We start from the raw sequence: 138,279 nt of genomic DNA, 5'->3' as shown, positions 1-138,279 counted from the left end.
GACCTGCAGAAGAAATCCTCTGAAATGGAGGAAAGACGCAAAAAGGTATGAGCTGTTGTAAATTATATAAGTGTTGTCAAATTATTTTTAACAAAGGTAAGTGTGTATAGTGTGAATATTTTCCTCAAATATTTTATTTTCTTTGTCTTACTGTATGTGATTTATTAATATGGTAAACTATGGTGTAAACTGAATATGGTTGGGTTTTAGACTGTTGCTTGACAAAACAAGACGTTGGAAGATTTCAACTTGGGACTTTCATCTGTGACAAACATGTTTCACTATCTTTTGACATATTGTAGACCAAACTATTAATTGATTAGTCAAGAGCATGGTAGGTAAGATACCTGATGACAGTAACCGTTACAGCCCTAATTATTTTAATGATTACAAATCTGTTTTTTGTTGTTGTTTTTAATTGTAGGCCATACATGAGAGGCAGTTGCGAATGGCTGGTGTTCCTGAGGCAGCTCATGGTGTACCCCTCCGATTTAAATACCCCAGTGGTATTACCAGAACAAGACGATTTGTTCTATCTGAATCCGTTCAGGTTGGTCATTTGTCCACTATTTATCATTGTTACATGATAAAATACAGGCTGTGAATACTATGCAGTGTTTCCAGTTTTGAAAATGAGTGTTAAATGCAAAGATTTTCTTCATGTATCATTTTGTAGATATTATTTGACTTTGTGGGAGAAGAAGAAGATGCCACATAATATTTTCATATTCAAGATGCGATGTCGGGGACAACTCTCAACAGCAACATGTCTGGATCACTTCTGGAGAACAACATCAGTGGGTCAAAAACACTTTATGTCCACTGGATTCAAACTGATGATCCTGAGGTGAGAGCCATGATTTTTAGCCGTGTTACCTTTGTGTGCATTATTTTGCAAGGCTTTAACTGCAAAAAAACAAAGAAACTAATAACAACTAATAACAACTAATAACAGTGATGGTGGTAATATTGATTGACCTTCTGTCTAAGTCATATTAGTAATTTTGTGGTTGTAAGTTGATCCTACCAGGTTAAATGGATAAGTTAATACCAACACATGCTTAATCATTGCAGTTTGTCCCAGCACTTGATTCCACCAATCAAGTTGAATCTCCCAATTTCAACAACCAGTTCACTTGGTCCCCTTTGCCATCACCCATGTCTTCACCTGGGCATGACGGGTCTTTCTCTCCTGAAGGGTATGTTGTTTTGCAAATGCATGGTTTTAGTCTTTAGTAACATGTCTTTTTTTATCAACAAATGAGGAGGATAAAGCCAACAATGCATTGATCCTCCTAAAAAGTATTGTATGTATCAAAGCCTGATAAATCTTATTCCTCTGTGCCATAGAGCTCCATTGTTGTCCATACTATTAAAATAAACATCAATAAGCCACACTGTTACACTGGCTTATATTACTAGTATGAACACACACTCGTTTATTTTGACTCAGTCCCACACACACCGTCCTGCTGCCACAATAACTCACTAGAGCACCAAGTGTGGAATAAACTGCTGCTGAAAATAGTCCCCAACAAACGAAACATTTTCTCCCGTTTGAGTAGAGTTTGCAAAAAACTACTGTGGCCAGCCTTTTATGTTTTGGTATTTGCTGACAATTAAAAATATTATTGCCAGCCTTATAATTTAATCCCTTTTATAATGTTTGTTTTTATTTCTATACAGGACTGACCTTAGAACCATTTTGAACCGACTTGGGGAGAAGATTGATCACACTTCATGCCCCACCAGCAATCAGATCAACATATGCAGAGACTACACTGGCAATGTCCACAACATACTGAGGAGTTCCCTTCAGGCCTTCAGACGGCGGCATTTCAATCCAGAGGCCAGATTGGACATGGTTTTTGTTGACAGTGAACAAACATCTGAAGGTGCAGTAGATGGTGGTGGACCCACTCGAGAGTATTTAAGGTTGCTAATGAAGGCCATTCATCAGTCCAGCATATTTGAAGGACCTGAGACAGACAAAAGATTGACCCTCGACACTTTTCTACATATATTCCCTTTATGTGTTGAAATGGGATGATTCTGAAGTTTTTGAACACTTTTAAGTTCCGTTGCAGGTGGGGAAAACCCAGCATTTAATTCTGTGTGAACATCCCACTCATCCTTTTAAATTAGGGTGTTTCAGGACATATACTCAGAAGGTGGTTTTGTTCTGGCAAATTGTGACGAAATGTCCTCAACACATCCTCATACATAGGAGTGGCATCTCTACGGGGATTAATACTGGAGTTTCTTACCTGACAACAGAATTTAAAACGCCTATCGTATGAATGGTGAAACATTCAGCATTGGACATTCTATCATAGTAATTCAATATATTGTGTTTACAGCCTTGGAAGGAAAACTGTATACACAGATAGCATGGATGATATCCGTGTGTGTAATTCATGGAAGTGTGGCACCAAATTTCTTCTCAGAGAGGTTGTTTAGTCAGCTTTGTGATAAACGTACTCACCCTGCAACATTGGAGGAAGTGAGTGATGTCACGTTCAAGGAGAAGCTTTTGAAGGTGAGTCCTACTATTCAGTGTACACTAATAAGGAATATATCAGCAAATTAAACCTGCCTCTCAGTACCTCAGTGTGATCTACAGCTATTGTATCTTGTGCTAGCATTATAATTCACGCTACATTCAAAGCAACGATTGCTCATAACTATTTTAGATTAAAGAAGCAACAACTGTTGGAGATGCAAAAGCTGCAATAGAGGAGGCAGAGGAAAGTCTTGCTATTGTTGGGGCTTGCAGACGCATCACAACACTGAAGCAGAGGGATGCCCTGGTGCAATCTGCTGTTGACTTCTTTGTTGAGGGCAGATTAAATGTTGCATTACAAGAGTAAGTATAAGTTTAAGCACACATTAATGGACAAGGGCCCAAAGCACGATGGTATCTGCTATTGGCAAGCGTTGCCATGTCAGTCAATAACAGATTTGGTTAGGGATTTTTCTACACTCTAAAATGAGAAACGCTTACTTTCGCACCGATAACACAGGCCAAGTCCACTGCCGCTGCCACCATGCTGCCACTGTGGTAGAAATTACTGATTATATTCTATGGTCAACTGTGATTATTATGAGGTCTTTTCAGGGGCGGATCTACTGGGGTGGCATGGGGTGGCAACTGCCACCCTAAAAAAAGCCTTGCCACCCCAGCTGCCACCCCAGTTGGCAGCGCAAAATTCATTTTTTTTTTTTTTTTTTTGCTTTTACAAGACATTTACAAAATGTCGAATTTCAAAAGTCCGACTGCAAGTGAATGCAACCAGGAAATATTGCCCCATCCCGCCTGCCCCCCCCCCCCCCCCCTCCCCAAGACTCCCGCCGGCACTGATTTTGAATACAAGGAAGGCGCGAGAGTCCTCCAAACGAACGAAGCAAGCGGCGCGGCAGAGAGACTACATTCTTGAGGTACTACTGATCTACCGTCTATCTATAAAGAAATTATAATAATTAGAAAAGAGCAGGGCTGTGTATTACAGAAACATCATAGTTAAAGATTGGAATTGGAAAATAGTTCCTTAGTAAATCATTGCTCCAAGTTTATTTTTAATAATGTGATTGTCACATTAACTATCTATAGTTTCTGTAGGCTTTCCGACTATTTTTGTTCTGTTGACATCAAATTGATGGTTGCGATTCTAGTTGAGTTTAACGTGTCATGCAATGTGGGGCGGCGGAGCTCAACGACCGCGTCCCTCCGTATGTTTCTCGCATAACCCTGCATGCTGCAATAAGAATTGCAATCCGCGCTAAAGACGCGCTAACAAACACAAACCCTTCTACACTCAGCTGGTTTTCCTGACCGTTAACTTCATGTGCCTCCTTTTGTATCAACAGTCATTCGATTTGATTATATTAAACTTTATTGTCATTGAACCAAGTAACAGGTACTTGGACAACAAAATGCAAGTAATCTTCTGTAAATTATTTACAAATGGCCATCTCTAATCTACTTGGTTGCACACCTGTCTGAACTTTTATAAACCAATATAAGTCATCAATAATTAATAATAAAACAAGCTTCACATCAAGAGCAAAAAAAATAATAAGGTAAACCCAAAAGGTCTTAAATACTTAGAAATTAAAGATATAAAAAAAGAAAGAGAGGGAAATCTTTGATAGCACTTCCCCTGAATCCCCATTTGGCTCTTCCAAGCATGCAGGTTATACACTCTACTTTGGGAGTTATTCTATGCCCATGAATATTTTTCTAGATCCGCCCCTGGGTCTTTTATACCTAATAGTGGAAAACACACGGTGCCTAGGTGTCTGGGTTTAGAACAGATGGAGCCCCCCTAAAAGGAGCAGGGCTATCTTTGCAGACCATTTGTTGTCTATTTTCTGACCATTCAGGTTAAAGTGGATTTATGACTGAATGGAGGCAGACACCTCAAGGAGAAGCTGTTCTGTTTGTGTGTATAAAAAGACGCCGCAGTTTGTGAACGGCAGTGACTTTGCAAACCCACTCAGGCTGTTGTCGTTGTTGTTTTGCTGCACGATAAAGTCTTTTGTCAATTCTTGCTCCGGACCCCTCGTTTTCATTTTACTCTCTCTCTTGAATTAGTCTAAGTGTTTTATATCTCGGTTAATCTCCTACATATTTGGCGTCGCGACCAGGAGGAAATAGGGACTCGCCAGCTGCCGGGCCAGAGGACGGGACGCGAACGGATCATACGACCAGAGCTCAAGGGCAGGGGCGGATCTAGAAAAATATTCATGGGGTGGCAAGAGGGGGACAGGAGATTTTGAGGGGTGGCACCCTATGGCAGAAGTATATACAGTATGCCGATTTAATTAAAGCCATATCAATCAATACTTACTTGGAAAGCCCCCACATTTAGATATTTTGACTCAATAACATTATATTTAATTTATTGTGGGATGAGTAAAGCCTTACATTTAAACATAAAAGGTGTCAGAGAAAATTTAATAAATTATTACTGAATAATTACAAAATCAACCTGCCTTACAACAAACACCTGCACTATTATACCAGCAGGGGCATGGGGCTAAAAAATATATGCAAAGAGAGCTGCAATATGTACTTTAGTTAACAATAAGTTGGCATTGGTCCATGAGATATTCCTATCAGATGTCAATCATCAGTCCAACTTGAGTGCAAATATCACTTTATTCACAGATTCCAATAATTTACATACAATGCCACCCTCAAAGTGCGGTGACATAGAATAACTCCCAAAGTAGAGTGTATAACCTGCATGCTTGGAAGAGCCAAATGGGGATTCAGGGGAAGTGCTATCAAAGATTTCCCTCTCTTTCTTTTTTTATATCTTTAATTTCTAAGTATTTAAGACCTTTTGGGTTTACCTTATTATTTTTTTTGCTCTTGATGTGAAGCTTGTTTTATTATTAATTATTGATGACTTATATTGGTTTATAAAAGTTCAGACAGGTGTGCAACCAAGTAGATTAGAGATGGCCATTTGTAAATAATTTACAGAAGATTACTTGCATTTTGTTGTCCAAGTACCTGTTACTTGGTTCAATGACAATAAAGTTTAATATAATCAAATCGAATGACTGTTGATACAAAAGGAGGCACATGAAGTTAACGGTCAGGAAAACCAGCTGAGTGTAGAAGGGTTTGTGTTTGTTAGCGCTGGGGTGGCAGTTGCCACCCCATGCCACCCCAGTAGATCCGCCCCTGGACCATTGAAAGATATCATTCTCCCAAAGAAAATTCTAACCGGAAAGCCTTCTCCAATCTCATCGCCACTTCTCGTTGCCAATCCACACACTCTTCCTCTTCTCTGTCTCACTCTTCACAAATCACTTCATCTGACCCCTCTAACTCAACTCAATGTAACTCTTTCTCACTCACTCACTCCCTCCCTCCCTCCCTCCCTCCCTCCCTCACTCACTCACTCACTCACTCACTCACTCACTCACTCACTCACTCACTCACTCACTCACTCACTCACTCACTCACTCACATATACAACTTAAAATAAGAATGGAGCTATACCTATGACTTGGAGCTGTCATAGGTATTAACTGCGTGTGTTCCGAGAATCCTAAAGTTTTGGTGAACTTTCCTGCCATGGGGAGGTGAGAGACATAATTTGGACCTACGCAAGTGTTAGTGGCTCCAGTGTGGGCCATCATTGGCATGCCTCTATAATTTATCAGAACCTGCAGTATCGGTTCCTCATCAGCTTGTTTTGTGATTGCTACAAGCTGACCCTCCCCCTGTGGATTCTCTGGGCACCCCTAGTATCCCTGTCCCATAAAGGGACCTGCCTGGTAGCTACCTCCTTGTTCCTGCCTTCCCTGATAACCGTTACCCTGTCCTTGCTGGGATGGTAAAGGGTTAGTCAAACAATTTCTCTTCATATGTCCTTCCTGGTTGCACCCATAACATATTAAAGGACCTCTGCGTTGTCCTTGGAATCCTTGCTGTTGATTATTTCTATTCTGTCCTTGGGACCCCTGTTGCTGATTCTGTCTATTTTTATTTGTGGGGTTCCCATAATTATGGATGTGTACATGTGTAACAGGTGGAGTAGGTGACAGTTGGCTCTGAGGCTGTTGTACTGGGAGAGAAAATGCCAATCGTGGATATTGGTTTTGAAGTGCGCCCTGCTGGGCGGCTTGCGATATTACAGCAGCTGTTTCTAAAACACCTGCCTGTCTCTTCTTATCTCTTTCCTTCCTTGTGAGATCTTCCAGCTGAAGCTGATATAGCTTCCTCTGAACCTCCTTGCTTTGTTCCTGTATTCTTTGTTTATTCTGACGATATTCATCCACTGCATGAACTAAATGGTCATTAAAATCTCTATGAGATCCTGATGTATACAGTCCAACCACATCCTCTAGCTTGGCTTTGATTTGGCTGGGAAGCGTCTCTATCACAGAGTTTCTAAACAAAACAGAGAACACCGGATGGATCTCAGGATCCTCATCCGTCTCCATGCGCCATCTGTCTACTTGGGCCTGTAGGTAGGATGCAGGGTTCTCTGTGTCACCAATAGGGAGACCTCTCATGTTTTTAGGATCCATGCGGACCGGGAACTCCCTCCTGAGTGTGGCCCACATCGCCCCTCTGTAATGATCAAGTGTAGTCTCATCATACTTTCCATCCAGTATATCCAACCCTCCATTCCTCAGTACAGACTCCATCTTAGATAACCCCAATACTCTTGCCAACAGAGCTTTCAGGTCCCCCACTGTCATTAACCTTCCCACTGTGAGTTCCTCAAATGTTCTAACCCATTTAGACGCCCCGTTATGTATGTTAGGGAGTTTAGAAATGACTCCCTCCAAGTGCTGTGAGCCCCATGGTTGATAGTGGACCTGTTGTCCTTTGACTAAAATAGGATAATTTCCCGGGGAAGTTTCGGGTGCCCTTTTCCCCCTTTGTGATTTCCTTAGTTTCTCATCTAACTCGAGTGGTGTGGGGCTTAGTACTGCTGTACTGCAGCCAGGCTCCTCTGCCCCTTGTGTCCCAGACCACTCCTCCTTTCTTTTGTTCCGCTTCTTTAATTTCCTTTTAGCATTCTTAGTAATGTGTTTTACACATGGCTGTGATGACCCTTCACCAACATGCTCAATGTCATCCTCCTCCTCTCCTTCATTCTCGTTTTCACCCTCACTACATTTATTATCTCCTTCATCTAGTGTGACTTCCCCTTTAGATTCCACGTTGCCTGTTACCAGTGGATACATGTTGGTTGGTTTGTACGGCGGTGGCTCAAGCTTCAGAGGCAAAGGTTGAGCCTCTTCTTCCTTTGTGATTCTTTTTCTGGCCACTCGTTGTAATGCGCGCCACCTCTCTCCCTCCTCTTCGAACAAAGCTAGCACTAACCTTTCCCTGTCCTTCTTCGCTAAGGCCGTTTTTCCACTTCTGTTATCTATGTAATTCCTTATTACTACCTCCATGTCCCTATACATTATTGGATCAAAAGTCCCTTCCATGGGCCATATAGTGCCTGATCCTTCTGTCCTTTCTTCCCATTTCTCAGAGATCTTTATCATCTCTCCTTTGAGCAATAGACGGTCTCTACTCAAAACTTCTACCGCTGTTGTTGCCATTTTTAATTATTACTTTATTATTTTATTTATTTATTCTGCAATACACTATTTATTAATACAATTTATTTGAGTTTATTCTACTAGTTAGTTTCAATACTTTATTATCTCTAAGCGACAAACGTGAACTCCCCCCCAGCGCTCGTCTCCCTCCCGAAGATAGGAATGAGGCCCCTTTCACTGTTATCTTTAACCCCGGCCTGCAGGCTCCTGCTCGTACCCTGTGAGATTGCTCGTGCACGTGCAGTTAGAGTCAGCGCGGTGATGTTTAAGTCAAAGAAGATTTACACATTTATTCAGTACTTCAACAAATTAACTATTCTCTATCCGTCTAATTTATTTATGATTATCAATTACTTCAAACAAATTAACTATTCTCTGTCCGCCTAATTTATTTATGACAGTATCAACAAAAAATAAACCGGGTCGTAAAAATCTCCGAGGTAACTTAATCCTAACACGACTTAAATACAGACAATAAACCGATTCATACAATTTTAATATTATATTGAAAAATGTCCGAATTGTTTGTAATTAATTACAAAGAAAAAGTTGACCGAGTGTAGAAACTGGCCTTTTGATTAAAACATGAACAGTCGAGTACCCCAACTCTGAGCTACTCAACCCGAACTTAAAACACAGTAGTCGGCACTTCAAGGAAACTCAAATAAAATGAAATGAATTCATCGACGGCAATGAATTTCAACCCAACTCCAAACGAGATCTCAGAAATCCAACAGGTAGGCACTCTTTCGACCTGCGGACCCAACTCGAATCAAGATCTCAGAAATCCAACAGGTACGCACACTTTCGACCTGCGGACCCAACTCCAATCGAGATCTCATAAATCCAACAGTTACGCACTCTTTCGAACTGCGGACGCACTTTTCTATTGGAACTTTCTCACTAATTCGTTCCTCTAGAATAAAGCCACAGGACTTTATAGTAGGCCTACTTAAACAAAATACCAAAACACCAAATAACAACTCGTATCAAAATAGGGAGCCACAAAGCGTCTTGGTCATTTAGAACCACAGAACGCGTTATGGCATATGTGCGCGCGCACGTCAATCTCTCCCGCAGCCCCCGTATCTCTCACTCGCTCATTTATCTATAATTTTGGTTTGTTTGATCAAAGAGACACTTTACCTGCTGCTGAGTGTTTCAGACGGGGCAAGAACAGATCAAACGACTATCCTATATATGGCAAGACAACTTACCCTTGAGCTCTGGTCGTATGATCCGTTCGCGTCCCGTCCTCTGGCCCGGCAGCTGGCGAGTCCCTATTTCCTCCTGGTCGTGACGCCAAATTATGTAGTAGATTAATCGAGATATAAACACTTAGACTAATTCAAGAGAGAGAGAGAGTAAAATAAAACGAGGGGTCCGGAGCTAGAATTGACAAAAGACTTTATCGTGCAGAAAAACAACAACGATAACAGCCGAGTAGGTCTTAAGAGTCACTGCCCGAACATCGGTTCTAGCTTCTCCTTTATACACGCATACATACAAGAATTTCTTTGTCCCAATGGGGGTTTCCGCCCACGTCAATCATCAGTCTCAGAATATTATCAACAAAAGTGATTTTGGACACCAGTCTGAGGCCAGCATGCATTAACTCTGTAGTCAAAATAATCATAGGGCTGAAGGCTGAGGTCAACCTGCTCATGTGTCCCACCATCTGTTCTGAATCCAGGCTCTGTAGGTATCATGTGTCTTTCCACTATTAGATATACAGACCTCATAATAATCATGGTTTACCATAGAATATACTCCTTAATTTCTACCACATCAGGTAAAGGATGAGCCGTGAAAACCCATCAATACCACCATGCACAACCATTCGCCATCTACAAATATGAAAAAGAAGGTCCTTTTAAACCACTTGCTGGCAGAGGTAGCATTGAAACACACACAATGTGAAAACAAGATTTAGATTAAGACCATAACTGAACAATGAAATTGCAGAAAATGTCATCTCCCAGGAATGATGCAGAACCCCTTTAGATAATAAGGATGCAGAACAACCTTCAGATAAAGACAATGTGAATGAAATAGCATCTGGTGCAAACAAGAAAGCTAACTGCTCGCCTTGACTCACTGGCTCTTAAAACTAAATACCAAGCCGTAGCATAACAATTGATTCAGGATTTTTTTGCAAGCAACAGATCAGGTCAATTAAGAAGCACATTACGATTTCTGAAAAATTTGATCAGATCAAGGTCTCGTAAAACTCACTGTGCACCCACTGTGTATGAATTCTGTGAGACAAATAAACATGCCATGCCTTATTGTTGATTATGGGACCAATGTTTTGTCATTGTTGGGCCAGTGGTGTTTGAGACAATGCAGATTACACAGGTAATCAAATAGGATTAAGGATTGCACAAATTGGCAGGGAACCTAAATAGTAAATAGTGCCTACTGGTGAACTTGTTGCTCTTCAGTATTTAGAAACAAATGAGATTCCCAAGTTGTTGGAGAGTCCACACTACACATGCACTCACACCCTCCTACCAAAAAGCACCATGATCTATATAGTTATCTCACTGCCATAAACAGAAGTTGTGAAAGAATTGCAACTGTTCTACCGTATAAGCTTATGGTGGCCATCAATATGCCAAAGGCTGTTGGGAGCTGGAACAGAGTAACATCTTCGCCGTAAGGTTCGTAGTGACAGCCTGCGCATCAGTACCCCTTGAGGATCCACACGTCTTAATGATGCCAGCACACGTCCCCCTATAAAAGAAGAGTTACATTAACACATGATGTAGCATACATTGTCCACAATGAGATCATATTTGGACAGTTTATCATAAATACAGTTGTATACATTACTTTACAGTTCATATAAACTATGAAGATGGGCTATTTAAAGGCATTCTGAACAAATCAGTCAAGTGCTCATACTTTTGACAAAAAGTTGCCTTGATCTCAAGTGACCCAATATCATCTTGTAGCCAGCGCTGGGGTAATGGCGATGAATGTCAGACACAATCACGTCCAACTCCTCGTCACTGATACTGTTGTTCAAGTCATCTCGTCTGAGTGCACAGAAAGTTGCACACTATTAGAACCACAGTTAATAAATAATAAAGTAAATAAACAATAGTTAAATTTCTGCTGAAACCATTTTTTCAAAGTATTAAGTATGAAAATACAGTCAGCTGTTGAGAAATGTAGCCCCTGAAGATTCCATAGCATTACACCTAACATTTATCAGGACTTGAATAATAATAATAATAATAATAATAAATGAAATTTATATAGCGCTTAATATGGTACTCTAAGACGCTGAATGTAACGTTATATTTTAATATGCTTTCTCAGGATTTGCCATGTTGTATACAAACAAAACATACTCTAGTGACCAAGCCTACAAAACAGGAAAGGTAGCTATCACCGCTTGTCCCATCTTTCCTCGGTCAGGGAAAATTATATTATCGAAGGACTACCCGCATGGGGTGACAGTTAGCGCTAGATGTCGTTAGCCTTAGCTAGCTAGTCAACTGGAGGTTTCTTACCTTAATCCCCACAGGGCAATCCTGCGATGCAGAGTTTTCAAAGACACACCAAAATCTGAATCTCTGAAATGTTACCAATTTGGCGAATTAAATGCTCCACCTCATCAAACTTGGCCCGAACAGCGTCCTCTAAATGGCAGCTGGATGCTTCCAAGTTTTCCCTTAGCTGAAGCAACCTCGTTAGAGCATAGTGATAGTCAACTGGAACATTACTGTCGACATAGTCAGCCAAATTAATTATGGCATTTATTGTGTTAGTCCGTGTTTCTTCCATTTAGTTCCACCTAGTGCTTAAAAAAACCCCACCTTCTCCTTCCCACATCGATGTCATACGTCTGCATATGAGATGCCAGCTGCCAATCAGAGAGCTTGTTACATGGCTAATTTGCATTGCTTTACCTCGTCTTACCAGCGCAAGGACCAAAGTGTCACGGAAAAGCTAAATGGAGAGGCTAATAGGAGAAGCTAAATGACTAAGCTAATCGAATAGCTAATAGGAAAAGGAAAAGCAGCGGGGAAATGGAAATGCAAATGCCAAGGAAATCGCCCATTTAAATGCCGGATTAAAATCTGTATTCTTAATTCAATTTGTGAATCCAGTTATTTATTTTTCTTTTTAAACTGCATTTTCAAATCGATTTTTAAATTGCATCATTTATTTATGAATTCATTAATGTATTTTTAAATGATGTACTTATTGACTGTTTTATGTTTTTTTTGTAAATCCCTTTTTATTTGAGCTACTTATTGATGGATTAATATTTAATTTGTAAATAAAAAAATTTAATTCCTCTTTTATTGCCCATTAAAAGATCAAATAATGAATTACTTTATAATTTAGTCTATTTCCTTATTACTATTTCCGTGACACTTGTGGTCCTCCATAGCAGGGGGCCAGAAGTGTGTTTTTTATGGGAATGTAGATAGAAGATATCCATTCCCATCTAGGTCTAATGTTTGTACCGTCTGGAGACAGATTACAGCGGTTTATTTGTTAAATAGTGAGGGGACGGATTACTCACTAGCATGGGCTACATGGTCATCATCCCCAGTTAATCTAAACATTAGGTGGACGTCAGTACGCCTTAGCACCAGACTCTCTGGCGCCGTGAGTCTCCTATGAATTCAGAGTTGATTTTGCTGCTTTCCAATATTAATGTATCTATATGATATATAGGCCTGATAATACTCATAGTTAATATAAAAAGTAATGGTTAATTTCTCCCATACAGTCCGGCAGCTCTGGCGGTGTACTCCGGGAGTTGAACTGCCGCCGAAGCTTTCTTGCTGCTCCGGTAGGTGTCCTCCGGGAGATGAAAAGTCTGGTGGGGGTAGCTCGGCAGCAGTCAGACAGCTCAGCTCTGGGAGTACAATCCCTTTCTTCTCCATGTCTCCTCCTCCGGACTAACGCCGAAGCTCCAGCAGTGCTGCCGGTAGAAAAAGGGATTGTACTCCCGGAGCTGAGCTGCCGCCGAGTTCCCCCCACCGGAGCTGCTCATCTGCTGGTCCAAAAATCGTAGCTATGCTCTGATTGGAGGGGAGTGGGGAAGTGGGAGGTAATATTAAACTGTGCCCCCTTCCTACGTAGGAGGGGGCGCCGAAACGATAGTTATGTTATTATAACTCTAGTTCTATGATTGTAGGCGTAGCCGTCTAGGCTTCGCCTTATGGGCTTGTCCCGTGCGCGCTGAAAATTCAAACTATGCACCTATCAGCGTGGGCACCGCCCACATTTCCCACGGTATCGTGTACATAGCGCGGTGAATACCGTCGCTCATCCTCCACGCTTTTCTTTCAGCATTTGGAGGGTACAGCAGGTGGGAAACTAGATGGCTACGCCTACAATCATAGAACTAGAGTTATAATAACATAACTATCGTTCTATTTCATGTAGGCTACGCCGTCTAGGCTTCGCCTTATGGGCTAAGGTGAAGCTGCGAGCGGAGCCCGATCAATGTACTCCTGCTGGACCCCAGTCAAAACGACCTAAGTCACCAGAATACATTAAGACTCAAAAAAGCCAAGGAAGTGTAAAACACAACAGCTTAATAAAAAACTAATTCCTCCTAGATCAAGCAAGGCAATGATCAAGGGAGAAAAAAGTGAGTCTGTAAAGACTCCGGCTGTAATCCGTGCTTCATGGAACCCATGAAAAGGAAAAGAAAAACCAGAGCAACACGGTTTCCATTAGGTCCGCTACTACCGGGGGCGGAGCAACAGAATCCGGCTCTCCAATAGGGGACTCTCTCGGCCGTTTTTAGAAGAAAAAACGGCGGGAGTGCCACTGGCAAACAAAGCCACCTGACAATTGGCGAGCCAATAGAAAAACCTCCCTAGCCTGTTTTTCATTTGAAAAAAGGTGGGAGAGTGAGACTGGTAATCAAGTCCAACTCGCCAGCCGGCGAGAGGAAATTCAACCACGCCGCTTTAAAGAACATGTCTATATTCTTAAGCCGTAAAAGGGGTCCCGGACTCTAGCACAGAGTTGCAGAGTGAGCCCCTGGACATGTCTAACATGTACAAACGGACAAAGGGGCCGGGGGAAGACCAAGACGCAGCCGCGCAGATGTCTTCCACCGAAACGCCCTTGAGTAGAGCCGTTGAAGCGGCCACGCTCCGTGTGGAGTGAGCTTTAACGCCCAACGGTGGCGCCAAGCCCTGCCGAGAGTAGGCTAAGCAAACACCCTCACATACCCAGCGAGAAAACCGCTGCTTAGAGAGAGCGCGGCCCCTGCTAGCGTCGCTATAACACACAAACAACTGTTGTGTGGAGCGGAACACGGCCGAGCGATTCACGTACATAGCAAACGCCCGAACCGGGCATAGGAGATGCAACTCCGCCTCCGCCTCATCAGAATGAGGCGGGGGGTGAAAAGCCTTAAGCACAATATCCCTCGACCGAAAATAACTATTAATGTTCTTCGGGAGGAACGCAGGATTAGGTCTGAGCAACGCAAAGGAGCTGTCCTCGTTTAGCAACAAGCAACTCGGGCTGACAGACAGAGCGGTTAGCTCACCGGCCCGCTTGGCAGAAACCAAGGCCAACAAGAGTGCCGTCTTAAATGACAAGGCATCCAAGGGGGCCTGAGAAAGAGGCTCGAAAGGATCCCTGGACAATCCGCGCAACACGGTGGGGAGATCCCAGCGTGGTGTAAGCACGCGTGAAAACAGGCCTAACCCGTCTAGCCCCACGCAAGAATCTCTTGACCAGTGGATGGCTGAAGATCGGTCCACCATCACAGCCTGCATGGCCAGCCGAAACGGCTGCCTCATAGACCTTGATAGTGGAGAAGGCCAAATCTTTTTCCAATAACTTTTGCAGAAACGAAAGCACGCTTCCCACCTCGCATTGAGATGGGACAGCGTGGTTCCTCTCACACCAATTAGAGAAAGGCGCACCACTTCGCCGCATAGAGGGAAGAAGTAGAAGGCGCACGAGCGCTCTGAATAGTGTTGATAACCGTCTCAGGCAAACCTTTGCCCTGCAGAATCAACCTCTCAGGAGCCAAACCAACAGCCGTCCCGAGACATCGGGCGGGTTGTGTACCGTCCCGTGGGCATGTGAGAGCGCATCCGGCCTGAACGGTACTGGCCACGGCGCTGACCGCAAGAGCGCGGCCAGCTATGGAAATCACAGAGCTGAACGGTTCTCCGGGGCCACTAATATCAGGGACAGACTCTCCTGTCTGACCCGTTCCAGAAGAGGAAGGATCAGTTGGAGCGGGGGAAACGCATACAAGAGAGCCCGCGGCCAAGGTGTGTGTGCCAACGCATCTACCCCCAACGGGGGAAGATCCCGAGGGCTGAGGGAGAACCACCACCTGCAGTGCGTGTTCTCCCATGGACGCGAAGAGGTCCACCTGTGCTGTCCCGAACTTCTGCCAGATCAGTCTGACAATGTCGGGATGTAACCGCCACTCGTCTCGGCGGGGACCGCCCCAAAGTTCTGAGCGCCCGCGATATGCAGGGCTCTCAGACTGAGGAGATACTGATGAGCCCAAAGCCAGAGCTCGACCGCCTTTCGGTGGAGAGCAGGGGAGCGGCCGCGCACCAGGTGAAAGAAATGCAACAGCATCTTCCTCACAGCGTCGAGCTCCAACACATTTAAGTGTGCTGTAGTGGGCGTGCGCCACTCGTCCCCGACCGAGTGAGAGAGGCACGTTCCTCCCCAACCCGTCAATGAGGCGTCCGTGAAGACCACTACGTAGGACGCCACCCTGCCCAGGGGAACACCCCTGAGAAGGGCGGAGGGTCTTTTCCAATATTCCAGGTCTGGCGACACCGAACGGGAAACAAGGAGCACCCTGAGCTTGTGTCGCCTGGAGTCTAACCGTTGGCGAGCAAACCACCGCTGGAGTCTGCGCATAAAAAGCAGACCCAGGGGGACCACGGGGTGGGCAGCTGCCATCAGCCCTAACAGGCGCATGGTGGACAGTGCGGTCACGTTTCTGCGAACGCGAAAACGAGAGAGCGTCGACAGGATGGCGTCTCGCCGAGGAGGCGAAAGCATCGCAGTCATGGTGGCTGAGTCTAGGCAAAGCCCCAAGTAGACTGTCTGCCGGCTGGGGAGCGGGGAGCTCTTCTCCCAGTTGATGGCAAAACCCAGGAAGGCGAGATGGTTTATCACCAACATGGTGTCCCTTCTCGCGGTCTCTTCTGAGTTGCTCAGAAGAAGCAGGTCATCTAGGTAGAAGAGAATCCTCTTTTCCTGACGCCTGAGCGGTTCCAACGCCGTCGCCACACACTTCGAGAAGGTGCGCGGAGCCAGGGAATAGCCGAACGGCAGACACTGGTACTCGTATGCCATCCCCATAAAGGCAAAGCGGAGAAACTTCCTGTGCGCCTGCCGAACACGGACGTGGAAGTAATCATCCTTGAGATCCAGGGATGTGAACCAATCGCCCTCTCTCACACACCGGAACAACGCTCCGACAGTGAGCATTCTGAACTTCCTCATGGCAACGGATCTGTTGAACACGCGAAGATCCAGAATAGGTCTCTTTTCCCCTGGCTTCTTGGAAACCAGGAAGTAGCGGGAATAAAACCCTAGGTGAGACTCGTGGGGAGGAACGACAGTGATGGCCCCCTTTACCAAGAGACGTGTCACCTCTGCTGCCAGAGCCCTGCTCGCAGCCGGGTCCCGTAGCGTGGTCTCCACCAACCCCATAAAGGGTGGGGGACGACGCTTGAACTGTATGGGATGGCCCCATCTCAACGTGGTGTCCAACCACGATGGCAGAACGCACCGCTCTTGCCAACATGCATAGCGGTCGGAGAGAGGGCGAGCCGACAGCTGAGGAAGACTGTCCAGGAATAACCCGTATTCCTCTGCCCCTACCGCCTCCACACTGCGTGTGAGCCAAGGGGGGCTTCCCATGAAAGGGAGGAGGCTCAGCGAGCGTAGGAGACGTACCAGATCCAGCCGCTGTAAAAACAACGAGCTGTCTAGACGTCGCGCTCGTGCCCGCTGAACAGGGAGCGAGCCGTCCGGCCGCCACACCTGTGCGCATGCGCTGTCCGCAGGCTGTAGCCACAGCGCGCGGACCCGTCTCCTCACCTATAATGTGGGGAACTGGGAGACCGGTACAAGCGGCCGTATCCACGGGCTCGTGCAACGAGTCTCTGATCCGTCCACAAGGCTCCAAGGGACGCCGCTTCTTAGAAGCAGGTGAATCAGAGGCCATGTGAACACGCCGTCCGACCGCCACCCTACAGCCACAGGGCTGAGAGGGGGGAAGAGGCAACATGGAGGAACGCACCACAAGCGTAGGACGCAGGTGGCCTGAGGAATATCGCTCTTTAGGTACCATGTAGCCTACCGCTGTTCGGCCGAACGGTCTTTACTTTTTCTTTTTTTTAATAGGGAAAGAAAAAGTAGGAGCAAGCTTCCGGAACTTACCGGTCCGTGGCGCTGCTCTACCCGGCTGCTGCGGCACCGGGGCTGGAGTCGGAGGCGGCCCCCTGGAACGCTGGGACCGGTCTGGACCCCGCCTCCTCCCAGCCTGCTGGTGGGAGGAGCACGTGAGAATCGCCCCGAACCGGGAACGATTCTCACGGACTGACTGCTGGTGCGCGAGCACCTCGGAGAACCGGGGACCAAATAGGCCATCAGGCGCTAGTGGACCCTGGACGAGGCTGGCCTGCTCTCGTTCCTGCACCGCAGTGTGGGAGAGCCATATGACCCTTTGAATCATGGTAGCCCACGCCATATGCTGGCCGGCCGAAACGGCTATCGGCTGGCATAGCTGGAGGATGGCGCTGGAAAAAGCGGGAAACCGCCAGCCATCTCGCGGCTTCCTCCGGGCCGTAGGCCTCCCTGTCAGCAAACAAGGAGACCATGGCAGAGGAGAGCAGGGCGATGTTGTTGACCGCCGCCGCGGATTGTCGGCCTAACGTCCGTTAGGCCGACAATCTGCTTCTGGAGGCGGTCGGGGGGCAGCGGCTTTTCGTTAGGTTGCGCTGCCAGTGGAGGCTCCAGGCGAGGGATCCCCCTCGCTTACCGGAGCCTTCAGGGTAGAAGGGTCCCCACCTGCAGCAGTAAACAAGTGCTGCACAGGCGGGAACAAGGGGTAACCCGCCGGGAAGCAGATGGGGTGCGAAAGCACTCGCCCTGCATATCGTCAGATACGGGGGCGAGAGGCGGGGCCGGCATGGGAAACCCTTTGATGGCCGCCGCCTCACCCATGATCTCCCCGCGACGGTGGCGGTTGTAACCCGAGAGCGGGAAAAACCGGACGCCGAGTCGCCGTCCATGGAGGCGTCGTCGTCGGCGTCGATGATGCCATTGCGTCAGGTCCACCGCAGGGGAAAAGAAGAGATGCCTGGAGAGGATCCCCTCTTCAGGCAGCTCCCGGCAGGCGACACAGGAGACGGGGGCCGCCATAGCAGCCTCGGCGTGGTCGGTGCCGAGGCACACAGAGCACGCCAAGTGCCCGTCACCCGGTGCCAGGGAGGCGGGACAGGAGGCGCATAGGAGTCCTGAAAAGGACCTAGCTCCAGGAGCGCTCTCAGGTGGCCCTGAAAAGGGGCCGTTTGTCCGCGGCCTCGCCCGAGCCGCTGCCACCGGCTCGGGAGATCCGTTTTTAAGTCTTCATCTTCTTCTTAATAGTAGTTCTCAATTTCTCGCTGATAAGCACAAGTGCTGAAAGAAAAGGGAGGATGAGTGACGGTATTCACCGCGCTATATACACGATACCGTGGGAAATGTGGGCGGTGCCCACGCTGATAGGTGCATAGTTTGAATTTTCAGCGCGCACGGGACAAGCCCATAAGGCGAAGCCTAGACGGCGTAGCCTACATGAAATAGAACTGACTCGCTCGTTTGGTAACTGTAAGCGGGGTACTTTCAGAAATGCATATCTCACTCAAAAAATCATGTACAGACTTTTTTCAAAGTTTGTATGTTGCAGGGAGCACCAAAGACCTAAAACAACACCCCAAATCCCAGGAAAAGTGTTGTTTTCATAATATTTCCCCTTTAAACACGTGGTAAGTCATGGTGATTTAAGATCAGGTTAATAAACAAGGCGATGAATGGATTTTAATCAAAGATCTCACTTCATATAACTGTAATGCATAATATGTAACTTCATGTAACTGTAATGTTTATTATGTAAACCTTTTGTACCTAATGCATGAATGCATGAGAATGTAATATGGGCATGGGAGCGGGAATATAAATGTTAATGGGGACCGTGGAGTGCCCGTAGATTGAATTTTAGAGCGCTGTAATTGGTCTAGGGGGTCACAGATGCTGGGGTTACCTTAGAAATCGCGGCCCGTTGGGGGCAGTTCTTTGCAAACAAACTCGGGTGATGTTGTTACTCTGCAGTTGCAATAAAGCCTTGATCAATCTTTATTTTTTAGTCTTTCTCGACCTCTCGTATTTTGTATTAGACCGTGGTTTTATCCACAACAATTGCCGTGTAATAAAAGGGATAATGTGTAGAACGCCAGTTATTATTGGGGGAATAAGCGCCGACTGGGCGAACCGGACCCTGACGCAAAGCGGAGGGATCTTGCTTGGCCCTGAAGGGGCTTAAATTATGACCGGCGTTCTATACATTATCCCTTACGTAGTTCGGCAGGTTGCTGCCTTAAGCTGTTGTTACATTTACATTTTTTATTTATTGAAATTGTATAGACCCTTTTCACAGGGGCGCCAAAGGCACCTCTGGTTTTGCTCATTATGGAAACAAAAGAGACCTTACTACTAACTTTGTAGGAAGGCTGATTTCAGGAGGATTTGTATGGAGTGATTACTTGCTCTTATCTGAGATAATAAACACCCCTACAAAATGAAATGTTCTCTGGCCATGGTATAAATGAATGTACATGATTGTAATCACCTGTGTTGAGTATGATTATATGAGTATTTCTAAGTGTAGCTTGCTAGACTTTATTCGGCGTAGGTCATTGCATCCATGTGGCCACGCTTAAGCGGCTCTGTACTGCCAAATTTGTACCGTCTGCCAAATTTGTACCGGGCGCGTCATCCATACGTATCCATTCCAAACCTCCCTGATAACAGATGATCGCGTCGTCCAAATATAAAGTAAAAACACTTGTTTTTACTTTATATTTAATTGTTTAATCAAATTTAGCTAGTAAACTGAGTGTTTAAAGCGGGTTTCAAAAAACATTCGCGCTCATGTTGCCAAAGACGAAATAACATAATACAGAAAACGGATCGCTAGATAACACTTGTTTTTACTTTATATTTGTATTGTATTTAATTGTTTAATCAAATTTAGCAAGTAAACTGAGTGTTTAAAGCAGGTCAAGGACGAAATAGCACAATACAGATAACGGATCGCTAGATAGAAGGTTCGCGAATGTCCGTGAACCTTTCACGTCGTTCGACGCGATCGTACGTTGCCAGGCAACGGACGACGCGATCATCTGTTGCCAGGCAGGTTTGGAATGGATTACGTATGGATGACGCGCCCGGTACAAATTTGGCAGCCGGTACAAATTTGGCATGACAGCTCCATCCTCTAACACTGTCGCTTGCAATATACATGTTTATTACATAGGAACAACGTGTGCATGCATATAACACACTCACTCTATAGATTATGGTGATGCTACCATTATGTCTGTCTCAACCATCCCTGGAAAGAGGAGTCCTGCATTCTGCTTTCCTTGGTTTCTTTGAGTTTTGCTTCCCCACAGGATGAGGGCTTTCACAGACTAATGTTGGGAGAAATAACCTGCTGAGTACATCACATGTACATTACAAATATAGCTAACTCCTACCCTAGCCTGATGAGCACATCACATGGCAGACACATTACAATATAGTCAACTCTTGCTCTAACCCAACGAACACATAACACAAACATGATAATATAGTCAGGTCAAGGCCGGAGCCGAAGGCCCCATTTCCCCATCCAGGCCAATGGTAGACACTCAGACAATGCACCAGTCATCCTCAAGAACGGGAGAGCCACATTAATTTATCACACAGGAGACATTTCGAAGCTCTCCCCCATTAGGAGGAACACAAGGGATACACATGCATATACCAGGGCCTGGGAGCCAAGGCCAAGCAAAAACACACAGAACCACACACACCTCAAACGCACACACCTCATCGAGAGGAGAATACAGCATAAAACTGTATCACACAGGGACTCTTGACCTTCTTCTGAAGCAGACCTTCCACGGAGGCGAAGCTCTGGACGAACCATCAGCGCTGATTAGGGACTTAGACATACTCGATCTCTCACGCTTTATGACTCTGTATAACCGTTGCCACTTTACTTAATAAATCCAAGGTCCTCGTGCCGACAGACTTTATTACCTCTCCGTCTCATTTCATCTGGTCCAGTAACTAGACAGACTGTTTTTCCCCTCAATTTGGTGACCCCGACGTGATCTTTCGTCGAATTGAATCGCAACTGGGAAACGAGAGACGGAGAGCGGCACGCCCTCGGGACCCCGGAGCACCGGACCGATTCCTGCAGTCTCACCTCGCGATCGCCCAACAAAAGGTAGGCAGAACCTGTTGATAAAATCCAAACTCTGCATAGTTATATAGGAACCACATTAGGAAGTGAGACTGTGAGAGCGGTTCGCTACGGGATATCTCGTGGGGACGAATAGGACTGCATCCCAGCATTTCCCCATAAACCCGATTGACCCTGAACGCGTGACACATCGAATATCGGCTCGTTGCATGGTGAAGGAATACCCACGAGACCAGAGGGCCTATAAGAATCGGGCATAGTGATACAAGACTACCGATGGCCAAGTAATGGATGTGTAATAAATACACCTGTGTCTTAAGGGGGTTAGAGTCCCTCGGGTGGGGTTAGAGTCCCCACCTATGTCTTAAAGGGGGTTAGAGTCCCTCGGGTGGGGTTAGAGTCCCCACCTGTGTCTTAAGGGGGTTAAAGTCCCTCGGGTGGGGTTAGAGTCCCCACCTATGTCTTAAAGGGGGTTAGAGTCCCTCGGGTGGGGTTAGAGTCCCCACCTATGTCTTAAAGGGGGTTAGAATCCCTCGGGTGGGGTTAGAGTCCCCACCTGTGTCTTAAGGGGGTTAGAGTGAATGTGCGTGACAGCATGTACATGTCAATGTGCGTTTGTGTGAGAGGGAGCGAGAGAGATAGCAAGGAGAGATAGCAAGGAGAGCTAAAGTCGGAGGACGATCGAGAGGGACCATTTTCCCTCTAGACAGTTGGAGGTAGCGATAGAGTGCGTGTTTTTCTAACAATGAACGGTTGTTTCAGGACCACGAGAAGGGACTCTGTATAGTTTTCAGGCCCAGAGTGTAATCCCCTTTCCCATATGTGTAGTCCTCCCATTTGAGGTCCCCGTCCACCATATTTGAAGTCCTCTACTCCACCTCATGTTGTAGTTCCCCTCCCTAGAATTGTATGGAAGTTAGAACCTGTGAGGGTGTTTTGGTTCGGCCTGACGAGGCCTGTACCAATTTTGGTGGTCAGCTTCGTAGTTTTGTGTATATAGAAATTTGGAAAGGGGGAGCAGTATTAAGTTATTTATAATAAAGGGAAAAGTTATTTGTGAATGAAGGGACAGAAGGATCTTTTTGTGTGTGAGAGATAGTTATTAGGCCTTGTTCCATGATGGGGAGTTCAGGATGTTGCATTCCAGGCTTATCTTTTAACAGTCCTAGGTGCTGCTTGACCCTAAGGGGAGTGAGGAAGAATAAGAGAGAGAACACATATCCCCCTCGGTATTGCCATTCGTTGTGTACCTCATATCTTTCTGATATTATTATTATTATTTAGGGACACGTTTCATGGTTGCATTTCTTTCCTGTGATTGTTATTGTGTAGTGTTTGTGTGATTGTTGCATTTTTGTTTATATCGTTATTGTTTACTGTTGCATTTTGTTGTTGTTGTTATGGTTTGGTGTTGGTTTTGTTGTGTATCATCTGCTGCCAGTATTGTTGGTATTGTCTGCTCGCGATGTAAGGCCGGGGTGGATGCCACCCCCTAGGTGGGGTGTGTATGGCATACCCATGTCTGAAGCATGGGTAGCGTTTCTCCCACGTGGTTCCCCATACACCCGGTCCAGCGAGTTGTTTTAGTCCCATGCTCATGGTTGTTTGTTTTTATGATCATTTTGCCTTCTTTCTGTTATTTCTAATGGTGTTATGATGGTAGTCCCGCGCTGGAGTCCTATCCCTCGTACCCCTAATGAGTAAAAGTCGTCTTGCGACGACTTGAGAGGGATATGTTGGGAGAAATAACCTGCTGAGTACATCACATGTACATTACAAATATAGCTAACTCCTACCCTAGCCTGATGAGCACATCACATGGCAGACACATTACAATATAGTCAACTCTTGCTCTAACCCAACGAACACATAACACAAACATGATAATATAGTCAGGTCAAGGCCGGAGCCGAAGGCCCCATTTCCCCATCCAGGCAAATGGTAGACACTCAGACAATGCAACATTGTCTGATTAGGGACTTAGACATACTCGATCTCTCACGCTTTATGACTCTGTATAACCGTTGCCACTTTACTTAATAAATCCAAGGTCCTCGTGCCGACAGACTTTATTACCTCTCCGTCTCATTTCATCTGGTCCAGTAACTAGACAGACCGTTTTTCCCCTCACTAATGACTTGGAAGCCCTTTGAGACTCTACTGTGACGAAGTGCTATAAAAATAACTTTGATTTGACTTATGAGGAAACTGTGATTGAGGGCTATACAAATGAAATTTATTTCAAGTACTCGAAATTACAAGTGTGTGGTGAGGATGGATAAGATTTAAACTCAGCACTACAGCAAATAAAAAATGTGTGTATTGAAGGGAAAAACGGTCTGTCTAGTTACTGGATCAGATAAAATGAGACGGAGAGGTAATAAAGTCTGTCGGCACGAGGACCTTGGATTTATTAAGTAAAGTGGCAACGGTTATACAGAGTCATAAAGCGTGAGAAATCGAATATGTCTAAGTCCCTAATCAGCGCTGATGGTTCGTCCAGAGCTTCGCCTCCGTGGAAGGTCTGCTTCAGAAGAAGAGGGTCAAGAGTCCCCGTGTGGTACAGTTTTTATGCTGTATCCTCCTCTCGATGAGGTGTGTGCGTTTGAGGTGTGTGTGGTTCTGTGTGTTTTGGCTCCCAGGCCCTGAGAGAGCTTCGTAACAGGGGAGAGTTCCTTGTGTCTCCGGTGTCATAAATTAAAACGGGGAGTACCCCCCTGAAATGTCTCGTGTGTGATAATTTAATGTGGCTCTCAGGCCCTTGGTGTGGGCAGAGGTGTCTCTTGGTTCCTCCTAACGGGGAAGAGCTCTCAAAATGTCTCCTGTGTGATAAATTAATGTGGCTCTCAGGCCCCTGGTGTGGGCAGAGGTATCTCTTGGTTCCTCCTAACGGGGAAGAGCTCTCAAAATGTCTCCTGTGTGATAATTAATGTGGCTCTCCCGTTCTGGAGATGATACTGGTGCATTGTCTGAGTGTCCACCATCTGCCTGCCTGGGAGATGGGGCCTTCAGCTCCGGCCTTGACCTGACTATATATTATCATGTTTGTGTTATGTGTTAAAAGTTGACTATATTGTAACGTGACTGCCATGTGTTGTGCTCCTCAAGCTAGGGTGGGAGTTAGCTATATTTATATGTGCTCAGCAGGTTATTTTGCCCAACATATCCCCCTCAAGTCGTCGCAAGACGACTTTTACTCATTAGGGGTACGAGGGATAGGACTTCAGCGCGGGACTACCATCATAACACTTTTAGAAATAACAGAAAGAAGGCAAAATTTATCATAAAAACAAACAACCATGAGCGTGGGACCAAAATAAGTCGCTGGACCGGGTGTATGGGGAACCACGTGGGAGAAACGCCACCCATGCTTCAGACATGGGTATGCCATACACACCCCACCTAGGGGGTGGCATCCACCCCGGCCATACATCGCGAACAGACAATACAAAGTAAAGTGGCAGCAGGTAACACACAAAAAAGAGAAAAAAAATAACAAAAAATAGAGAAAAAAAAAAAAAAAATACAAGCATACAGCAATACTAAAACAAATATCAAACTATACCAAAAACAACAACCAACAACAAAGCTGGCCACACAACAAAACCAACACCAAACCATAATAATAATAACGAAATGCAACCACAAAACTAACAGTAAACAATAACAATATAACAAAAATGCACCAATCACACAGACACTACATAATAACAATCACAGGAAAGAAATGCAACCATGAAACGTGTCCCTATATAATAGTAATAATAACAGAAAGATATGAGGTAGATAACGAATGGCAATCCCCCTCAACCCATCCCCAGATTACCACACACTAAGGATGTGAGGAGGAGTTAGCTGGTCGTGTAACAATAAGCAATCACACGCATGGGGTATTCGGGGTAGGCCCGGGGCACGGGAACAACTAAGAAACCACGGAATAGTCCTGAGCGTCATCACGGGCAGGTGGACGCAAGGCGCCACCTGAGCATTAGACCCTTTTATTCAACTGCGCTCAGGACCTCATCTGATAAACGGGCAATCAAGGCCCCTGGAATCTCGCCCGTGTGTATCCCCGAGCTCCATCTAGTGGGACAGCGATATAAACAACAACATTTGCGTTCCCGGCGTCGGTTGCGTAGACGCGGGCATAGATATGGGAGCGGCTAAAAACAGTGAAGCGTACAGAAGCGAATACAGCCAGGGGCGCCCTCAAGCCTTAAGGGAACGGGCCGCAACCCCTGGTGCCGGAACGCAGATCCCTGGTCCGGGCGACGTGGGTGCATCAGGTGGGAGGGGGGTGGTGCCGTTGGCGGGGACGGGAATGGGGCAGCCCACCTGGAGAGGTTACTAGTACGTCACAGGCGGGGGGGTGGTGGGGTTTCAGCATACGGTGGTGGAAACAGGACGCCGGGGCCGTGCACCTGGAGAGGCCACTAGCACTCACGGGTAGATGTCCGGCTCGGCGAGGACACAGTCGATTGCGGGGGTTGGGAGTGTGTAGGGGAGCTCGTACTCAAAGTCAGGGGTTGCAGGGCGAGGGAGGCCATACTCACATTCAAAGTCTGCAGGCCCCATTTGGTCGTCCAGGGGAAGCAGGTCCAGGCAATTCAGAAGGGGCATGGGGGGGGCAGCTTCGGAGTAGGGAGGGGGCTGTTGTTTCTCCTTTTCGAGGGCCGTGGTGATGAGGCGTGAGCAGAGGGTGCGGGCGCAGGGGATGCAGCAACACCCGCAGCAGACCACAATCCCGACAAAGCAAGCCAGGGATGTCAGGACGGCCATGAGAAGGCCCTTCCACTTGCCGAACATGTCAGTCATCCATTTCTCCATGGGGTTGTCGACCCCAGAGTCCTCTGCCATCTGGTCGGAAAGTGCTCGAAGGCCGGCCAGGGCCCTTGTCACTGACCCGTCAGGGGCCGTGTTGTTGGGAATGAAGGTGCAGCACTGAGCCCCAAACATCGAACAGACCCCCCCTTTCTCGGCTAACAACATGTCTAGGGCTAGACGGTTTTGATACGCCATTAGAGAGGTGGCGGCCAGTTGTGAGGCCAGCCCTTCTACCGCGTCGCGAGTCAAGTTGGATAGGCGCTGGACGTTGTAGTGAATGTAATTAATGCGATCTACGTTTTTGTTGGGGGTGATTGGAAATAGGGCAGAGAGAAGGGGTATGTTCTCGAAACCCGCGGCTATCTGGTCTGCTAACTTAAACTGGTTCGGAACGCCCCGGGGAATGCCTATGCTATCCATGTACGTGGGGGTGTTCTTGGTTAGGTCAAAGTGGTCGGTGAGAGCGGAGTCGCGGCGGTATCGAGAGGTAGTTTGGTTATCGGGCCTGGGCGAACCCCGGGTAAAGAGCGTGACGGGCATAAGTAGGCGCACTATAATGCAGGTTCCGGACCATTGTGCCGGGAGTGTAAGTCTAAGGGTGAATTTGTCACAGGACCAGAATAGGTCTTGGCGTCCTAGGCCCGGTTCGGTCATGTTGGGCCAAAGCGTAACGTTCGTGATGGAGTGGCACCACGATGGTGGTACCACCCCAACTTTTACCGCTCCGACCCTGGTGATGCAAGAGTGGGTGTACTCCCCAGGGGAGTACACCGGGGGAATCGAGTCGTTAAGGCCGGGTGGAAACAGAGAGCTAAGGAGGCCGCAGCCGGCCGGTTTGGGGGTAACAAACAGAGCTAACATGCAGTGAGAACCGATGGGGTCGCTGGTAAAATCGAACAGTACTGGGGTCGAGATTAGATGGGGGCGAGCTGACGCACAGGCTACGCAGTCGGACAGCCCCTGGAATCGGATCGTAGCAGTAATCCAGCTAAGCCATGCATTATCGTCAACGTAGCCGGTCGCGAGCGCGATGGAATCGTGGGTGGGGAGTCGCCCCACGGAATCTAAATCAAAAATCGTGACCGGGCCGTCGCGAGTCATTATGGGTCGGACGGGGGGTTTAGGAGTTGTCCCGACGGCCCTGGAGGCTGGTGCGGTGGGTGTGGTGGGGGCCATTCTGAAATTTATTTTCAACAGGGCCCGCGTGTCCGGGCCGGAATGGGATACCCCGAACACGAGATAGGCAGAGTCAGTGTCCACACCGCACACCCGAGTCGACCCGAATTTGGGTTTACCCCATCCTTGGTACGGGTTGCTGGTAATGTTTTTGAGGGTAAGGGTGATTCTGCCGTTGCCTCCCGAGAGGAAGCCATTCGCCTGTAGTGCGGCCGTCGCGCCAGGCCTGTGGAGAGTCTTAGAGCGGTTAGTCACATAGTACCCCTGGTGCTTCCCTGTCATCCATAGTACAGTCCACCACCTACTACACCAGTCCTGGCGTATGCTGCTGTCCGTGGACAGCATTACCCCGTTGCCCTGGACTCCCGATAAGGCACCCTTGGGTGCATCGCAGATGTATGCATCGTACTTTTTCCAGGCTGCGGGTCCGCCTCTGCAGGAAATGACGTCGCATAGGAGGAAGGTATAGGCGGCGCTGGAACCGTAAGTATAGTTTAAGGATAGCCCACCGTGTCGGCTGAGGCAGGGGTCGTTGGGGGACTTGGCGGCTTGCAGGGGTGTCTGTCTCTTGTGGCGTTGTGGACCCTGGGTTGGGGGTCCTGATGAGGGTTGTATCGTCGTAGACGGGGGCTTGGTGGTGGGGGACCTCCCCGGGATGGCCGTATGGAAGTCCACTCCCCACAGGATGAAGAAACCCATCATGGCCCCGGTTATTCCTACCATGCCGATGATGCAACGTCTATTGGTCTGGGCCTCCTGCGGCGTCAGTGGTGGCCTCATGGTGCAGCCGGGCGAGGTCGCGTTGAACGGTAGCCAGGGTGCGGTCATGTGGGTTGTCGGCCTTGCGGGTGGTAGACAGATGGTGCCAGCGGGCGCCGCTCCTTCCTGAAAGGGAGACAGAGAAGGGGGTGGCCAGAAGTACCTTATAGGGGCCTTCCCACCGTGGCTGAAGGCAGTGTCTCTTGTGGACCTTGACCCAGACCCAATCCCCGGGATTAACGAGGACGGTGTTAGGATCTGCGGGGGTCGAGAGGGAGGTGACCTGTGTGTACAAGGCTCGGGAGGCAAGAGTCAGGGCCTGTACATATTCTAAGAGGGCTTCATCATAATGGTCTAGTACCGGGCCCCTGGGGGGAGAATGTGGCCCGGGCATGGGCCTACCTGTCACTAACTCGAAGGGGCTAAGCCCGCACCGGGAGCTAGGATGGGAGCGCACGCTAAACAACGCCAATGGGAGAGCCTCGATCCAGCTCATCTTTTTCTTAGAGGCGTAGCCCGCTAGCTCTTCCTGCAGCAATTGTTGCTGCTGGGGACCTGTGTCCCCAGGGTGAACTGCCTTTGCGATCACGCTTTTGAGAGTCCGGTTCGCCCTTTCCACCAGTCCCTGGCTCTGGGGATGGTAGACGGAGCCAAACCGGTGTGCTATTCCTAACGCGGCCTCTACCTCCTGCAATTTGGCGTTAGAGAAATGGGACCCGTTGTCAGAGCAGAGTAGCTTGGGGTAGCCCCAACGGGGGATGATCTCATTTAGCAAAATTTTGACCACGGACGCGCTGTCTTCACGTTTGGTGGGGAAGGCCTCTACCCATTTGGTAAATCTATCGACGATCACCAGGAGGTAGCGTTTCCCCTGAGCGCGGTTGTCCGGCCCCATGTCGGTGTAGTCTATGTAGAGTTCTTGGAAGGGTAGTTGGGGAACTGGGAAAATTCCTCTGGGGGGTTTGTGGGTTGGGCGTGGGTTGTGTATTTGGCAGGCGTGACAGTCCTTGATCACTTCCTGGATGCTGGCTTTCATTTCGGGGTGCCACCAGTCTCGCCGGATTGTCTCCATTGTCGCGGTGGTGCCCTGGTGGGTGCGGGAGTGGTGTGACCGAGCCATGAGAGAGAGGGCTCGGGAGCTGAGTGCCGGTTTGCCATCTGAGTAGCGGTAGATTTCGGATTCGTCCTGAGTGCATCCTCGTGCGATCCAGCAGCTCTTCTCATAAGGACCGGCGTGTTCTTGCATCTCGCCAAGGTATATCAGGAGGTCGCTCATGCTCCTCGGGTATGGCTCCCCGTCTAGGGGGTCCATCAGGGAAAGGACTAGCGGCGGTGAGTAGCCCCCCGCCTTCTTGGCGGCGGCATCGGCGGCGTTGTTACCGCGGGTGATCAGGGAGTCTCCTTTTGTGTGGCCCTGGCACTTGATGATGGCCACAGACTCTGGTAGCTGGATGGCGAGGAGTAGGCGGACAACGAGGTCCCTGTGCTTCAGGGGCGCCCCTGTAGAGGTCAGCATACCCCGCCTTCTTGCTTGGGTAGCGTTGAGATGGCAGAGCTCGTATACGTAGTTGCTGTCGGTGTAAAGGTCGAGGCGTAAGCCCTTCGCGGCTTCGAGGGCTACGACCATGGCCGTGAGTTCAGCCCTTTGGGCCGAAGGGTACTCCGTGAGTATCCCCGAGTGTCTGGTGTGGCAGACCCCTGTCGGCCCTTGTTCCACCACCGCCCAAGAGGCGATGTTGGTCCCCAGGGCATCTTTGTAGCAGCAGCCGTCGGTGTACCACACTGTTTTGGGTGTTTCTAGGGGCGACCCTTGGAGGTCTGGCCGTGCTCGGAGTTCCGACAGGATGCGAGGCGTGCAGTTGTGGGGGGTGCCGTCTGTGTCTGCGGGATACTCTCCGGTCATATTCACTCCTTTCGTCGAGTAGCTCACCGAGGGATCTGTCAGGGCCTCGGTCAACCGGATCTGGGTGATGGCGGCCGACAGGGTGAAGAGTGAGCTATCCACCGCAGCCTTAACTCCGTGGGTGGTGTGCACCACCGTGGGGTTGTTCATGGTGAGGAACTGTGTCTTTCGTAGGGCGATGGCGATGGCCATGAGATGTCTGGCGCAGTGAGGGAGTCCTAGGCCCGGAGTGGGTAGGGCCGAGCTGTGGTAGTGGAGGATCCTTCGGGTGCCTGCCTTTGCCTGCCAGAGGGTGGCCGCTACATTTCCGTTCCTTTGTGTGACGTCCAGATGGAAGGGGGTTGTATAGTCGGGGGCTTGGAGGGCGGCGGCTGAGTGGAGGGCCTGCTTCAGCTGATGGAAGGCGGTGTCTTTTCCTGGGTCCCATTCCAGCGGAGCTTGTAGGTGTCGGGCCCCGGCTGTGGTGACCATCTGGCGGAGTTCGGACGTTCGTTCTGTGAATTCCGGGAGGTACTGGCGGCTGTAATTGCACAGGCCCAGGAAGGCCAACATTTGCTGAACCGTGGCGGGTTTTGGGTAATTCAGGATGGTTTCTCGGGTGTCCTGGGTTATGTCTCTGGTGTCTCCTCCGATTAACCTTCCCAGGAATTTCACCGTGGGCCGCACAGCCTGTAGTTTGGGCCGCTTGACCTTGTACCCTGCTTTCCCTAGGGTCTCTAGCAGGATCTTGGTGGCGTCCACACAGGCTTGTCTGGTAGGCGCAGCGAGCAGGATGTCGTCTACATATTGGACCATAACCACCCCGTCGGGAAGTACAGTGTCCTTGAGGTCCTTCCGCACACAGTCGTTGAATATGGTGGGGGTCGATCGGTACCCCTGTGGCATTCGGGTGTAGGTGAGTTTTTCTCCCCTCCAGGTAAAAGAGAAGATGTCTTGTGAGTCTTTGTCCAGGGGGATGCAGAAAAAGGCGTTGGCCAGGTCTATTGCAGAGAACCAGAGGTGGTCGGGGTTAACCACGTGGAGCGCCACCTGCGGGTTTGGCACCCTCTCGGGGGGTCCTTCCGTGGCGTCGTTTACTAGACGGAGATCATGGGCCATCCTCCACGTGAGTCCGTCCGCCTTCTTTACTGGGAGAATCGGGGTGTTCCAAAGGGACTGAGAGGGTCGGAGGACTCCTGCCTTTTTGAGTCCCTGTATGGTGGCTGCGATCCCTACTTCTGCCTCGGGTCTGACCTTGTACTGGGGCTGGTGTATCGGGGTTTGATCGGGTTTGAGAGGTATTCGGATGTTGTGCTGGGGGGTAAACCCCACGTCGTAGGCGCCGGTGGCCCAGAGCTTCTGAGGGAGGTCGTCTAGCATGTTCTTTACGTCGGGGTCTTCGGCGTCCAGGGGGCTTGGGGTGTTGACATCCTCGGGAGCGAGCGGTCGGTCGCGCTCCACTCGTTCTGCCACCCCCCAGGAGGCCGTCCGGGGAAAGGAGATTCGGATCAAGCCTGTGCCAGGGGCTATGTGTATGTGTGGGTTATCGGTGGGGGCCCACTCTCGTACTTGAGCCGCTCGGCAGACCATGGGCCCCAGCTTCATGGCCGTGTGGTGCCTGGCCACTGCCAGGGTCACGTGTGGTCGGGACTCGGGTTTGAGACGGTACCAGTATTGTTGATCTGGGGTGAGAAGGGTGGGGGCCGCCACCCCCTCAGGTCCGATGTACATTTCTTCATAGAAGCACTTCTGGCCGGTTCCCTCCATTGTGCGTCTCCATTGTTCGTCGTAGCTTTCGTCTGGGTCACGAAGGACATTAAGGGTCGTGTGGAGGGGGTCGTGTGGTGGGGAGGAGTCCCCCTGCTGATGGATCCAGGGGGCCCACTCTCGATACGTTTCTTCTAGGGGTTTGAGTCCGTCCGGGGTAGTCATGTTCCGGATCCAATACACGTCTGACGGGGGGCTCAGGGGCGGGGGTTCATGCACCAGCATCATCTGGAGGGGTTGGTCGGCTTCTGTCGTCATTGAAGTTCCTTCGGGGGAACAGCTGATGTGGCAGTTGATTTTGCTCAGGATGTCTCTACCCATGAGGTTGGTGGGGCACTCGGGGGCATATAGGAGGGAGTGGTAGAAGGTTTGCCCCAGGATGGTGAGTGGCAAGGGGGTGGTGAGGGGGTTGGTTTTTTCTATTCCCGAGAACCCCATGGTAGTCAGGGTTCGAGTGGAGAGGGGTGGGATTTCATGGTTCAGGTCCCCGATGGTGGATACGGTGGCTCCGGTGTCGACCATGAATCGAATCGGGGTCTGGTTTACAAGTCCATCCACCATTGGGGCTCCCGTTCCCAGGTTCACCACCTGGGTCCCTCTCGAGGTCCTCGGGTCCCGTCAGTATTGGCTGTCGTATCCCGGGTCCCTCCAGAGAGGGTACATCGGGGTTCCGGGGTTTGAGGCATGCGTTGATCCATTTCCAGGGTTACCGTAGGGCGGACCGGGTTGCTGTTGACGATCATGTTGGCCGTGTTGCATCCCTGGCTGTCCTGACTGGGGGCAGTCCTTCGCCCAGTGTCCTAGGAGCCCACAAATGTAGCAGGGGTAGGACCGGGTAAGGTTTGCGTGTGGGGTCCGGCCCCTTCCTCTCCATTTGGATCCGCCTCTATATTGGGACTGTTGGTTCTGGTACATCCCAGGTCCCATCTGTGTTGCTGGGTTCGAGGGAAGGGGGGGGTGTGGATATGGGTACGGGTGCGGCGGGGGTTGGGGTCCCCACACTTGAGCGGGAGGGGCTTGCACCTGGGTCGGAGGAGGTCCGCTTGGCTGTACCAAGGGGTTGGGGGTAGGCGGCGGGGCCGGGGGCTGGGCCACTTCGAGGGGCATGATCTCGGAGGCGTGGTCTTTGTTGGACTCTTTCTTCTCCCGGTTGTGTTCCTGGGCTGCTTTTTTTACGTCCATGCGCAAAAGTCGTTTCTTCAGGTCGCGTTCTTCTTTGACGTCTTCGTCTTCTCGGTCTTGCTCCTGGGTGACATGGTGTGTAACGGCCTCCTCCCAGTCCATGGCGTTCATTCTTCCGAGTCCGATCACTGTTTTGAGGCCTTCGCGGACCTTGGTGCAGAGACCCGTCTCAACCGCGGTCCGGAACATGGCTTCGGTGGCGGCGGAGGCTCCTGGTAGGGTTCCGAATCCGTCTTTCCATCGTTCAGTGGCTCTTGTAAGGTATTCGCCCGCTGATTCACTGGGTTTTCTTTTCAGGCCGGTCATGCATGCTGCTGAGTTCTGGGGTGGGTAGAGGCCCCTCAGGGCGTCCCACCACATGGGGCGGAAGGGGTCGAAGGAGGAGCCGTCTGGCTCTCTGGTGGTTCTGGCCGCATTTTCCACGTCGTTGACTGCTCGGGGTCCTTCTCCTCTCATGAGGACCGCTCGGAGGTCCCCCATGGTGAGCCGGTCAGCTGCGGTCAGCCGCTCAAGGTTCCTGATCCACTTGCCCGCCCCCAGTTTGAGTGAGGGAAGGTCTTCCACTAGTCCCTTGAGGTCGCGGTGGGTCCAGGGAGCGTACAATGCTCGCCCTGCAGGGGTGTCCATTAGTGGGAACATTGATTCTGGGCCTCCCTCCTGGTCGTGATTCATCCGGCGGCTGGGGGGTTGGTTCCTTTGGGACCCGGACACTTGTGGAGTGCTGGTGGTGGCCGTGGTCGTGATCGAGGTTTCGGTACTTCGGGCTCGTGATCTGCCCGGGCCAATTGTCCCGCGGATTGCGCCTCTTCCCCACCTCTGGTCTCTGCCTTCGCTCCTTTCCCGCAGCTGCCGAGACAGGAGACAGACTTCTGTCTCGATGCTGTGGGTCATTCTTTCCAGCGCTTCTTCTTTCCATTTTGCTCCCTCTGGGTCCCATTCCAAGGTGTCTGCGTCATCATCATCTGTTTCCTCGTGTCTTGCGTGTCTCCCTTGGGGAATTCCGGAGTGTCTTCTCATTTCTTCTGTTGGTCCCGCCGCTTCTGCTTCTTCTTCTTTAGACGATAGGTTGATCAGGAAGGAGGCCAGGTCCAATGCGCTGGCGCCAGGGGCGCCGAACCGCGTCCGTATCCTTTCTGCTTTCGGCTGGGCTCGCTCTGGTGGTGGTAGCCTGGTTTCGGGGGCCTGGGCTTGGCTGTAGCTTGAGGAGGGGGGTGTCCAGTTCTCGGCGCTGGGTGGTTCTTGCCCCAATGGCCCGGTTCGTCCTGGTATCATCGGGCATGGGACGGAAGCTGTTGTCGGCCTCAGGCTTTCCTTGCTTTGTGGATGGTTTCTCTTTGTGAAGTGGATCCCTTCTTTGGCTCGTTCCGGTTCCAGGGGGGGGGGGTCTTGCCAGGTCACCGTGACCGGGGACTGAGGTGTGGCGTGGGTTATTTCGATAACTGGGTACATGAGATGGGGGGGGGCAGGGACCTGGGTAGGACTCATCTCGGTGCCACTTACTCCATCTGCGGGTACCTGGGTGGGCAGGGGCGGGAAGTCGGTCGGGGCATGGGGGGGGGAGTATGGAGGTGGGCGGGCCTGCACATCGGCCTCCGGTAGGGAGGGATATAGCGGAGCTGTCCGGCTCGGTTGGCCAGGAGTTGGATAGACTAGGGCTATCAGGTTCGGTCGGGCAGGGGTTACTTGGTCCGCTAGGAAGGGGTTCCCGGCGGAGAGGGTTGGTTTTGGGGTGTGGGGCAGGAGGCAAGAGGTCAATGCATTTAATACTAAGATTCTCTTTTGTTTTATCCGGTCTTGGGCTTCGAGTGCATCCGTTCGTCCCGCCTTGGTTCCAGCATTGTTGCGGCGGACCTTTGCCTGCTCATACTGGCTGCCAATGTGCGCGCGTATGGCGGCTCGGCCGGCCTGGTCGAGGGGTCCCCTTCGGATCACGCCCTCTTTCTGCCAGGTTTTGATGTAGACCTCACATCGGTCCTCCCATTTCTTCCGGTCTTGGCCTTTCAATATTTTCCCCGGTTCAGCGTTGAGGCACAACCAGCTCAGGGCTCTGGTTCGCTGCTCGTCCGACATGGTGGGTGTGTTCGCCGCTTCTTTTTACAGCAGCCTAGTATGGGGGTGGTCGGGGTTGTGGACGCCTTTGCACTGAAGGCCGAGTGCGGGGGGAGGTTTGCCTTTTTAGCTTTATTAGTAACTGGGATAATTCTTCTAACAGTGGGTGATCGAGAGTCGGGGTTGGATTGGTATTGATGCTGTCCAGTAGGGAGCGGTGTAGTTGGGGAAGGGCAGAGTTGGAGTGGTCCAGCAGGGGGCGCTGTAGTTGGGGAAGTGCAGAGTTGGAGTTGTCCAGCAGGGGGCGCTGTAGTTGGGGAAGGGCAGAGTTGGAGTGGTCCAGCAGGGGGCGCTGTGGTTGGGGAAGGGCAGAGTTGGAGTGGTCCAGCAGGGGGCGCTGTAGTTGGGGAAGTGCAGAGTTGGAGTGGTCCAGCAGGGGGCGCTGTAGTTGGGGAAGGGCAGAGTTGGAGTGGTCCAGCAGGGGGCGCTGTAGTTGGGGAAGGGCGGAGTTGGAGTGGTCCAGCAGGGGGCGCTGTAGTTGGGGAAGGGCGGAGTTGGAGTGGTCCAGCAGGGGGCGCTGTAGTTGGGGAAGTGCAGAGTTGGAGTGGTCCAGCAGGGGGCGCTGTAGTTGGGGAAGTGCAGAGTTGGAGTGGTCCAGCAGGGGGCGCTGTAGTTGGGGAAGGGCAGAGTTGGAGTGGTCCAGCAGGGGGAGGGGGAGGTGTGGCTTGGGACTGAGTGAGAGAACTCAAAAAATGGCGGCCGTGATGCTATAACTCTGTGTGGCCTGTCTAACACACGAGAGCGGATGAGAGACTAGGGGGTAACCCTTGTCACTCTTGGAGGAGGAGAACGAGAAAAAAGGAGGAAAAAACAGAGGGGGGGAAGCAAAAAACAACCACAAGGCCTAGAGACGTTATTCAATACATCCAGATATTCCTTATAGCCAATAATCGTTATCTGTCCTTATTGATTAATCTGCTTCAACAGACTAAACCATCAACCAACGCGGCAAAGAGATGTTGTTTAGTATCGCAGTTTATCTATGCGACAGGTCCAGCAGTAATTCAAAGAAACACAGTAAAAGAGATATCACTTATCCTTGTCAACTTATCTAGGTCTAGTTTTAACGGGTCCAACAGTAAATGGAAGCAACACCGTAAAAAAGGTTATTTATCATTTGTCAATTTATCTATTTCCGCAGGTTAAGCCATAGACCGACGCAATACGTCAGAGAGACATTATTCATTATTATCAATCTATCTATTCTTTCCTTTACCCGTTTTAACGGGCGAAGATAGAGCGGACCACGCATACACACCCACTGATTCACTCACAGATTCCCTCTTTCTCACAGACGCACACAGAAACATATCAACAGACTTCTCATTCTGTGTCCCGCACCTACAATCAGCAGACACGGCAAAATAGCGTTGAGCATAACAAAGCAAGCAAGCGTTGCACACATAGCCGGGTTATCATTAATTGATTTATTTCTATCTTTAACCGGCTCACAAATACGCTCGTCCTCTTTCTTTCTCTCTCTCTGGGCCTCTTACACACACACACACACACACACACAGCCACTCCGTCACTCTCTCTCTGGGCCTCTTACACACACACACACACACAGCCACTCCGTCACTCTCTCTCTGGGCTTCTTACACACACACACACACACACACAGCCACTCCGTCACTCTCTCTCTGGGCTTCTTACACACACACACACACACACAGCCGCTCCGTCACTCTCTCTCTCTCTCTGGTGCCCCAGGCATACTGTTTCCTCTGCAAAGGGAATCTAACCCTGATAAAGGACTCTAACCTTCTTACCACATAGAATTATTTAATACACATTCATTACTTGGCCATCGGTAGTCTTGTATCACTATGACCGATTCTTATAGGCCCTTCTCTTTCTTCTCATTCCCTCTGGGTTCCACCCGCGGCCCAGGCATCCCTCCGGGTTCCATTCTTGGCCCAGGCATTTATTCGGCCATCGGTAGTCTTGTATCACTATGACCGATTATTATAGGCCCTATGGTCTCGAGGGTATTCTTTCACCATGCAACGAGCCGATATTCGATGTGTCACGCGTTCAGGGTCAATCGGGTTTATGGGGAAATGCTGGGATACAGTCCTATTCGTCCCCACGAGATATCCCGTAGCGAACCGCTCTCACAGTCTCACCTCCTAATGTGATTCCTATATAACTATGCAGAGTTTGGATTTTATCAACAGGTTCTGCCTACCTTTTGTTGTGCGATCGCGAGGTGAGACTGCAGGAATCGGTCCGGTGCTCCGGGGTCCCGAGGCCGTGCCGCTCTCCGTCTCTCGTTTCCCAGTTGCGTGTTCAATTCAGAAAAAATCACGTCCGGGGTCACCAAATTGAAGGGAAAAACGGTCTGTCTAGTTACTGGATCAGATAAAATGAGACGGAGAGGTAATAAAGTCTGTCGGCACGAGGACCTTGGATTTATTAAGTAAAGTGGCAACGGTTATACAGAGTCATAAAGCGTGAGAAATCGAATATGTCTAAGTCCCTAATCAGCGCTGATGGTTCGTCCAGAGCTTCGCCTCCGTGGAAGGTCTGCTTCAGAAGAAGAGGGTCAAGAGTCCCCGTGTGGTACAGTTTTTATGCTGTATCCTCCTCTCGATGAGGTGTGTGCGTTTGAGGTGTGTGTGGTTCTGTGTGTTTTGGCTCCCAGGCCCTGAGAGAGCTTCGTAACAGGGGAGAGTTCCTTGTGTCTCCGGTGTCATAAATTAAAACGGGGAGTACCCCCCTGAAATGTCTCGTGTGTGATAATTTAATGTGGCTCTCAGGCCCTTGGTGTGGGCAGAGGTGTCTCTTGGTTCCTCCTAACGGGGAAGAGCTCTCAAAATGTCTCCTGTGTGATAAATTAATGTGGCTCTCAGGCCCCTGGTGTGGGCAGAGGTATCTCTTGGTTCCTCCTAACGGGGAAGAGCTCTCAAAATGTCTCCTGTGTGATAATTAATGTGGCTCTCCCGTTCTGGAGATGATACTGGTGCATTGTCTGAGTGTCCACCATCTGCCTGCCTGGGAGATGGGGCCTTCAGCTCCGGCCTTGACCTGACTATATATTATCATGTTTGTGTTATGTGTTAAAAGTTGACTATATTGTAACGTGACTGCCATGTGTTGTGCTCCTCAAGCTAGGGTGGGAGTTAGCTATATTTATATGTGCTCAGCAGGTTATTTTGCCCAACAGTATGAAAAAAAAAGGAAATATATAATATATATGTATGCTATATTAGTATCATAATAGAGGGAAATCGATACCTGAAATGCAGAAAGCAAACAATCTTTAATAGAATGGTGTCGCGTTTTGGAAGAAAGTCGTCCAATCCGGGTCGCTTTTAACTCACTTTATTTGTTAAAGTATTTCGGTATGGTAACTATGAAGCAAAAGGGAGGGAATTGTATCCAACACGCGTGGAGAGAAATACTGAAGAGCTACTTCGAGCCCCGGGGTTTAGGCCCGAGGCTCTCTGCGGGTCTGCATACGTCTCTCCCCTCCAATCTCACTCCCACGCTGGTTAGTATAAAGTGGGCGTGGCCTATGTGAAGTAGGCGTGGCCTGTGTGGCCCCGCTCTCCTCACCTGTCTAAAGGTGCTGCCATCTGTGGCTGGAGTAGATATTGCAGCTTATGTGTTCGATCCTGCTTCCTAGTGGCTATGTGAGGGTAATGCAGCTTGTGTGTTCGATCCTGCTTCCTAGTGGCTATGTGGGGGTAATGCAGCTTGTGTGTTCGATCCTGCTTCCTAGTGGCTATGTGGGGGTAATGCTGCTGGTTTGTTCGTCCTGCTTCCTAGTGGCTATGTGGGGGCAGCTTATGTGCTTAAAATACGTAACAATGGTCACAACAATTTGGATGCCTAAAGACGCTGGCTCTGATGCTTCAACATTGTGTGATCTCCGACGGCAGGCCATTACCAGTTATGTATTGAAATCCGGTTGGGACTGGAGAGGAAAGAGAGATACAAAAATGGTAAAATTCAGAAATGGAACAGATACATACAAATTAAGGTATATTGTTTCATAGAATTGAACAATAAACTAATTTGTTTTTCAACTAAACAAAATCAGTCAGGTATAAGCTGCATTTAGCGCGGCCATGTTTTGACATTGTCCCATCGGTCCAATTTGAATCATGCAGCCTGATTCCCGGGTTTCAAGCCATGGGTGAATGTGTTTTTCTATAGACATTTAGTTACTAACATATATTGGAATTAAAGGTAAAAGGGGCATTGAAAAGGTATTGGAGCTTTAAATAATTTAATATTCCCCAAAATTCACAGCAATGTACACAAAATATATAAGATATTCAAGTCGAATTATAGAGGCAAGGGGTAACTTAAAGGATGTGTGTGTATATTATATATGCCCCTACTAAGGATAAATTGTGGCAGAACCATGTTTATGTTGACTCAAGTTTTTCTCAGCATTAATCATCTGACAGTAATAACCCTAACCCTACAAATAAAGATTGCAAGCAAGCGATTGCACATTGTTTCACTCACTGTATTTTTTCCTATCCATTAGCACTCATGAAGCAAACCTTACCTTCAAAGCAGTCTGGGATGCTGAGGGTTCCATTGATGCACTGGCTTGACACAGCATAACCACATCTCCCAGCAGTATTCATGCAGTAGAAAGAAACGTTTTCATTGTGAAACACTTTGTTAGGATTCAGCTCCTTAATCCAGAGTCTTCTTCCGTTATACAATATCCTCCCTCTATCTATGTCCACAGAGCAGGGGGCTGAAAACCAAAAGACCAGGACAGTGAGTCTTAGAATGGAATAAACAAAAGGGATTGTATGTTATTACAAAACAATAAATTTGAGAACTAAGGTAACTAGGAAAAATCCATGTTCATGGACGAGTAAAAATAACCTCACGAGGTTGCACATAGTTGTAACATTATAACGTTACTGTGCACATTACAGTGTTTCCCACATCATGGTGTTGTACTTGTGGTGGTAGCTGACAAGAGGATTTTGAATGGTTGTTGTTTTTTTGGGGGGGTATAAATAATAATACAAACTTTTAAATAAATAATAAGCAATAAACACTTTGTTTATTGCTTCACTCAGGGACCTACAATTGAAAATAACATTTAGGCCCTGTCCACACGGAAACATTTTTTTGTGGAAAGTTCTCGGTGACCGAAAACCAGGTCCCAGGGTGAAAAAGAGAAAAACGTCCCTATGCGTTTTGGTGTTGGGATTTGTGTGGACGCCTGATATGCAAACAATTATGTTATCGCCCCCCCCACCCGCTGGGCAACGTTAGAGTTCCTTAAAAAAATATTAGTTTGATTTAATTTGTATTATTTAAATTATAATAATAATAATTATTTTGCTTTAAATTGAATTACATTACATTAAAAAACATTTTCTGCTCAATCTACAACGTTTAACAGCTGCTTTTTCCTCCTCGACTGTATGTTGGTATACAGCGCGCAGGCTTGATAAGTTTGCTCCGCCTCGTTTTCTTCTTTTTTTGGTGGAGAACCAGCGGCACATAGTGGCCTTGAATATGTACTACAGTGTTTCTAAAGCTAGATGAGTTTTTTGTCAATGTCATTACAGAGTTATTTCTGAAACGCTGCCAAAGAAAACTGAGAGGAAAAGATTGTTCTATGTCGTATAGGCTTTGCCTTTTAAGGCTATCGCTATTGGGTTATCCCTAGGCATGAGCCGTAGCACTGAAAAATTTGTAATCCCGCCCACCAACAGCGTGGGCCTCAATTACGTCCGCGGGGCCTCAATCACTTCCACATATATACGCGGGCACCGGCGGACGTTCCGCTTCCATTTTCTTCAGGACGATCCTGTAGCATACTGAAATAAATAGATAGATATTATGGACTCGAAGACGATCCGCATCTGCAAGGCATGTAACACGGGTTACATCTTGCCGTATGGCGGCCATGAGGTGTGCGAGGGCTGCCTTGGGCATGAACATGCCCTCTTGGCGCTCTCGCCGCTCTGTCTGTGTCGGCATTGTGTGGCGCTGCCGTCGGACGACAGATGGCGCAGAGCCGACACTGCCGCCGCCATTGCTGAATGGGCCGACGACTTTACTGTTCCGCTCGACGATGCCCTCTCCCTACTTGTGAGCTCGGACGACTCCGACCGCGACGAGGAGGGGGCATCTCCCCCTCTCCGAATGGAGAGGCCCGGGGCAGCAGCATTGCCCGTCTCTGCCGCAACCTCACTTCCAGTGATTGGAGCTTTGGTGGCAGAGCTAACGGGCATTATCGCCAGGGCAGCCGCAAACCTTGGCCTTTCGGTGCCCCTGCCTCAGGCCCCCCAACGCCTGTACCAGCTGCATGGCATCCTGGGGCTCGAGGCCGCGATACGCCCCGCAAGTCTCGACCCGATCTGGCCAATGTTTCCCGCCATCAGACCCTACTACAAGCCCGGAGCCCGGGAAGCTCAGGGCCCTGATGAAAACATTTATCCAAGTCACGACGACGGAGGGTCTGACAGGCCGGAGTTACAGGGCGGTGCCGCCGCTGGATCCCGCTCTGTTTGCTGTTTTTGAAGTGAAGCCGGGGCTCAGCGACCGCTCCCCCACTCCCAAAGATCAGCTGACGGTCAAGCTTACAGACAGAGCACATCAGTGTATGATGCAGCAAGAGGCTGTTAACATCGCCCTGCTGGCACATAACATGGCGGCTAACCCTCATCGTCTGGCCGAACAGGCAGTCGACGTGGCGAAAACCACCCGGGCAGCAGCGCTCCGCTTCAGGCTCCCCTCGCCTCCATAGGCCCCCGACAGCCACTGTCACGGCGCCGCCGGCAGCTCCTCCTCCTGGCCCCCAGGCTTACCAGCCCCGCCCGCCTCCATCGCAGGCTACGGTGAGCGGCCAGCGAAGGCCCCGGGCAGCGGGCTCATGGGGCTATGTCCCGCCCCAAAAGCGCCGGCGAAGGCAATTACGTGGCGAGGGAGAAGCATGTGACAGCGAGAAACACCTCTTTACTAAAGACGGCTGTTCTCACCCCACACCCCAGTTAACGCCGGAGGCTATCGGCTCGGCCATAACTGTTTCACACGCATCTCTCAATACATATAGGCAGGCCGTCAATAAACCTTGTATTATTGATCGAGCCAGCCCTTCATTGCTTTTTAAAAGGCAACCTCGCCCGGCTAACCAGCCCCGCCCGCCTCCATCGCAGGCCGCGGCGAGCGGCCAGCAAAGGCCTCGGGCAGCGGGCTCATGGGGTGATGCCCTGCCCCACAAGCGCCGGCTATTACGAGGCGAGGGAGAAGCGTGTGACAGCGAGAAACACCTCTTTACTTAAGATAGCTGTTTTCTCCCCACACAGTTAACGCCGGAGCCTATCGGCCAGGCCATAAGTGTTTCACACGCATCTCCCGCTACATATAGGCAGGCCGTCAATAAACCTTGTATTATTGATCGAGCAAGCCCTGCATTACTTTCCCCTAACCAAATCATGCCTGGCATGACATGTGGCGGGACGGCCGCTATAACGAGCTCTCTGTCTACGAATGACATGCAGCTTGTTCACAGTGTCAGCAGTCTGCTGCCCAGTCACAGTGTTATACCTCCTCGCGTCCCAACGCTCAGGAGAGAGGAATCTACACTCTTGTCACAAGCTGAGCAGGCAGGGCATGCCTCTGTTAATGACACACACACCATGGGCTGCGAGGAGGACTCCTCCCCTCGTAGCGGCGGCAGGGGCTCAGGCGTGGCTCGTTTCCATGACAGCCGCATGAAAAGAAGAGGCTGCACAGCCATTTTCAGAGCATTACACAGAATGGCTGAACGCATGCACCCTGGCCAAATGGATGGACGGACTAATCAGCACACACCCTGCAGTTCACCTCCGTTCCGCCACGATTCAACGGGATTGTGGAAACAACGCTGTCATCCAAGGATCAACAGCTGTCACTTTTTAGCTCTAGCAGCTTCTAGCGAAAAAAGTGATTTCCACAGTCCCGAAGGGAAAGGAAATGCAGGGATTCTATTCCCGTTATTTCCTCGTACCCAAGAAAACAGGAGGGCTGAGACCGATTCTCGATCTAGCCCTATTCAACAAATGCATCGCGGAGAGGCCGTTTCACATGTTAACAATCAGACGATTGTTACAGTGTGTAAAACCGGGCGACTGGTTCACCTTAATAGATTTGAAGGACGCCTACTTCCACGTCACAGTGATCCCCAAACACAGGAAATTCCTGCGTTTCTCATTCCAAGGGTCAGACTACCAGTACAACCGTCTCCCGTTCGGCTATTCTCTAGCCCCACAAACGTTTTCCAAATGCGTGGAGCGGCTCTCCGGCCGCTGCACGCAACAGGAATGAGGGTACTGTTCTACTTGGACGATCTGCTTTTGATGGCTCACTCCAAGGAGGAAGCAGCTATTCAAACAAAATAGCTGGTAATTCACCTGTAGAATTTAGGCTTCGCCATACATCAGTGTGATGTATTTGGGGGTAGAGCTGTATTCAGCTGTAATGAGAGCACGGCTCTCACAGCAGAGGATGGAGACGCTGTGGTCTATCCTCCGCCGCTGTTCCCCGGGCAGCATCGTGACAGCCCTCTCTGTCATGAGGCTGCTGGGCATGATGGCAGCCGCTCACGCGGTGGTGCCACTTGGGCTGCTTCACATGAGGCGGCTGCAGAGATGGTTTTCGACCATCGGCCCGGTGCGCCAACGGCAGAGCAAAGTGACCATTCCCCTATCAGTGGGCCCCGATTTGACCCACTGGGGCGATCCCGGAACTCTCGCGAGAGGGGTGCCGTTGGGCAGAGCAACGTCACACATCTCAGTGTTCACGGATGCTTCTCTGTCGGGCTGAGGAGGAACATGCGAGTTTCACGTATTGGGCGGCGTTTGGCCGCCCCCCGTGACCATGCATATAAAGGCATTCGAGCTCCTTACTGTGTTGAAAGTGGTCCAACACCTTGTCCCAATGTTGATGAATCAACACGTAATGATTCGCATGGACAACAAGGCGACAGCAGCATTCATAAATCGCCAAGGGGGCGTGCGCTCGGCACAGCTGCTGAGCATAGGGAGCACACACACTTGCTCTCCATCAGAGCAGCGTGCATCCCCGGTGTCCTGAACAGAAGGGCCGACATAATGTCGAGGGGGGGTCCCCAACCAGGAGACAGGACTCTGCACCACGATCTGATCAATCAGACATGGAGCGAGTTTGGGAAGGCAGAGGTCGACCTATTCGCCACGCGGGAGAACACACAGTGCGAGCTGTGGTTCCCTCTCAGCGCGAAGGACAATCCCCCACTCAGGGTGTGTCACGTCCGTGCAGGGTCGCCAGTCCTCTAGAGGGCGACGCTCACTCCATCATCAACCATTTCCTTTACACTGGGCTCCACCTCCACTTACAATACTACCTCCTATTTAAGCACTGGGTGTTTGTTCCCTCTTCACTCTGTCATGGAGTTTCGTGAGTACCGTTTCCCTTTGTTTCCTCCTCTCCCATGAGGACTTGTTCGTGTGCCTTTGCATATTCTATGGAATGCTAGTCAATCGCGATTAGCATCAGCTAACTAGCTTAGCATCACTATTGACATTTACTAACATTATATCTCTGCCTATGTGGACTTAACTTTCCTGTGGATTATACCTTCTTTGGATTACCCTTGGGTGGACTACTTTTCTGTTGGACAAGCCGTTCTATTGTGGAACCGTACCTTTTTGTTTATTGACACTGTTAAGCTACAAACTGTGCAAACCTAGCTGTGGTCGCTACCGTGTGGGTCTGGCTAGCCTGCCAGCTTTGTAGACTTTAATAAACCTTACTGTTGCACCGGACCTGCCATCTGCGTGTGTGCCTGAAAACCCCGGCCTGATAGCATGACAGAGTCAAGCCAAGGCACAGCAGAGCTGCAGGAGATCAGGGACGCTTTAATTCAGCTGGGCACCATCATCAATGCCCATGCACCGCAATTGAGGCGTTTGGAGCTGGATATGCAGCAACTGAACATTACTGTTCAGGGGCTGTGTGCACGACCTCCTCCTGTTCCACCAACCTCAGATCCTAGCAGTGGAGCCGAGCCCAGTGCCCGCACTGCCCCTGCTCTGCCCCCCGTCGATCCCACCATCACCATACCTCTATCTGCCCCCCAACCATTCTCTGGGGAACCTAGAGCCTGTCGGGGCTTTATGCTTCAGTGCTCCCAGATATTTCTCCACCAAGCACGCCTCTTCCCTACCGAACCAGCGAGGGTGGGCTACATCATCTCTCGACTCTCGGGATCAGCCTTGGAGTGGGCAGCCGCTGTCATGGATAGCCAGCTGCCCGAGGCAAACGACAGCCAGCTGTTCCTGCATCGCCTAGGGTTGATGTTTGACACAGGGCGCACGAGGACCAGGCCGCACAACGAGTCCTTACCATCAACCAGGGGACCCGGTCTGTAGCCCAGTACGCCGTGGAGTTCCGCACCCTGGCGATCCGAAGTGGCTGGGGGAACCAAGCCCTGCGTTCAGCCTTTTACCGCGGGTTACAGGAGGCCGTGAAGGATGAAATGGTCAACCGCGACTGGGGACAGTCGCTTGGCGAGCTAATCCACTTAGCCATCCACCTTGATGCTCGCATTCAGGAACGTTGCCGTGACCGCCGGGAGACCCGGGCACCCATGACGACCTTCCTGCCACGGCCAGCCACCCCCATTCTCAATCCAGCCCCGGCCCGGTTACCTGAAGAACCCATGGAACTCGGCCGCCTCCGGCTGAGTCGCGAAGAACGCAGCCGCCGTCTCCAAAGAGGCCTATGCATGTACTGTGGCTCTTCCAGGCATCAAGTACAACACTGCCTAGACCTACATGGGAAACACAGCACTCGTCAAGGGACCCAGGGCCTCTGATGAGTGGTAGCGCTAAGACCCCTGGACCCGCCAACCGTCTCTCCATCGCCATACAACTCCGTCACGTAGGCAAGAACCATCCCATTGCCTCCCTCAATGCCTTGGTGGACTCCGGCGCGGCAGTCAACCTGATGGACATTACCCTGGCTAAACAGCTGGGGATTCCAACCACCCCGGTGGCCATTCCTCAAGCGTTCCAAGCATTGGATGGTCGCCCCTTGGGCTCTGGACATCTGGAGCGGGTGACGGCTCCTCTCATTATGTCCTCTCTTGATGACCACCAGGAGACTATACACTTTTGGCTCACCACCACACCGCAGGACCCGGTGGTGCTGGGTTACCCCTGGCTTGCTGTCCATGAACCTCAGTTTGCGTGGGCGGTTGGCTCCCTACTCCACTGGGGCCCTGCCTGTGCCACGGCTGGTCCCCTCCCAGCTCAACCACTGACACCACCCGGTGTTTCCCGCGTTACCATTGAGGAGGAATTCGCCAGAACCTCATTTCCCACCACCGTGTCTCCTGTTCGGTCGGCTGGCACTCCTCCAAGCGTGAACATGAACCCGCCGGAAAAAGCAGACCTGTCCACGGTCCCTACTTGTTACCATGATCTGGAGGAGGTCTTCAGCAAGAAGAAGGCCACCACTCTCCCTCCTCATCGGCCGTACGACTGCGACTACGACTGTATCGACCTCCTGTCTGGAACCTCTCCCCCTAGGGGGCGTCTCTACTCCCTTTCTGTCTCGGAGAGCCAGGCAATGAAGGATTACATCGTAGATGCGCTACGCCTTGGGCTAATTCGCCCTTCTACGTCTCCGGCTGCAGCACCCTTCTTCTTCGTGGGGAAAAAGGGCGGTGTACTGAGGCCGTGCATCGACTACCGGGGATTTAACAACATCACCCGGAAGAATAAGTACCCCTTGCCCCTCATGTCGACCGCATTCGAGCGTCTTCAGGGTGCCACAGTCTTCACCAAACTCGACCTCAGGAATGCTTACCACCTGGTTCGCATGCGGGCCGGAGATGAGTGGAAGACCGCCTTTATCACACCCACAGGACACTACGAATACCTCGTAATGCCGTTTGGTCTGTCAAACAGCCCGGCGGTTTTCCAGAACTTCATCAACGACGTGCTGCGCGAATTCCTGGAGGTGTCTGTGTTTGTATACGTGGATGACATACTCATCTTCTCCAAGTCCCTCCAGGAACATGTCAGCCACGTCCGAGCCGTCCTAAAAGCCCTCCTCCTGAACAAGCTGTTTTGCCAGGTGGAGAAGTGCACGTTCCACTCTGCTTCCACCACCTTCATAGGATTTGTAGTGGGCCCCCAGGGGCTCTCGATGGACTCTGAAAAGGTCAAGGCCATCGTGGATTGGCCAATACCCACCTCCATCAAACAGGTTCAGGGGTTCCTGGGATTTGCCAATTTCTATCTGCGTTTTATACGTAATTATAGTGCCTTGGCGTCCCCTATCATAGCCCTGCTTCGGGGGAGTCCCCGTCGGTTGGTGTGGACAGAGGCAGCTCAGAAGACCTTCGAGGACCTCAAGCAAAGGTTCTGCTCGGCGCCCACTGTCGCAGAGGACAGCAAGCTCCACCCGTGTGCCTTCTTCTCTCGAGCTCTCTCCCCGGCGGAGCAAAACTATGATGTGGGTAACCGAGAACTGCTAGCCATCAAACTAGCACTCGAGGAATGGCGGCACTGGCTCGAGGGCACAGCCAACCCGTTTCTTATATTCACTGACCACAAAAACCTGGCTTACCTCATGGAGTCCAAACGCCTGAACCCCAGCCACCCTTTTCTTCAGTCGTTTCGACTTTGTGGTCACCTACCGCCCAGGGTCCAAGAACGGCAAGGCTGATGCCCTTTCACGCCTCCACACTACGGAGGCGGAGCCTGCGGTTTTGGAAACCATCATCCCCTCCTCTAAGGTCGTGGCCGCTGTACGTTGTCATCTGGAGGAGGAGATTCGACAGGCACAAGGACCCACACCGGCACCCACGGAGACTCCTAAGGGCTTCTTGTTTGTGCCTCCACCCTGCCGTACTAAGGCCTTAGAGTGGGCTCATGCTTCCCGATTGGCCGGCCATCCTGGAGTCTGACGTACCCTGGAATTACTCCAGAGACGATTCTGGTGGCCGAAACTCCGTCAGGATGTGACTGAGTATGTCGCGGCTTGCACGGTCTGCATGGGGGCGAAACCAGACAACCGCAGACCGGCAGGACTCCTACAACCCCTTCCGGTCCCACATCGCCCCTGGACACACATCACCCTTGATTTCATTACGGGGCTGCCCCCGTCACAAGGGAACACCGCCAACCTGGTGGTGGTGGATCGGTTCTCCAAGGCCGCTCGCTTCATTGCCTTGACCAAACTCCCCACGGAGTTTTTGGTGAGAGAGGTGGTGCGCTACCACGGACCACCAGAAGATCTTGTCAGTGACCGAGGTCCCCAGTTCGTGGCACGTTTCTGGAAGGCCTTTTGGGGCAACTTGGGAGCATCAGTAAGCCTGACTTCGGGCTACCACCCCCAGTCCAACGGGCAAACTCAGCGAGTCAACCAGGCCCTCGAAATTTACCTCCGGTGCTACACTGCCAAGGACCCAACCAAGTGGAGTCAGAACCTTTTGTTGGCAGAGGTGGCCCACAACCAACAGTGGAGTGCTTCCACAGCTACCTCCCCCTTTGAGATCATGTGGGGATACCCCCCGCACTTGTTCCCCTCCTCCCCAGAGATTGGGGATGTGCCTGCGGCTCGCAGCTCGGTGGCTCGCCTCCGCACCCGCTGGCAGCAGGCTCGTCGGGCCCTGCTTCAGTCTCAGAGACAGATGAGGCAACAGGCCGACCGGCGGCGACGACCGGGTGCAACTCTGAAGACTGGCCAGCGAGTATGGCTGTCCACTAAGAGCCTGGCCCTGAAAGGAGAGACCCGGAAATTGGCCCCAAGGTACGTTGGACCGTTCCGGATTCTCCGGAGGATATCCAAGACGGCCTTCCATCTGGAGCTGCCGCGGGCTATGCGGGTTCACCCCGTTTTCCATCGCTCCGTACTACGCCCTGCCACCTCCTCCGCTCTGTGTACAGAGCTCCCAGCCCCACCACCCCCCAAGTTCATCGCCGGAGGTCTCACCTACATGCGTGCACCGGATTATGGATGTACGCAAGATCGGGAGGTCCACGCAGTACTTGGTGGACTGGAAGGGTTATGGGCCGGAGGAGCGCAGCTGGATCCCCACCAAGAACATTGTGGACAAATCCCTCATCCAACAGTTCCGGGCCTCTTCCCTTGGGCCGTCAGGAGTCGCCCCTCAGAGGGGGGGTCCTGTCACGTCCGTGCAGGGTCGCCAGTCCTCTAGAGGGCGACGCTCACTCTAGAGCATCCATCATCAACCATTTCCTTTACACTGGGCTCCACCTCCACTTACAATACTACCTCCTATTTAAGCACTGGGTGTTTGTTCCCTCTTCACTCTGTCATGGAGTTTCGTGAGTACCGTTTCCCTTTGTTTCCTCCTCTCCCATGAGGACTTGTTCGTGTGCCTTTGCATATTCTATGGAATGCTAGTCAATCGCGATTAGCATCAGCTAACTAGCTTAGCATCACTATTGACGTTTACTAACATTATATCGCTGCCTATGTGGACTTAACTTTCCTGTGGATTATACCTTCTTTGGATTACCCTTGGGTGGACTACTTTTCTGTTGGACAAGCCGTTCCATTGTGGAACCGTACCTTTGTTTATTGACACTGTTAAGCTACAAACTGTGCAAACCTAGCTGTGGTCGCTACCGTGTGGGTCTGGCTAGCCTGCCAGCTTTGTAGACTTTAATAAACCTTACTGTTGCACCGGACCTGCCATCTGCGTGTGTGCCTGAAAACCCCGGCCTGATAGGGTGGATGCGTTCGCTCACAGACTCTGATTCGCCAAGTCTTGGACCGAGTCCAAGAGGAGCGGCTGTATATGATTCTCATAGCACCGCAACGCTTGAGTGCACCGTGGTTTCCATGCCTCCAGCGTCTGTTCTCGGGGCCGCCGAAGGGACCCCCTTGGCGGCGAGACGCTCTCTCACAGGGGGAGCAATCATAGATTACCCAGAGATCGGCCAGCGCTTGTGGGCCTGGCCGCTGAACGCGAGCGCCTAGAGGGTCTCGGCCTCTCCAAGGAGGTCGTACGGACCATCCAGGGTGCCCGAGCTGACTCCACCAGAGCATGTTACTCGGCTATATGGGCTTTCCAGAAATGGTGCACAGAGGGGGTTGTGATCCCATCTTCTGCCTCTTTCCTCCAGACACTGATGGAAAGAGGGCTGGCTTTTAGCATGGTTAAAACGTCTGCGGCTGCTGTTTCATCATGCCACGAAGGCCTCGGGGATAAAACTGTTTATACCGTCAACCATTAATGAGCACTTCCTAAAAGGTGTCAGGAGAGAGAGACCCGTGACGCTCTCTCTCACTCCACAATGGGATTTAACACTGGTGCTGCGCACACTGGTTAAAGCCCCATTTGAGCCACTTGACCGGTTGCCCTTCAAGTTTGTGTCAGCCAAGACAGCTTTGCTGTTGGCCCTGACGTCAGCTAAGAGAGTGAGCGACCTGTCTGCACTCTCTGTAGCCCCTTCTTGTCTTAGAATACAAGGAGACGTTACCAGCCCCGCCCGCCTCCATCGCAGGCTGCGGCGAGCGGCCAGCAAAGGCCTCGGGCATCGGGCTCATGGGGTGATGTCCCGCCCCACAAGCTCCGGCTATTACGGGGCGAGGGAGAAGCGTGTGACAGCGAGAAACACCTCTTTACTAAAGACGGCTGTTTTTATCCAGTTCGGCCATATTACGCCCGAACCCGGCTTTTACACCAAAGAGTATTACTAGCTCGTTCAGATCGAGAGTAATAACACTCAATGGTTACTCTCTCCCTCCTCATCAATCTGAGTGAAGCGCACGGAGGCTCTGCGCAAATCTCAACAGTTATTTGTGCATTACAGAGAACATTCCCAGGGCCTCCCCTTGACGATACAACGGCTGTCACATTGGCTGTGTGATACTAGCACACAGGCTTATGTGTCAGCGGGGGCAGAGCCGCCTGAGACTATCAGAGCTCACTCGACCAGAGGAATATCGTCCTCTGTCGCTCTGCAAAGAGGGATGCCTATTGAGGATATCTGCACAGCAGCCTCCTGGGCTTCCCCATGCTCTTTTATTAGGTTTTACCTAAGAGACATGTCGCACACTCAGGTCTAGGTGCTTGGTAAGAGTGAGTGTGACTGTGTGACTATTCCCCTCGCATATTAAACAATGTGAGGTGGAGTCAAATATTAAGTAAAAATATTGAGTAAAAATATTCATGCTGAGAGCTCTTGTGTATTATCAGACACATTAGAGCTGCTCTTTGATGACGTGCCGTTAGACGCATGACGTATGTTATGCTACGTCTGACGCATGATACAAGCGCGTATGTAGCTGTGTTTCTGGTACTGATCGGGACCAATGAGGCATAGACTATCGTGTTTCGCCCTTTTAACCCAATAGCGATAGGCTTAAAAGGCGAAGCCTTTACGACATAGAACAATAGTTACGTATGGTAACTCTAGATTCTACGAGTATAGGCGAAGCCTTTTAAGTGTCGGCCTCATTGTCCTTTAAATAGCTGATGAAAAGCTGTTTATAGGGAGCAGAAAGTCCGCCGGCGGTGGTGGGCGGGGATTACAAATTTTTTAGTGCTACGGCTCACGCCTAGGGATAACCCAATAGCGATAGCCTTAAAAGGCTGTTCCTATACTCTAATAGAATCTAGAGTTACAATACGTAACTATCGTTTTTGGGGGGCCTCAAAGTTATGGATACAAATCAGTTCCCATTTTACCCAAGAAGACCAAGCAGGCAAAATGGTTAAAAGACACTACAGATAACAGATACAGAAATAAATAAATAATATTAAGTAACAATAATTAATAATAAATATAACCACAAGCGGTGATTAACGGGTCCCGAGCAAAATGAAAAGTCAAGAACACACTAATGGAAGATACATAAATATGACATATAATTATGAAGGAATGATGTTGATGTTCCCCTTAATGCCATACTGTGCCTCGGCTTTCAGGTGACCGGGCTGCAGAGCATTGGCCCAATGTCATGTTCAGCAGGTTAATAATTGTCTCATCGGGATTTGAACTCTCACACTAAGGATCACCAGTACAAGGCATTATCCCATTGAGCCACTGCTAAACCTGAAATTTAGCCTCATCACATGTTCAAAATATCTATTGATAAGCACACAACATCCAGAAAACTCCAAGCAAACATTTCTCAAATGAATTAAGGGCTTTCTTAAAAGCAAATATCTTAAAAATCTTGGAAATTGTGGGGAAATTAAACATTTGTTGTCAAGAACACTAACGGGAGACATATTAATATGATAAGGAAAAATGGTTAATGAAGAAGTTCCCCTTAATGCCATGCATACATGGAAGCCTCCATGAAGCTTACCCGTCCTATGTAACTACATATTAATTATTCTTCGCTCAGGAGGATAAGTGAGATTTTTGGCAGAGATAATTTTACACCAATGAGGACTTATTTATGAATGAATACGTTGATTTGAGGTAATAAATGACTACAAAATATTACACATTGTTCCTTTAAGATAAATGTAGTTGTCACACAGGCTATTTTGGATTTTTGTAATATGGAATTATGCCGTTCATTTTATTGCAGTCTGTTCTTTTTGTAGGCTACTCTGCTGTTGGCCTTGATGAGGAGATATTTTAATAATTTTAACCCCATTTTTCTGCGACATTCCTGCGTCTCCCCCTCCTACATAGCCCGTTTCAGCACCGTGTCAGTGGACAGTTACAATCCTACGAACGTCGTGAGTGCAGTGAACGCACGTTCATGTTAAGAGGAGTTTCGGGAAACGCTCCAAAGAAATTCACGATGGTCCGCAAGATCCATCGTGAGAATGATCGTGCGAGCGTAGATCCATCGTTATCGGGAAACGAGGGCCTGATCAATTGAAAAAAGGAAGGAGTGGGAGATTTCCATTTGATTTGGCCCAATATGTCATCATAAGGGGCCAGGTTACCCCCCCTTCTCTGCTTTGCCTGCCCAGAGAATTTGGCCTGCCAATGAGACAATGAGCTACAACTGTTGTACACTTCTTTGTTATTTGGATAACCGTTCTGCTGTTGGTGTAATGGCGCATAACACGTCGGGTTCTCTGACGTCTCTGGTATTTCCACAACGAGACTCGTAGTGGGGGTTATCTTCGCCATGGTTGAGAAGGAATTGTGGGAAAGGAACTTTGGCTTTGACTCCCGCCTGAGCCCCGCTGCCAAGGCACTACCGCCTCGGTGCTGCCCGCTGCCTGCTTCCGAGACGGTGGTGCCTCGGCAGCAGGGCTCCGGCGGAAGACAATCGTGGTCAACAATCACGCGTAACAATCGCAGGCAACAATCCCTTTCTCCTCCATGTTGTGGTTCAGTCTAATTCAGATTGATGTGGTAGTGGAAGAACCATAGACGTCGGAGAACCAGACCCAGTCGTTTGAGATTCATAATATCGTCTTGAGACGCACACAGCTTTTAGCCGTGATAATATATATTATGATACGGATATCTATGTGTAATATTATATTATTTAGATATAGAGCTCCAGGACTCCCGCCGGAGCACCCAGAGTGTTCTAGACATAACACGGCCAAAAGCTGTGTGTGCCTCGCCATTGCGATACATCCACTGTTAATTTGAGTGCATGTTACCGTGGCCACAAGCTGCTCAGGGCCACACCTTGACCCGCCTCTAAAAAACGGCAAGTTTGTGGAAAGCTCATCGTGGGACTGGCTCGTAGTTGCTGTAATTCTGTACCAAGGCTGAATTTCTTGAACGTCTTCAAATGCTGTATAAAGGGCCCACTAACACCTATATATAGGCCTAAGCATCCATAAAGTAGCATTCCATGGGACCTTTAAGCATTTCTCTCTAGAAGAGTAGTAAAGGCTAGTGCTGCCGCGTTTAGTCGACATAATCGACCATGAAAATTTGTAGACAGAATTTTTTTAGTTGACGATTTGTTTTACTATCAACCTGGTCTCACAGGAATCCGTGAAATGACCACTGTCGCTTAACTCGAAATCCGTGGGATCATCACGGAAACACGCAGATTTCCGTGATTTGCGCACAGAATTCGCTCCAATGCAAGTTAATGACACTGATATTCCGTGGCATAAACACAGATCCCCGTTTCAACAAGTGAGTCGACCACGGGCGCTTAACTGAAATCCGTGGTGGTCTCACTGAAACACTTAAATTGTCCGTGATGTGTCCACAGAAGTTGCTCCAATGCAAGTAAATGACACTGATATTCCATGGCACACTCACAGATTCCCGTTTCAATCTGTGTGTGTGCCACAGTTGACCAAGGCGGGGGCTTAACTAAAAATCCGTGGTGGTCTGACGGAATCACTTAAATTGTCCGTGATGTGGCCACGGAATTTGCTCCAATGCAAGTTAATGACACTGTTATTCCGTGGCACACACACAGATCCCTGTTTCAACGAGTGAGTCTACCACGGGCGCTTAACTCAAAATCTGTGGTGGTCTCACTGAAACACTTAAATTGTCCTTGATGTGTCCACGGAAGTTGCTCCAATGCAAGTAAATGACACTGATATTCCAACCCGGTCTCACGACAATACGTGACAATGTCACGTTATTTAATCTATTGAAATGTGATCAGGGACAAGTATTTTCAAAATTTCCGTGTCAAAAAGCACAATTTTCAAACTCATGTATTTCAATTGGAAGTATCACTAAGCACGACTTCCAAACAAAGGTTCTGTCTGGGAGCGTTCTCCCTAATGTCCCTTAAGGAGCTCCGTACAGAACATTTATTGTTATAAATTGTCTGTGATAACTAGGCTATATGACAGCTTTTTGGCCACCCGTTTCTACTTAAAATTGTCTGTGATAACTTACAATATGACAGCTTTTGGCCACCCGTTTCTACTTTCACCTTTGATTCTGAGAAATTGTGACAATACACAGATATATTAAATGCAGGTGCGCTGCTCTGTTGGCAAACTGCGAAGGAAAAAAGGGTAGCTGCTTCATCTGTTCTTTTTAGAATTGTATGTCTTGATGTTTATTTTATCTAGCCATCTATTGTCTTGTTTTTGGCTATGTTAATGAAGGTCTGCGTCGATGCCTCGCAAGTCCAGTGTCGCGAGCTTACGTTGGCATGACATCTAGAAATCATTCCGTATTTAATGGGTTATCATTAATATTGATGTGTAGGGGTTGATTATAACTCGTGAATAATATTGTTTATACCACGGTCTGGGGGAATACTCGTATTCTGATTGGCTGCAGGGCGTGCATTAACTCCTGATATAGGCCTACAAACACCTTGCTAAGTAGTTCCAGTCAGTGTTTAGATTCTCTGCCCTAGCCCGACCCGACCCGACCCGCGGGCCGGGTAGGGCCGATATTTCCCACCACTATCCTCTGGCCGGGCCTTTGAGTGAGCTTTTATTTTTATTTTAACATTGGTTTATTGGCCTAATCTGAGGGGAAATCTATGCCATAAACAGAAATATTATAGGCCTTTATTACACGGGTCTTCTCAATGCCGTGGAACGCTCCGTTCACTTGCATGGGTAGTAGTCCGGTCACTTGTCAACCCAAGCGTCTTCCGTTGCTAAGCGATGTCAATGTCTTTTCGGACAAATTATTTCTCTGCTGATCAACACTACGAATGCTGGTAACGAATAAATTGTATAAAAAGACACAGCATGTGAAGTTATTTTGTTCGTTTTGGCAAGTATCCATGTAATAAGCGGGATAATGTATAGAACGTCACCTGTCATTATCGAAATAGGGCGAAGCAAGACACCTTCGCTGCGTGTCGGTGTACTGTTCGCCCTGGTGGGGCTTTTTTTTGCCGATAATGACCGCCGTTCAATACATTATCCCTTACATATATATTTAGCAGAGTAGGCCTAGTAACAATTGTGTACAATGTTACATAAGTATTAAAAAAAATGTCGGGTTGAAATCGGGCTCGGGCTCATAATTACAGTTAATGTGTCGGGTCGGGCCGGGCTCGGACAGAACGTGCACGGGCTCGGGCTTGATTTTCTGGGCCCGATCTAAGCTCTAGTTCCAGTCAAATTGTTTGTTCAGCCTTCAAAACGAGAGCTGGTAAATTGTGAAAAATGCATTAAACTAATCAGAAAACGTGGTTATATGCTATTGTCCCTATAGTGTATCTGTGGTATTACAACCCAGTCTCACCAATATGCGTACAGATCGCACGGTTTGACACTTTCAAAATGCGTGCAGTACATACTCCAAATGACAATTTTGCGTGCGTATGATACTCAAAACACAGCATTAACTTCTGTGGAGGGCAGATGCGTCCACATACCACGCATCACCTTATACGCATACCGACGTCCCCAGCGAGAATTTCCGACGAAAGATGGGTTCCTTTTTCGTCGTTTTTCAACGCGGGGGTCAGTCAGATAGACATTCATTTCATAGCCTACCTTTTGCTGTGTTTTTCAACGCGGGGGACAATCAGATAGACATTCATGTTAATCCCTCACCGTCGGTTATAGTCGAATGGATATCATTGTCCGTCAACGGTGATGCCGTCACGTTATGCAACTATTGATTTGTCTGACATGATCTAAAAAAAGAAAAAACGCAGACCCCCTTTCAATAAATACTACGGCAGAATAAAGAATAAATTCATGCATTGTCATTCAACTTGAACATGTATTTTTACAGTATATATGGCGGAGGGATGACGTATGTTGGCCAACCCGGAAGTGTGCGTCGCCCTGGGTTCCCTTGACATCAAGCCAACGGGTTTTCCATTGAATTTTGGATTATTGCAGAACATTTTGCATTTCTGAAGCACCTTCTCAAAAACTGAAAACAAATAAATAAATAAAAATAACCATGCTCCAAATGACAAAATGTAAACCAATGCATTCTGAATGGGAGTGTTTCTAAGATTTTTCCATGCTACACAGAACGAAATGTAAACCCATGCAAATAAAGGCTCCATGGTCATAATAATTTGCATATAATTAATCTCCTGAGTGTGTAGGGTGGCATACTATTTCTTTCAACAGGGCTGCGTCCACGTTACTTGACCGTCATGGTTGCTATGGTGGTTGCTATCGACCGCCCCCTCTAATCCTTAGATGGCTCTAAAAACCACGCGGCAAAGGAGCTGCCGTCAATTGTGTGGTTTTTGTCGTAAACTAGGGTCCGATGGTTAAAAAATAGACAGATATTCCAAGGTATCCTTAAAAGGCACTGTCAAGTTAAAATTGTACCGGGGTGAAAATTGCACCGGGTACGTAATCAGTTGTCCGTTGCCTGGAAACGCCCCCTTTCCGGTCTTTTCAAGATCGCTAAGGATCTCAAAATGTTTACACACATTTCCCGGTGTCCCAAGAGCTACATATCATAGATTTGGAGTTCTACCCGTTTAGAAAAAATAAGTTTTCCCAAATGGGCTGTTATTTGGACAAAGCCCCTCAGAAGTGTTGCCTGCAAGACTTAGTAGTTCAGAATGTGGTGGAAAAACTGTTTTTGAGATAAGAAGGTCCTACCCCCCTGTAATTTGAATACCCTATTATTCTATGGCCTAACTGGGACCCCCGCACCGAAACTTGGCCCGGTCGGACTCCGAGGGCAGGAATTCTATGACCTAACTGGGACCCCCGCACCGAAACTTGTCCCAAGACTTTCATAATCTTCGCTCGGTGAATGTGAAGGATGTTTGGTTGGATAGTTATGACGAAGAATAATAATGTGAATGGGATTATTCTATAAATCTCTTGATATCATCTTTCGTCTCAACACTTCTGCTGCAGCCGCTTAAAGTCTCACTCCGAGAACCTTAAAATATGAATCAAGTATGAAAGTATCTTCCCGGTGGCGTAACGGGGCAAACAAGGTGTCCTTTGACATCTGTGTTTCGAGGCGATTGCAACAGTGCCACACACAGAGGCGGATTGGCCGTCGGGACGATCGGGAGATTTCCCGGTCGGCCGGCCGGCCAGCGAGGTCAGGTGTACCGGCCCGCAATTGTATGGCAGCCTGCGAAGTCAGTTGGACCGGCCCACAGTTGTGAGCGGCCGCGAGGCGCCTGCAAGCCGGCCCTGAGCATACTTTATTCCCCGTCAAGACGTCGGGGAATAAAGTATGTTTCCCCGCCTCAAACATGCAACCAATATTTATACCACTTGCTTACTCTCTATGTCTCATTCATGTTTTTTTTTTAATATATATATTTTTTTACTACTTAAATTCTTCATTATTCAGGCGTTACAGAACTTTCATAGCCATAAATAAATGATACGAACTACAGTTTACTTTAATTTGTTTGTTATTGACTTGACGTAGAATGGAGCAAAGACTCCTGGGATTGGGAAATGCATTTATCCAATAAACAGCTTGCAGGTCAAGTCCATTTTCGGAAATGTAGGGGGATACATGAGCGGCCCCACGTTTAATGGCATGACCCTAAAGACACGTCAGACAGAGAAGGTGAGCAAGTTTCATGGTTGCTTGCTTTTGCTTGTTGTGGCACTCATGGAAGGCAAGAAGAGAAAAGAGAAAGGAGGGGCTGAAAAGGCCAGAATAAAGAAGAAGCGGATGCTGGAGGGGGATGCATCTAACTGCTCAAAAATAACGGATTTATTCCGAAGTCAGGCATTAACGAGTTGTGCAGGTGAATTGACAGAAAAACAGTTAGCCAGAGCTCCACAATTGACGTTATTGCCAGGCGGGAGCCAATCTGCTAGTCAAATGTGTATGTGCTGGCTGGTATATTTCAGACGAATTAATGACTTAACTGATCTTTCTCTTTTAATGGATGGAGAATATGTTAACAGATTTGGAACATGTAGTAGGCAAGGCAACTTTATTTATATAGCACTTTTCATACACAAGGCAGACTCAAAGTGCTTCACATATAAACATTGTCATACAATAAAATAAAATAATAGATAAGTAAAAGAAAACATATGCAAAGAAATGGGTAAAATAGAAAGTTAAAAAGGCATTTTAGTATTAAAATAGAAAATAAAGGCAAAGTTAAAAAAGTTTTTAGAAAGTCCAATGTATTTAAGATTTAGCAGAAAGCTATAGCAAACATAAAAGTCTTCAGTCTTGTTTTAAAGGTGCTCAGAGTTGGGGCAAGTCTTAAATACTCTGGGAGTTTATTCCAGCTATTTGTTGCATAGTAACTAAATCCTGCTTTCCCATGTTTTGTGTTTACTCTGGGGATAATTAACAGATTGGTCTCAGAGGATCTTTGTGGTCTAGAAGGTGTTAAGTATTTTAAGAAGCTGCATTACCCTCACATTGCCACAAGGGGAGCCAGACCTTATTGAAGGCTGCTCCACCACAGAAGGCATCACCTTTAGTTAGGTGAAGAAGCCGAAGCTATTACGTCACCCCGGCCACGCCCACTAGGCCACGCCCACTTGACGTCCTCTCTAGCGGGTGATTTCGAACTCCAGAGGCAGAGATCAATAGGTAGACGGCAGAGAGCCAACCCGGGCCTAAGCCCGGGGGCTTGAAGTAGATCACGGTATTTTCCTCTCCACGCGTTAGATACAATTCCCGCCCTTAAGCTTCAGTTACCATACCGAAACATGCCTACTTTATAACGAATAAAGTGAGTTAAAAGCAACCCGGGATTGGACTATTTTCCTCGAAGAATATGCAACATATTTGGTGACCCACGACGTTCGGAAGAAAGTCCCGAGAATCCCGGCGGGCGCGACGCTAAAACAACTTCAACAGGCCACACACGTCTGAGGTAAGTAGAACTCTTTGTCTTAAAGATTAAATCTGAAATAGGATTGGTTATAAGAACATTTAGGTGTAAGATTGTTTAGCCACCGTCCGGTCGTGCTGCTCCAGAGGCCTAGACCTCGACTTAAAAAGCATAACAACACGTGTAGATCAACGGTTGCAAGGAACACTGAAGTCCCTCCCTCCCCCCTTCTTTACACTTGAGTTGTTTTGAGTACTCGTCGTTAACGATCATTCTTGGTACTGGTTGAGAGGTGAAGCCCTCCACTATCGGTCTCTGTATAGATCGGGCCAAAATAATATATTAACGAGTTATCTTTCACTTCTCCGCTGAGGCCGGCACGGTCTGTGTTCCCAAGCAGTAGCACCATAGCAGACGTTCGGAGTGTATACTATCTTATCTACCGATCCGCTAAATGCCACCCTGGTCTGCATGCTTACATTTTACATTCAAGTCTGTTGGTATTTTGTTATTAAAGACGATGAATTATTAAGGTAAAAGACCCCCTGACCCCCTACACTCGTGAAGTCCCCTCCAGGCCCCCTACACACGAGTACCCCCCCACCCCACCCCTCCAACGCCTTGAAACCTTTTCATCTACCTCTTAAGATCCCGTCCAACACCCCACTCCCCCCCCCTCCGCACCCCACCTTCAAACACTCTCTTCCCCCTACCCTTCCTTATTCATATTGCTTAAAGAAGGCCACTCGCCTTTCTGTTGTTAGTTAAATTGAAGTTCCTTTCTTATTGTTCTTTCTCCCCCTTGCCCCCTCCCACCCTAACACCTAGTCATTTGTTGGAACCAGAATGTACATTTAGTATATGTGTTTGTATATTTGAGGGTCTGTGTGTCTGGGTGCTGAAATACAGGGAGCCAGTCCCTAGTTGATATCGGCAAAACACGCAAATATTTGTGTAGGTTGTAATCAATGTTTTTTGATTCACCAACATTAATAGTTTAAACCAGGGATGGGGAACTGGCGGCCCTCGGGCATGTGGCCCGCGGCCCGCATGCCCACTCAGCCTGCACATAATTAAAAAACAAACAAAAAAACAACAAAAAAAAACAACATTATAATAATAATAATAATAATTGATCGAGTTACAGAAAACACGTTCAAGAAAAATGAGAATAATTCATAGAATTCAAAGGCAAACCCATGCGTCTAGTTTGCTTAGAAGCGATATCAGTCATTAAAGATATCCACTTAAGTCGCCACTACAACTACTACAACTGCTTGTTGGGTTTGAGTTCATTGAGTTGTTGCACTTAATGTTGGGCCACTGTTTTTCAGTTTTTTGACTTCATTGATTGATGATGTCTGTGAGCCCTTTGCACTGATAAAAATACTGACCATTCATGTGGCTGTTTGAGCATGGAAAACATGAAATTAATGTATGTTGGTTCAATTAACATACCGTACATAGGTTATGATTCTGGACGATTTTTTAGGTAGTGGCCATCGCCAAAATGCACCAGAATACAGGAAATCATCTACCAAATTCAAAATTATGTAGCTTCTCTCAGCTCACGTATAGTTGAAGTGTGCAGTCATGTGGCCCTCCGATGGTTATGATAAAAAATGTGGCCCTCTTTATCATGAAAGTTGCCCATCCCTGGAGTAGCATCATCATCACTGCCAGCTGACATCAGACGCCTTGCTAGAGAAAAACAGTTCCAGCCATCACATTAGGTGAGTCTAGAAATGCAGCAAACATGAGGCTTAGTAACACAGCAGTTATAGACTTTTTTTGTCTTTTTTTTCATCTTTAGTTATGTGTTCATAATGGTACGGCCCTCTGAGGACTTTGGAAAAATTGAAATGGCCCTTGATGTGAAAAAGGTTCCCCACCCCTGGTTTAAACGATCTGTAAATGTTCACATTTGTACTAAATTTGTTCTTCCTCTTCAGGCCTTTGCAACCCAAGCAGTGATGGATGCCCGGCATTCATGGTTTTAACCGGTGCACAAGGCGGGAGTTAGCTCAACTGCTGTAGTTCAATTACAATAACATTTGTTTCAACCGATAACTTCTGAATTTTTCTTTTAGGTTCAGTTTTTGTTTTGTTTAATAGAATATCACCATATATTTAATACCAAGATGTGCATAATTGTTGTAAGTTTGGATGACTCTTTATTCTACCTAGTTTAGACGGTTTTGATTGACCTAGCTCAAGATTCACCAGGTGTCAGACGTAGGATTGTGGCACTTCCTGGGAGCCCCCGAGCCACACGTCGACTGCACCAGGTGTCAAGACGTAGGATTGTGGCACTCCTTGGGAGCCTCCGAGCCACGCGTTAATCGACTAATCGTTCCTGCAGTGTTCTGAGGTGGTAACAGTGGAGCTCAATGGGAGGCTCCGGGAGAGTTAACAATCGCGGGCTCACACGGGGAGTGGTGGCGGTGGGGCTCATGGGGAGGCCCCGGGAGAGTTGTCAATCACGGGCTCACACGGGGAGAAATCAAGTAAGTCAGTAAGTCAGAAGGTTGAATTAATGTATCGATTTGATGTTGACCAACAAAAAACTAGATAATTATAATAATAAATACTGTTCATGTAATGGTACAGTTAGGTCTGGGACCTGCGTAGCTAAAAAAACTGTTTTGGAAATAGTAATGAACGTGTCCGGGACATGTATAGCTATAAAATAAGTAAAGATAAAACTGGGTTTTACTTTACTTCACTTTGCTAAGACATATGCACGTTTGATGTGGTATGCAAAAGGTGGCGCAATAGGATGTTGTGCAGAGAATAAGGCGTATGCACGTTTGATGTGGTATGCGATGTACATAGGAGTGAATCAAAGTGTGGACAACATCAAATGCGAGCAATAGGTAGAATAAATGAAGATTAGGTCATCCAATATATATAGTTAGTGTAGGACAATCGGGTAGTATGATGAAGGTAACTGTTATTATGCGATACGGTTAACACAGAAGTGATATTGAGCATGCAAATTTTAACATTGTTATTTCCCTTTTACATCTTTTTGGTTATAGCAACTTGGTTGCACTACGGCGTTGTTAGGTTTGGTTGTCATGCAATGCGCATGGCTGAAGCCATGCGCAAGGAGGGATGTAGTGTGAAATTAAATCAAAGTAGATACCAACTAACTGCTGTACATGAGTTTGTATTTCTGCAATAGAAACAAAAGTTCCAGAACCAGATGCAGACACACCCGGAGCCTACAAACTACCACCGCCGAGCAAGGACTAACAGTCACATGAGGAGATCAAATAACAGCAGGATTTGAATCGGTTCTGTTTTGGTTGTCCACCATTAGAAAAATATTGTTTGTATAAATAACATATCATAATCAGCAACAGTTCGTACAGTTTTCCACGAATAAGGTTCAAGGAATATATAAGGTATGGATATGTTATTGACAGAGCAAGGAGGGATGTATGCGATGATAAGGCACAACATGAACATGTTGTACTTTTATCCCCAATAACACAGCTCCGGTTTGGTTGGTGGCCAGGGCGCTGGCATGATTACAATCCCTCAGGTTCGAATTGGCAGAGAACTCCGGCATTAATGACCCTTTCACAGGATGGATGGAGAATATGTTTGGGAGGTGGAAAGGCATGATCCAGTGGCGTCAGTGCCCGTCGCGGGAATAAATGCAGAGACCGTGTTAATTGTCACCGGCTGCCGTTGTATTCCCTGCGCACGAGGGCTACTGCATCTGCTGATCACCACAGCAGTGGGCACTACAGAAGCGCCAAGTGCCATTCAGGCTTACATGGGGATCAGATATGATACGATGAAAGTGGACGAGACCTCACCTGAGGGGCCCGACCCTATCCAGCTGTAATATGTAGAATAGTCAACACCTATACTATTCTAGTAGAAGCGCCAGTATATAAGATAATCAATATCCCGGATTTACTTGAATAACAAATTTTGAACCACCAAGACGGGTTGTGTTTGTTATTATATAGTATTGTTTGGTTGCGAGTGCAACCTGTTATTTCTGTATCGCTGCATTGATAATGGTACTGTTGATCTTCTTTGAGACGGTTGTTTACAGGCCACCTGTTGCTGACACGTTGACGATGGAGAACCTGTTTGGAGGCTCCCATGATGTAAAAGTAACCTCTCTGAGCTGAGCCCTTGACAAGGAGGGACGAGTCTTGGGTTCATGAATTACAGGCCCTGACGGCGACAGAAGAAACAATGGCTACGATAATAACAACGCCCAAAACCACCCACATGCAACAGCGCACCAATACACGAAGATCACCTGAACCACCCAAATCCATGCTAGCCTATCAATAATTTTGAATTTTTAAAATGTTATTATGACTACCAATTTTTTATTTTACTTTTGCACATGTTGAAAATTGTATGACCTTGTAGCACATAACCAAAAGTATTAGCTCAGGATTTCTATGGATACTTTTGTTTGTGTGCTGTTTGACCATATGATTGTATGATAACCAGGATACATGTTCATTGTTGTATTGTTAATATGACTTGTATTACCTATGAGACCCATCAGGGCAAATGCCGTTACAGTGTTATGGTAATCCGTGGTGGTTTTTGCTCGGTAAAAACCGAGTTTTCCCACTCGGTTGGTGGTGTTGATGAATTATCCTACTTTGACTATGTTTTCGGTGTGGTAAATGGTGTTTATGATTTCAAATTTATTGTATGGTCATCTGAGATGACCAAGGAGGGATTGTTAAGTATTTTAAGAAGCTGCATTACCCTCACATAGCCACAAGGGGAGCAAGACCTTATTGAAGGCTGCTCCACCACAGAAGGCATCACCTTTAGTTAGGTGAAGAAGCCGAAGCCATTACGTCACCCCGGCCACGCCCAGTTGACGTCCTCTCTAGCGGGTGATTTCGAACTCCAGAGGCAGAGATCAATAGGTATACGGCAGAGAGCCAACCCGGGGGTTGAAGTAGATCACAGTATTTTCCTCTCCACGCGTCAGATACAATTCCCTCCCTTAAGCTTCAGTTACCATACCGAAACATGCCTACTTTATAACGAATAAAGTGAGTTAAAAGCAACCTGGGATTGGACAACTTTCTTCAAGAATATGCAACAAAGGCTTATGTAGTGGAAGCATATCAGTTAAATATTTTGGGCCTAAACCATGTAGGGATTTATAGGTTAGCAACATGATTTCAAAATCAATTCTCTGACAATGTAACGATTTCAGAATTGGTGTAATATGATCAAATTTTTTGGTCTTTGTTAGAACTCTAGCAGCAGCATTCTGAACAAGCTGAAGCTTCCTCAGAGTTTGTTTTGAGAGACCTGTAAGGAGACCATTGTAGTAATCAAGTTTTCTAGTGATAAAGGCATGTACAAGTTTTTGTAAGACTTCTGTGGACATGAGCCCTCTAAGTCTTGCTACATTTTTAAGGTGATAATATGCCGATTTTGTAACTGATTTGATGTGACTGTCGAAATGTAAATCTGAATCCATGATAACCCCTAGATTTCTGGCTTTGATTGAGGTTTTCAGGGACAGAGAGTGAAGGTGTTGGGTTACTTTAAAACTTTCCGTTTTCGAACCAAATACAATTATCTCTGTTTTGTCCTCATTTAGTTGAAGGAAATTTCGGCACATCCATTCTTTCACTTGCTCAATGCACTGGCACAGCAGATCTATGGGCCGATAATCATTTGGTGATAGCGACACATAGATTTGCGGGTCATCAGCATAGCAATGATGGTCAATATTGTTATTTTGCATGATTTACCCTAGTGGGAGTATGTAGATGTTGAATAAAGAGGATCCTAAGATCGAACCTTGTGGGACTCCACATGTCACGTTGGTTGATTCTGATACAAAGTCGCAAATGGAAACAAAGTAGTTCCTATTTCGTAGGTAGGACCTGAACCAATTTAAGACGGTGCCTGAAAGCCCCACCCAGTTTTCTAACCTGTCCAGAAGTAATGTATGGTCTCTACAGTGTCGAATGCAGCACTGAGGTCAAGTAGCATTAGTATTGAGGTTTTGCCAGAGTCTGTGTTAAGACGGATGTCGTTTACAACTTTAATAAGGGCGGTCTCAGTGCTGTGCAGGGGTCGAAATCCTGATTGGAAGGTGTCATAGCAACCAGTTGATGCCAGGAAATGATTAAGTTGCTGAGGGACAACTTTCTCAATGATTTTACTTATGAAGGGTAGATTTGATATTGGTCTGTAGTTGTTAATAATAGAGGCATCTAGGCTCCGCTTTTTTAAAAGGGGTTTAATAACTGCAGTTTTCAAAGCTTTTGGGAAATTGCCTGACTGGAGAGAGTTGTTACCTATCTGCAATATGTCTACTGCTAGGCCGTCGAAAACATTCTTAAAGAGGTTGGTAGGTATAGTATCAAGGCAACAGGTGGATGGCTTTAGTTGTGTCACAGTTTCCACAAGATTTTGAGAGTCTATAACATTAAAGCATGCCATCCTTAGCACGTTACTTTTGCCTGAACAGGGTGGTAGTCCAACATTTTTGTTTGAAGTGGAGATATTGATGGCGCGTCTGATACCTTATATTTTATCAGTATAAAAAGCTGCAAACTCATTGCATTTCTGCGTGGAATGGAGATCAGGTGGAATTTGTGTTGGGGGGTTGGTCAGTCTGTCAACAGTTGCAAACAGGGTTTTTGCATTATTAGTGTTGGTTTTAATGATATTGGAGAAAAATGTTTCTCTAGCATTTTTTAAGTCTAAATTGTAGGCACGGAGGCTCTCTTTATAGATATCATGGTGAATATGAAGTTTTGTTTTACGCCAGATGCGTTCAACCTTCCTGCATTCTTTTTTTCTGTGCTGTTACAGAAGCAGCTTTTCTCCAGGGTGCCTTTTGCTTTCCAGAAATCGTTTTAACCTTATAAGGTGCAATGACATCTATGACTTTCAGAATTTTCAAATTAAAGTTTTCTACAAGATCATCAGCAGAACATGGGTTTAGAGGTGGTAGCAAGGAGATGGCCTTTTTAAAAAGTACATTAGAATCTTCATTGATATACCTTTTTTTGACAGTGTTTGATTTTGTCTGTATGTCGGGAATAAAATATATGTTAAAGAAAATACAAAAGTGGTCAGACAAGGAAGGATCAGTCACAGAGAGATCAGAAACATTGAGGCCCTTTGTGATAACCAGGTCTAGAGAGTGCCCCTTACAATGAGTAGCCTCTTTCACATGTTGAGACAGTTCAAATGTGTCCAAAATGGTAAAAAGTTTTTTTGCACACTTGTTATGAAGTCACCAGTTATAACTACACAGTCAAATTCTGTGGAGATGCTAGACAATAATTCTGTGAAGTCATCGAAAAAAATTGCAGAATATGTGGGTGGCCTGTAAATAATTAATAGGAGAACTCTGGGGGAGCATTTCAATGCAGCACTAAGGTATTTGAACGATGGAAAATCACCAAATAACATCTGTTTCCCCTGAAATACATTTTTAAATATAGCAGCAACCCCTCCACCTCTTTTTCCAGATCTACATGCATCAAAAAAGTTATAGTTGGGAGGAGCTGTCTCTCTCAGAACGGTTGCACTGTTAATTTGTTCCAGCCATGTTTCAGTTAAAAGCATAAAATCCAGTTTGGAAGTGGTAATAAAATCATTAACTAAAAATGATTTCTTATTAAGAGACCTCACATTAAGTAGAGCCATCCTGATGGTGTTGTTGATAGGCTTAAAGGTTGTTTTTGATTTGGAGGCAATAGATATGAGATTTGTGAGGTTAGCAGTGTGTCTAAGTTTCCCTTTGTTTACTCTCTTAGTGGTTACAGCTTGAATGCAAAAGTTGCCCTGTTTTGACGTAGGCAACCTTGGGTTCAGCAGATTACGTGAAACTTTCTTTATACTGTGTCTACGGCTGGACCCTTTTTTGTCTCAGTAATACTTAGGACTACTATCAGTACAGGGGGGGGTCTGGGGCGCCATCCTCTTGGGTGTTATCAGCCTGTGGCCATGACTTGGCAATGCTATCATTGACCCAGATGCAAGTTTGATGCCAACATATTCCAGTTTCTTAAATTCAGCTGGAAAATCGCAAAGGAAGGAGTCATTGGGGCTGGAGTTGTTGTTGTGGCTATGGGAGAGATGAGGCTTGACGTCATCGTCGATGGGGGAATGCAGAGGAGGGGGGTGGCCGTTCCTCGCCAAGCCAGCATCAGCGATGGGGGAAGGCACAGTGTTGATGGCAACGGGCGGGCTGTTGTCTCTCTTCAAGGTCTGTGGGCTGTCTGCTATCTGTGTGTCAGATAGTGGCAGAGTAGATGTGTTGGGGAGGCTGTAGTCTCGCTTCTTCTCAACCTGTGCTCTGACTGTGGCCTGTGCGTCAGACCATGGAGATTTGCGGGAAAGCGAGAAGAGAAGATTGTCCCTTAACAGTTTTGAGCCTAACCTGTTTGGGTGTAGGCCATCTGCTCTGAAAAGATATTTGCGCCCCCAGAATAAGTTGAAATTGTCCATAAAGCCCCTTCTTCTTTCATTGCAGACTCTGGAAAGCCATGTATTCAGTGCAAGTAGACGACTGAATTTGTTTATTCCCCTGTCAACTGCTGGTATGGGTCCACTGATGAATGACTTAATGTGTATTTTGTCCAGTGTATTCAATAGATCAGTGTAATCCCTCTTCAGAAGTTCTGACCGTTCTCTTTGAATATCATTAAATCCTGCATGCACAATAATCTGTGAGATTTTGGGGTTTTCCAATATGATTTTGGCTAGTTTCTGGTTGATATCACTAACCATTCCATATGGGAAGTTGCATGTTCTGATCTTCTTACCGGTTATATCCTTGATGGTTGAGTCTCCTATAATCAGAGTGTCTGGTTCATCTGCTTTCTCTGAGATGGGCCCTTGTTGGACGGTGGCAGACACATGCGCAGCCCGCTTCCGTGGCGACGGGTTCTTGTTCCATCTCTGTCCGTACCGTCTGTCCGGACACATTTCAGGGCTCAGGGGTGCACGGGTGGCCGACACATGCGCAGTTCGCCTGATACATGTAACTTTAGCTTTGGGTAGCTTAGCATTTGGCGTTGAGTGAACTTTTTGATTCACTTTGGTATGTTGTTTTGGCTTAGCGCCGACTCTGTGCCAGTGAGAGGCAGCTTGAGAGCAACACATACACACACAGAGGTCCACACACATGGGGGCACACACATGGTGGCACACACATGGGGGCACACCGGCACTACCGGAGCAGTGGGCTGCCGCGGTACAGCGCCCGGGGAGCAGGTGGGGGTTTCAGATGCCTTGCTCAATTTTCTCAGGATTCGAACTGGCCACCCTCCAGTTACCAGTCCAACTCCTTCACCAGTATGCCACGGATGCCCCTTCGGGAAGGATACAGTGTAGCTTTGATCATCTTGCTGTATATAGGTCTTAAAAAAAAAAAAAGCCACTGTCTGTTGCAGTTTGGTGCAGTCTGTGCATTTCCCAGTCTCTGTGCCTGAGATATCCGAGTACAGAGGCATGCTGGCGATAGGAAAGTCCAAGGCTTTTTCTGCGGCCTGATCCGGGAGTCATATAAGTGCCAAAATGTATTGTTGAATCGAGCGATGGAGGACGACGGAAACAAACTATATATATAATATAATATCACGGCCAAAAGCTCTGTGCGCCTCCGGATGGCTGTAGTGCGGGGAGCACTACGGCCATCCGGAGTGCTTTTGTTTACCGGCGTTGCCATGGTTACCGGTCTTGTAAGGAAGTGCGCCAATTCTCGGACCACCAATTCTCTTCCTTACTGAGCAGAACTGTGGCCTATTTTACACATTTTTATTTTCTTAATTATAATTATATCATTCATTTTTCATTTATATTCATTTATATTTTTCATTTTTAATATTTTTTTTTTATTACTGAAAAAAACAAAAAAACAAAAACATTGTTGGCGGGGGGGAGGGGGGGGGGGGGGGCGGACCGGGGAGGATTCTCCCGGTGGCTATTAGTGACTCACTCCGCCCCTGTTTACACATGATCATATTTGAATATGTTTCGGGGTAGTAATTAGCTGTCGATTTTGGAGGCTTTTATCAATAATGACCAGCTATAGATTTGCTTCCCAATGGAGATTTTTGACAAATTACATGTTATTTAGCATCTACACGTTGAGCTGAGTCCATGAGATCAAGCTCGCCCTCTTGCCAGACCGAGATCATGTCCTAGACCATAGGTGTACCATGTAAAATACATGTTACCATTTGCTAGAGTGTCATGCTTGGTGTCATTGGACTCAGCTCAACGTGTAAAATAACTAAATAACATGTAATTTGTCAAAAATCTCAATATTGTCATAGAAAGTAGCATAACTCTCAGATATGCATGTTGGATGGCTAGGGTGTAGGTCTGGGAAGAACTTCAGGCCAAAATCTTGCAAGCGAGCCGCTGGGTGCAGGTGCAACGAGATGGAGCACTTGCTGAGTCATTTCCTGTAGGGCTGGAGCCACAGGTTGAAGCGTATGCGTCCTTTGAGACCCCCTTTGATATATAAGAGACCCCAAGGTACAGCTTACTTAAATGTTGTCGACTCAGTCACCTATTGCATCACATCCTTTAGGGCTTCGGCCTCCTAATTGATCATTATAGTATAATTGAATGCCCTCTTTCATATATATGATACCTCCACCACTGGGACGTGGCAACAATTCTCTAAATCCATATGGGGAGGGGGGGGATGCTTGTGGACAGTAGGGGTGTACACTCGACACAAATAGGAAGCAAACTCAGGAGAAGTAATGACATCTCACAAACATTTATTTAATACGCTCACTTCCGGGTTGGCCAACATACGTCATCCCTCCACCACTCTATACTGTAAAAACACATGTTCAAGTTGAATGATAATGCATGAATTTATTCTTTATTCTGCCATAGTATTTATTTAAGGGGGGGGGGGGGGGGGGGCATACAAGTCTTTTGGCCATGGTGGATCCAGATCTGTTCTGGAGCATTTCAGCACCTCTGGCAACAGCGCAGGGTTGCCAGGTCCTGCAAAAAAAAGTCCTTCCCACATACTGTTCAAAATCCACCGAAAATGTCCTAGAAGCAGCCCAAATAAAAAAGATATTCCATTTTGGCCAATGTTTTGAAAGTAATAATATTTGAGGGAATATATATATTTTTTTTTTTTCCTGGAGCGTTCGCCAGGGAACGCTCCAGGCGAGGGATCGCTCCCCTCACCTGAGTATCAGCCTGCCCTTCCACGTTGGTGAAGCCAGTGAAGACCCTCACCGAGGCCTTCAGAGTAGAGGGGTCCCCACCGGCAGCGGTGAAAAGGCGCTGAACCGGTGGGAACAGGGGGCACAGGGTAACCCGCCGGGAGGCAGACAGGGTGGGAAAAACTCGCCCTGCATGTCTTCCAACATGGGGGCGAGTGGCGGGGCCGGCATAGGGATGCCCTTGATGGCCGCCGCCTCACCCATGATCTCACCGAAGAGATCGGTCTTCTGGCGCGGTCTCTCAACCGGGGCGACAGTGGCTTCGGTGGAAGCCCCGGAGCGGGAGAACTCGGACGCAGAGCCAGGGAAGACGTCGTCCTAGGAGGCGACGTCGTCAACGTAAAAAAAACAGCCTTCTCCACTCCGCTCGGTCTTTACCAGTTTAAGGTGCTTCCGTTCGGGTTGTTCGGGGCCCCAGCCACGTTTCAGCGGCTGATGGACCGGGTGTCACGGCCCCACGCCGCGTATGCTGCTGCCTACATTGATGACATCGTCATCTATAGTGGAACGTGGGAGCAGCATATGAGGCATGTGGCAACCGTTCTTCAGTCGCTGAGACGGGCGGGGCTCACGGCCAACCCGAGGAAGTGTGTGATCGGGCTGAGGGAGATCCAATATCTGGGGTATCACCTGGGGGGGGGGGAAGGTCCGGCCACAAGTCGCGAAGACCGCAGCCGTCGCCACCTCCCCTTGGCCCAGGACCAAGAAAGAGGTGAGGCGGTTCTTGGGGCTGGCGGGGTATTACCAGCAGTTTGTACCACACTTCTCTGACCTGGCCAGCCCCTTGACCGACCTCACCCGTAAGAGGGCCCCAGATACAGTCCAGTGGTCGGAGCCATGTCAGGTGTCGTTTGAGGCTATTAAAACAGCCCTCTGTGGAAAGTCGGTCCTGTGTTATCCTAACTTTGATCTCCCTTTCTCCCTGCAGACGGACGCGTCGGATAGGGGATTGGGCGCGGTCCTGACCCAGCAGGTGCAGGGGGTCGACCGCCCGGTGCTGTACCTGAGCCGGAAATTATCAGACCGGGAGGGTCGGTACAACACGGTGGAGGAGTGTCTCGCCATCCGGTGGGCGGTCGGCGCCCTTCGCTACTACCTGCTGGGGCGCGCGTTCACCCTCTACTCCGACGACGCCCTCCTCCAGTGGCTCCACCGCATGAAGGACGTCAACGCGAGGATCACCCGGTGGTACCTTGCGTTGCAACCCTTTAATTTTCGGCCTGTGTCGGGCGGTGGGGGTGTGTGGGGGGACATGCAACTTCTGGCCTGCAGGGTGAGTATGGGCAGGTTGGGAGCGCACCGGATTGGCTCTGGGGGGATTGGACCTGAGTGCGAGCAGGTGTCAGCATTCAGGCCAATCAGGGAGTGTTTGTACTTATGTGCCTGCTTTGTGTTGTAGTGAAAAGAGGAATCCAGGAAGGATCGGGAGAGGAGAGACGGGGGCGATCGCCGCCAGAGATCGCCTTGAATGCACCCTGTGACCGCTTTGAGCAGAGTTATAATTTACATTTAACCGACTTGTGTTTGGTTGGACTTTGTTGGACTCAAAATAAAAGGACTTTCGGTCGGAAGAGCAAACCTGGTCCAAGCGCTCTGTGAACCCCTTACAGTCAACAGTAATAATTGTAGCCAACTCCTTAATTTTAAATCATTTTTTATTTGCAACTACTTCTTTGTTTGAAGGCCTAACAAGCAGACATAAAGGGAGGCTGCAAACAGCACAGAATAAATTAATGAGTCATTCTGAACTTGGGCCATAGGTCTCATTTAGGTAGGTCACAGTTTGTGGTGCTCCACTGGCTCCCTATTGAGTCTCGTATTATTATGACAAGGATGAATATGATCCATAAAATACTGTTTGGTAGCGCCCAAATGTTTTTATCATGTCTTATTACTAAGGTAAAGGACAAACACAATATTTGCACTCGTGGCAGCATATCAGATCTGCGTCCATATTCATTTCAAACATCTTTAGGGAAAGGAACCATTGCCTATATATTTATATATATATATATATATTATATATATTACATTTATATATATATGCCTACCTGTGTATATTCTGAGAAATGCTCCAATCCAAAATGCATGGGTTTACATTTCGTTCTGTGCAGTACGAATAACGTCGGACAATTGTGCTCTGGGACACAATTCAATAGATTACTTTCCGTGAGTGTGAGAAAGAAAGGTTTTTGAGGAGGTCTGCTGTAAAAATCAGGGAAATCAGAGTATCCCTAATACACTACATTTACCCTATGATGCATTTGTTGTTTTGACACATACATATGTAGAGGGTGCACTGTACTATCTGCGCACACCCCTTCTGTGGTCGAAGAAAGTATCCCAATTGAAAGGCAATGTATACAATTTGTTCTGTGTAGCACGAAATAAGTCAGACAATCGTGCTCTGGGGCATGATTCAATAGATTACTTTTCGTGGCCTTGAGAACTAAATGTTTTTGAGGTGGACTGCTGTAAAAAACTGGGAAATGCCTAGTACACTACATTTCCCCTTTGATGCATTTATTGTTTTGACACAAACATAAATAGAGGTTGCATTGTACTATCTACGCACACCCCTTCTATTCTCTCTCTCTCTTTCGTTTCTTTCTTTTGAGCACGATAATTGTCTGAGAAACGTGCGTTCTGTGGAGCACGTTCATTTCAGTTTTAGAGGAAAATCTGAAATATTGACATATATATAACTAGAGGATGCACAGAACTGTCTGCGCACACACTCTCTCTCTCATCTGAAAAACGCTCCCATTCAAAATGCATTGTTTTACATTTCGTTCTGTGTAGCACGAAAACATCGGAGAAAGCTCCCGTTCAGAATGCATTGGTTTACATTTTGTTCTGTGGAGCACGGTAATTTTATTTATTTATTTATTTTCAGTTTTTGAGGAGGTTTGCTTCAAAAATGCAAACATTGACATATATATAACTAGAGGGTGCACTGTACTATCTGCGCCTATCCCTTCTGAAGCACCTTGGAGCACGTTAATTGTCTGAAAAACACGCGTTCTATGGAGCACGTTCGTTTCAGTTTTAGGAAAAAAAAAATCTTGAAATATTGACATATATATCACTTGAGGCTGCACTGTAGGCTACTGTCTGCGCACACTCTCTCTCTCTCTCTCGTCTAAAAAACGCTCCCATTAAATGTTGTTCTGTGTAGCACGAAAACATCGGAGAAACGCTCCCATGCAGAATGCATTGGTTTACATTTCCTTCTTTGTAGCATGAAAAAAGTCGAACAATCGTGCTCTGGGACACGATTCCATAGATTAACGGTTGTGCACATGAGCACGAAATCGCGTGTTACCGGGTTGAAACCGGATGACTGTTCCCCTGAAGTCAGGGGGTAAAGGGCATATGAAGCCATCAACACAATGTAGCGTCACCTTGAGGTTTTATCATTGTGTGTAAGAACACATCTCAACATATGTACAGTATAAGGCCCCGTCCACGGAGCCGATGTTCAAGGCGCTGTTTCTCCACTGAAAAAGTTGAGCGCATAAAGCCTGCTTGCATACAGACTGCGCGCTGTATGCAAACATTCCGTCACGAGGAGATCCAACCTTTTAAATTGAGCAAAAATACTTTTTAATGTTCAGTTAGTAATTAAATTTATCAAGGGGCTTTATTTAAAGCTACAAAAAGAATACAAATAAAATCATAAATAAAAAATTCAACGCAACTCTGATGTCTCAGCTGGTGGGGGACTATTGACGTCATCGTTTGCGTTTCAGGCGCCTATACGAATCCTAACACAAAACCGCATAGGTCCGGATAGATTTGATAGATTTCAGAAATGTGCGGTTTCGGGCACCGGATTTGCCGGCTCCGTCTGGACTGTTGGCCGAAACGCACAAGATTTCGTGTGGACGGAGCCTAAGTCGGGTCGTTTTTTGATATTTCTGAAATGTTACATAATTGACCTTTCAATAGTTCCATTGAAAGTTAGATGTTGTAAAACATTTCCACTCAACTCTCTGTGTAAGTAGATTAGTAAACCTCCGGACTTAGAGGCAGAAAATGATTACATTCCCAAACACCAAGTGGGTATGGCCCTTGAGTAAACCTACCGCCACAAGCAGGCTTGGGGGACCACTGTCCTGTCTCAAGGCATTGGACAAATGGGTTACCAGAAAGGATGTAGTCTCCCGTGCAGCCATATTTGATGGTGTCCTTGTAGTTGCTCATGGTGGGGGAGGACATGTGACCATGATCGATGGGTTCTGGACTGGGGCAGGTTACCACTGAATCAAAGGGAAGGTGGTCAAGCAAAGCAGGATGTTATAGCTTGTCTTCCCACTAGAAAAAGGTTTACAAGTGCTGGCTGTGTTTGTGTTCCCTGTAAGCCAAGTGGACGATTAAATACCCTCGCATTCAGAGACATGATTGGTGGAAACAAACATGAAGTAATGACAGTGAAACTCCCTGTTCACCCAGATCTGAGCTCCTCTACCATCCGAATTTAGATTGTTAATCTAATCTGATATCCAAGACTAATTCATGCATAACTTCAGCACAGGGCATTCTCTTAAGAGCAACCGTCACACTTACTATTTTCTCAAGTTCTGATAAAAATAGCGGCAGAGGAAGGAACAATGGTGTACCATTGTAGCATTATTGTCTTACTTTGACACATGGGTGCTACTGTCCAGGTTCCAGAGGAAGTACATTCTGCTCTTGGGTTTCCTATGAGGGCCATAGGAGGCACACATTTGTAAGTCCCTCTCACACCAAATTTGGCTTTTCCCCCAGGGGCCCTCCAAATGTCGTACACAATTCTGGCGTTATCTGGGATAGGAGGTGGACCACAAGTCACAACTGAAAAAACAGACAAAACGATGTTCAAGCGCAATCAATTGTTTTTGAATGAAGTAAAAGAATTGCAAGAATTCACATTTTCCTAAATATAAATATATATTTAGTTTACTAATTGTTGATTAAATTGTTGTTTGAGAAATGAGGATACATTTTGTTCACTCATTACGCAACTAGACAGCATGTTTTTAAATGTACACAAACTCACAAATAAATGAGTTCATACCTTTGCACTCTGGACTTGATGCGCTCCATTCTGCATTTTCTTGGCACACAACACTGCTGGCTCCATGCAAATTGTACCTGAACAGACCAAGCCAACAACAATTGCATAACCATTCACTGCAAAAACAGACTATTTTAAGTACCTATTTTGGTCAAGTTTTAGAATATTGGAGCATGTGTCCCAAAAAGTACTTTAAAAACGAAGTGAACAAAATGAATTCAGGATACTATACAATATTTAAAAGTTCAGTGTTATTATATATATAAAAATAAGTATCAAGTGAGTGCATTCAATGCATCATATATATATTTATACACAGTGTTGAAATGTCCTGTTAAGAGACAGTACTTGGTTGATATCTAAGCGTTGGAGGAACTGCTGTATCTCCCTTACCCCTCATTGCAGGTGAAGTTGACTCTACTCTGGTATAAATTGTCCTCAAAGTGCATCTCTGCATTTGGTGGGGTATCTATGGCAGGGCACATCTTTGCTAAAGTAGAGAAAAAGGGTAGATTACTTTGACAGGAAGTGCTGCTGGCTCTAGAAGATGGCTCCAGTACTGGCTCAAGTTCGACTGGACAAAGCTATTTTTGATGAATTGAAACCTTGCACTTCAATCGATGACTTGAAACCATCCACTTCAATCGATTGATTGTTCATAATTCCTAGGTTTTATGAAATATCCTAAAGATTGGAAAATATTTTTTTCTTGTAGGCTGCTCATCAGAATAAATGTATACATTTTTTAATGATTGAATCAATGATTCGTGTTTCTACTACAATAAGCAGTCCTTTTTTGCTTTTATATGATGAATGTATTTTGTTTGATCAGAAGTACTCACGCTGACACACAAACTCCGTTCTGCCCCATGCCCCCCGGACGCTGCAGATGATGACCCCCACGCCGCTCTGGGTGGTGTAGCCCGGGGCACAGGTCAGGCGGGCCTCCGTCCCCGGAGGAGATAGCAGCTGCAGCCCCAGGGCCTCCACGTGAGGCGTGAGGACTGGTCTGGGACAGCCTGTTGGTGAGAGCATCTCTCTGTTTTCCTCCCTCTTTTAGTTTCACTCATGGACCCTTTCATATGACCATGTCAGTGGAATCACTGAAGAGATCAGACTTTTCCTTAGATAGTTAGATTAGCTCAACTTTCAACAGCATATCAATTTAATACATTCACTGATAACCTTGAAGACATAAACAACCACTCTAAATATCAAGCAAACGGCGGAAAAGGGAACTACTGGAGACAAATAAAGTACGAAAATATATATTGAAACAAATATAAAGCCAAACACAAACACAAACACACACACACACACACACACACACACACACACACACACACACACACAACCTAATACACACACAACCTAATACACACACACACACACACACACACACACACACACACACACACACACACACACACACACACACACACACACACACACACACACACACACACACACACACACACACACATACCCTCGAGGCCCTTGATTATTACAAATGAAAGATTTGAATGCGGTACCTTCATTCTCTGACTTTACGATGGATAGAAATGGACTCAACACAAGTAGAGCCTGTAAGAGTCGCATGTCTGCTGGCTTGACCAAGAACTCCAGGCCCCTGTTTGACTTTGTTTAAAGGTAAACTGATAATATTGAATGAGCTTACTGGCAACCCTACTCTCGGTTTCTCTGAAGGTCCTGCCTTTTTTTTTACAGGCAGAGGGGGAGTCAATTGTATCTGTGCTTTTTGTGGCATTAAACCACAGCAGACAGACTGCATTTTGCTGCAGTTTAACTGACTTTAGATAAAAAATAGATTCACCTTCAAGAGCCAGTGAACTTTTGCTTGGAACGTGGTAATATGTCTGATATGAAATTCAACATCAACATAGTAATCCAAGCCATTGTACCACTGTTTCTGAAATAAGGCTATAATTAAGAGAAACAGGAGTAAAATCTTCCATAGTCTCCCCAAACCCTACGTTAACGTTCCAGTCTGCATGCAGGCATGAGTTCTTTGTGACCGTGTAACTGGTCTCTACGACGCCCCAGGAACCCTGTGTGGCACGCTGTATGGGCAGCGGTTGATGATGCGAGAGAGGGCTCAGCTTCTCAGTGTGATGTCACGTTGAGTGGCGCCATTCATATACAACGTCTCCCCAACCAGCTCTCAGCCCAAAGAGCATTTTTTTTATCTCATCGTGTTTTAATCCCTGCTGAAATTGTGGGTTCACTGGCTCTTTAAAGAGGAATGGTCGCATTTATCGATAAAAAAACAAAACAGTATGCATACTTCATATGTGTGTTTTGGTTCCTCTTTTACTTGACTATTTATTATTTATTACAGATTAACAGATTCAGGTAGTCGGGGTGTCGTTTGAAGGCTGAGCCTTTTGCATCAGTTGGTCCTTTCAGATACATTTAATTAGGAGAGATATCAAAAAGCACATCTTCGTAATCTTTGCTCAGTGTGGTGGTAGTGAAACAGAACTTTTGTTATTTTCTTGGTCGAAGTGGAAATTTGCTTAGAAATATCTTATTCTTGCATCATGTTTTTGAGTTTTTCTAATCTGTTCATCGAGTGTTTGGTAACAGTGAGGGAAGTGTGTGGTAATACCCCCTTCCTCTTACTCAACGCTGCTGTGTCCAGGATTCATGTGAGCACGTGGGTTCTACTGGGAACCCCTCTGTAGGCGAAGATCCCCAGGGAAATTACAGGTCTTTCGACGCGATCGTTACAGTGAAGATTATCCATTGTAGCGAGGACATCAGCCATCAAACAGTGGATGTAAAAGAAAGAAAAAACTGTGTTCAAAAGTGTGACGGGTGGTAGACTGAGGTTTGAGCAGATATTTTTGGTTAATAAAAATAAACTACCCCTGACTGCAAATCAACACCCTATATCCCTGTCTCCTTCACACTTTCAATTGGTCATCTTTATTTAGTCCAAGTCACTTAATAATTATATAAGCTTATGATGTTTTTTGTATGGCTTTTAATGAAATTAGTTTGACAAGCAGTACATATATGCAAACAGGAAAATGCTAAAGTAAGAGGCAGCAAAAGAAGACCGAACTGTTATTGAACAGCCCCTGTTATTGCGTTCTAGTTGCCCATGGCCCTGGCCCTTGTCCTGGGGTAACCACTGGGGCTTGCCCTCTGTTAGGCTGGGGCAGCAGAGCTCGGAGTAGCAGAAGGATTGGCATCACACACGTTGATCTCCGACGGCAGAGTCTTCGACCTCATGGTGTACTCCAGCTTTCCTGGTTCTAAAAGCAGGCAACAGTGAAACAGGTTGTGGGAACCACATTTATTTTGGAAGGGATTTGACCGGCATTATACCACAGTTAAATTATAATAAAGGGAAAAACACAATGTTGTATTATTTAAAAAGTAACGGCAAGTCTCACCCCCGTTCCAAACTAATATGCAACTAATATGCAATGCTTCCTCAATTGGCATAAGCTGACCAACTAATATGCAACACTTCCTCAATTGGCATTAGCTGTTCAACATTTCGTTCACAAAAATAACCCAGTTAACTCAATTTAAACTAGCATTTACCAAGATAAAAAAAAATCTTCCTGGAAATTGTTTTAAGTTATGCTGCTGCTCAAATCTCCTGGTCCAGCTGGATAGTGGGATAGTAGTAGGATCGGGTCGATCCTACTATCTTAAAACTAATGTGACATTTGAGGCTGCAGCTGCTATCTGAACTGCAGTACTGGTTATGGTGAACTGGTACATTAGAAGCCCTATCATTCTTAGCCCTGTGTCATGCTTTAGATAACAGGATTCCTTAGATTTTCCCTTGGGGAGGACTCTTGGGGACCATGGATATCTACTGTTGGCTGATTGGCACTTACCCTCAAAGCATTCGGGGAGCGTCAGGGTACCATCATTGCAGGTAGAGGCGACTGGGTACCCACATTTCTGCACTTTGTTCTTGCAGTAGAAGAGCACCCGCTCTCCGTGGAGCACCCTGTTAGGTTTCAAATCTGCAATCCAAAGCTTCCTGCCGTTGTAGGAGATGCGCCCTCTCTTGATGTTGACTGAACACGGGGCTGTAGAGAGACATTTGGACAGCATGCTGTCAGTGTTTGATAGGATCAGCTAAACACGGGCTGTAGAGAGACATTTGGACAGCATGCTGTCAGTGTTTGATAAAATCAGCTGCACACTGGGCTGTAGAGAGATTTTTGGACATTACAGCACACTGTCAGTGTTTGATAAGATCAGCTGAACACGGGTCTGTAGAGAGATTTTTAGACAGCATGCTGTCACTGTTTGATAGGATCATGTTGAGATTGCAGTAACCCTTTGAATCCCAGGTTCTACAAGGGTCCACTTGGGTTGAAGGGTTTTCCCATGGAACATCCTGTCTACTGAGTGTTCAGCTGCAGTGAAGGATGGGGCCTCACTCAGATGTTGACTTTGAAGGGCAGAGGTTCAGTTCTGTCTGGGCTCCACTTGCCGCTTTCGCTCATAATGACATCATTCTCTGTGTTCTGACTCTCTGTGGTCTTTCATTGGGTGTGTGTATGTTAAAGGTGGTAAAAGGAAGCCAATATGATGATATTTTTTTTAAAGTTTCTTTACAATGGTTCGCCATCACTCACCCCTGCAGACAGGCTTAGTGGACCAGTTCCCTGTGTTTGTGCAGCGGTTCTCTGCCTGTCCGTCCAGCACGTAGTGGTCGTTGCAGGCGTACCTGACCGTCCCCTTGTAGCCATGGGTCCTCATGACTGCGAAGGCGAGGAAGCCATTAGGGATCCCCTCAGGAATGGGACAGCTGATATCTGGGATAACAGGTGGGAAAAGGGGTGCCATATCAGGGTCCCAGTCTGGGTTAGGGACACAGGAAAGTTGTCTGATCTTGAGGATCGTGATGGTACCTACTGTCTGCTTACTTTTACATGATGTCACATCTCGACTGTGTTATCAATGGTTGGAGTGAAATACCTGCCCCATAAACAAAGTTTGATTTTAAGACTGCTCTTGGCTAATGTCTGTCCAATCAGGGTAGCTCTTCACCAATTGGTTTGGGATCCACCTTATCGGTCAATCATCAGGTGCGTGAAATGCAGCACTTCTCAATCGTGGACAAATGTAGGAAGGGAGGGTGCAGGAAGGAAACATTTATTTGATTGTTTAGTTTAAAAAATTGTGCTCTTTTATACCCTCTCTCTTTACAAATCTCAAATTGGACCTACAACAGCTTAAGAGTTGAACGAATGTAAAATAGGTTAGAAAATAAGATGTTGCAGGTTGTTTATGGCTTGTTGAATTTCTGATGTTTTTTACCTTAATTTTAAGGGGAAGGTAGGCCTACAGATGGTTAGCCTACAGCCTAAATAAATGACTTACCACGTTTGTATGTATAACAGTTAGGGGGGAAGACATTTTTTTCTGGAATCAACCACCTTTTCCATGTAAAATTGATATTAGATAAAGGAGGCACGTTGGGGAATGAGATTTACCGCGACAAACGGGCGGTTCCGTTGCGGTTCCGTCGGCCAAGCACTCCCCTCTCTCAAAGCTGGGAGCCTTGGGTGGGGTGCACTCGTACGTCCAACCCTGCCCGTACATGGTGCTGATCGCAGTGTGCGCCTTGTCCAACACAAATCTACCATCTCGGGGCGGCTTTGGTAGTGCACAGCTCACTGCTGTTGGGATGAAGTCAGAAAATTTAATGTGATTTTTCTTTTCCCTGACCTGCGCTCCATTGCCTGGAATCAGAAACTGTGTAGCCAGAAGAAAAGTTGTGCAGGAGCAGTATAGTGAGCCATGTTGTAATTGTGCGCCCCGTGGTTTTAGACTATACGTTAAGAGGGGCTGAACCCACACACACACACACACACACACACACACACACACACACACACACACACACACACACACACACACACACACACACACACACACACACACACACACACACACACACTGTCCATTACTGTCCCTCACAGGATAAATACAACTAACCTTTCACACTACAACTAACCCTACACACCGCAAGGAGTTATTTTCCAGTAGGTCCTACTGTCCTCAAATACCTTTACAAAGCGGGGGAGGATGGCTCCAGGTTCCGTCAGCTAAACATGTGCTCTCATTGGCTCCTGTCATGACATATCTGCATAAACACAAGTCAGCCAGGGCCGTTGATGATTTTTGTACATCTTAAGGTTTCAGTGTGTAGAATTAAGTCCCATTTAAACATGAATTATGTTACATTAGAATCAGAATTCATCAGAAGATTAACCCTATCTCGGACGCAACTTATATAGCTTCTGAAGACGGGCTTATGCTCCATCATTTCACCAAAATATCCTATTAATTATACTGGAGTTTCACTTTTAATCTCAGTGTAAAGTAGTGTAACAAATAGCTGTTTGCGGATGAAGGGGATTATGATAAATTAGCATTATTTCATATTCAGTTGCTTGCAGCCCCACCGCTAGTTGCTACTCAATTCTGATCGCTGGACCTTTAATGCCTACCCTTCATCACATGTGTAGTTCAGCACCGTCTTGAAAGGAACCTGGGTTCTCCCTGGCACAAGAGCCTGCAGAGGCCTGGGGATAGGACAGGTTCTACCTGGAAAACAGGAGAACAATTGAGGTGAAAATGGAAGGAACTGTAGCAAACACTGAACTGCATGCGTGAAAACAGATATAAAATAATGTTCTTAAGAATATATATGTCAATATATATATATTCAATGCTTATCAAATATATATATATATATAAATATATATATTCTATTACTGTATAGATATAGAGATATATTAAAAAACAATAGGTGAACACAGGTTTGCTGGTGTGTTTAAGGTTTAGCTTTGTATAAGAATGCTATCTAACATGTAAGTATCGTTCTACCAGTTGGCCCCATAACAAATAAGACAGAAGCCAGAATGCTATCTAACATGTAAGTATCGTTCTACCAGTTGGCCCCATAACAAATAAGTGAGAAGCCAGCTGATGACATCATACTTAGTTTTGCCTGTTTGAACCATTCCTGAAATTCAGATTACAATCAAATCTATGCAAATTCCAATGTACACTCAACCTTAGTTGTTGATTTTGGCTGAAATGAGCTTGAAACGTTTACATAATCCTACCTCAGGGTCCGGCCTCAAGTGATCATTTGAGGTTGAAAAACCTTTCTTGTTGAAAGCTGAGTCATTGAGTCATTATAGGTCAGTGAAAGTCATGTAGCTCAGCCCGTAGCCGGGAACTCACGTGTGCACGCTAGGTCAGTCGCCGTCCATTCCTGGGTGGGGGTGCAGGCCAGCTTGTGCGGGGAAGGAGTAGAAGGTGTGTAGCCCTGTTCACACGCTAAGGTCACTTCCTCCCCAACGTCATACACACTCTTCAGACTGGACACATCGATGCCATCGCTCAAGGGCGGTCGGCCACATGCTGATCAAAGGGGACAGACTCCAGCATTCAATCACGGTCAGGGCACAGTTTGTATACCATGTGTACATTTCAAAATACCACACAGATGCAAATAGAGACTACCCGTTAGCCATTCATCATTCACCAGAGAAGACTAGTCTAACAGTTCACCTTTATTGGAAAAGACGGAGTCAGGGAGAGACTTTAGATATTAATTAACAATTGAAACATTTTGTAAAAAACTTCAAGTACAATGGTCTATACCTTTTTTGGATGTCACTATTGTGTGTAAGGCGACTTGGCAGAGCAGCAGGAGAGCGAGTGGAGCCATCTTGTCCGGAGATCAACAGGATGACCACTCCAGCAGGTCTGGAGGAGGCATATGGGTACCATGCAGCCATCATCCAATCAGAAGACATGATTGATTCAGTTCAAAGTCAGCCCATTCATGCATATTTGTTCAAAGTTGAAGAATAACTTTAAATTTGTGATAGGGTGCAAGCCCCGAACAGAGATGCATCATGTGCCTCATATGTCTCTTTATAGCTACAAAGAGACTCATATACCTCTATATAGCTATATAAAGCCTCATATCTCTTTATAGATATATAGAGACTCATATATCTCTATATAGCTCCATAAGGGTCATATATATATCATATATCACTATAAAGCTATAGAGATATAGTAGCCCCTATATAGCTACTGTATATAGAGATTTATACAACGGGTGGCTTAAATCCAGCGATCTGATTGGTTCCTAACTGTTGTATAATGAGCGTATACATAACTGCTATGACGCCCAATAATTTTGTGAAAGAGATATATGAGCCTCTATATAGCTATATAGAGGCTCATATATCTCTTTATAGATATATAGAGGATTATTCATCTCTGTTATTATATGCATGTTTCTGTCTGTCAGTGTGTCTTTCTACTGGTTGTTTGGGTGTGTCTATTTATAGAAACATTCTAATCATTAACATCAAATCCTAATGTTGTCATTCTTTTCTGGATTATGTGCTCAACCATGCATTTAATCACCTGTAATCTGCCTGTAAGATCCCTAACCAACTTTCACAATCTCAACTGTGTCAATATATTAGCCAGCAACCTGTAACTTGGTGAATTCACCACTGTTCAACCATACAGTGTGGATCTAAACCAGGGGTGCCCAAATTCTTCACAGTGGAGGGCCAAAATTAAATCTGGTTCATGTTTTGCAGTACATTAAGTTCAATATGTGTATAGCGTGTGCAAAATAAACACTATGAAATATTTGAAGACAGACATGGAACATTACTAAGCCTTAGGCCTATATCTTCAAATACAAAGACATTTAGTGCAATAGGCAAAGTACCATGGGACAAAACACAAATTCTACTACACATCAGTAATAGTAGTAGAATTGAGAACAGCTGAAGAAGGTTTGTAGAAAACAGTACTGTACTTACTAACTAGTGCAATAAACAAAGTAACATGGCACAAAACATGCCCCCATTAATCATACAGAGCAGAACATACTCCAAGGCGACACATTGGAGGCTTAGGCCTACACATTCTGCCTGAAGTAGGTAGACATGCAGCCTGTCCTTGGTTTTTAAAAGTCTCTCAATATCAGGCTCCAGCTGACTAATAGGTGAGAATTTCATGTAGGTGAGTCAGATAAAGCATATATACAATTTGGAAATTATACAGTGGCCAAGGCGCGGGCCAAATATAATGTGGGCCAAGTTTGTGTAGTATAATTTGGCCCACAGGCCTCACAATGGGCAGCCCTGATCTAAACGATAAACCTTTTCCAACAGGCTCTTTGTGGACCTGCTGTGGCCCATCAGGTACGTCTGCTGGTTTTACATTTTTTACGGCTGAAGTACACCTTCTCTCTGTCCAATTAGTTGATTGGGGGTTGTGAATGTATTTCATGTGTAGAATATAACATTCTAATGAAAATCAAATACAAAGACATTTAGTGCAATAGGCAAAGTACCATGGGACAAAACACAAATTCTACTACACATCAGTAATAGTAGTAGAATTGAGAACAGCTGAAGAAGGTTTGTAGAAAACAGTACTGTACTTACTAACTAGTGCAATAAACAAAGTAACATGGCACAAAACATGCCCCCATTAATCATACAGAGCAGAACATACTCCAAGGCGACACATTGGAGGCTTAGGCCTACACATTCTGCCTGAAGTAGGTAGACATGAAGCCTGTCCTTGGTTTTTAAAAGTCTCTCAATATCAGGCTCCAGCTGACTAATAGGTGAGAATTTCATGTAGGTGAGTCAGATAAAGCATATATACAATTTGGAAATTATACAGTGGCCAAGGCGCGGGCCAAATATAATGTGGGCCAAGTTTGTGTAGTATAATTTGGCCCACAGGCCTCACAATGGGCAGCCCTGATCTAAACGATCAACCTTTTCCAACAGGCTCTTTGTGGACCTGCTGTGGCCCATCAGGTACGTCTGCTGGTTTTACATTTTTTACGGCTGAAGTACACCTTCTCTCTGTCCAATTAGTTGATTGGGGGTTGTGAATGTATTTCATGTGTAGAATATAACATTCTAATGAAAATCTTTCACTGCAGGTGAATTTACTACATTCCCTTTTTCCATGACTAGATAGAAGGATCTGGTATCGGAATTCTGCGTAGGTAGGAAGCCAGTAGAATAGGAAGTCAGGCCTCGGGCTGGGATGTAGCAGCTGATGTTGTGTGGAGTTACCCACAAACACAATGATGTACATTGAAGAAGCCCACAAAGGCCTGAGTCTAATGGAGAAAGAACCAGGCAGACTGGACCAAACCAACCACACAACAACACATTTTACTCCTCCTGACCCCAATTATTTATCCTATAATTGCTGCATAAGTGCATTTGATTATTATACATTTGTATTCATTCATTTACCAAAACAAACATCCAGACTAACTAGGACCCCTGCCGGATCCCTTCTGCATTCAGCTCCAATTGGTACGGCCTGTGGGTCTGATCAGGCCCCTGTAGGAGGGTAAAGATATGAAAAAAAGGCACCTTACCCTAAAAAAATTGCAACAAAAGGTTTCTCAACTGTTTTTTGTAGTATTGGATAACCTGAATAACATACTAAAAGTCTACCAAAATCTGACCACTCGAAAGGTGTTATTTTCAAGATGGCGTCCAAGATGGCCGAAAATTCATTATTTATCCTAGACAAGTACTTTTTGTGTCTAACCCTATGTTTTTGGGGCCTAGAAATCCATTGAACTTGTCCTTGAAATTGCAGAGATATAATTAGATAATTGGGAAATGCAATATTTTGTGTGTTAATCTTGTTAAAACCCTATTAAATGGTCACCCGTTAAATAAACTAATTATGTACTAAATATCCGTATTGTATTTTTATTATTCTTTTTACTGTGGGGGAAGGCTTCAAGATATACTCAAAAAACAACACAACTAATTGTCACAATTTTCAGTACTTGAGGTGGGGTGTACACCTCATTCACTTCTTGGGAAAAAACATATTCTTGCAGTATGAACCAATCACTGCTCCCCTCCCCCTACCCACCCCATGAGAGCTGCATAATTCCTCCCCCACATGCACGAGAACTTGAGAGAAAACATTTTCTCGCAGTATGAACCAATCACTGCTCCCCTCCCCCTACCCACCCCATGAGAGCTGCATAACTCCTCCCCCACATGCACGAGAACTTGAGAGAAAACATTTTCTCGCAGTATGAACCAATCACTGCTCCCCTCCCCCTACCCACCCCATGAGAGCAACATAACTCCTCCCCCACATGCACATGAACTTGACAAGCACAGTGTCATGTTGTAGATTTTTTAGAACACAGTGCTAACAGTGTCTGTGTGCTTGCAGGGGTTGACAGTCTTTGTAGCTAGTGGAAAAGCATAATGGTAGCCTGACCATGAGTGCTGGAGAGACAAAATCTGCCATGAAGAATTAAATGATGCTTCTGTTGTGGTTGAAGTCCGTCAGAAGGACTTACCATAAAAAGTGCAAGTGTGCAAAGAGGGGATGACATAGTAATTTCAGCTGGTGAAAAAATACAAAGAAAATGTCGAAAGCAGTGCATAAATCCCAAAAACATTCAATTCCAACAAAAAACTAAAGTTGAGCCGCCAAAGAGAAGTGCCAGAGTAGCAACTAGTCCTTTCAACAGCCAAACTGACTGTCTATTCTGTGGGGCTACATTGTCAGTGACACATTGGAGTGCAGACTATAGCTATGTAAAGACAGATGCATTTGTGGAATCCGTTCTTGAGTCTTGTGACAATCGCTCAGATGAATGGGCCTTCACTGTGAAAGGCAGAATTTAATTTTATGGCTGTGATCTACATGCTGCGGACAGTATTTACCATCAGATATGTAGTGTTAATTTCTGTACTGGGAAACCACTACCACTACAGTTCCAGAATGTCCCAGAGGCAAAGCGTAGAAAGTCTGGCCGGCCCAAAAACGAAGATCAGGAGCAGACATTCATGAAAGTTTGCTCTTACCTTGAGAATAATGATGAGGAACAGTTGACAGTTCCACATTTGTATGATAAAATGAAGGAATTTCTGACAAATACTGATTGCGAACCATTTGCAAAGTCCTACCTCAAGTCAAAGCTAAAAGAAAAGTATGGGGAGAGTGTACATTTTGCTGAAACGGAAGGCTTCCAAGACTTAGTGACAATGAAGGAAAATACATCAAAGATACTGAGATCTTATTTCAATGCCCAAGCAAAGGACGAGGAATCACAGAAACAAGTGATCATTGAAACGGCAGCACGATTGATTAAAAGTGATATCAAGTCCAATGTCCCATCCCTTACCAATGAATATCCAAGTGCAAAGTCGCTTGAGCTTGATTATGCCCTTTCATTTGTTCCTGGAACTTTGCGGACATTGTTAAATTGTCTTTTTGCAGGTAAGGAGACAAACCGAAAGGTTGCCGCAATTGGTCAGGCAATTGTCGAAGCAGTCCGGCCACGTGCCGTTGTAGCTCCCTTACAACTTGGTTTGGCAGTGCAGGTACACCATTTGTATCGGTCAAGATTCCTTTTGGACACCCTTCATGGGATGGGATTTTGTACATCGTATAATGAAGTCTTGCGTTTTGAAAAGAATGCAGCTTCAATTGCCCCTGATAAGTTACCGGATTACATAGATTTGCCGGGCATAGCACTTCTTTTTGCCGGTGACAACGTTGACCACAATATTCATACCATTGATGGCAGGGGGACTTTCCACGGAATGGGTATTGTAGCATCACTCACACCAGGGCGAAAGAAGGATTGTTTCATTCCAAGGAGTCAAATTACTAACCTGGATTTTTTAGAGAAGAATAAAATTCCAATCATCAAAGTCGATTTGAAAAACATGTACGCAAAAACATTGTTTTTGTGTTAAAAAAACTCCCGGCATTAGTCAACTGAGATAGGACAGTTGATGTACTGTGGGAGCTCTCACTCAACTTCAAACAAGAAACCCCTGTTGGCAGGGAATGATGCATATCATTCACCAAGGACAAGAACACCCAGGCCAATTCTTTGTTGTGTTCTTGCCTATGATTGACTTGTACTCTGGGGACAAGACATGCATTTTATCTACGCTAAATTTAATTTGTGATCTTGCCATCAAACACCATGTCCCACCTATTATCACATTCGATCAGCCACTGTACTGGAAAGCTGCAGAGATCATCATGGATGCACCAGAGAGTAGCCAGCTTAAAAGCATTGTGTTGATGCTTGGATGTTTCCACACATTCATGAACCTACTTGGTGCAATTGGAACACTGATGGAAGGCTCAGGACTCAGAAACATCATGGAAGTTGCCTATGGCTCAAATCAGGGTCGGACTGGGAACGATTTTCGGCCCTGGCATTTTTCCATCTACACCGGCCCCTTATGGACCAACCGATCGACCCCCCCCCCCCTTTAGCGCAAATGAGCCGAACCAACTTCAGCGAACCTACTTAAAGGGGTAGTTCGGAATTTTGGACATAGGGCCTGATTCCGAAGTGAGCATTGGTATTCTATATCACTGGAGACAGTTTAACACATTTCATTCAGTCCTTCTAGTTGCAGAGTTCGCTCGTGCTAGGCTAGCGCACGTCAACGGGCAATGCTAGCCTGCTATTAAAAACAGTCTTACCCACTCCACAGTACACCCGAGGTAAATCAATTATAACGACGACAGACTATAAATCTAAATGTCTGTTTATAGAATAATGTTAGAAATAAAAGTAGAGTACAGTGAACGAAGGAATTCTACAAGCGTATTAAATTAACAAGATATGGCCACGTTTGGAGGAGTTAGCGATGCATCTGCTTTTGAAGACGATTATGAGGAATTTGTTGTATCCAACGAACCGTACATGTACGAGCCGGTGTTTTGATGTCAAAGCCAGCAGCAACAAGCCACAGTTGAGTCCTTTCTGGATCTCGCACTGGAAATTGGTGGAAACTTTGTGGTGCCCATCTGTACCGTTTATTTCTACAATTTCTAAAAGCACACTGAACCATCATGTTGCCTAGTCGTTCAATTGCGCTTCTGTCCCACGCTTCTCTGTTTAGGTTCTTCTGTCGTGATTCGGTTACAAACCTAACCAGCGCATAATAGAATTCCGCTTCTGCTGAGAAAGTAGTCCCTCGATGATTCATGCGATGCAAGGTTAGTTTTATTTCTAACATTATTCTATCAACACAGACATTTCAATCTATAGTCTGGCGTTATAATTGATTTACCTCGGGTGTACTGTGGAGTGGGTAAGACTGTTTTTAATAGCAGGCTAGCATTGCCCGTTGACGTGCGCTAGCCTAGCACGAGCGAACTCTGCAACTAGAAGGACTGAATGAAATGTGTTGAAAACGGTCTCCAGTGATATAGAATACCAATGCTCACTTCGGAATCAGGCCCTATGTCCAAAATTCCGAACTACCCCTTTAAGAAAGACCTGTGAGCCGAATTCAACATGTCGCGGTGGGCACAATTAAAAACCAAACGGCCTACCTTGACGCTGTCTTGATCGCGGGGCTTCTTGCAAGTTGCAATTATTCCACATTAATCCACACGGTTTAACATACCCGGACAGTCCTGCTAGCAAGCAATGGATTATGTTAGGTTGTAGCAGCAGGGACGTCGGGGGCACTAGCAGCAACGGTTGAAGCACTGGCCACAGCAAACAAGCGATCTATTTTAAAACATCCAGACGCCTCAGCTTGTAGAGATTTCTGCCTTTTGTCCCGAATCTTCTCCGCTCCCCCTTTCTTCTTTTTGCCAACTCTTTCCATGATTTTTAGCCCATCCACTGAAATTAAAATATAAGCGAAGCAACATCCGCAGCATCCATGGACCGTTAACGTTCGCTGTTAGATGTATAATCCCATCGTGCACCGCAACATATTTTTGCAAAATATTCGAACATAAATTCGCCAAAGAAGAAAATCGTAGTTTAGTTTAAAGAAAGCATTTTAGTTTTATTTTAATTTAGTTTGTTGCAATGATTGTACAGTTTGAAGAAACAGGATTTTACAGTTTGAAGAAATAGAAAATTATACCATATACCAACCGTCACATAGATGTGCATGACAAGGAAGCGCTATATATACTGGATGCACCATTGCAACAATTTGACGTTAGGTTCTTTCTTGGGTTCTTTCCTTATCCGTATTGTCAGGTAAGTAAGGCGGTCGTATAATCAGTATTGGGGCCGGTATGATTGAAGGAGGGCTGGCCCTCGCACGCCGAAATGTGGACCGGCCCTTCTGGGAAATGCCCGGTATCACAGATTACCAGTCCGAGCCTGGCTCAAATGCAGTCCAACATATGATGTCTGGAAAATCAGTACAACAAGCTTTCCGTGCACATCTGCTGATGGACAGATGTATTAATGACCTAGTAGTGTCGGATCTGGGAAAGATCAAGGACAAACTTAGCACTTTCAAACCATTCTCCCTAGACCCATCTCTGACAAACATTGTGACTGGTGTAGTCGCCAAAGAAGACGTGAATGTTCATGAGTTTCAGACCGTTGGGAATGAGATCATTGAGAAAATGGTTGAAAAACCAATTTTTGGGATCTAATTTAAATGGAAAGACCGGGCAAAAACCCTGGCAGATGAATTTACATCAAAGTTGACAAAGATCGAGCCATTGATCCTACTCTTTTGTTCCAGCGATTTCTTATTATGTCCAAAACCGGAGAACTTTCACTGGAAGATGTAATGACCTATGAGCTAAGCACATTCCCCGCAGCCGTGTTTGAAGCCAAAGACATATTCCGGAAAGCTGACAAATCCCAAATAGCACAAGCATTGGCTGAACTGTCAAGCAAGGAATCAAGCAAAACTACACTGGATTTTATCCCACCAACTGAAGAGTATGTCCTTGATGGTGGCTCCCTGATTCATCACTTATCATGGAAAAGGGGTGACAGTTATGGTGCCATTGCACCGTCCTATGCTGACTTTACCATAAACCATGTAAAGTCGTTATGGTAAAGCAGCTGTAGTGTTTGATGGTTATAGTGACAGTGCTTCCATCAAAGACAATACTCACCAGCGACGTGGGCAAAACACCCACCCAGTCATTAACTTCACTGCACAAACTGAGTTTGTGGGAAGAAAGGATGACTTTCTCTCCGTATCTGTTAACAAACAAGGGCTTATTAAGCTTGTGTCTGAGGAACTGGAGAAGAAGGGCTGCACTGTTATAAATGCACCAGGGGATGCTGATGTAGACATTGTCAAGGTTGCGATCAGGGCGTCATGACATCAGCCCACAACCTTGATAGGGGAAGATACCGACTTGCTCATTCTTCTCTTCTATGCTGAGACAAACAATAGAGGCCTCTATTTTCGTTCAGACAAATCCAAAGTGCCTAAAGTGGATGATATCAGCGAGATGAAACAAGTCCTGGGTAGAGACTTGTGTTCTCAGTTACTGTTTATTCATGCTTTCACAGGATGTGACACAACTTCACGCATTTTCGGTGTGGGCAAAAAGTCAGCGTTCCAGAAACTTGTTAAGGGTGAATCAACCATCCAGACCTGTGCGAATGGGTTTCTGCTCCCTAATCAAGCAAAGAATGTCATAGAGGACCTTGGGAGAAAGGTGATGGCAGTTATGTTTGGTGGCAAGAATACAGATTCACTTGCATCTTTGCGCTACAAACTTCTTAGCAAGAAAATTGTGTCTGCCACATAATTTGTGTCAACATCTCCCTCCTACAGAGCATTCGACTAAATAACACTGCCAAAGAGTTTATTACCAGATCATGGTATGGACCGAAATGGAGAGTGACATGAATCCATGGGATTGGGGATGGAAATTGGAGGACAATCACTTTGGGCCAATTATGACCAACAAAACAGCTGCCCCAGAAAGCCTCTCGCATATGGTCCATTGTAATTGCACAACTGCCTGCCGAACACAACGGTGTAGTTGCAGATGATACGGACTGCCATGAATGCCTGCTTGGGGACCATGCCAAGTCGAAAATTGTGAGAATCTGCATAATCAACTTTTATGGGAGGAAGAGTGTGACAACTAATTGTAAATCTCGTGCAGATCAAAGAAAACTAGAACTGCAAGCAGTTATGCAGGGGTCCAAGAAGTGTGCATTTCGCCGGCACAACGCGACAAGAAATGTGCATTTCGCCGGCACAACGCGAAGCATGTGTTCAAAACGCTACCCTGAACCTGTGGATACAAAGGATTTGACTGTGGTAGGAGTAGCGAGAAGTCAGTGTAGCGTTTTCGCGGCGAAATTTTGTAGAAGATATACAATTTCCTCGTTTATTGCGCCCCCTAATGGCGGAATTTTCCGAAATTTTTATCGAACGTTATTAAGGTTAGCACCAACATGTGTGTAGAATTTGGACTCGATCCGATGCCTAATTTTGGAGTTTTTTGGATTTTTAATTTTCCACGTCTAATTTAGCTAATAAACCAATATTCAAAACTCTACCGTTTCGTCGTCGAAGGTCGGATCAAAAAACTGTCTAAGATTTCTATGCGTGTGCGTCTGAAGATGTCGTGTGCAAAGTTTGGTGTCGATTGGTCAAGAAATGTGGGAGGAGTAGGGAAAAAACAGTTTTGCGGTTTTCGCGATTTAGCGAAAAATATTCATAGCCGCAAATGGGCGTGGCCTAGGCCAAAAGATGCAGCAGACTCCAGTGCATCTGTGTGTATAAGTTATTGGACTCTGGGTGGTTCGGTGTGGGAGTTATAGCCCCAAACGCGTATTCCTTGGTATAGCGCCACCTAGTGGCCGGCGTGTCTGGATTTGGTCGTCTGCGTAGTCCGAAGAGATCTGGATCTAGTCATGCAATTCGCGCGTCGGCACCTTTTACGGTTTGGGGTGTGGGCCCACTTTTAGGGGGGTAAGAATAACTAGAACTGCAAGCAGTTATGCAGGGGTCCAAGAAGTGTGCATTTCGCCGGCACAACGCGAAGCATGTGTTCAAAAATTGAGAAACAGCGTGTGCCAAAAGATGCAGCTGACTCCAGTGAATCTGTGGATAGAAAGGTTTTGACTGTGGGAGCTTCGGTGTGGGAGTTATAGCCCAAAACGCGTTTTCAGAACATTCCATTGGCAAGTTAGGAGATATATTATTTCGTCGTTTATTTGCGACCCCTTGTGGCGAAATTTTCCAAAGACAATTTTCCTTTGCCAAATAACTCCCGCCCACATTAATAATTCTTGGCCATATTTTTTATATAGACTCGGGTTTGCCCCTTGATGGTTTTCTTTGAGTTTGAAGAACATTCCTTTGGCCAATAAGAAGATATACAATTTCCTCGTTTATTGCGCCCCCTAATGGCGAAATATTCCGAAAATTTTATTGAACGACATTAAGGTTAGCACCAACATGTCTGTAAAATTTGGACTCGTTCCGATGTCTACCTTTGGATTTTTCTGGATTTTAGATTTTCCACGTCTAATTTAGCTAATATACCAATATTCAAAACGCTACCGTTTCGTCGTCGACGGTCGGATCAAAAAACTGTCCGATAATTTCTTTGCGTGTGCGTCTGAAGATGTCGTGTGCAAAGTTTGGTGTCGATTGGTCAAGAAATGTGGGAGGAGTAGGGAAAAAACAGTTTTGCGGTTTTCGCGATTTAGCGAAAAATATTCATAGACGCAAATGGGCGTGGCCTATGCCAAAAGATGCAGCAGACTCCAGTGCATCTGTGTGTACAAGGTTTTGAATGTGGGAGGTTCGGTGTGGGAGTTATAGCCCCAAACGCGTATTCCTTGGTATAGCGCCACCTAGTGGCCGGCGCGTCTGGATTTTGTCGTCTGCTTAGTCCGAACAGATCTGGATCTAGTCATGCAATTCGCGTGTCGGCACCATTTACGGTTTGGGCTGTGGTCCCACTTTTAGGGGGGTAAGAATAATAGGAACAAGAAATGTGCATTTCGCCGGCACAACGCGAAGCAAGTATTCAAAACGCTACCGTGAACAACCTGTGGATATAAAGGTTTTGACTGTGAGAGGTTCAGTGTGGGAGTTTCGGCCCCAAACGCATTTTCCGCTACCGTTTAGTCGTCGACGGTTGGATCAAAATAGTTTTTACTGATTTGCAACGCAAAACATATATTCAAAACGCTACCGTTTCGTCAACGATGGTCGGATCAAAATAGTTTTGCTGATTTCTTGTAGTGTGCGTCTGAAGATGTCGTGTGCAAAGTTTGGTGTCAATTGGGCAAGAAATGTGGGAGGAGTAGCGAAAAGGCAGTTTAGCTGTTTTTGCAATTTTGCATAAAGAAAATACTGACGCAAATGGGCCTGGCCTATGCCAAAAGATGCTGCTGACTCCAGTGAATCTGTGCGTATAACGTTTTTGACTGTGGGAGCTTTGGTGTGGGAGTTATAGCCTAAAACGCGTTTTCAGAACATTCCATTGGCCAAATAGGAGATATATTATTTCGTCGTTTTTTGGCGCCGCCCTGTTGGCGAAATTTTCCAAAGACAATTTTCCTTTGCCAAATAACTCCCGCCTACATTATTAATTCTTGGCCATATTTTTTATATAGACTCGGGTTTGCCCCTTGATGGTTCCCTTATAGTTTGAAGAACATTCCTTTGGCCAATTAGAAGATATACAATTTCCTCGTTTATTGCGCCCCCTAATGGCGAAATATTCCGAATTCTTTATTGAACGCCATTAAGGGTAGCACCGACATGTGTCTAAAATTTGGACTTGATCCGACGTCTACTTTTGGTATTCTTTGAATTTTTGCGTTTTGACGTAAAACGTAGCCAATAAACAAATATTCAAAACGCTACCGTTTCGTCGTCGAAGGTCGGATCAAAAAACTGTTGATGATTCCTTTGCGTGTGCGTCTGAAGATGTCGTGTGCAAAGTTTGGTGTTGATTGGTCAAGAAATGTGGGAGGAGTAGGGAAAAAACTGTTTTGCGGTTTTCGCGATTTAGCGAAAAATATTCATAGACGCAAATGGGCGTGGCCTAGCCCAAAAGATGCAGCAGACTCCAGTGCATCTGTCGGTATAACGTTTTTGACTGTGGGAGGTTCGGTGTGGGAGTTATAGCCCCAAACGCGTATTCCTTGGTATAGCGCCACCTAGTGGCCGGCGTGTCTGGATTTTGTCGTCTGCCTAGAACTCAGGGACCTGGATCTAGTCATGCAATTGGCGTGTCGGCACCATTTACGGTTTGGGCTGTGGGCACACTTTTAGTGCTGGAATAATAATAATAATAATAATAATAATAGGAATAATCCTTACAAAAACAATAGGGATCCAACCTGTTGGCTTGGACCCCTAATAATAATCCTTACAAAAACAATAGGGATCCAACCTGTTGGCTTGGACCCCTAATAACTAGAACTGCAAGCAGTTATGCAGGGGTCCAAGAAGTGTGCATTTCGCCGGCACAACGCGACAAGAAATGTGCGTTTCGCCGGCACAAAGCGAAGCTTGTGTTCCAAACGCTACCCTGAACCTGTGGATACAAAGGATTTGACTGTGGTAGGAGTAGCGAGAAGTCAGTGAAGCGTTTTCGCGGCAAAATTTTGTAGAAGATATACAATTTCCTCGTTTATTGCGCCCCCTAATGGCGAAATTTTCCGAATTTTTTATCGAACGTCATTAAGGTTAGCACCAACATGTGTGTAGAATTTGGACTCGATCCGATTTCTAATTTTGGATTTTTTTGTATTTTGGATTTTCCACGTCTAATTTAGCTAATATACCAATATTCAAAATGCTACCGTTTCGTCGTCGAAGGTCGGATCAAAAAACTGTATACGATTCCTTTGCGTGTGCGTCTGAAGATGTCGTGTGCAAAGTTTGGTGTTGATTGGTCAAGAAATGTGGGAGGAGTAGGGAAAAAACAGTTTTGCGGTTTTCGCGATTTAGCGAAAAATATTCATTGACGCAAATGGGCGTGGCCTAGGCCAAAAGATGCAGCAGACTCCAGTGAATCTGTGTGTACAAGGTTTTGAATGTGGGAGGTTCGGTGTGGGAGTTATAGCCCCAAACGCCTCTTTCCTTGGTATAGCGCCACCTAGTGGCCGGCGTGTCTGGATTTGGTCGTCTGCTTAGAACTCAGGGCCCTGGATCTAGTCATGCAATTGGCGTGTCGGCACCATTTACGGTTTGGGCTGTGGACCCACTTCTAGGGGGGAATAATAATAACTAGAACTGCAAGCAGTTATGCAGGGGTCCAAGAAGTGTGCATTTCGCCGGCACAACGCGACAAGAAATGTGCATTTCGCCGGAAAAACGCGAAGCATGTGTTCAAAACGCTACCCTGAACCTGTGGAGTAGCGAGAAGTCAGTGTAGCGTTTTCGCGGCGAAATTTTTGTAGAAGATATACAATTTCCTCGTTTATTGCGCCCCCTAATGGCGAAATTTTCCGAAATTTTTATCGAAGGTCAATAAGGTTAGCACCAACATGTGTCTAAAATTTGGACTCGATCCGATGTCTAATTTTGGAATTTTTTGTTTTTTTAATTTTCCACGTCTAATTTAGCTAATAAAATAATATTCAAAACTCTACCGTTTCGTCGTCGAAGGTCGGATCAAAAAACTGTATATGATTTCTTTGCGTGTGCGTCTGAAGATGCCGTGTGCAAAGATTGGTGTTGATTGGTCAAGAAATGTGCGAGGAGTAGCGAAAAAACAGTTTTGCGGTTTTCGCGATTTAGCGAAAAATATTCATTGACGCAAATGGGCGTGGCCTAGGCCAAAAGATGCAGCAGACTCCAGTGCATCTGTGTGTACAAGTTTTTGGACTCTGGGAGGTTCGGTGTCGGAGTTATAGCCCCAAACGCGTATTCCCTGGTATAGCGCCACCTAGTGGCCGGCGTGTCTGGATTTTGTCGTCTGCGTAGTCCGAAGAGATCTGGATCTAGTCATGTAATTGGCGTGTGTGCACCATTTACGGTTTGGGCTGTGGTACCACTTTTAGGGGGGTAAGTATAAAAATAATAATAACTAGAACTGCAAGCAGTTATGCAGGGGTCCAAGAAGTGTGCATTTCGCCGGCACAACGCGACAAGAAATGTGCGTTTCGCCGGCACAACGCAAAGCATGTGTTTAAAACGCTACCCTGAACCTGTGGATACAAAGTATTTGACTGTGGTAGGATTAGCGAGAAGTCAGTGTTGCGTTTTCGCGGCGAAATTTTGTAGAAGATATACAATTTCCTCGTTTATTGCGCCCCCTAATGGCGAAATTTTCCGAATTTTTTATCGAAGGACATTAAGGTTAGCACCAACATGTGTGTAGAATTTGGACTCGATCCGATGTCTAATTTTGGATTTTTTTGGATTTTTAATTTTCCACGTCTAATTTTGCTAATAAACAAATATTCAAAACTCTACCGTTTCGTCGTCGAAGGTCGGATAAAAAAGCTGTTGATGATTCCTTTGCGTGTGCGTCTGAAGATGTCGGGTGCAAAGTTTGGTGTTGATTAATCAAGAAATGTGGGAGGAGTAGGGAAAAAACTGTTTTGCGGTTTTCGCGAATTAGCGAAAAATATTCATAGACGCAAATGGGCGTGGCCTAGCCCAAAAGATGCAGCAGACTCCAGTGCATCTGTGTGTACAAGTTTTTGGACTCTGGGAGGTTCGGTGTGGGAGTTATAGCCCCAAACGCGTATTCCTTGGTATAGCGCCACCTAGTGGCCGGCGTGTCTGGATTTTGTCGTCTGCTTAGAACTCAGGGCCCTGGATCTAGTCATGCAATTGGCGTGTCGGCACCTTTTACGGTTTGGGCTGTGGACCCACTTCTAGGGGGGAATAATAATAACTAGAACTGCAAGCAGTTATGCAGGGGTCCAAGAAGTGTGCATTTCGCCGGCACAACGCGACAAGAAATGTGCATTTCGCCGGCACATCGCGAAGCATGTGTTGAAAACGCTACCCTGAACCTGTGGATACAAAGGATTTGACTGTGGTAGGAGTTGCGAGAAGTCAGTGTAGCGTTTTTGCGGCGAAATTTTGTAGAAGATATACAATTTCCTCGTTTATTGCGCCCCCTAATGGCGGAATTTTCCGAAATTTTTATCGAACGTCATTAAGGTTAGCACCAACATGTGTGTAGAATTTGGACTCGATCCGATGTCTAATTTTGGATTTTTTTGTATTTTTGATTTTCCACGTCTAATTTAGCTAATATACCAATATTCAAAATGCTATCGTTTCGTCGTCGAAGGTCGGATCAAAAAACTGTATATGATTCCTTTGCGTGTGCGTCTGAAGATGTCGTGTGCAAAGTTTTGTGTCGATTGGTCAAGAAATGTGGGAGGAGTAGCGAAAAAACAGTTTTGCGGTTTTCGCGATTTTGCGAAAAAAAATTATTGACGCAAATGGGCGTGGCCTATGCCAAAAGATGCAGCAGACTCCAGTGAATCTGTGTGTACGAGGTTTTGAATGTGGGAGGTTCGGTGTGGGAGTTATAGCCCCAAACGCATTTTCCCTTGGTATAGCGCCACCTAGTGGCCGGCGTGTCTGGATTTTGTTATCTGAGTAGCGGTGCCGGACCTGGATCTAGTCATGCAATTGGCGTGTCGGCACCATTTACGGTTTGGGCTGTGGACCCACTTTTAGCGCGGGAAGTATAATAATAATAATAATCCTTACAAAAACAATAGGGATCCAACCTGTTGGCTTGGACCCCTAATAACTAGAACTGCAAGCAGTTATGCAGGGGTCCAAGAAGTGTGCATTTCGCCGGCACAACGCGACAAGAAATGTGCATTTCGCCGGCACAATGCGAAGAATGTGTTCAAAACGCTACCCTGAACCTGTGGATACAAAGGATTTGACTGTGGTAGGAGTAGCGGGAAGTCAGTGTAGCGTTTTCGCGGCGAAATTTTGTAGAAGATATACAATTTCCTCGTTTATTGCGCCCCCTAATGGCGAAATTTTCCGAAATTTTTATCGAACGACATTAAGGTTAGCACCAACATGTGTGTACAATTTGGACTCGATCCGATGTCTAATTTTGGATTTTTTTGGATTTTTAATTTTCCACGTCTAATTTAGCTAATAAACAAATATTCAAAACTCTACCGTTTCGTCGTCGAAGGTCGGATCAAAAAACTGTATACGATTCCTGTGCGTCTGAAGATGTCGTGTGCAAAGTTTGGTGTCGATTGGTCAAGAAATGTGGGAGGAGTAGGGAAAAAACAGTTTTGCGGTTTTCGCGATTTAGCGAAAAATATTCATAGACGCAAATGGGCGTGGCCTAGACCAAAAGATGCAGCAGACTCCAGTGCATCTGTGTGTACAAGTTTTTGGACTCTGGGAGGTTCGGTGTGGGAGTTATAGCCCCAAACGCGTATTCGTTGGTATAGCGCCACCTAGTGGCCGGCGTGTCTGGATTTTGTTATCTGAGTAGCGGTGCCGATTCTGGATCTAGCCATGCAATTGGCGCGTGTGCACCATTTACGGTTTGGGCTGTGGTTCCACTTTCACGGGGAGGTAGTATAACAAGAAGTGTGCATTTCGCCGGCACAACGCGACAAGAAATGTGCATTTCGCCGGCACAACGCGAAGCATGTGTTCAAAACGCTACCCTGAACCTGTGGATACAAAGGATTTGACTGTGGTAGGAGTAGCGAGAAGTCAGTTCGCTGCAATTTTTTTTAGAAGATATACAATTTCCTCGTTTATGACGCCCCCTAATGGCGAAATCTTCCGAAATTTTTATCGAACGACAATAAGGTTAGCACCAACATGTCTGTAAAATTTGGACTCGTTCCGATGTCTACTTTTGGATTTTTCTGGATTTTTGATTTTTCCACGTCTAATTTAGCTAATATACCAATATTCAAAATACTACCGTTTCGTCGTCGAAGGTCGGATCAAAAAACTGTTGATGTTTTCTTTGCGTGTGCGTCTGAAGATGCCGTGTGCAAAGTTTTGTGTCAATTGGTCAAGAAATGTGGGAGGAGTAGCGAAAAAACAGTTTTGCGGTTTTCGCAATTTTGCGAAAAAAAATTATAGACGCAAATGGGCGTGGCCTAGGCCAAAAGATGCAGCAGACTCAAGTGCATCTGTGTGTACAAGTTTTTAGACTCTGGGAGGTTCGGTGTGGGAGTTATAGCCCCAAACGCGTATTCCTTGGTATAGCGCCACCTAGTGGCCGGCATGTCTGGATTTGGTCGTCTGCGTAGTCCGAAGAGATCTGGATCTAGTCATGCAATTGGCGTGTCGGCACCATTTACGGTTTGGGCTGTGGTACCACTTTTAGGGAGGTACAAATAATAAAAATAAAAAAAATCCTTACAAAAACAATAGGGATCCAACCTGTTGGCTTGGACCCCTAACTAGAACTGCAAGCAGTTATGCAGGGGTCCAAGAAGTGTGCATTTCGCCGGCACAACGCGACAAGAAATGTGCGTTTCGCCGGCACAACGCGAAGCATGTATTCAAAACGCTACCCTGAACCTGTGGATACAAAGGATTTGACTGTGGTAGGAGTAGCGAGAAGTCAGTTCGCGGTAATTTTTTTTAGAAGATATACAATTTCCTAGTTTATTGCGCCCCCTAACGGCGAAATTGTCCGAAATTTTTCTCGAACGTCATTAAGGTTAGCACCAACATGTGTGTAGAATTTGGACTCGAGCCGATGTCTAATTTTGAATTTCTTTGGATTTTTAATTTTCCACGTCTAATTTAGCTAATATACCAATATTCAAAACGCTACCGTTTCGTCGTCGAAGGTCGGATCAAAAAACTGTTGATGATTCCTTTGCGTGTGCGTCTGAAGATGTCGTGTGCAAAGTTTGGTGTTGATTGGTCAAGAAATGTGGGAGGAGTAGGGAAAAAAACAGTTTTGCGGTTTTCGCGATTTAGCGAAAAATATTCATAGACGCAAATGGGCGTGGCCTAGGCCAAAAGATGCAGCAGACTCCAGTGCATCTGTGTGTACAAGTTTTTGGACTCTGGGAGGTTCGGTGTGGGAGTTATAGCCCCAAACGTGTTTCTCCTTGGTATAGCGCCACCTAGTGGCCGGCATGTCTGGATTTGGTTATCTGAGTAGCGGTGCCGGTACTGGTTCTAGTCATGTAATTGGCGCGTGTGCACCATTTACGGTTTGGGCTGTGGTTCCACTTTCACGGGGAGGTAGTATAATAATAATAATAACAAGAAGTGTGCATTTCGCCGGCACAACGCGAAGCATGTGTTAAAAAATTGAGAAACAGCGTGTGCCAAAAGATGCAGCTGACTCCAGTGAATCTGTGGATATAAAGGTTTTGACTGTGGGAGCTTCGGTGTGGGAGTTATAGCCCAAAACGCGTTTTCAGAACATTCCATTGGCCAGTTAGGAGATATATTATTTCGTCGTTTATTTGCGACCCCTTGTGGCGAAATTTTCCAAGGACAATTTTCCTTTGCCAAATAACTCCCGCCCACATTAATAATTCTTGGCCATATTTTGTACATAGACTCGGGTTTGCCCCTTGATGGTTTCCTTTGAGTTTGAAGAACATTCCTTTGGCCAATAAGAAGATATACAATTTCCTCGTTTATTGCGCCCCCTAATGGCGAAATATTCCGAAATTTTTTTTGAACGACATTAAGGTTAGCACCAACATGTATGTAAAATTTGGACTCGTTCCGATGTCTACTTTTGGATCTTTCTGGATTTTTGATTTCCACGTCTAATTTAGCTAATATACCAATATTCAAAACGCTACCGTTTCGTCGTCGACGGTCGGATCAAAAAACTGTCCGATAATTTCTTTGCGTGTGCGTCTGAAGATGTCGTGTGCAAAGGTTGGTGTTGATTGGTCAAAAAATGTGGGAGGAGTAGGCAAAAAACTGTTTTGCGGTTTTCGCGATTTTGCGAAAAATATTCATAGACGCAAATGGGCGTGGCCTATGCCAAAAGATGCAGCAGACTCCAGTGAATATGTGTGTACAAGTTTTTGGACTCTGGGAGGTTCGGTGTGGGAGTTATAGCCCTAAACGCGTATTCCTTGGTATAGCGCCACCTAGTGGCCGGCGTGTCTGGATTTTGTCGTCTGCCTAGAACTCAGGGACTTGGATCTAGTCATGCAATTGGCATGTCGGCACCATTTACGGTTTGGGCTGTGGGCCCACTTCTAGGGGGGAATAATAATAACTAGAACTGCAAGCAGTTATGCAGGGGTCCAAGAAGTGTGCATTTCGCCGGCACAACGCGACAAGAAATGTGCATTTCGCCGGCACAACGCGTAGCAAGTATTCAAAATGCTACCGTGAACAACATGTGGATATAAAGGTTTTGACTTTGGGAGCTTCGGTGTGGGAGTTATAGCCTAAAACGCGTTTTCAGAACATTCCATTGGCCAAATAGGAGATAGACAATGTCGTCGTTTTTTGGAGCCGCCCTGTTGGCGAAATTTTCCAAAGACAATTTTCCTTTGCCAAATAACTCCCGCCCACATTAATAATTATAAGCCATATTTTCTGTATAGACTCGGGTTTGCCCCTTGATGGTTTCACTTGAGTTTGAAGAACATTCCTTTGGCCAATTAGAAGATATACAATTTCCTCGTTTATTGCGCCCCCTAAAGGCGGAATCTTCCGAATTTTTTTACGGACGACGTTAAGGTTGGCACCAACATGTGTTTAAAATTTGGACTCGATCCGATGTCTAATTTTGGATTTTTTGGGATTTTTGTTATTCAACGTCTAATTTAGCTCATAAACCAATATTCAAAACGCTACCGTTTCGTCGTCGAAGGTCGGATCAAAAAACTGTTGATGATTCCTTTGCGTGTGCGTCTGAAGATGTCGTGTGCAAAGTTTGGTGTTGATTGGTCAAGAAATGTGGGAGGAGTAGGGAAAAAACAGTTTTGCGGTTTTTGCGATTTAGCGAAAAATATTCATAGACGCAAATGGGCGTGGCCTAGGCCAAAAGATGCAGCAGACTCCAGTGCATCTGTGTGTATAAAGTTTTGAATGTGGGAGGTTCGGTGTGGGAGTTATAGCCCCAAACGCGTATTCCTTGGTATAGCGCCACCTAGTGGCCGGCATGTCTGGATTTTGTCGTTTGCCGTCACCTCACGGACCTGGATCTAGTCATGCAATTGGCGTGTCGGCACCATTTACGGTTTGGGCTGTGGGCACACTTTTAGTGCTGGAATAATAATAATAATAATAGGAATAATCCTTACAAAAACAATAGGGATCCAACCTGTTGGCTTGGACCCCTAAAAACTAGAACTGCAAGCAGTTATGCAGGGGTCCAAGAAGTGTGCATTTCGCCGGCACAACGCGAAGCATGTGTTCAAAAATTGAGAAACAGCGTATGCCAAAAGATGCAGCTGACTCCAGTGAATCTGTGGATATAAAGGTTTTGACTGTGGGAGCTTCGGTGTGGGAGTTATAGCCCAAAACGCGTTTTCAGAACATTCCATTGGCCAGTTAGGAGATATATTATTTCGTCGTTTATTTGCGACCCCTTGTGGCGAAATTTTCCAAGGACAATTTTCCTTTGCCAAATAACTCCCGCCCACATTAATAATTCTTGGCCATATTTTGTACATAGACTCGGGTTTGCCCCTTGATGGTTTCCTTTGAGTTTGAAGAACATTCCTTTGGCCAATAAGAAGATATACAATTTCCTCGTTTATTGCGCCCCCTAATGGCGAAATATTCCGAAAATTTTATTGAACGACATTAAGGTTAGCACCAACATGTATGTAAAATTTGGACTCGTTCCGATGTCTACTTTTGGATCTTTCTGGATTTTTGATTTTCCACGTCTAATTTAGCTAATATACCAATATTCAAAACGCTACCGTTTCGTCGTCGACGGTCGGATCAAAAAACTGTCCGATAATTTCTTTGCGTGTGCGTCTGAAGATGCCGTGTGCAAAGTTTGGTGTCGATTGGTCAAGAAATGTGGGAGGAGTAGGGAAAAAACAGTTTTGCGGTTTTCGCGATTTAGCGAAAAATGTTCATGGACGCAAATGGGCGTGGCCTAGGCCAAAAGATGCAGCAGACTCCAGTGCATCTGTGTGTATAGAGTTTTGAATGTGGGAGGTTCGGTGTGGGAGTTATAGCCCCAAACGCGTATTCCTTGGTATAGCGCCACCTAGTGGCCGGCAGGTCTGGATTTTGTCGTCTGCTTAGTCCGAACAGATCTGGATCTAGTCATGCAATTCGCGTGTCGGCACCATTTACGGTTTGGGCTGTGGTATCACTTTTAGGGGGGCAAGTATAGGAATAATAATCCTTACAAAAACAATAGGGATCCAACCTGTTGGCTTGGACCCCTAAAAATCCTTACAAAAACAATAGGGATCCAACCTGTTGGCTTGGACCCCTAACTAGAACTGCAAGCAGTTATGCAGGGGTCCAAGAAGTGTGCATTTCGCCGGCACAACGCGGAGTATGTGTTCAAAACAAATGGGCTTGGCCTATGCCAAAAGATGCAACTGACTCCAGTGAATCTGTGGATATAAAGGTTTTGACTGTGGGAGGTTCGTTGTGGGAGTTATAGCCCAAAACGCGTTTTGAGAACATTCCATTGGCCAGTTAGGAGATATATTATTTCGTCGTTTTTTTGCGACCCCTTGTGGCGAAATTTTCCAAAGACAATTTTCCTTTGCCAAATAACTCCCGCCCACATTAATAATTCTTGGCCATATTTTTTATATAGACTCGGGTTTGCCCCTTGATGGTTCCCTTATAGTTTGAAGAACATTCCTTTGGCCAATTAGAAGATATACAATTTCCTCGTTTATTGCGCCCCCTTATGGCGAAATATTCCGATTATTTTACTGAACGCCAGTAGGGGTAGCATCGACATGTGTCAAAAATGTGGACTTGATCCGATGTTTAATTTTGGTATTTTTTAATTTTTTTGCGTTTCGACGTAAAACGTAGCTAATAAACAGATATTCAAAACGCTACCGTTTCGTCGTCAAAGGGCAAATCAAAAAAGTGTTCAAAAATTTCTTTGCGTGTCTGTCTGAAGATTTCGTGTGCAAAGTTTGGTGTTGATTGGTCAAGAAATGTGGGAGGAGTAGCGAAAAAACAGTTTTACGGTTTTCACGATTTTGCGAAAAAAAATTATAGACGCAAATGGGCGTGGCCTATGCCAAAAGATGCAGCAGACTCCAGTGGATATGTGGGTACAAGTTTTTGACTGTGGGAGGTTCGGTGTGGGAGTTATAGCCCCAAACGCGTTTTCCCTTGGTATAGCGCCACCTAGTGTTCGGCGTGTCTGGATTTTGTCGTCTGCGTAGTCCGAAGAGATCTGGATCTAGTCATGCAATTCGCGTGTCGGCACCATTTACGGTTTGGGCTGTGGTCCCACTTTTAGGGAGGTAAGAATAATAATAATAATCCTTACAAAAACAATAGGGATCCAACCTGTTGGCTTGGACCCCTAATAAAAAAAATCCTTACAAAAACAATAGGGATCCAACCTGTTGGCTTGGACCCCTAACTAGAACTGCAAGCAGTTATGCAGGGGTCCAAGAAGTGTGCATTTCGCCGGCACAACGCGAAGCATGTGTTCAAAACGCTACCCTGAACTTGTGGATACAAAGGATTCGACTGTGGTAGGAGTAGCGAGAAGTCAGTGTAGCGTTTTCGCGGCAAAATTTTGTAGAAGATATACAATTTCCTCGTTTATTGCGCCCTCTAATGGCGAAATTGTCCGAAATTTTTTTCGAACGTCATTAAGGTTAGCACCAACATGTGTGTAGAATTTGGACTCGATCCGATTTCTAATTTTGGATTTTTTTGTATTTTGGATTTTCCACGTCTAATTTAGCTAATATACCAATATTCAAAATGCTACCGTTTCGTCGTCGAAGGTCGGATCAAAAAACTGTATACGATTCCTTTGCGTGTGCGTCTGAAGATGTCGTGTGCAAAGTTTGGTGTCGATTGGTCAAGAAATGTGGGAGGAGTAGGGAAAAAACAGTTTTGCGGTTTTCGCGATTTAGCGAAAAATATTCATAGACGCAAATGGGCGTGGCCTAGGCCAAAAGATGCAGCAGACTCCAGTGCATCTGTGTGTACAAGTTTTTGGACTCTGGGAGGTTCGGTGTCGGAGTTATAGCCCCAAACGCGTATTCCCTGGTATAGCGCCACCTAGTGGCCGGCGTGTCTGGATTTTGTCGTCTGCGTAGTCCGAAGAGATCTGGATCTAGTCATGTAATTGGCGTGTGTGCACCATTTACGGTTTGGGCTGTGGTACCACTTTTATGGGGGTAAGTATAAAAATAATAATAACTAGAACTGCAAGCAGTTATGCAGGGGTCCAAGAAGTGTGCATTTCGCCGGCACAACGCGACAAGAAATGTGCATTTCGCCGGCACATCGCGAAGCATGTGTTGAAAACGCTACCCTGAACCTGTGGATACAAAGGATTTGACTGTGGTAGGAGTAGCGAGAAGTCAGTGTAGCGTTTTTGCGGCGAAATTTTGTAGAAGATATACAATTTCCTCGTTTATTGCGCCCCCTAATGGCGGAATTTTCCGAAATTTTTATCGAACGTCATTAAGGTTAGCACCAACATGTGTGTAGAATTTGGACTCGATCCGATGTCTAATTTTGGATTTTTTTGTATTTTTGATTTTCCACGTCTAATTTAGCTAATATACCAATATTCAAAATGCTATCGTTTCGTCGTCGAAGGTCGGATCAAAAAACTGTATATGATTCCTTTGCGTGTGCGTCTGAAGATGTCGTGTGCAAAGTTTTGTGTCGATTGGTCAAGAAATGTGGGAGGAGTAGCGAAAAAAACGTTTTGCGGTTTTCGCGATTTTGCGAAAAATATTCATAGACGCAAATGGCCGTGGCCTAGGCCAAAAGATGCAGCAGACTCCAGTGCATCTATGTGTACAAGTTTTTGGACTCTGGGAGGTTCGGTGTGGGAGTTATAGCCCCAAACGCGTATTCCTTGGTATAGCGCCACCTAGTGACCGGCGTGTCTGAATTTTGTTATCTGAGTAGCGGTGCCGGACCTTGATCTAGTCATGCAATTGGCGTGTCGGCACCATTTACGGTTTGGGCTGTGGGCCCACTTTTAGCGCGGGAAGTATAATAACTAGAACTGCAAGCAGTTATGCAGGGGTCCAAGAAGTGTGCATTTCGCCGGCACAACGCGACAAGAAATGTGCTTTTCGCCGGCACAACGCGGAGCATGTGTTGAAAACGCTACCCTGAACCTGTGGATACAAAGGATTTGACTGTGGTAGGAGTAGCGAGAAGTCAGTGTAGCGTTTTTGTGGCGAAATTTTGTCGAAGATATACAATTTCCTCGTTTATTGCGCCCCCTAATGGCGAAATTTTCCGAAATTTTTATCGAAGGTCATTAAGGTTAGCACCAACATGTGTCTAAAATTTGGACTCGATCCGATGTCTAATTTTGGATTTTTTTGTTTTTTTAATTTTCCACGTCTAATTTAGCTAATAAAAGAATATTCAAAACTCTACCGTTTCGTCGTCGAAGGTCGGATCAAAAAACTGTATATGATTTCTTTGCGTGTGCGTCTGAAGATGCCGTGTGCAAAGTTTGGTGTTGATTGGTCAAGAAATGTGCGAGGAGTAGCGAAAAAACAGTTTTGCCGTTTTCGCGATTTAGCGAAAAATATTCATAGACGCAAATGGGCGTGGCCTAGACCAAAAGATGCAGCAGACTCCAGTGCATCTGTGTGTACAAGTTTTTGGACTGTGGGAGGTTCGGTGTGGGAGTTATAGCCCCAAACGCGTATTCCTTGGTATAGCGCCACCTAGTGGCCGGCATGTCTGGATTTTGTCGTCTGCGTAGTCCGAAGAGATCTGGATCTAGTCATGTAATTGGCGTGTGTGCACCATTTACGGTTTGGGCTGTGGTACCACTTTTAGGGGGGTAAGTATAAAAATAATAATAATAGGAAGAAAAATCCTTACAAAAACAATAGGGATCCAACCTGTTGGCTTGGACCCCTAAAAAGAAAAATCCTTACAAAAACAATAGGGATCCAACCTGTTGGCTTGGACCCCTAAAAAGAAAAATCCTTACAAAAACAATAGGGATCCAACCTGTTGGCTTGGACCCCTAACTAGAACTGCAAGCAGTTATGCAGGGGTCCAAGAAGTGTGCATTTCGCCGGCACAACGCGACAAGAAATGTGCATTTCGCCGGCACAATGCAAAGAATGTGTTCAAAACGCTACCCTGAACCTGTGGATACAAAGGATTTGACTGTGGTAGGAGTAGCGGGAAGTCAGTGTAGCGTTTTCGCGGCGAAATTTTGTAGAAGATATACAATTTCCTCGTTTATTGCGCCCCCTAATGGCGAAATTTTCCGAAATTTTTATCGAACGACATTAAGGTTAGCACCAACATGTGTGTACAATTTGGACTCGATCCGATGTCTAATTTTGGATTTTTTTGGATTTTTAATTTTCCACGTCTAATTTAGCTAATAAACAAATATTCAAAACTCTACCGTTTCGTCGTCGAAGGTCGGATCAAAAAACTGTATACGATTCCTTTGCGTGTGCGTCTGAAGATGTCGTGTGCAAAGTTTGGTGTCGATTGGTCAAGAAATGTGGGAGGAGTAGGGAAAAAACAGTTTTGCGGTTTTCGCGATTTAGCGAAAAATATTCATAGACGCAAATGGGCGTGGCCTAGACCAAAAGATGCAGCAGACTCCAGTGCATCTGTGTGTACAAGTTTTTGGACTCTGGGAGGTTCGGTGTCGGAGTTATAGCCCCAAACGCGTATTCCCTGGTATAGCGCCACCTAGTGGCCGGCGTGTCTGGATTTTGTCGTCTGCGTAGTCCGAAGAGATCTGGATCTAGTCATGTAATTGGCGTGTGTGCACCATTTACGGTTTGGGCTGTGGTACCACTTTTAGGGGGGTAAGTATAAAAATAACTAGAACTGCAAGCAGTTATGCAGGGGTCCAAGAAGTGTGCATTTCGCCGGCACAACGCGACAAGAAATGTGCATTTCGCCGGCACAACGCGAACCAAGTATTCAAAACGCTACCGTGAACAACCTGTGGATATAAAGGTTTTGACTGTGAGAGGTTCAGTGTGGGAGTTTCGGCCCCAAACGCATTTTCCGCTACCGTTTAGTCGTCGACGGTTGGATCAAAATAGTTTTTACTGATTTGCAACGCAAAACATATATTCAAAACGCTACCGTTTCGTCAACGATGGTCGGATCAAAATAGTTTTGCTGATTTCTTGTAGTGTGCGTCTGAAGATGTCGTGTGCAAAGTTTGGTGTCAATTGGGCAAGAAATGTGGGAGGAGTAGCGAAAAGGCAGTTTAGCTGTTTTTGCGATTTTGCATAAAGAAAATACTGACGCAAATGGGCCTGGCCTATGCCAAAAGATGCAGCTGACTCCAGTGAATCTGTGCGTATAACGTTTTTGACTGTGGGAGCTTTGGTGTGGGAGTTATAGCCTAAAACGCGTTTTCAGAACATTCCATTGGCCAAATAGGAGATGTATTATTTCGTCGTTTTTTGGCGCCGCACTGTTGGCGAAATTTTCCAAAGACAATTTTCCTTTGCCAAATAACTCCCGCCTACATTATTAATTCTTGGCCATATTTTTTATATAGACTCGGGTTTGCCCCTTGATGGTTCCCTTATAGTTTGAAGAACATTCCTTTGGCCAATTAGAAGATATACAATTTCCTCGTTTATTGCGCCCCCTAATGGCGAAATATTCCGAATTCTTTATTGAACGCCATTAAGGGTAGCACCGACATGTGTCTAAAATTTGGACTTGATCCGACGTCTACTTTTGGTATTCTTTGAATTTTTGCGTTTTGACGTAAAACGTAGCCAATAAACAAATATTCAAAACGCTACCGTTTCGTCGTCGAAGGTCGGATCAAAAAACTGTTGATGATTCCTTTGCGTGTGCGTCTGAAGATGTCGTGTGCAAAGTTTGGTGTTGATTGGTCAAGAAATGTGGGAGGAGTAGGGAAAAAACTGTTTTGCGGTTTTCGCGATTTAGCGAAAAATATTCATAGACGCAAATGGGCGTGGCCTAGGCCAAAAGATGCGGCAGACTCCAGCGCATCTGTGTGTACAAGTTTTTGGACTGTGGGAGGTTCGGTGTGGGAGTTATAGCCCCAAACGCGTCTTTCCTTGGTATAGCGCCACCTAGTGGCCGGCGTGTCTGGATTTGGTCGTCTGCTTAGAACTCAGGGCCCTGGATCTAGTCATGCAATTGGCGTGTCGGCACCATTTACGGTTTGGGCTGTGGACCCACTTCTAGGGGGGAATAATAATAATAATAATAACTAGAACTGCAAGCAGTTATGCAGGGGTCCAAGAAGTGTGCATTTCGCCGGCACAACGCGACAAGAAATGTGCATTTCGCCGGCACAACGCGAAGCATGTGTTGAAAACGCTACCCTGAACCTGTGGATACAAAGGATTTGACTGTGGTAGGAGTAGCGAGAAGTCAGTGTAGCGTTTTCGCGGCGAAATTTTGTAGAAGATATACAATTTCCTCGTTTATTGCGCCCCCTAATGGCGGAATTTTCCGAAATTTTTATCGAACGTCATTAAGGTTAGCACCAACATGTGTGTAGAATTTGGACTCGATCCGATGTCTAATTTTGGATTTTTAATTTTCCACGTCTAATTTAGCTAATAAACCAATATTCAAAACTCCACCGTTTCGTCGTCGAAGGTCGGATCAAAAAACTGTCTAAGATTTCTATGCGTGTGCGTCTGAAGATGTCGTGTGCAAAGTTTGGTGTCGATTGGTCAAGAAATGTGGGAGGAGTAGGGAAAAAACAGTTTTGCGGTTTTCGCGATTTAGCGAAAAATATTCATAGACGCAAATGGGCGTGGCCTAGGCCAAAAGATGCAGCAGACTCCAGTGCATCTGTGTGTACAAGTTTTTGGACTCTGGGAGGTTCGGTGTGGGAGTTATAGCCCCAAACGCGTATTCCTTGGTATAGCGCCACCTAGGGACCGGCGTGTCTGGATTTTGTTATCTTAGTAGCGGTGCCGATTCTGGATCTAGTCATCTAATTGGCGCGTGTGCACCATTTACGGTTTGGGCTGTGGTACCACTTCTAAGGCGTACGAAATAATAATAATCCTTACAAAAACAATAGGGATCCAACCTGTTGGCTTGGACCCCTAACTAGAACTGCAAGCAGTTATGCAGGGGTCCAAGAAGTGTGCATTTCGCCGGCACAACGCGACAAGAAATGTGCATTTCGCCGGCACAATGCGAAGCATGTGTTCAAAACGCTACCCTGAACCTGTGGATACAAAGGATTTGACTGTGGTAGGAGTAGCGGGAAGTCAGTGTAGCGTTTTCGCAGCGAGATTTTGTCGAAGATATACAATTTCCTCATTTATTGCGCCCCCTTATGGCGAAATATTCCGATTATTTTATTGAACGCCAGTAGGGGTAGCATCAACATGTGTCAAAAATTTGGACTTGATCCGATGACTAATTTTGGTATTTTTTTAATTTTTTGCGTTTCGACGTAAAACGTAGCTAATAAACAAATATTCAAAACGCTACCGTTTCGTCGTCGAAGGTCGGATCAAAAAAGTGTCTAGGATTTCTTTGCGTGTGCGTCTGAAGATGTCGTGTGCAAAGTTTTGTGTTGATTGGTCAAGAAATGTGGGAGGAGTAGGGAAAAAACTGTTTTGCGGTTTTTGCGATATAGCGAAAAATATTCATGGACGCAAATGGGCGTGGCCTATGCCAAAAGATGCAGCAGACTCCAGTGCATCTGTGGGTACAAGTTTTTGGACTCTGGGAGGTTCGGTGTGGGAGTTATAGCCCCAAACGCGTATTCCTTGGTATAGCGCCACCTAGGGACCGGCGTGTCTGGATTTTGTTATCTGAGTAGCGGTGCCGGACCTGGTTCTAGTCATGTAATTGGCGCGTGTGCACCATTTACGGTTTGGGCTGTGGTACCACTTCTAAGGCGTACGAAATAATAATAATAATAATCCTTACAAAAACAATAGGGATCCAACCTGTTGGCTTGGACCCCTAATAATAACTAGAACTGCAAGCAGTTATGCAGGGGTCCAAGAAGTGTGCATTTCGCCGGCACAACGCGACAAGAAATGTGCATTTCGCCGGCACAACGCGAAGCATGTGTTCAAAACGCTACCCTGAACCTGTGGATACAAAGGATTTGACTGTGGTAGGAGTAGCGAGGAGTCAGTGTGGCGTTTTTGCGGCGAAATTTTGTAGAAGATATACAATTTCCTCGTTTATTGCGCCCCCTAACAGCGAAATTGTCCGACATTTTTATCGAACATCATTAAGGTTAGCACCAACATGTTTGTAGAATTTGGACTCGATCCGATGTCTAATTTTGGATTTTTTTGGATTTTTAATTTTCCACGTCTAATTTAGCTAATAAACAAATATTCAAAACTCTACCGTTTCGTTGTCGAAGGTCGGATCAAAAAACTGTTGATGATTTCTTTGCTTGTGCGTCTGACGATGTCGTGTGCAAAGTTTGGTGTTGATTGGTCAAGAAATGTGGGAGGAGTAGCGAAAAAACAGTTTTGCGGTTTTCGCGATTTTGCGAAAAATATTCATAGACGCAAATGGGCGTGGCCTAGGCCAAAAGATGCAGCAGACTCCAGTGCATCTGTGTGTACAAGTTTTTGGACTCTGGGAGGTTCGGTGTGGGAGTTATAGCCCCAAACGCATTTTCCCTTGGTATAGCGCCACCTAGGGACCGGCGTGTCTGGATTTTGCTATCTGAGTAGCGGTGCCGATTCTGGATCTAGTCATGTAATTGGCGCATGTGCACCATTTACGGTTTGGGCTGTAGTTCCACTTTCACCGCGGGAAGAATAAGAAGAATCGCTACAAAAACAATAGGGATCCAACCTGTTGGCTTGGACCCCTAACTAGAACTGCAAGCAGTTATGCAGGGGTCCAAGAAGTGTGCATTTCGCCGGCACAACGCGACAAGAAATGTGCATTTCGCCGGCACATCGCGAAGCATGTGTTGAAAACGCTACCCTGAACCTGTGGATACAAAGGATTTGACTGTGGTAGGAGTAGCGAGAAGTCAGTGTAGCGTTTTTGCGGCGAAATTTTGTAGAAGATATACAATTTCCTCGTTTATTGCGCCCCCTAATGGCGGAATTTTCCGAAATTTTTATCGAACGTCATTAAGGTTAGCACCAACATGTGTGTAGAATTTGGACTCGATCCGATGTCTAATTTTGGATTTTTTTGTATTTTTGATTTTCCACGTCTAATTTAGCTAATATACCAATATTCAAAATGCTATCGTTTCGTCGTCGAAGGTCGGATCAAAAAACTGTATATGATTCCTTTGCGTGTGCGTCTGAAGATGTCGTGTGCAAAGTTTTGTGTCGATTGGTCAAGAAATGTGGGAGGAGTAGCGAAAAAACAGTTTTGCGGTTTTCGCGATTTTGCGAAAAAAAATTATTGACGCAAATGGGCGTGGCCTAGACCAAAAGATGCAGCAGACTCCAGTGCATCTGTGTGTACAAGTTTTTGGACTGTGGGAGGTTCGGTGTGGGAGTTATAGCCCCAAACGCGTCTTTCCTTGGTATAGCGCCACCTAGTGGCCGGCGTGTCTGGATTTTGTCGTCTACCTAGAACTCAGGGACCTGGATCTAGTCATGCAATTGGCGTTTCGGCACCATTTACGGTTTGGGCTGTGGACCCACTTCTAGGGGGGAATAATAATAACTAGAACTGCAAGCAGTTATGCAGGGGTCCAAGAAGTGTGCATTTCGCCGGCACAACGCGACAAGAAATGTGCGTTTCGCCGGCACAACGCGAAGCATGTGTTCAAAACGCTACCCTGAACCTGTGGATACAAAGGATTTGACTGTGGTAGGAGTAGCGAGAAGTCAGTTCGCGGCAATTTTTTTTAGAAGATATACAATTTCCTCGTTTATGACGCCCCCTAATGGCGAAATTTTCCGAAATTTTTATCGAACGTCATTAAGGTTAGCATTAATATGTGTATAGAATTTGGACTCGATCCGATGTCTAATTTTGGATATTTTTGGATTTTTAATTTTCCACGTCTAATTTAGCTAATAAACAAATATTCAAAACTCTACCGTTTCGTCGTCGAAGGTCGGATCAAAAAACTGTTGATGATTTCTTTGCGTGTGCGTCTGAAGATACCGTGTGCAAAGTTTTGTGTCAATTGGTCAAGAAATGTGGGAGGAGTAGCGAAAAGGCAGTTTAGCTGTTTTTGCGATTTTGCATAAAGAAAATACTGACGCAAATGGGCCTGGCCTATGCCAAAAGATGCAGCTGACTCCATTGAATCTGTGCGTATAACGTTTTTGACTGTGGGAGCTTCGGTGTGGGAGTTATAGCCTAAAACGCGTTTTCAGAACATTCCATTGGCCAAATAGGAGATATATTATTTCGTCGTTTTTTGGCGCCGCCCTGTTGGCGAAATTTTCCAAAGACAATTTTCCTTTGCCAAATAACTCCCGCCTACATTATTAATTCTTGGCCATATTTTTTATATAGACTCGGGTTTGCCCCTTGATGGTTCCCTTATAGTTTGAAGAACATTCCTTTGGCCAATTAGAAGATATACAATTTCCTCGTTTATTGCGCCCCCTAATGGCGAAATATTCCGAATTCTTTATTGAACGCCATTAAGGGTAGCACCGACATGTGTCTAAAATTTGGACTTGATCCGACGTCTACTTTTGGTATTCTTTGAATTTTTGCGTTTTGACGTAAAACGTAGCCAATAAACAAATATTCAAAACGCTACCGTTTCGTCGTCGAAGGTCGGATCAAAAAACTGTTGATGATTCCTTTGCGTGTGCGTCTGAAGATGTCGTGTGCAAAGTTTGGTGTTGATTGGTCAAGAAATGTGGGAGGAGTAGGGAAAAAACAGTTTTGCGGTTTTCGCGATTTTGCGAAAAAAAATTATTGACGCAAATGGGCGTGGCCTAGACCAAAAGATGCAGCAGACTCCAGTGCATCTGTGTGTACAAGTTTTTGGACTGTGGGAGGTTCGGTGTGGGAGTTATAGCCCCAAACGCGTCTTTCCTTGGTATAGCGCCACCTAGTGGCCGGCGTGTCTGGATTTTGTCGTCTACCTAGAACTCAGGGACCTGGATCTAGTCATGCAATTGGCGTTTCGGCACCATTTACGGTTTGGGCTGTGGACCCACTTCTAGGGGGGAATAATAATAACTAGAACTGCAAGCAGTTATGCAGGGGTCCAAGAAGTGTGCATTTCGCCGGCACAACGCGACAAGAAATGTGCGTTTCGCCGGCACAACGCGAAGCATGTGTTCAAAACGCTACCCTGAACCTGTGGATACAAAGGATTTGACTGTGGTAGGAGTAGCGAGAAGTCAGTTCGCGGCAATTTTTTTTAGAAGATATACAATTTCCTCGTTTATGACGCCCCCTAATGGCGAAATTTTCCGAAATTTTTATCGAACGTCATTAAGGTTAGCATTAATATGTGTATAGAATTTGGACTCGATCCGATGTCTAATTTTGGATATTTTTGGATTTTTAATTTTCCACGTCTAATTTAGCTAATAAACAAATATTCAAAACTCTACCGTTTCGTCGTCGAAGGTCGGATCAAAAAACTGTTGATGATTTCTTTGCGTGTGCGTCTGAAGATACCGTGTGCAAAGTTTTGTGTCAATTGGTCAAGAAATGTGGGAGGAGTAGCGAAAAGGCAGTTTAGCTGTTTTTGCGATTTTGCATAAAGAAAATACTGACGCAAATGGGCCTGGCCTATGCCAAAAGATGCAGCTGACTCCATTGAATCTGTGCGTATAACGTTTTTGACTGTGGGAGCTTCGGTGTGGGAGTTATAGCCTAAAACGCGTTTTCAGAACATTCCATTGGCCAAATAGGAGATATATTATTTCGTCGTTTTTTGGCGCCGCCCTGTTGGCGAAATTTTCCAAAGACAATTTTCCTTTGCCAAATAACTCCCGCCTACATTATTAATTCTTGGCCATATTTTTTATATAGACTCGGGTTTGCCCCTTGATGGTTCCCTTATAGTTTGAAGAACATTCCTTTGGCCAATTAGAAGATATACAATTTCCTCGTTTATTGCGCCCCCTAATGGCGAAATATTCCGAATTCTTTATTGAACGCCATTAAGGGTAGCACCGACATGTGTCTAAAATTTGGACTTGATCCGACGTCTACTTTTGGTATTCTTTGAATTTTTGCGTTTTGACGTAAAACGTAGCCAATAAACAAATATTCAAAACGCTACCGTTTCGTCGTCGAAGGTCGGATCAAAAAACTGTTGATGATTCCTTTGCGTGTGCGTCTGAAGATGTCGTGTGCAAAGTTTGGTGTTGATTGGTCAAGAAATGTGGGAGGAGTAGGGAAAAAACTGTTTTGCGGTTTTCGCGATTTAGCGAAAAATATTCATAGACGCAAATGGGCGTGGCCTAGCCCAAAAGATGCAGCAGACTCCAGTGCATCTGTGGGTATAACGTTTTTGACTGTGGGAGGTTCGGTGTGGGAGTTATAGCCCCAAACGCGTATTCCTTGGTATAGCGCCACCTAGTGGCCGGCATGTCTGGATTTTGTCGTCTGCGTAGTCGCCACGGATCTTGATCTAGTCATGCATTTGGCATGTCTGCACCATTTACGGTTTGGGCTGTGGGCACACTTTTAGGGAGGTAAGTATAACTAGAACTGCAAGCAGTTATGCAGGGGTCCAAGAAGTGTGCATTTCGCCGGCACAACGCAACAAGAAATGTGCATTTCGCCGGCACATCGCGAAGCATGTGTTGAAAACGCTACCCTGAACCTGTGGATACAAAGGATTTGACTGTGGTAGGAGTAGCGAGAAGTCAGTGTAGCGTTTTTGCGGCGAAATTTTGTAGAAGATATACAATTTCCTCGTTTATTGCGCCCCCTAATGGCGGAATTTTCCGAAATTTTTATCGAACGTCATTAAGGTTAGCACCAACATGTGTGTAGAATTTGGACTCGATCCGATGTCTAATTTTGTATTTTTTTGTATTTTTGATTTTCCACGTCTAATTTAGCTAATATACCAATATTCAAAATGCTATTGTTTCGTCGTCGAAGGTCGGATCAAAAAACTGTATATGATTCCTTTGCGTGTGCGTCTGAAGATGTCGTGTGCAAAGTTTTGTGTCGATTGGTCAAGAAATGTGGGAGGAGTAGCGAAAAAACAGTTTTGCGGTTTTCGCGATTTTGCGAAAAAAAATTATTGACGCAAATGGGCGTGGCCTATGCCAAAAGATGCAGCAGACTCCAGTGAATCTGTGTGTACGAGGTTTTGAATGTGGGAGGTTCGGTGTGGGAGTTATAGCCCCAAACGCGTCTTTCCTTGGTATAGCGCCACCTAGTGGCCGGCGTGTCTGGATTTTGTCGTCTGCTTAGAACTCAGGGCCCTGGATCTAGTCATGCAATTGGCGTGTCGGCACCATTTACGGTTTGGGCTGTGGACCCACTTCTAGGGGGGAATAATAATAATTATGCAGGGGTCCAAGAAGTGTGCATTTCGCCGGCACAACGCGACAAGAAATGTGCATTTCGCCGGTACATCGCGAAGCATGTGTTCAAAACGCTACCCTGAACCTGTGGATACAAAGGATTTGACTGTGGTAGGAGTAGCGAGAAGTCAGTGTAGCGTTTTTGCGGCGAAATTTTGTAGAAGATATACAATTTCCTCGTTTATTGCGCCCCCTAATGGCGGAATTTTCCGAAATTTTTATCGAACATCATTAAGGTTAGCACCAACATGTGTGTAGAATTTGGACTCGATCCGATGTCTAATTTTGGATTTTTTTGTATTTTTGATTTTCCACGTCTAATTTAGCTAATATACCAATATTCAAAATGCTATCGTTTCGTCGTCGAAGGTCGGATCAAAAAACTGTATATGATTCCTTTGCGTGTGCGTCTGAAGATGTCGTGTGCAAAGTTTTGTGTCGATTGGTCAAGAAATGTGGGAGGAGTAGCGAAAAAACAGTTTTGCGGTTTTCGCGATTTTGCGGAAAAAAATTATAGACGCAAATGGGCGTGGCCTATGCCAAAAGATGCAGCAGACTCCAGTGAATCTGTGTGTACGAGGTTTTGAATGTGGGAGGTTCGGTGTGGGAGTTATAGCCCCAAACGCATTTTCCCTTGGTATAGCGCCACCTAGTGGCCGGCGTGTCTGGATTTTGTTATCTGAGTAGCGGTGCCGGACCTGGATCTAGTCATGCAATTGGCGTGTCGGCACCATTTACGGTTTGGGCTGTGGACCCACTTTTAGCGCGGGAAGTATAATAATAATAATAACTAGAACTGCAAGCAGTTATGCAGGGGTCCAAGAAGTGTGCATTTCGCCGGCACAACGCGAAGCATGTGTTCAAAAATTGAGAAACAGCGTATGCCAAAAGATGCAGCTGACTCCAGTGAATCTGTGGATATAAAGGTTTTGACTGTGGGAGCTTCGGTGTGGGAGTTATAGCCCAAAACGCGTTTTCAGAACATTCCATTGCCCAGTTAGGAGATATATTATTTCGTCGTTTATTTGCGACCCCTTGTGGCGAAATTTTCCAAAGACAATTTTCCTTTGCCAAATAACTCCCGCCCACATTAATAATTCTTGGCCATATTTTTTATATAGACTCAGGTTTGCCCCTTGATGGTTTCCTTTGAGTTTGAAGAACATTCCTTTGGCCAATAAGAAGATATACAATTTCCTCGTTTATTGCGCCCCCTAATGGCGAAATATTCCAAAAATTTTATTGAACGACAATAAGGTTAGCACCAACATGTCTGTAAAATTTGGACTCGTTCCGATGTCTACTTTTGGATTTTTCTGGATTTTTGATTTTCCACGTCTAATTTAGCTAATATACCAATATTCAAAACGCTACCGTTTCGTCGTCGACGGTCGGATCAAAAAACTGTCCGATAATTTCTTTGCGTGTGCGTCTGAAGATGTCGTGTGCAAAGTTTGGTGTTGATTGGTCAAAAAATGTGGGAGGAGTAGGGAAAAAACTGTTTTGCGGTTTTTGCGATTTTGCGAAAAATATTCATAGACGCAAATGGGCGTGGCCTATGCCAAAAGATGCAGCAGACTCCAGTGAATATGTGGGTACAAGTTTTTGACTGTGGGAGGTTCGGTGTGGGAGTTATAGCCCCAAACGCGTATTCCTTGGTATAGCGCCACCTAGTGACCGGCGTGTCTGGATTTTGTCGTCTGCTTAGTCCGAACAGATCTGGATCTAGTCATGCAATTCGCGTGTCGGCACCATTTACGGTTTGGGCTGTGGTCCCACTTTTAGGGGGGTAAGAATAATAGGAACTAGAACTGCAAGCAGTTATGCAGGGGTCCAAGAAGTGTGCATTTCGCCGGCACAACGCGAAGCATGTGTTCAAAAATTGAGAAACGGCGTATGCCAAAAGATGCAGCTGACTCCAGTGAATCTGTGGATATAAAGGTTTTGACTGTGGGAGGTTCGGTGTGGGAGTTATAGCCTAAAACGCGTTTTCAGAACATTCCATTGGCCAAATAGGAGATATATTATTTCGTCGTTTTTTGGCGCCGCCCTGTTGGCGAGATTTTCCAAAGACAATTTTCCTTTGCCAAATAACTCCCGCCCACATTATTAATTCTTGGCCATATTTTTTACATAGACTCGGGTTTGCCCCTTGATGGTTCCCTTATAGTTTGAAGAACATTCCTTTGGCCAATTAGAAGATATACAATTTCCTCGTTTATTGCGCCCCCTAATGGCGACATTTTCCGAATTCTTTATCGAACGTCATTAAGGTTAACACCAACATGTGTGTAAAATTTGGACTCGATCCGATGTCTAATTTTGGATTTCTTTGGATTTTTGATATTCCACGTCTAATTTAGCTAATAAACCAATATTCAAAACTCTACCGTTTCGTCGTCGAAGGTCGGATCAAAAAACTGTCTAAGATTTCTATGCGTGTGCTTCTGAAGATGTCGTGTGCAAAGTTTGGTGTCGATTGGTCAAGAAATGTGGGAGGAGTAGGGAAAAAACAGTTTTGTGGTTTTCGCGATTTAGCGAAAAATATTCATAGACGCAAATGGGCGTGGCCTATGCCAAAAGATGCAGCAGACTCCAGTGCATCTGTGTGTACAAGTTTTTGGACTGTGGGAGGTTCGGTGTGGGAGTTATAGCCCCAAACGCGTATTCCTTGGTATAGCGCCACCTAGTGGCCGGCGTGTCTGGATTTTGTCGTCTGCATAGTCTTCACTGACCTGGATCTAGTCATGCAATTGGCGTGTGTGCAACATTTACGGTATGGGCTGTATTCCCACTTTCTTGGTAGGAAGTATAATAATAATAAAAACTAGAACTGCAAGCAGTTATGCAGGGGTCCAAGAAGTGTGCATTTCGCCGGCACAACGCGACAAGAAATGTGCATTTCGCCGGAAAAACGTGAAGCATGTGTTCAAAACGCTACCCTGAACCTGTGGAGTAGCGAGAAGTCAGTGTAGCGTTTTCGCGGCGAAATTTTTGTAGAAGATATACAATTTCCTCGTTTATTGCGCCCCCTAATGGCGAAATTTTCCGAAATTTTTATCGAAGGTCAATAAGGTTAGCACCAACATGTGTCTAAAATTTGGACTCGATCCGATGTCTAATTTTGGAATTTTTTGGTTTTTTAATTTTCCACGTCTAATTTAGCTAATAAAAGAATATTCAAAACTCTACCGTTTCGTCGTCGAAGGTCGGATCAAAAAGCTGTATATGATTTCTTTGCGTGTGCGTCTGAAGATGCCGTGTGCAAAGTTTGGTGTTGATTGGTCAAGAAATGTGCGAGGAGTAGCGAAAAAACAGTTTTGCGGTTTTCGCGATTTAGCGAAAAATATTCATAGACGCAAATGGGCGTGGCCTATACCAAAAGATGCAGCAGACTCCAGTGAATCTGTGTGTACGAGGTTTTGAATGTGGGAGGTTCGGTGTGGGAGTTATAGCCCCAAACGCATTTTCCCTTGGTATAGCGCCACCTAGTGGCCGGCGTGTCTGGATTTTGTTATCTGAGTAGCGGTGCCGGACCTGGATCTAGTCATGCAATTGGCGTGTCGGCACCATTTACGGTTTGGGCTGTGGACCCACTTTTAGCGCGGGAAGTATAATAATAATCCTTACAAAAACAATAGGGATCCAACCTGTTGGCTTGGACCCCTAATAATAAAAATCCTTACAAAAACAATAGGGATCCAACCTGTTGGCTTGGACCCCTAATAATAATCCTTACAAAAACAATAGGGATCCAACCTGTTGGCTTGGACCCCTAACTAGAACTGCAAGCAGTTATGCAGGGGTCCAAGAAGTGTGCATTTCGCCGGCACAACGCGACAAGAAATGTGCATTTCGCCGGCACATCGCGAAGCATGTGTTGAAAACGCTACCCTGAACCTGTGGATACAAAGGATTTGACTGTGGTAGGAGTAGCGAGAAGTCAGTGTAGCGTTTTTGCGGCGAAATTTTGTAGAAGATATACAATTTCCTCGTTTATTGCGCCCCCTAATGGCGGAATTTTCCGAAATTTTTATACAACGTCATTAAGGTTAGCACCAACATGTGTGTAGAATTTGGACTCGATCCGATGTCTAATTTTGGATTTTTTTGTATTTTTGATTTTCCACGTCTAATTTAGCTAATATACCAATATTCAAAATGCTATCGTTTCGTCGTCGAAGGTCGGATCAAAAAACTGTATATGATTCCTTTGCGTGTGCGTCTGAAGATGTCGTGTGCAAAGTTTTGTGTCGATTGGTCAAGAAATGTGGGAGGAGTAGCGAAAAAAACAGTTTTGCGGTTTTCGCGATTTTGCGAAAAAAAATTATAGACGCAAATGGGCGTGGCCTATGCCAAAAGATGCAGCAGACTCCAGTGAATCTGTGTGTACGAGGTTTTGAATGTGGGAGGTTCGGTGTGGGAGTTATAGCCCCAAACGCATTTTCCCTTGGTATAGCGCCACCTAGTGGCCGGCGTGTCTGGATTTTGTTATCTGAGTAGCGGTGCCGGACCTGGATCTAGTCATGCAATTGGCGTGTCGGCACCATTTACGGTTTGGGCTGTGGACCCACTTTTAGCGCGGGAAGTATAATAACAAGAAATGTGGGAGGAGTAGCGAAAAAACAGTTTAGCAGTTTTCGCGATTTAGCGAAAAATATTCATGGACGCAAATGGGCGTGGCCTAGGCCAAAAGATGCAGCAGACTCCAGTGAATCTGTGCGTATAAGGTTTTGAATGTGGGAGGTTCGCTGTGGGAGTTATAGCCCCAAACGCGTCTGTCCTTGGTATAGCGCCACCTAGTGACCGGCGTGTCTGGATTTGGTTATCTGAGTAGCGGTGCCGGACCTGGATCAAGTCATGCAATTGGCGTGTCGGCACCATTTACGGTTTGGGCTGTGGGTCCACTTCTATGGCGGGAAGAATAATAATAAAAAAAATCCTTACAACAACCTGTTGGCTTGGACCCCTAACAAGAAGTGTGCATTTCGCCGGCACAACGCGACAAGAAATGTGCATTTCGCCGGCACAATGCGAAGAATGTGTTCAAAACGCTACCCTGAACCTGTGGATACAAAGGATTTGGCTGTGGTAGGAGTAGCGGGAAGTCAGTGTAGCGTTTTCGCGGCGAAATTTTGTAGAAGATATACAATTTCCTCGTTTATTGCGCCCCCTAATGGCGAAATTTTCCGAATTTTTTATCGAACGACATTAAGGTTAGCACCAACATGTGTGTAGAATTTGGACTCGATCCGATGTCTAATTTTGGATTTTTTTGGATTTTTAATTTTCCACGTCTAATTTTGCTAATAAACAAATATTCAAAACTCTACCGTTTCGTCGTCGAAGGTCGGATCAAAAAACTGTCTAAGATTTCTATGCGTGTGCGTCTGAAGATGTCGTGTGCAAAGTTTGGTGTCGATTGGTCAAGAAATGTGGGAGGAGTAGGGAAAAAACAGTTTTGCGGTTTTCGCGATTTAGCGAAAAATATTCATAGACGCAAATGGGCGTGGCCTAGGCCAAAAGATGCAGCAGACTCCAGTGCATCTGTGTGTACAAGTTATTGGACTCTGGGTGGTTCGGTGTGGGAGTTATAGACCCAAACGCGTATTCCTTGGTATAGCGCCACCTAGTGGCCGGCGTGTCTGGATTTGGTCGTCTGCGTAGTCCGAAGAGATCTGGATCTAGTCATGCAATTCGTGTGTCGGCACCTTTTACGGTTTGGGGTGTGGGCCCACTTTTAGGGGGGTAAGAATAACTAGAACTGCAAGCAGTTATGCAGGGGTCCAAGAAGTGTGCATTTCGCCGGCACAACGCGACAAGAAATGTGCATTTCGCCGCCACAACGCGAAGCATGTGTTGAAAACGCTACCCTGAACCTGTGGATACAAAGGATTTGACTGTGGTAGGAGTAGCGAGAAGTCAGTGTAGCGTTTTCGCGGCGAAATTTTGTAGAAGATATACAATTTCCTCGTTTATTGCGCTCCCTAATGGCGGAATTTTCCGGAATTTTTATCGAACGTCATTAAGGTTAGCACCAACATGTGTGTAGAATTTGGACTCGATCCGATGTCTAATTTTGGATTTTTTTGGATTTTTAATTTTCCACGTCTAATTTAGCTAATAAACCAATATTCAAAACTCTACCGTTTCGTCGTCGAAGGTCGGATCAAAAAACTGTCTAAGATTTCTATGCGTGTGCGTCTGAAGATGTCGTGTGCAAAGTTTGGTGTCGATTGGTCAAGAAATGTGGGAGGAGTAGGGAAAAAACAGTTTTGCGGTTTTCGCGATTTAGCGAAAAATATTCATAGACGCAAATGGGCGTGGCCTAGGCCAAAAGATGCAGCAGACTCCAGTGCATCTGTGTGTACAAGTTTTTGGACTGTGGGAGGTTCGGTGTGGGAGTTATAGCCCCAAACGCGTATTCCTTGGTATAGCGCCACCTAGTGGCCGGCGTGTCTGGATTTTGTCGTCTGCATAGTCTTCACTGACCTGGATCTAGTCATGCAATTGGCGTGTGTGCAACATTTACGGTATGGGCTGTATTCCCACTTTCTTGGTAGGAAGTATAATAAAAACTAGAACTGCAAGCAGTTATGCAGGGGTCCAAGAAGTGTGCATTTCGCCGGCACAACGCGACAAGAAATGTGCGTTTCGCCGGCACAACGCAAAGCATGTGTTTAAAACGCTACCCTGAACCTGTGGATACAAAGTATTTGACTGTGGTAGGAGTAGCGAGAAGTCAGTGTAGCGTTTTCGCGGCGAAATTTTGTAGAAGATATACAATTTCCTCGTTTATTGCGCCCCCTAATGGCGATATTTTCCGAAATTTTTATCGAACGACATTAAGGTTAGCACCAACATGTGTGTACAATTTGGACTCGATCCGATGTCTAATTTTGGATTTCTTTGGATTTTTGATATTCCACGTCTAATTTAGCTCATAAACCAATATTCAAAACGATACAGTTTCGTCGTCGAAGGTCGGATCAAAAAACTGTATATGATTTCTTTGCGTGTGCGTCTGAAGATGCTGTGTGCAAAGTTTGGTGTCGATTGGGCGAGAAATGTGGGAGGAGTAGCGAAAAAATAGTTTAGCGGTTTTCGCGATTTTGCGAAAAATATTCATAGACGCAAATGGGCGTGGCCTAGGCCAAAAGATGCAGCAGACTCCAGTGCATCTGTGTGTACAAGTTTTTGGACTGTGGGAGGTTCGGTGTGGGAGTTATAGCCCCAAACGCGTATTCCTTGGTATAGCGCCACCTAGGGACCGGCGTGTCTGGATTTTGTTATCTGAGTAGCGGTGCCGATTCTGGATCTAGTCATGTAATTGGCGCGTGTGCACCATTTACGGTTTGGGCTGCAGTTCCACTTTCACCGCGGGAAGAATAAGAAGAATCGCTACAAAAACAATAGGGATCCAACCTGTTGGCTTGGACCCCTAATAATAAAAATCCTTACAAAAACAATAGGGATCCAACCTGTTGGCTTGGACCCCTAATAATAATCCTTACAAAAACAATAGGGATCCAACCTGTTGGCTTGGACCCCTAATAATAATCCTTACAAAAACAATAGGGATCCAACCTGTTGGCTTGGACCCCTAATAATAAAAAAAATCCTTACAAAAACAATAGGGATCCAACCTGTTGGCTTGGACCCCTAACTAGAACTGCAAGCAGTTATGCAGGGGTCCAAGAAGTGTGCATTTCGCCGGCACAACGCGAAGCATGTGTTGGAATTTGAGAAACGGCGTATGCCAAAAGATGCAACTGACTCCAGTGAATCTGTGCATATAACGTTTTTGACTGTGGGAGCTTCGGTGTGGGAGTTATAGCCCAAAACGTGTTTTCAGAACATTCCATTGGCCAAATAGGAGATATATTATTTCGTCGTTTTTTGGCGCCGCCCTGTTGGCGAAATTTTCCAAAGACAATTTTCCTTTGCCAAATAACTCCCGCCTACATTATTAATTCTTGGCCATATTTTTTATATAGACTCGGGTTTGCCCTTTGATGGTTCCCTTATAGTTTGAAGAACATTCCTCTGGCCAATTAGAAGATATACAATTTCCTCGTTTATTGCGCCCCCTTAGGGCGTAATTTCCCGAATTTTTATTCGAACGCCATTAAGGTTAGCACCGACATGTGTCTAAAATTTGGACTCAATCCGATGTCTAATTTTCGTATTTTTTGAATTTTTGCGTTTCGACGTGAAACGTAGCTAATAAACCAATATTCAAAACGCTACCGTTTCGTCGTCGAAGGTCGGATCAAAAAAGTATATATGATTTCTTTGCGTGTGCGTCTGAAGATGTCGTGTGCAAAGTTTGGTGTCGATTGGTCAAGAAATGTGGGAGGAGTAGGGAAAAAACAGTTTTGCGGTTTTCGCGATTTAGCGAAAAATATTCATAGACGCAAATGGGCGTGGCCTAGGCCAAAAGATGCAGCAGACTCCAGTGCATCTGTGTGTACAAGTTTTTGGACTCTGGGAGGTTTGGTGTGGGAGTTATAGTCCCAAACGTGTTTCTCCTTGGTATAGCGCCACCTAGTGGCCGGCATGTCTGGATTTGGTTATCTGAGTAGCGGTGCCGGTACTGGTTCTAGTCATGCAATTGGCGCGTGTGCACCATTTACGGTTTGGGCTGTAGTCCAACAAGTACGGGGGGAAGAATAACTAGAACTGCAAGCAGTTATGCAGGGGTCCAAGAAGTGTGCATTTCGCCGGCACAACGCGACAAGAAATGTGCTTTTCGCCGGCACAACGCGGAGCATGTGTTGAAAACGCTACCCTGAACCTGTGGATACAAAGGATTTGACTGTGGTAGGAGTAGCGAGAAGTCAGTGTAGCGTTTTTGTGGCGAAATTTTGTCGAAGATATACAATTTCCTCGTTTATTGCGCCCCCTGATGGCGAAATATTCCGATTTTTTTATTGAACGCCATTAAGATTAGCACCGACATGTGTCTAAAGTTTGGACTTGATCCGATGTCTAATTTCTGATTCTTTTTGATTTTTGATTTTCCACGTCTAATTTAGCTAATAAACAAATATTCAAAACTCTACCGTTTCGTCGTCGAAGGTCGGATCAAAAAACTGTTGATGATTTCTTTGCGGGTGCGTCTGCAGATGCCGTGTGCAAAGATTGGTGTTGATTGGTCAAGAAATGTGGGAGGAGTAGGGAAAAAACAGTTTTGCGGTTTTCGCGATTTAGCGAAAAATATTCATAGACGCAAATGGGCGTGGCCTAGGCCAAAAGATGCAGCAGACTCCAGTGCATCTGTGTGTACAAGTTTTTGGACTCTGGGAGGTTCGGTGTGGGAGTTATAGCCCCAAACGTGTTTCTCCTTGGTATAGCGCCACCTAGTGGCCGGCATGTCTGGATTTGGTTATCTGAGTAGCGGTGCCGGTACTGGTTCTAGTCATGTAATTGGCGCGTGTGCACCATTTACGGTTTGGGCTGTGGTTCCACTTTCACGGGGAGGTAGTATAATAACTAGAACTGCAAGCAGTTATGCAGGGGTCCAAGAAGTGTGCATTTCGCCGGCACAACGCGACAAGAAATGTGCATTTCGCCGGCACAACGCGAAGCATGTGTTCAAAACGCTACCCTGTACCTGTGGATACAAAGGATTTGACTGTGGTACGAGTAGCGAGAAGTCAGTGTAGCGTTTTCGCGGCAAAATTTTGTAGAAGATATACAATTTCCTTGTTTATTGCGCCCCCTAATGGCGAAATTTTCCGATATTTTTATCGAACGTCATTAAGGTTAGCACCAACATGTCTGTAAAATTTGGGCTCGATCCGATGTATAATTCTGGATTTCTTCGGATTCTTGACTTTTCACGTCTAATTTAGCTAATAAACAAATATTCAAAACGCTACCGTTTCGTCGTCGAAGGTCGGATCAAAAAAGTGTCTAGGATTTCTTTGCGTGTGCGTCTGAAGATGTCGTGTGCAAAGTTTGGTGTTGATCGGGCGAGAAACGTGGGAGGAGTAGCGAAAAAACAGTTTTGCGGTTTTCGCGATTTAGCGAAAAATATTCATAGACGCAAATGGGCGTGGCCTAGGCCAAAAGATGCAGCAGACTCCAGTGCATCTGTGTGTACAAGTTTTTGGACTCTGGGAGGTTCGGTGTGGAAGTAATAGCCCCAAACGCGTATTCCTTGGTATAGCGCCACCTAGGGACCGGCGTGTCTGGATTTTGTTATCTGAGTAGCGGTGCCGATTCTGGATCTAGTCATGCAATTGGCGCGTGTGCACCATTTACGGTTTGGGCTGTGGTACCACTTCTAAGGCGTACGAAATAATAATAATAATAATCCTTACAAAAACAATAGGGATCCAACCTGTTGGCTTGGACCCCTAATAATAATAAACTAGAACTGCAAGCAGTTATGCAGGGGTCCAAGAAGTGTGCATTTCGCCGGCACAACGCGACAAGAAATGTGCATTTCGCCGGCACAACGCGAAGCAAGTATTCAAAACGCTACCGTGAACAACCTGTGGATATAAAGGTTTTGACTGTGAGAGGTTCAGTGTGGGAGTTTCGGCCCCAAACGCATTTTCCGCTACCGTTTAGTCGTCGACGGTTGGATCAAAATAGTTTTTACTGATTTGCAACGCAAAACATATATTCAAAACGCTACCGTTTCGTCAACGATGGTCGGATCAAAATAGTTTTGCTGATTTCTTGTAGTGTGCGTCTGAAGATGTCGTGTGCAAAGTTTGGTGTCAATTGGGCAAGAAATGTGGGAGGAGTAGCGAAAAGGCAGTTTAGCTGTTTTTGCGATTTTGCATAAAGAAAATACTGACGCAAATGGGCCTGGCCTATGCCAAAAGATGCAGCTGACTCCAGTGAATCTGTGCGTGTAACGTTTTTGACTGTGGGAGCTTTGGTGTGGGAGTTATAGCCTAAAACGCGTTTTCAGAACATTCCATTGGCCAAATAGGAGATATATTATTTCGTCGTTTTTTGGCGCCGCCCTGTTGGCGAAATTTTCCAAAGACAATTTTCCTTTGCCAAATAACTCCCGCCTATATAATTAATTCTTGGCCATATTTTTTATATAGACTCGGGTTTGCCCCTTGATGGTTCCCTTATAGTTTGAAGAACATTCCTTTGGCCAATTAGAAGATATACAATTTCCTCGTTTATTGCGCCCCCCAATGAGGAAATATTCCGAATTATTTATTGAACGCCAATAAGGATAGCACCGACATGTTTCTAAAATTTGGACTTGATCCAACGTCTACTTTTGGTATTCTTTCAATTTTTGCGTTTCGACGTAAAACGTAGCCAATAAACAAATATTCAAAACGCTACCGTTTCGTCGTCGAAGGTCGGTTAAAAAAAGTGTTGATGATTCCTTTGCGTGTGCGTCTGAAGATGTCGTGTGCAAAGTTTGGTGTTGATTGGTCAAGAAATGTGGGAGGAGTAGGGAAAAAACTGTTTTGCGGTTTTCGCGATTTAGCGAAAAATATTCATAGACGCAAATGGGCGTGGCCTAGCCCAAAAGATGCAGCAGACTCCAGTGCATCTGTGTGTACAAGTTTTTGGACTCTGGGAGGTTCGGTGTGGGAGTTATAGCCCCAAACGCGTATTCCTTGGTATAGCGCCACCTAGTGGCCGGCATGTCTGGATTTGGTCGTCTGCGTAGTCCGAAGAGATCTGGATCTAGTCATGCAATTGGCGTGTCGGCACCATTTACGGTTTGGGCTGTGGGCCCACTTTTAGGGGGGTAAGTATAATAAAAATAAAAATAAAAATCTTTACAAAAACAATAGGGATCCAACCTGTTGGCTTGGACCCCTAAAAAAATCCTTACAAAAACAATAGGGATCCAACCTGTTGGCTTGGACCCCTAATAAGAAAAATCCTTACAAAAACAATAGGGATCCAACCTGTTGGCTTGGACCCCTAATAAGAAAAATCCTTACAAAAACAATAGGGATCCAACCTGTTGGCTTGGACCCCTAATTATGCAGGGGTCCAAGAAGTGTGCATTTCGCCGGCACAACGCAAAGCATGTGTTCGAAATTGAGGAACGGCGTATGCCAAAAGATGCAGCTGACTCCAGTGAATCTGTGGATATAACGTTTTTGACTGTGGGAGCTTCGGTGTGGGAGTTATAGCCTAAAACGCGTTTTCAGAACATTCCATTGGCCAGTTAGGAGATATATTATTTCGTCGTTTATTTGCGCCCCCTTGTGGCGAAATTTTCCAAAGACAATTTTCCTTTGCCAAATAACTCCCGCCCACATTAATAATTCTTGGCCATATTTTTTATATAGACTCGGGTTTGCCCCTTGATGGTTCCCTTATAGTTTGAAGAACATTCTTTTGGCCAATTAGAAGATATACAATTTCCTCGTTTATTGCGCCCCCTAAGGGCGAAATATTCCGAATTCTTTATTGAACGCCATTAAGGGTAGCACCGACATGTGTGTAGAATTAGGACTCGATCCGATGTCTACTTTTGGATTTTTTTGTATTTTTGATTTTCCACGTCTAATTTAGCTAATAAACAAATATTCAAAACTCTACCGTTTCGTCGTCGAAGGTTGGATCAAAAAACTGTCTAAGATTTCTTTGCGTGTGCGTCTGAAGATGCCGTGTGCAAAGTTTGGTGTCGATTGGTCAAGAAATGTGGGAGGAGTAGGGAAAAAATAGTTTTACGGTTTTCGCGATTTAGCGAAAAATATTCATAGACGGAAATGGGCGTGGCCTAGGCCAAAAGATGCAGCAGACTCCAGTGCATCTGTGTGTACAAGGTTTTGAATGTGGGAGGTTCGGTGTGGGAGTTATAGCCCCAAACGCATATTCCTTGGTATAGCGCCACCTAGTGACCGGCGCGTCTGGATTTTGTCGTCTGCTTAGTCCGAACAGATCTGGATCTAGTCATGCAATTTGCGTGTCGGCACCATTTACGGTTTGGGGTGTGGTATCACTTTTAGGGGGGTAAGAATAATAAGAACTAGAACTGCAAGCAGTTATGCAGGGGTCCAAGAAGTGTGCATTTCGCCGGCACAACGCGACAAGAAATGTGCATTTCGCCGGCACAACGCGAAGCATGTGTTGAAAACGCTACCCTGAACCTGTGGATACAAAGGATTTGACTGTGGTAGGAGTAGCGAGAAGTCAGTGTAGCGTTTTCGCGGCGAAATTTTGTAGAAGATATACAATTTCCTCGTTTATTGCGCCCCCTAATGGCGGAATTTTCCGAAATTTTTATCGAACGTCATTAAGGTTAGCACCAACATGTGTGTAGAATTTGGACTTGATCCGATGTCTAATTTTGGATTTTTTTGGATTTTTAATTTTCCACGTCTAATTTAGCTAATAAACCAATATTCAAAACTCTACCGTTTCGTCGTCGAAGGTCGGATCAAAGAACTGTCTAAGATTTCTATGCGTGTGCGTCAGAAGATGTCGTGTGCAAAGTTTGGTGTCGATTGGTCAAGAAATGTGGGAGGAGTAGGGAAAAAACAGTTTTGCGGTTTTCGCGATTTAGCGAAAAATATTCATAGACGCAAATGGGCGTGGCCTAGGCCAAAAGATGCAGCAGACTCCAGTGCATCTGGGTGTACAAGTTTTTGGACTGTGGGAGGTTCGGTGTGGGAGTTATAGCCCCAAACGCGTATTCCTTGGTATAGCGCCACCTAGTGGCCGGCGTGTCTGGATTTTGTCGTCTGCGTAGTCCGAAGAGATCTGGATCTAGTCATGCAATTCGCGTGTCGGCACCTTTTACGGTTTGGGGTGTGGGCCCACTTTTAGGGGGGTAAGAATAATAATAACTAGAACTGCAAGCAGTTATGCAGGGGTCCAAGAAGTGTGCATTTCGCCGGCACAACGCGAAGCATGTGTTCAAAAATTGAGAAACAGCGTATGCCAAAAGATGCAGCTGACTCCAGTGAATCTGTGGATATAAAGGTTTTGACTGTGGGAGCTTCGGTGTGGGAGTTATAGCCCAAAACGCGTTTTCAGAACATTCCATTGGCCAGTTAGGAGATATATTATTTCGTCGTTTATTTGCGACCCCTTGTGGCGAAATTTTCCAAGGACAATTTTCCTTTGCCAAATAACTCCCGCCCACATTAATAATTCTTGGCCATATTTTTTATATAGACTCGGGTTTGCCCCTTGATGGTTTCCTTTGAGTTTGAAGAACATTCCTTCGGCCAATAAGAAGATATACAATTTCCTCGTTTATTGCGCCCCCTAATGGCGGAATTTTCCGAAATTTTTATCGAACGTCATTAAGGTTAGCACCAACATGTGTGTAGAATTTGGACTCGATCCGATGTCTAATTTTGGATTTTTTTGTATTTTTGATTTTCCACGTCTAATTTAGCTAATATACCAATATTCAAAATGCTATCGTTTCGTCGTCGAAGGTCGGATCAAAAAACTGTATATGATTCCTTTGCGTGTGCGTCTGAAGATGTCGTGTGCAAAGTTTGGTGTTGATTGGTCAAGAAATGTGGGAGGAGTAGGGAAAAAACAGTTTTGCGGTTTTCGCGATTTAGCGAAAAATATTCATAGACGCAAATGGGCGTGGCCTAGGCCAAAAGATGCAGCAGACTCCAGTGCATCTGTGTGTACAAGTTTTTGGACTCTGGGACGTTCGGTGTGGGAGTTATAGCCCCAAACGCGTATTCCTTGGTATAGCGCCACCTAGTGGCCGGCGTGTCTGGATTTTGTCGTCTGCATAGTCTTCACTGACCTGGATCTAGTAATGCAATTGGCGTGTGTGCAACATTTACGGTATGGGCTGTATTCCCACTTTCTTGGTAGGAAGTATAATAATAATAATAATAAGAAAAATCCCTACAAAAACAATAGGGATCCAACCTGTTGGCTTGGACCCCTAATAATAATCCTTACAAAAACAATAGGGATCCAACCTGTTGGCTTGGACCCCTAACAAGAAATGTGCATTTCGCCGGCACAACGCGAAGCATGTGTTGAAAACGCTACCCTGAACCTGTGGATACAAAAGGATTTGACTGTGGTAGGAGTAGCGAGAAGTCAGTGTAGCGTTTTCGCGGCGAAATTTTGTAGAAGATATACAATTTCCTCGTTTATTGCGCTCCCTAATGGCGAAATTTTCCGATATTTTTATCGAACGTCATTAAGGTTAGCACCAACATGTGTGTAGAATTTGGACTCGATCCGATGTCTAATTTTGGGTTTTTTTGGATTTTTAATTTTCCACGTCTAATTTAGCTAATAAACAAATATTCAAAACTCTACCGTTTCGTCGTCGAAGGTCGGATCAAAAAACTGTCTATGATTTCTTTGCGTGTGCGTCTGAAGATGCCATGTGCAAAGTTTGGTGGTGATCGGGCGAGAAATGTGGGAGGAGTAGCGAAAAAAACAGTTTTGCGGTTTTCGCGATTTAGCGAAAAATATTCATAGACGCAAATGGGCGTGGCCTAGGCCAAAAGATGCAGCAGACTCCAGTGAATATGTGGGTACAAGTTTTTGACTGTGGGAGGTTCGTTGTGGGAGTTATAGCCCCAAACGCATTTTCCCTTGGTATAGCGCCACCTAGTGGCCGGCGTGTCTGGATTTTGTCGTCTTCATAGTCTTCACTGACCTGGATCTAGTCATGCAATTGGCGTGTGTGCAACATTTACGGTATGGGCTGTATTCCCACTTTCTTGGTAGGAAGTATAATAATAATAATAAGAAAAATCCCTACAAAAACAATAGGGATCCAACCTGTTGGCTTGGACCCCTAATAATAATCCTTACAAAAACAATAGGGATCCAACCTGTTGGCTTGGACCCCTAACAAGAAATGTGCATTTCGCCGGCACAACGCGAAGCATGTGTTGAAAACGCTACCCTGAACCTGTGGATACAAAAGGATTTGACTGTGGTAGGAGTAGCGAGAAGTCAGTGTAGCGTTTTCGCGGCGAAATTTTGTAGAAGATATACAATTTCCTCGTTTATTGCGCTCCCTAATGGCGAAATTTTCCGATATTTTTATCGAACGTCATTAAGGTTAGCACCAACATGTGTGTAGAATTTGGACTCGATCCGATGTCTAATTTTGGGTTTTTTTGGATTTTTAATTTTCCACGTCTAATTTAGCTAATAAACAAATATTCAAAACTCTACCGTTTCGTCGTCGAAGGTCGGATCAAAAAACTGTCTATGATTTCTTTGCGTGTGCGTCTGAAGATGCCATGTGCAAAGTTTGGTGGTGATCGGGCGAGAAATGTGGGAGGAGTAGCGAAAAAACAGTTTTGCGGTTTTCGCGATTTAGCGAAAAATATTCATAGACGCAAATGGGCGTGGCCTAGGCCAAAAGATGCAGCAGACTCCAGTGAATATGTGGGTACAAGTTTTTGACTGTGGGAGGTTCGTTGTGGGAGTTATAGCCCCAAACGCATTTTCCCTTGGTATAGCGCCACCTAGTGGCCGGCGTGTCTGGATTTTGTCGTCTTCATAGTCTTCACTGACCTGGATCTAGTCATGCAATTGGCGTGTGTGCAACATTTACGGTATGGGCTGTATTCCCACTTTCTTGGTAGGAAGTATAATAATAATAATAAGAAAAATCCCTACAAAAACAATAGGGATCCAACCTGTTGGCTTGGACCCCTAACTAGAACTGCAAGCAGTTATGCAGGGGTCCAAGAAGTGTGCATTTCGCCGGCACAACGCGACAAGAAATGTGCATTTCGCCGGCACAACGCGAAGCATGTGTTCAAAACGCTACCCTGAACCTGTGGATACAAAGGATTTGAATGTGGTAGGAGTAGCGAGAAGTCAGTGTAGCGTTTTCGCGGCGAAATTTTGTAGAAGATATACAATTTCCTCGTTTATTGCGCCCCCTAATGGCGAAATTTTCCGATTTTTTTATCGAACGACATTAAGGTTAGCACCAAAATGTGTGTAGAATTTGGACTCGATCCGATGTCTAATTTTGGATTTTTTTGGATTTTTAATTTTCCACGTCTAATTTTGCTAATAAACAAATATTCAAAACTCTACCGTTTCGTCGTCGAAGGTCGGATCAAAAAACTGTCTAAGATTTCTTTGCGTGTGCGTCTGAAGATGCCGTGTGCAAAGTTTGGTGTTGATTGGTCAAGAAATGTGGGAGGAGTAGCGAAAATACAGTTTTGCGGTTTTCGCGATTTAGCGAAAAATATTCATGGACGCAAATGGGCGTGGCCTAGGCCAAAAGATGCAGCAGACTCCAGTGCATCTGTGTGTACAAGTTATTGGACTCTGGGTGGTTCGGTGTGGGAGTTATAGCCCCAAACGCGTATTCCTTGGTATAGCGCCACCTTGTGGCCGGCGTGTCTGGATTTGGTCGTCTGCGTAGTCCGAAGAGATCTGGATCTAGTCATGCAATTCGCGTGTCGGCACCTTTTACGGTTTGGGGTGTGGGCCCACTTTTAGGGGGGTAAGAATAATAACTAGAACTGCAAGCAGTTATGCAGGGGTCCAAGAAGTGTGCATTTCGCCGGCACAACGCGACAAGAAATGTGCATTTCGCCGGCACATCGCGAAGCATGTGTTGAAAACGCTACCCTGAACCTGTGGATACAAAGGATTTGACTGTGGTAGGAGTAGCGAGAAGTCAGTGTAGCGTTTTTGCGGCGAAATTTTGTAGAAGATATACAATTTCCTCGTTTATTGCGCCCCCTAATGGCGGAATTTTCCGAAATTTTTATCGAACGTCATTAAGGTTAGCACCAACATGTGTGTAGAATTTGGACTCGATCCGATGTCTAATTTTGGATTTTTTTGTATTTTTGATTTTCCACGTCTAATTTAGCTAATATACCAATATTCAAAATGCTATCGTTTCGTCGTCGAAGGTCGGATCAAAAAACTGTATATGATTCCTTTGCGTGTGCGTCTGAAGATGTCGTGTGCAAAGTTTTGTGTCGATTGGTCAAGAAATGTGGGAGGAGTAGCGAAAAAACAGTTTTGCGGTTTTCGCGATTTTGCGAAAAAAAATTATAGACGCAAATGGGCGTGGCCTATGCCAAAAGATGCAACAGACTCCAGTGCATCTGTGTGTACAAGTTTTTGGACTCTGGGAGGTTCGGTGTGGGAGTTATAGCCCCAAACGCGTATTCCTTGGTATAGCGCCACCTAGTGGCCGGCGTGTCTGGATTTTGTCGTCTGCTTAGAACTCAGGGCCCTGGATCTAGTCATGCAATTGGCGTGTCGGCACCTTTTACGGTTTGGGCTGTGGACCCACTTCTAGGGGGGAATAATAATAATAATAAAAAAAATCCTTACAAAAACAATAGGGATCCAACCTGTTGGCTTGGACCCCTAATAATAATCCTTACAAAAACAATAGGGATCCAACCTGTTGGCTTGGACCCCTAACTAGAACTGCAAGCAGTTATGCAGGGGTCCAAGAAGTGTGCATTTCGCCGGCACAACGCGACAAGAAATGTGCATTTCGCCGGCACATCGCGAAGCATGTGTTGAAAACGCTACCCTGAACCTGTGGATACAAAGGATTTGACTGTGGTAGGAGTAGCGAGAAGTCAGTGTAGCGTTTTTGCGGCGAAATTTTGTAGAAGATATACAATTTCCTCGTTTATTGCGCCCCCTAATGGCGGAATTTTCCGAAATTTTTATACAACGTCATTAAGGTTAGCACCAACATGTGTGTAGAATTTGGACTCGATCCGATGTCTAATTTTGGATTTTTTTGTATTTTTGATTTTCCACGTCTAATTTAGCTAATATACCAATATTCAAAATGCTATCGTTTCGTCGTCGAAGGTCGGATCAAAAAACTGTATATGATTCCTTTGCGTGTGCGTCTGAAGATGTCGTGTGCAAAGTTTTGTGTCGATTGGTCAAGAAATGTGGGAGGAGTAGCGAAAAAACAGTTTTGCGGTTTTCGCGATTTTGCGAAAAAAAATTATAGACGCAAATGGGCGTGGCCTATGCCAAAAGATGCAGCAGACTCCAGTGAATCTGTGTGTACGAGGTTTTGAATGTGGGAGGTTCGGTGTGGGAGTTATAGCCCCAAACGCATTTTCCCTTGGTATAGCGCCACCTAGTGGCCGGCGTGTCTGGATTTTGTTATCTGAGTAGCGGTGCCGGACCTGGATCTAGTCATGCAATTGGCGTGTCGGCACCATTTACGGTTTGGGCTGTGGACCCACTTTTAGCGCGGGAAGTATAATAACAAGAAATGTGGGAGGAGTAGCGAAAAAACAGTTTAGCAGTTTTCGCGATTTAGCGAAAAATATTCATGGACGCAAATGGGCGTGGCCTAGGCCAAAAGATGCAGCAGACTCCAGTGAATCTGTGCGTATAAGGTTTTGAATGTGGGAGGTTCGCTGTGGGAGTTATAGCCCCAAACGCGTCTGTCCTTGGTATAGCGCCACCTAGTGACCGGCGTGTCTGGATTTGGTTATCTGAGTAGCGGTGCCGGACCTGGATCAAGTCATGCAATTGGCGTGTCGGCACCATTTACGGTTTGGGCTGTGGGTCCACTTCTATGGCGGGAAGAATAATAATAAAAAAAATCCTTACAACAACCTGTTGGCTTGGACCCCTAACAAGAAGTGTGCATTTCGCCGGCACAACGCGACAAGAAATGTGCATTTCGCCGGCACAATGCGAAGAATGTGTTCAAAACGCTACCCTGAACCTGTGGATACAAAGGATTTGGCTGTGGTAGGAGTAGCGGGAAGTCAGTGTAGCGTT

General features: G+C 46.0%; 2 protein-coding genes and 1 long non-coding RNA gene across 5 annotated transcripts; 1 reads left to right on the top strand and 2 right to left on the bottom strand.

Annotated features, from left to right (window-relative positions):
* The first annotated feature begins 470 nt into the window (after positions 1-470).
* Positions 471-3,271, top strand: LOC130379065 (uncharacterized). Its single transcript, XR_008895089.1, has 4 exons — positions 471-847; positions 1,075-1,199; positions 1,687-2,539; positions 2,694-3,271. It is a non-coding gene; the product is annotated as an uncharacterized LOC130379065 (long non-coding RNA).
* Positions 3,272-5,945: 2,674 nt separating this feature from the next.
* Positions 5,946-13,291, bottom strand: LOC130379051 (uncharacterized). 2 transcript variants are annotated; one of them, XM_056585633.1, is made up of 3 exons: positions 11,604-13,291; positions 10,990-11,123; positions 5,946-10,818 (listed from the first exon to the last, which is right to left on the bottom strand). In XM_056585633.1, the coding sequence occupies exon 3, from the start codon at positions 8,080-8,082 to the stop codon at positions 6,262-6,264; it is 1,821 nt and encodes a 606-aa protein (XP_056441608.1). In that variant the 5' UTR covers positions 8,083-10,818; positions 10,990-11,123; positions 11,604-13,291; the 3' UTR covers positions 5,946-6,261. The 2 variants fall into 2 exon arrangements, with proteins under 2 accessions (XP_056441608.1, XP_056441607.1); XM_056585632.1 differs by having other exon boundaries at positions 10,990-13,291.
* Positions 13,292-38,584: 25,293 nt separating this feature from the next.
* LOC130377507 (beta-2-glycoprotein 1-like) lies at positions 38,585-83,982 on the bottom strand. Of its 2 annotated transcripts, none has more exons than XM_056584660.1 (15): positions 83,871-83,982; positions 83,448-83,627; positions 82,706-82,802; positions 82,262-82,338; positions 81,686-81,871; positions 80,825-81,004; positions 80,072-80,269; positions 77,726-79,474; positions 77,036-77,212; positions 76,587-76,683; positions 76,194-76,270; positions 75,779-75,970; positions 75,223-75,396; positions 39,799-39,996; positions 38,585-39,195 (listed from the first exon to the last, which is right to left on the bottom strand). In XM_056584660.1, the coding sequence occupies exons 1-8, from the start codon at positions 83,935-83,937 to the stop codon at positions 79,368-79,370; spliced, it is 1,092 nt and encodes a 363-aa protein (XP_056440635.1). In that variant the 5' UTR covers positions 83,938-83,982; the 3' UTR covers positions 38,585-39,195; positions 39,799-39,996; positions 75,223-75,396; positions 75,779-75,970; positions 76,194-76,270; positions 76,587-76,683; positions 77,036-77,212; positions 77,726-79,367. The 2 variants fall into 2 exon arrangements, with proteins under 2 accessions (XP_056440635.1, XP_056440644.1); XM_056584669.1 differs by having other exon boundaries at positions 75,779-75,940.
* Between the last annotated feature and the right edge of the window lie 54,297 nt (positions 83,983-138,279).

Source organism: Gadus chalcogrammus, chromosome 3, assembly GCF_026213295.1.
Source record: "Gadus chalcogrammus isolate NIFS_2021 chromosome 3, NIFS_Gcha_1.0, whole genome shotgun sequence".
Taxonomy (NCBI): Eukaryota; Metazoa; Chordata; class Actinopteri; order Gadiformes; family Gadidae; genus Gadus; species Gadus chalcogrammus.
Note: the sequence above shows the minus strand (reverse complement) of the source record. Positions and strands in the feature narration are given on the sequence as shown.

Coding starts and splice junctions, on each gene's coding strand:
- LOC130379051 (XM_056585632.1), bottom strand. CDS start 8,082: ATGGCAACAACAGCGGTAGAAGTTTTGAGTAGAGACCGTCTATTGCTC.
- LOC130377507 (XM_056584660.1), bottom strand. CDS start 83,937: ATGGCTCCACTCGCTCTCCTGCTGCTCTGCCAAGTCGCCTTACACACA. Junction 82,803..83,447: donor GACTGACCTAGCGTGCACAC/GTGAGTTCCCGG, acceptor CCTGTTTTCCAG/GTAGAACCTGTCCTATCCCC. Junction 81,005..81,685: donor GGAACCGCCCGTTTGTCGCG/GTAAATCTCATT, acceptor CTGTTATCCCAG/ATATCAGCTGTCCCATTCCT.